Source organism: Nicotiana tabacum, chromosome 6, assembly GCF_000715075.1.
Source record: "Nicotiana tabacum cultivar K326 chromosome 6, ASM71507v2, whole genome shotgun sequence".
NCBI classification, from domain to species: domain Eukaryota; kingdom Viridiplantae; phylum Streptophyta; class Magnoliopsida; order Solanales; family Solanaceae; genus Nicotiana; species Nicotiana tabacum.
The window spans coordinates 137,401,208-137,545,386 of record NC_134085.1 but is presented as its reverse complement, the minus strand read 5'-3'; the positions used below and the strand labels follow the sequence as shown (position 1 = coordinate 137,545,386).

The window sequence follows — 144,179 nt, the reverse complement described above, 5'->3', positions numbered from 1 at the left end:
GAAAGGAAACGTGGCTTATAAGCTAGCGCTACCCGTTGAGTTGTCCTCTGTTCATCCTGTCTTTCATGTGTCTATGCTTAGAAAGTACATCCATGATGAGTCGCATATAATACCTGTCGATACCATAGAAATTAAGGAAGGCCTGACTTATGAAGAGGTACCTATAGAAATTCTCGATAGGCAAGTAAGAAAGTTAAGAACAAAAGAATTAGCATCGGTAAAAGTTTTGTGGAGTAATCATGATTCAAAAGAAGCTACGTGGGAGGTCGAGGAAGATATGAGGAAGAAGTATCCTTATTTATTTGAGTAACAAGGTATGTGAACCTAGGTTTGACTTGACATTTATATTTCATTTATTAATACAAGTTAGCAAGTGTTTATGTCCTTCTTAAATTATACTTAGTTGTTGTAGTAATTTAGTTTATGCCATAGTATATTTAATTTATTAAAGTGATTTACTTGTGCTAGAGTTGTTGTGCTTTAGATAATTGTCAGTTATTGTGGTACCTCCTTGCCGGAGCGTGAGTACTTAATTTATGGTTTGTGTATGGTGCCTATGAACGACCTGTTATGGTATATTTGGTTGTTGTTGGTGTAGTTGTGATATTTGTGACAGAGATATTTTTTGGATAGTCCAATTTACAAGGGAAACTCTGCCGAATTTTTGAAAATTTAGGGAGTTAGCCAAAATTTTGAGTCCCTTAGAAAAATGAGTAGTGGTAAGAAAACTTAAGAGGTTCAAAGACCTAAAGGATGGTTGTTAGCTTAAGAATAAGGCCATAGCAACATTCGAGGACGAATGTTTTTAAGGAGGGAAGATTGTAACATTTCTCAATTTTTTTAAAAGTTTCGAGACACGCTAAGTATAGAAATAAATTATTACCATTTTTATTATTTTTACCTTGCCTATATATATATATATATATAACTGGATATACAATTATGAAAATATTAATAATTTTAATATTATTAATTATTAAAAGTGAGTATCATTAATTATTAGTTAAGTTAAAAAAAAAAGGGCCTAAAAGCCCATAAAAGGGCTAATGGAAAACAAAGGCTCTAAGCCTTAATAAAAACAGAATACCCACGTTCTGTCATTCACCCAAAAGGGACGAAAGGCTTTTGCCTTAAACAAAAAAAAACAGAACAGTTCGCTCAATAGAGGCTTCCTATCACGCAGGCAACATAAATCCTAGGGTTCTTTACAAATTACTAATTCTCGAACTCAGGTATATAAAATTCCTGTTGTCAATTACTCTACAATAGTAAGAATAGAATAGTTAATTCCCTTCTTCCTCTATATCAACAATAAATTTCATATTTAGGTGTAGTACTTTAAATTGATTATAATACACCGGTTGTTGTAGAATCGATTGTTTGACTGGTGTCAATTGGATTGGGGCCTACGTATTGGCTTGAGAAGTGTTGAGGTGAGTTGATATAACCCTTTACTAAAGTGGTTTAACTCACAAAAGCACGCATACAAGGTGTTTGATGAATTGCTTAAAAGAGTTTATCTTTATTTAATTAGAACGAGTAAGTACCCATTAATTTAAAATTGTTCTAGCAAAAGTTTAGATGATCTATTATACTATATGTGCTTAAATTTTCAGATTTTTGTGTTGTTCTTATATGCTATTTTCATTGAAAAATTATGAAGAAGAAAGGATCTTTGAAAATATTTTTATATGTTTATTTCATTCTTATGTCATGCTTTACATTTAAGGACACCAATATGAGCATGTACATAATATTCTATAAAGAAAAGATTTAGACTTGAAAAGTCACAAGAAGAAATTTTAGAAAGAAAAGATTTTGGGGAGTATCCTTTATTCTGAGAAGGGGTCATCGTACAGGCCGAGGGTCCTGACCAAGGCGTTGACTTCCTGAAACTACTTGTGCCAAAGTAGGGAGCACATGAGCCGAGGGTCTCGTTGCTGAGAATTTACTTAGCCATGCTAAGGTATGATACATGAGCGCTGAGAACCATGAAGCGAGTGGCACCTCGTGGATTGGACCTATTCGATCAGGTTGGGATCGAACCCGTGCCGATCACACGGTGACTGAGACAGAATTAAGTCAGGATAGTTGGAACTCCCAAAGTATAAAGTGAAGTATTTTTTTTTAAAGAAAGAAAAAAGAAAAGAACTTCTTTTAGAATATTCATAAATTGCTACTATGCAATTATTTTAGAATTATTCTTATAAGCTTTATGTTTTACATGCATTTAGAACCTTTGCTCGTAATGTATATGTTATTAAAGTTTCTCCCCCTGTTGTTGAGACTCACTGAGTACAGTGGATGGTACTGACGTTCTCTTTTGGGAACCTACGTTGGTCTGCGGTACAACGTAGGAACCGGATTTGCAGGCGAGCAGGCTACGAGTTAGGACTTCCCTCCCTTCCAGTGATATTGGTGAGCTCCGCTTTTGTTCGTGGAGTATTCTTAGAGTCATTTTCATTTAGCTATTTCTTTATTTATTTAGAGAACTGGCGAGGAAATCTCATGTCCTGAGCAGTGCGTCAGTTTATCGGTAGAGGCTTCATAGACATAGTCATTGGGTTGAGATTCATATGTTATTTTATAATAACTTAGCAATAATTCAGTAGTTACTATGAATAAAGTTTTGGAGTTGATTTATTTAAATATTTGAATTAATCAAGAGTATTTGGTTAGAGTATTGCTTTGTTGCATATAAAGTGTGGAGCTATAATACATTGAATAAGCAGAGATGGTTCGCTCGATCAGGTTTAGTGATCGAGTGCCGGTCTTGGCTTGTTTAGAAAATGGGTCGTGACATTGCCAGCCCGAAAAGAGTGATATGTTAGCAAAATGAGAATAAAACCTTTGCAGTCACCAAACTTAAGCAACTGATATAAGCATAAACCTTTGAACCTCAAGGCAGAGTCACCAATAATCACTACATGAGCAAACTCCATTTTGAAAGTGATGATAGCGATTTGTATCCCTAACAACAATCAGACGTTGTGTGATATTGGAAATAAGCTTGGCAGCAATGTGGCAATCTCCACATACACGTAGGTTCTTAGTAATTCTAATGGGTGTACCAGGGGTGGTGTTGATAATTGCAAAGACAATGGCCAGTTTCTCACTATGAACTACAAGATGATTTTCTTTGTCTTCCTCCTCAACATCATGAAGGGCAGCATCTGTTTCTGGGACATATCCTTCCTCTTTCATCTTGCCTATTAATATGTCTAACTCTTCATAGATCTTCTTTGATTGTGGGTGAGACGTATCACCAGCGAGGAAGGTGTGCACCATGTTATTGAGCTCAATATTGCTGATACCGGGCATTTTCTTAATCCCTCTTCCCTTCATGATTGACCTAACAGTCGTTACATCTTCCCATCTTCCAGCCTTCGCATAAATATTTGATAGCAACACATAATAACCAGATTGCTTTGGGGACAATTCAAAAAGATTGTCTGCAGCTACAAGACCAATGTCCATATCATTGTACAACCGACAGGCACCCAAAAGAGCACCCCAGATTCTCTCATTAGCTTCCACAGGTATCTGCTTGACGAAATTGTAGGCCTCATTTATGCGTCCAGCGCGTCCTTTTAAATCAACCATGCAGGCATAATGTTCTAACCTTGGCACAATCTTGTAATTGTTGGTCATTAGCCTGTAATAGTATTCTCCTTCTTGTACCAATCCTGCATGGCTGCACGCAGAAAGAACGGAAACGAAAGCAATAGAATCAGGTTGAAGACCAGACTCCAACATTTTTGAAAACAAAGCAACTCCATCCCGGCCTTGGCCACTCTTACCATAAGCAGATATCAAGGAAGTCCATGACACAACATCCCGAAACTTCATCCCCTCAAACATTTTCCTTGCCTCGGTCAAACATCCGCACCTGGCATACATATCAACTAAGGAGTTCTCAAGAGATAAATTTGGCCTAAGACCTTTTCTCTCAACAGATTCATGAATCCTCCTTCCCAACGATGCAGCTGAAAGGTCCCCACAAGCAGGAAGAATGCTAGCAAAAGTTATAGCATCAGGCTCGATCCCACAAGTTTCCATTTGGAGATAGAGCTCAACCGCCTCATTAGGCATAGAATTCTTGACATATATAGCTATCATCACATTCCATGGAACCAAATCCTTTTTATCCATATTCAAGAAAATATCTTTGACGAACAAGACATTCTCAATGCTGGTATTGCTTACAGCAGGTAAAAGGCTAGCCATGGTTCCCGCATTTGGTTTATGACCTAACAAGTTCATTTCCTTACAAACCTCTAATGCATCATCAAACCTTCCATTTTGAGCATATCCAACAACCATTGAATTCCAAGAAACGACGTCCCGTTTGGGCATTTCATTTAGAACCTGACGAGCCTCCACTAAACACCCACATTTCCCATACATAGCCACCAGGCAATTCCCAATAAATAGGTCAGAATAGAGACCCCTCTTGCTAACAGCACTGTGAATTTGCAGCCCCGCCTTCAAATTATCAGAGCCAAAACAAGCTTTAAGAACACAAGGAAATGTAAAGTTATCAGGACTAACATCTCGTTTACACATATCTTTGTAAACAAAAATAGCATCTTGATAGAACCTGTTATTCGCATAGCTCCTGATCATGACATTATATACCACCACATTCCTGTCAAGTATTTTATCAAACAGTTGGCGACTAACATTAGGTTGGCCGCAAACCGCATAAGCTCGCATCAACTTGATGGCAAGAGACGTGTTGCAACATAGATCAGGATCGAAAATAATCTTGGAATGTAGTTTTTTCAGTGTTTCGATATCTGGTTGTCTGTCTAATATACGACTGGAAGTAACCTCGTCTAAATGGAAAGAGTAGCTCAGCTGGGGTTTTCTCACTGTTTGTATATACGAATTGGCGGTGGAACTATGGCGGCAAAGACGCATGGGGCTTGCAGTGGGTGTCATCAAACAACAACTTACGATTGAGTTGAGAAATATTTAGGGAGATTTTGGAAGAAGACACAATTTTATACTCGATTCATATGCATTCCATATCCTGAATAAAGTGCCGTTGGAGTACTCCAAAAATTGATACTCCATTAGTTTCCCCCTACTTTGTTTTGGTTATCAGTGTTTAGCTTGAAGGAAACTTAATTTCTGTTCTCAAAACTAATTTAGATGTTTAAGAAGATGACATTTTTGTACAACAGGGTGTAACACTGCGCGTCAAAAAATATTTATACTTTTGGTCAAACACATTAGTTACTTCGGTTTGAAAATACACAATATTTTTGGGGTTGCAGTGAGTATCTCTCCGCTCTCTCCTCTTTCTAGAAAATGCTTTTCTTTTTCTAACACCCCCATTACTACTAGTACCTTAAACAAACAAGGTAAAGAAAATATTGTTATCTTATTTTTGTATACGGGTAAAACCGGAGGTAAGGAGCACCCGATATTCTAGGGGTGAACGAAGAGAGGACGTAACTGTGCGTAGTCGAGATCGAAGCCGGGAGCCGCCCGTATCAAAACTCGAACAAAACACCTGTCCCCGGAGCCATCGAGGTCATGCCCTCGGAGCCATCGAGGTCATACCCCCGGAGCCATTGAGATCATGCCCCCGACTTGATTTGAATAACGAGACCTTAGAAAGTATTGACAAACGACTGCACACGATTAACAAATGGTCGTGATATCCGTGCCCAACCGGATGTCACAGCATAAATCTCGGCCTGTATCAATGATTAGCGTAAGACGGAAGATTTTACATTTTTTAGAATTGTACTCAGGGTAAAACTCCCCTACTATATAAAGGTAAAAATCTTATTATTCATGGCATATTGTAACACGCATATCAAGGATATATAATCTATTTTTCTCTGGTTATTGAAAGTTCTTGTTGTGGTTCATAAGTTTTTCAGAAGCACTGGTCTGGAACTGAAGGCAAGTTTGTTGTTAAGCCTTTAATCGAGCCCGGGTTCAGTATCATTATTGGTTTGGTTATTTATTCTATCTTTTAATTTCTTATCTAACGTCATTAATTACTTGTATCGAATTAATCTACATATCCTTAAAATCACATATAAATTTAATTGTTATCCATTTTTAAGGGTAAACAGTTTGGCGCCAACCATGGGGCTAAGGATAATAGTGGTAGTTTGGTACAAATTTCCATAACACACACTATATTTTACGCTTGTTCTTTAAGATTTTAATTTCAGGTCTACCTAAGGATGTCGAACTCTCAGTCTGCTCACTTCAACGTTGATATTGAGTCCGACATCATGGCAAAAATAACAATATAGCACCTAGCAACGAGGTACCTCCTACTGATCCCAACGGAGCCCAGACCCAATCGATGACAACTCACATGTGGTCATCGACGCCAACATGTCGACCGACCTTGAGAACAGCGTTCGCGGGAAAGCCCAACCAACGACTCGAGCTATGCCCGAAGGTGAAGGCGACGGAATTAATCTACGGGTGATCTTCAAAATGTTACAGGCACAACAGGAGGCGATAGCAAAGCTACAGAACCAAAGCCGCGCCCCCAGCAGAATTGAGCCCGAACAATCCCGGGAAAACACCCGAAGGAATGAGCAAGTCTTGGAGAGGCCGGGTGAAGCTGAGCCTGGAACCAACCCCAAAATCATTAAGATGCTCGAGGAACTGACGAAACGGGTGGAATCATTAATCACTTGTATCGAATTAATCTACGTATTCTTAAAACCGCGTATATATTCAATTGTTATCCATTTTTAAGGGTAAACAGTTTGGCGCCAACCGTAGGACTAAGGATAATAGTTGTAGTTTGGTACATATTTCTATAACACACTATATTTTATGCTTGTTGTTTAAGATTTTAATTTCAGGTCTACCTAAGGATGTCGAACTCTCAGTCTGATCACTTTAACATTGATATTGAGTTTGGTCATCATGGCGAAAACAACAATATAGCACCTAGCAACGAGGTGCCTCCTACTGATCCCAACGGAACCCCACTCGCAGACCCAATCGATGACAACTCGCATGTGGCCATCAACGTCAACTTGTCGACCGACCTTGAGAACAACGTTTGCGGGGGAACTCGACCAATGACTCAAGCTACGCCTAATGGTGAAGGCCACAGAATTAATCTATGGGTGATCTTTGAAATGTTACATGCTTAAAAGGCAGTGATAGCACAGCTATAGAACCAAAGTCGCGCCCCTAGAAGAATTGAGCCCGAACAATCCCGGGAAAACACCCGAAGGAATGAGCAAGTCACGGAGAGGACGAGTGAAGCTGAGGCCGAAACCAACCCCGAAATCATTAAGATGCTTGAGGAACTAGCGAAGCGGGTGAAATCATTAATCACTTGTATCGAATTAATCTGCATAACCTTAAAATGGCGTATAAATTCAATTGTTATCCATTTTTAAGGGTAAACTGTTTGGTGCCAACCATGGGGCGAAGGATAATAGTGGTTGCTTGGTACAAATATCCATAACACACTATATTTTACGCTTGTTCTTTAAGATTTTAATTTTAGGTCTACCTAAGGATGTCGAACTCTCAATCTGCTCACTTCGACGTTGATATTTAGTCTAGCATCATGGAAAAAACAACAATATAGCACCTAGCAATGAGGTGCCTCCTGCTGATCCTAACAGAGCCCCAGTCGTAGACACAATCGATAACAACTCGCATGTGGCCGTTGACGCCAACCTGTTGACTGACCTTGAGAACAACGTTCTCGGGGGAGCCCGACCAACGACTCAAGCTATGCTCGAAGGTAAAGGAGACATAATTAATCTACGGGTGATCTTCGAAATGTTATAGGCTCAATAGGTGGCGATAGCATAGCTACAAAACCAAAGTCGTGCCCCTAGAAGAATTGAGCCCGAACAATCCTAGGAAAATACCCGAAGGAATGAGCAAGTCACAGAGAGGACGGGTGAAGCTGAGCCCGGAACCAACCCAAAATTATTAAGATGCTCGAGGAAATGACGAAGCGGGTGGAATCGGGAGAAAAGAAAATTGAGGCCAATGATAAAAAGGTGGATACCTATAACTCCAGAGTTGATCAAATCCCAGGAGCGCCCCCGATATTGAAAGGCCTAGACTCCAAGAATTTGTCCAAAAGACTTTCCCCCCGAGCACTGCACCGAAGCCAATCCCAAAGAAGTTCCTTATGCCCAAAATTTTGAAGTATAATGGAACCACAGATCTAAACGAACACGTGACCTCCTACACGTGAGCAATCAAGGGGAACGACTTAGAAGATGGCAAAATTGAGTCGGTTTTGCTTAAAAAGTTTGGAGAAACCCTGTCAAAAGGAGCAATGATATGTTATCATAACTTACCCCTAATTCTATTGATTCGTTTACTATGCTTTCAGATGCCTTTGTGAAGGCGCACGCCGGGGCCATCAAGGTCGAGACCAGGAAATCTGACCTTTTCAAGGTTAAACAAAGAGATAACGAGATGCTCAAGGAATTCATGTCGAGGTTTCAAATGGAATGAATGGATCTGCCTCCGGTCGTAGACAATTAGGCTGTTCAGGCGTTCATACAAGGGCTCAACTCTCAAAGATCCATGGCTTCACAACGGTTGAAACAGAATTTGATAGAATACCTTGCGGTAACTTGGGCATATATCCATAACAGGTACCAATCAAAAATCAGAGTCGAGGACAATCAGCTTGGGCCCCCCTCCAAGTCTGATCACGTCCAAATGCATGCCTCTAAAGAGTTATGGCACGATCGTTTCAATAATAAAATCCAACAAGGAGTCGAGATCGAATTCACAGGGAACTACGATGGGAGTTAGTAGTATATATTCGGAAAGAGTACGTGAAGAATCGAGATTGCACTTCCACAAATAGGTTTTTATTTTTACTTCTAAAATTAACTAAGGATTGCAAATTTAAAGGTATAAAACTAGAGATGATTATTTTTGAGTGCTTTTCAAAGATATAAAAAAGCCCAGGGCTGTGACCATGACCTAGGTATTTGCCTAATGGGATAAAGACTTTTATGCTAGTTTTATCAACTAGGGTGTATTATAGCCACAACTCTACATTTCCCACTCAATACCTCTCGGTCAGAGAGTGGTTTTGCCCAATTTGGTTCTCAAGTCCAAATGGGTATCTATCTAAACGGTTGATAAGAGCTCAAGTCAGGTTGTTACTATCTCTAGGTTGAACCCTTTAATTGAGTTAATCAATCTCTCAATTGACCCAATTCCTTGTTAGCTAAGTTAACCTAGACTAGGTCTCTCTTTCTCAAGAAGAGACTAAGTCAAATAGGCATGAATTAATGTTTGCAACCATTAATTCCACAATTTAAGCATGAACCTAGCTAAATAACAAACACTCATTCATAAACAAGCATAAAATTAATCACCCATAAGGTTTACAGACTAGGATTGGGTTGATAGTGCTACTAGTGCTGCTGGTGCTGTAAGAGCTGGATCCATCAGCATGTCAAATGGAAGATCTCCAACTGCAGCTATCTTGGTCACCTCTCTCTAGAGCTTGTCAACTGACTTCTTAGAATCCTGGGACTTTCTCATTTTCTTTACTTCCTTTCCTAGCTCCTCAATCACTACCCCATGTTGTACCAGAGTGTTCATTATGGTGGTCTGGTTCTACAAAAGCTTCTTCAATTCCTCTTCCACTGTCGGAGGAATCTAGGGTGCCGGAATGGATGACTGTACTGCAATAGTATTGGATATGTCAGATAGCTTTTTAGTATCTGTCTGCATTCAATTGTTGATGTTCGCCAGTGTCTGGTAGACTCGTAGCGCAGAAATGGAGAAGTAGGCATAGGCACCGGCTTCAAAGCCGAGGTAGAACCTGTCGTAGAAATAGCAGTGGGAACTGAAGATGGTGGTGGAAGCATTATTGCGGCGCTGGAGGAAGGCTTGGGTGAAGTAGATGGACCCTCAACTATCTCAGCAACTAACATAGCTGGCTCGTCAAACTGGCCCGCAGTGATAGGAGACTGAACCTTCTTCTTTGGGTTCGTAGGGTCCATCAGATAGTACCATGAGAAGGACTTCTTCGACCGCACCTTCATATCATAATCCCTCGGCTCTACCCCCACATCTGTGAGATACTCAGTAATAGTGTTGGGATACGGGTAAGACGAGTCAGCTTTCCTCACGATCACAGAAATAGTGGCCGACATCACAGCACCCACATTGATCGGATAACTATCCATGAAAGAAGCGACTAGAACTACCCGCGGGACTGGAAGATATGTCTCATTTTGGCACGGGTCTACTCTACTGCAGACAAAAGTCTGCCACCCCTTCACCTCAAAGATCAGGGTGTTCCACTAAATAGGAACCCCTATTATGATCCATGGTGGTGGTGGCCCAGGCGCTGCTAGCATCTCTGTCAACCAAGGACGGGTTGCCTCCCCGAGTGCACACGTCTCCAAGTACTGTGTGGGCTCTACATAATCAAACCCCAAGTAGGTGTTCAAGGTATACTGGTCAAAACGCACCTTGAGGTTCCTCACTTTTGTAACCTTTTTCCCTTTCTTGATGTGTACCACATTGGCATAAAATTCCCGGACTGTATACTCCTTTACATCCACCACGCTTTAGGTGAACCACATCCACAGTTTTCGCTCTCTGAACTGTCTCAAGACTGCAGGGTTGTACTTTTCTAAGTCTTTCAAATTGAACTGGCGCTCTAGAGTGAGCGACCTCACTGGCCACCACTCTCGGAAGCTAGAGAAACCAGCCAAACTGACGAACTAGTCTTCCCAGAACTCTTTTTTCTTCAACCTTTCAAGGCTGGAGCTGTGGCATCTCCCCCTCGATCGTCATTAGGGATGTCATCCATAATAGTATTTGGTGCCTTAGGGACATGTGTAGATGAGGGCTCGGAAGCCTAACTAGCACTTTCCGAACCATCGGAAGTGCTCTGAGATATAGACGACTCATCCCTGAGTTGATACCGTCCTGGTGACTTTGATTGGATAGCCGATTGCTTTTGAACCGAGTTGCCCTCGGAAGCTTCCCTAGATGGGACATAAGAACTGGATTCGGAGGGCTCTACATCTCTCCCTAGGACAACTGTAGCTTCCTTTGTTATTATCATCTGTAGGGCGAGGGGTAAAGAACTTTTGCCTCGATTCCTGGAAGGTTCTCCCTACCTCTTGGAAGTATCACCTCTCAAGATCTAACCATTACCAAGCAAAAACAGGTGTCAGTTGCAAAATTCAAGTGTAAACATACAAAAACACACCAAAGAGATAGTGATCACACAGTTTAGAACATGATTTGCAGGGTAGGGGATTGCGGTCCATAGAATTCTCACTACGGTTGCAGAATGGGCCTTGCGAATCGGACAATTATTATTGCATCTGCAGAATTGGATTGCGGTCTGCATCATTTTCATTGCGGCTGCAACTCAGACACCACCAAAATGCTAACTCTCTGATAGCAAAGAATTGGCTATTTTGCGACCGCAACAAGTTTTCTACGATTCACACATTTTCTATTGCGGCCGCACATGTGAGTTGTCAAATTGACAACTCTCTGATAACAGAGAAAGAAGTGTTCTACGACTGCAGTAGGTTTTCTACTGTCCGCACATTTTTCATTGCGGTCGTAGAATCATGCTATACCAAACTTACCTAGAATCAACTTCTTCGGACCGCGCAGATTTCAAAATAATCACGATCAGAGTTCTAGATTTTGCAATTTTTGCACAAATTTGACATGGTAGCAATGTATAATCATGAAAACCTATTTACCCATTCCCCTAGAGCAGTTACCAGTTGACCCACTAATTTTTAACCCCACACAGTTGTGCAATTGAATTCTACTGACAGTTGGCCTTACTCTAACTAACAAGTTGTAAATTAAACAAAAAATTGAAAAATTCTACAAGTAATTGAGTCATACCAGATATGAAGTAGTGCAAATGAGTGATCACAGATGTTGAGTAGGTGTGGTAGATGACTTTTCAGATGATTTCAATTTTTTAGACTTTTGAATGCTCAGAGAGGTAAAAAGTGTAACAATAACCTCAAGCCTTCTATTTATACTTGTCGAAATTTTCTGAAGGAAAGAGAAGTGAGTGCGGCCGCCAAATTCCAATTACGGTCCACACTTTGTTACATGAGGACTCAGAAGCCCTTGTGTTGTTGCGGAACTACAGAATTTGCTATGCGGCCGCAAAAGTTGTTGCAGACAGTAGATTTTTGCTTTCGGCGGCAGATTGGCCTTTTCTCTGACAAACCAACTTCAGAGAGTTGTCATTTTCCCCAATCAATTTGTGTAGTCCACAATGTAATTGTGCGGCTACAACAACCAAATTTTTGCGGTCCGTAATTCTTTCCACACTTAGCGAAATTTCTGGACACATTTCCTATAAGGCAAACCCTGTAACACACTTCAAATCAAGTTAGCACAAAAATAACACCTAACTACAAAAGAAGAAAGGAAAAGAAAAAGAAATAGGGGTTGCCTCCCAAAAAACGCTTGATTTAACGTCACGACACGATGCAGATTACTATCACTTGAAATGAATCACCGCCACAATGTGGCCATCACTAACTTTTCCCAATTTCACCCGGTGACTATTGACTCGGAATACCTCATCATTTTTATACTTCAAGTTCAATGTACCAAAGGGTGTCATATCCACAATTTCAAACGGGCCACACCATTTAGACTTTAACTTCCCAAGAAACATCCTCAACCGTGAGTTGAACAACAACACAAAATCACCCTCTTTGAACTCTTTGTTTCGAATGTACTTGTCATGAAGATATTTCATCTTCTCTTTGTATAAGGACGAACTTGTGTATGCATGGTACCGAAACTCATCCAACTCATTTAGATGTGCCACCTTCAAGTTAGCGGCAACATCTCACTCAAGATTTAACTTCTTTAAAGCCCACATGGCTTTGTGCTCAAGCTCCACTGAAAGATGACAAGATTTTCTGAACACCAACCAATATAGAGACATACCGATGGGTATTTTGTAAGCCATCCTATAAACCTATAAAGCATCATCAAGTTTCTTGGACTAATTCGTCCGATTAGCATTCACTGTTTTGGACAAAATACTCTTTATCTCCCGGTTGGAGACTTCCACTTGACCGTTTGCTTGTGGATGATAGGGAGTCGTGACTTTATGAGTGACACCATACTTGGAAAGTAAGGTGTCGAAGGTGTTTTTGCAAAATATGACCCCCCCAATAACTTATGATAGCCCACGGAGTACCAAATCTTGTGAAAATATTCTTCTTCAAGAACACCACTACATTTCTCGCCTCATTGTTGGGTAGAGAACCAGCCTCAACCCAGTTAGACACATAATCAATCGTGACCAAGATGTTGGTGTTTCCATAAGAACTCACAAAAGGACCCATGAAGTCAATACACCACACATCGAAAATATCAATCTACAAATTGGTGGTGAGGGGCATTTCATTTTTCTTTGAGATTCCACTGGCCCTTTTACATTCATCACATCGTTTCACTAGATCACTTGCATCCTTATAAAGAGTGGGCCAATAGAAACCGCAACTTAGCACTTTGGCCACCATTCTTGATCCACTATGGTGACCACCATATGGCGAAGAATAACAAGCTCCAAGAATTTCACATAGCTCCTTCTCCGGTACACATCTTATAATCACCCCATCTGTACAAATTCGGAAAAGGTACGGTTCATCCCAATAATAGTCTTAACAATCCTGTTTGAGCTTCTTTCTTTGGTTTGAAGAGAACTCATCCGGGATGATACCACTCATAAGAAAATTTGCTAGATCCGCGAACTATGTCACCTCTTTCATTAAAATAGCCAAAATTTGCTCGTCGGGGAAGGAGTACTGATTTCAAAGCCATCATGCGGCCTCCCCTCCTCCTCTAAATGAGACAAGTGGTCCGCTACTTGGTTTTCACTTCCTTTTCGATCTTGGATATCAATATCAAACTCTTACAACAAAAGCACCCATCTCATCAATCGGGCTTTGGAATCTTTCTTGCTCATAAGATAACAAAGTGTCACATGATCCGTGTAGACAATCACTTTTACACCCATCAAGTACGGGCGGAACTTCTCAATAGCCAGCACAACGGAAAAGAGCTCTTTCTCTGTAACAATATAGTTGACTTGGCCACTATTCATGGTCTTGCTAGTATAGTATACCAGATGAAAAATCTTATTGATGTGTTGCCCCAAAATAGTCCCCACCGCTACATCACTTGCATTGCACATGAGCTCAAAAGGAACACTCCAATTTGGAGCGGTGATTATGGGAGTTGTTGTTAACTTGAACTTTATCAATTCAAAAGCTCTCATGCAATCATCATTAAAGTGAAACTTAGCATCTTTCTCTAAAAGCTTGCACAACGGGTTCAGCACTTTAGAAAAATCTTTGATGAAACGCCGGTAAAACCTCGCGTGGCCTAAATAACTCCGCACGCCCTTCACCGAAGTTGGAGGTGGAAGTTTAGAAATCACCTCAATATTTGCCTTATTTACTTCAATTCCATTATTGAATATCTTGTGGCCAAGGACAATGCCTTCCTCGACCATGAAATGACATTTCTCCCAATTTAGCACCAAATTTGTTTCTTCACATCTTGCCAACACTTTATCCAAGTTTGCGAGACAATCATCAAAATAATTCCCGACCATCGAGAATTCATCCATGAAGACTTCAAGGTAATCCTCCACCATGTCCAAGAAGATCGCCATCATACATCTTTAAAAAGGCGTTGGTGTATTGCACAAACCAAATGGCATCCACTTAAAGGCGAAAGTACCATAAGGACATGTAAAATGTTTTTTCTCTTGATTCTACGGAGTAATAAGAATTTTGTTGTAGCCGAAATACCCATCAAGGAAACAATAGAAAGCACGACCGGCCAATCTATCAAGCATTTGATCTAGGAAGGGAAGTGGAAAATGGTCCTTCTTTGTGACTTTGTTGAGCTTTCGATAGTCCATGAACACTCTCCACCTGGCCACCGTTCTTGTCAGAATCAACTCATTCTTATCATTGGTGACCTCCGTCATGCCCCCTTTCTTTGAGACACATGGCACCGGAGAAGTCCACGAACTATCAGAAATGGGGTAAACAACCCCGACATCCAACTACTTGATAATCTCCTTTTTAACAACCTCTTGCATGGCTTCATTGAGTCTCCTTTGATGTTCAATAGATGATTTGGAACCTTCCTCCAAGTTAATCTTGTGCATGTAAAATGCGGGGCTTATCCCTGAATATCTACCAATGTCCATCCAATAGCCTTATTTCTCTTTTGTAGCACTGCCAATGTACATTCTACCTGCACATTAGTCAAATAAGAGGAAAGAATAACCAGTAAAGTAGAAGAAGGGCCAAGAAATTCATACCGAAGATGTGGAGGTAATGGCTTCAACTCCAAGATATGAGGCTCTTCAGTTGAAGGCTTTGTAGGAGAAGTTGTCCCATTTTCAATATCAAGGACAAATCGCGGGGTTCATATGTGTACGACCCCATTCCTTGCAAAGAGTTTACATATTCTACGACGCCATCCATCTCGTCATCATCAAAGTTGAGCAACAGGGCCTCCAACATATCACTAACATTTATCATAGCACTTGTTTCATCCACAATCACATTGGTCACCAAGTCCACGAAAGAGCACACCTCATTGCTATTGGGTTGCCTCATGGACTTACACACATGGAAAACCACTTCTTCATCACCAACCTGGAAAGAAAGTTCTCCGGCTTCAACATCACAAAGGGCCTTCCCCATAGCAAGGAAAGGTTTACCAATAATAATCGGCACCTCTTAATCAACCTCACAATTAGGAATGACAAAATATGTCGGGAGAATGAATTTATCAACACGAACCAAAACATCCTCAATCACTCCCAAAGGTCTCTTCATAGTACGATCGTCCATTTGCAATTTCATACAGGTGGGCCTTGGTTGCCTAATTCCCAATGTCCTGAAAACCAAATAGGGCATCATATTTATATTTTCCCTAAGATTACAAAGAGCTTTTGCAAACTCAGCACTTCCAATTATACAAGGAATCGTGAAAGCACTGGGATCCTCCAACGTGGGAGCTATTGAATGCAAAATTACACTTACTTAATGAGTCATTTTGATAGTTTTAAAATTCATTGACCGCTTCTTTTTCACAAGATCCTTCATGAACTTTGCATAGTTGGGCATTTGCTCCAAGGCTTCAACTAATGGCAGAGTGATTTAGAAATCTTCATTATTTGGATAAACTTCTTGAGTTGGTTTTCACCATTTTGCTTTGCAAGTATTTGAGGGTATGGATGTGGAGGCTTAGGCAATGGTGCCTTAGCCTTTTGCACTATCGGTTACGACATGTCAATAATGTGATCCCTAGATGGGTTTACCTCCTTTTGAGTCTCTTTCACACTATCATCAATATCAATCCAAACCTCATCATTAGATTGCTCAACATTGTTTAGGATCTCCTCTTCTTGCACTACTTGATTTTCATCCACAAGTTGCCTTTGGCTTGAGGTTGGTGCATTCCCACCTTTTCCACTCCATGTAGTAACGACCATGGCATGTCCCGTGTTGTTTCCACCCTTTGGTTTCACCACCGTGTCACTTGATAGTGCCCCCTTAGGATGAATATTTAGAGTTTGAGAGATTTTCCCCATTTGAACTTCCTAGTTACGGATTGATGTATTATGGGAGGCAAGTTGGGCATCAGAATCGACATTCTTCTCCATTATTTGCTTGAACATATTCTCAATATGTCCCATTTCATTATTGGAATAACTTGGACCATGGGAAGGATAAGAAGGCAAGTTGCTCGTTTATTGATGCATCGGGGGCCTTTGAAAACCCGACCCCCGATTGCCTTGATTATTGTTCCATCACCCTTGATTGTTACCTCCCCAATATCCTTAATTGTTGCCACTCCAATTACCTTGGTTATTTTGACCACTCCAATTTCCTTGATTGTCTTGAGGTCGCCATTGTTGTTGATTTGGGCCTTGAGAGTTGTTTCTTTTCCCTTAGTAGTTGTTCACATATTGTACTACCTCCTCCTGTTCATTGTAAGATTCATCTTTATCAAACCCACTATCTTCTTGCACATAATTCTCTACTCGGTATGCACTTGCGGACCCTTAGTCCTTCTTTTGTTCACCATTATGCTTACTCCCTCAATGGCATTGACTTTCTTAGGACCTTGCACTTGTTGAAGTTTAGCCTTTGCTAATTCATTCATAGTGGTGGTCAATTCGATAATGACTTACCCGTGGTCATGCAACTCTTTATGGAGGTGAATCATGTTTGGATCACCTTGGGGAACATTAGCCCTAGATTGCCATGCTGATGAGGTGTCCTTCATCTCATCTAAAATCTCACAAGCTTCCGCATATGGAATTGTCATGAAATTCCCACCAGCAAGTTGATTCACTACGCATTGATTGGTCGTACTAATCCCCCAATAGAATGTTTGTTGAATCATATTCTCCGTCATGTCATTATTAGGGCACTCTTTGACCATTGTCCTATACTATTCCCAAATCTCATGGAGCGGTTCATTGGGCTCTTTCTTAAGTGCTAGAATGTCATCTCTAAGAGTATCCATATTCCCAGGAGAAAAGAGCTTGGCAATAAATTTCTCCGCCAACTCATCCCAAGTATGAATGGAATGCTTTGGCAATCTTTCCAACCAATCTAAGGATTTCCCCCGTAGAGAGAAGGGAAAAAGCCTTAGCCTTATGTCATCCTCGGAGAAGTTTGTGTGTTTACTCCCCCAACAAGTGTCCACAAACCCCTTCAAGTGTTTGTATGCATTTTGACTTGGAGCCCCGGTGAAGAAGCCTCGTTGCTCTAGAAATGTGAGCATCACATTGGTAATTTGAAAGTTGCCTGCCCTATTACGGAATGGGACTATGGCACTTGAATATCCTTCATTCGGCAACACAATCCACACACAAACCCAAATATATAGCTAAAACCATTTTTAGCTCCCCAGCAACGACGCCAAAAATTGATCACGTCCAAATGCACGCCTCTAAAGAGATATGACACAGTCGTTTGCAATAAAACACCCAACAAGGAGTGGTGATCGAATCCACAGGGAGCTACGATGAGAGTTAGTAGTATATATTCAGAATGAGTACGTGAAGAATCTAGATTGCACTTCCATAAATAGGTTTTTGTTTTTATTTCTAAAATTAACTAAGGATTGCAAACCTAAATGTATAAAACTAGTGATGATTGTTTTTGTGTATTTTTCAAAGATATAAAAAGACCCAGGGCTGTGACTATGACCTAGGTATATTATAGCTCATAACTCTACGTTGCCTACTCAATACCTCTCGGTCAGAGAGTGGTTTTGCGCAATTTGGATTGCTCAAGTCCAAATGGTTATCTACCAAAATGGTTGATAAGAGATCAAGTCGGGTTGTTAGTATCTCTATATTGAACCTTTTAATTAGATTAATCAATCTATCAATTTACTCGATTCCTTGACAGCTAAGTTAACCTAGACTAGGTCTCTCTTTCTTAAGAAGAGACTAAGTCAAATAGGCATGAATCAGTTTTTGCAACTATTAATTCCACAATTGAAGCATGAACCTAGCTAAATAACAAACACCCATTCATAAACAAGCATAAAATTAATCACCCATAAGGTTTACACACTAGGGCTGGGTCACAACCCTAGTAAAAATCTAGCTTCTCATAATAGGTGTAGAAGAAAATACAGGAGAAAAGATAATAAAACTCATATTGAAAGATTAAAAGATAGAAATCCAATGTTAAATCACCAAAATAAGCTAAAGTTGCCTAAAGAAGCAAAGAGAAACGACTACAGCACTTTGAATATTCAAAATTTGACCTAATTTCGTGAAACTCTTCTATTTATACTAAGCTGACAATTTTGGACAAAAATGCCCCCAGGAGGTTCTACGGCCACACAATTTCATGTGCGATTCGCAGAATTCTTTATCTTGCAGGAGCTGGGGTTCTGCGGTAGCATAATTCTTTGACGGCGGCCACGAGGCATCATTTTTGTGGTCCGTAGATTTACCACTGCAGCCGCAACTTGGTCTTTTGCGGTCCACACCTATAATTCTGCGGCCATAAGGCTCTTCTTCTGTGGCGGCACAATTTTTGTACGGTCCGCAATCTTGAGGGACTTCGAACTTGGTAATTTGCACACTCTCTGAATTTTGTTTCTAGCCCAGCTTTTGCGGCTGCACAGTTATTGTGCGGTTCGCAATATGCCAGAAAGTCTGATGGGCTTTTCTTCATCATATGCGGCCACAGATGAAATTCTGCGGTACGCACTTTGTAGCTTTTGTGCCTTTTATTGCCTTGAGTTTAGATTACTCCTTTTTAGGTCAGATTTCATCTCGGGAGTCCAACTTCCAACATTCATGCAATTTAGCATATTTCATCAGTTTCGGGAATACAATTCAATGCTTTTAGACTAAAACAAAAGCTAGAAGGGGCTAATAAGTAGTCAAATCAAGTCCCCAAACTTAAGGCTTTACTTGTCCTCAAGCAAATAAAATAGTTCCCACCTCCAAAAGTTAAGGGACATTACAACTAGCCACTGGTGAACCATTCACACCTCAGTTGGGACCAACAACTACTCACGCCACTTATGCATTATTGACAAGGCAACAAGTTAAACATTTATGCATATGTAGATCTAATGTGACATTCGAGCATCATGAGTTGACTTTGCTCATCAAGGACTTTCTCTCTAACTTGTAGGTCATGGTCGATCCCAAACTCCTTATTACACCCCATATTTACGTGTGTGAAAGTACACCATAGATAATTCGATGAAAGCTCGGAAATGAGCTGTTACATTCCGTATTTTCTTATGTTAAAGCTTCGTCGTACATTAAAGTTTCGTCATAAGTTAATCAACGCAAGTTCGGGAATGAGATTTATTTTGGGATTATAAGTAGTATGCTATTTCAAACAAGTGATGAGTAAATTCGTGAAGGTTAGAGGGTAAGCAAATCAAAGTGAATTTTGTCGAAGTTTGACATTTTGGAATAAAGTACGGTCCGAGATATAATACCCGCTATTTATGGACTAGTGACATACAAGGTACCACATGACCATGATAGTAAGGTGTATAAGATATGTGAAAAGTGAGTAGTATTTTAAGCAGGTGGAAATAATTCTTAATTATGTGGATAATTAGTTAATTATTGGGTAATGGGACATTACCTAATTAATTAATAATTGGTGGTGGATTAATTGAAGTCTTTGGATAAAGACTAAATCAAAAAATCATGGCAGCCCTTTGTAATGCATTAAGTGACTCATAACTTGGAAGGAAATGTGTCCATTTAAGTGTCATATACGTGACACTTCCGTAGGATATCTAAAGTCTGCCTTGGAATTTCAAGTTCATCTCAAATCCAGGTTAATCTAAAGTTAATCCAAGTTTGCCTTGGAATTTCAAGATAATCTCAAATCCAAACAATTCCAATAAAGATTGGAATTCCGTAAACATACACATGATCCCTTTGATAATTTCAAGTTAATCTAAAATCCAACAAGAACAATTCCAACGAGATTTCTTAGCACCTTAGCAACGTGAGATTTTGCGATTCTAAGGGAGTATGGTGCAACCTTTCCAAGAATATCATACAAATTTTTTCCTACTCCAGGTATGTTAAGGCTAAGCTTTTCTTTCATTTTGGCATGATCTCATAATTACACGAGTTGATAATGAGCCAAGAGAAATTCATATTCTGAAAATTATGTATATTTTCCTAGTCGTGTAAGTTACAATATTCTCCTTATCGGGACTTCATATTCAATTGAGTATTTCCTTATCCCCTATTGGACAACCTCTGATCAGATGGTAAGTTATATACCGAGCCTACTGTGGCCAAGTGCCTATGAGCAAACCTAGTTGGCCGAGATACAGAGCCTAGTATGGTCGAACGCCTATGAGCGAGCCTACTACGGCAGAGCAGTTATATATATACCGAGCCTTATAAGGTTGGGCAACTATTTTACTTGCTATATTGAGAGAGTTGAGTCAATAACAATAGGTAAGCATATCTTTAGATTATCTTTGACTCCCAGTTGCTTTCAATTATTATATTATCAGTTCAGTTTCAGCTTTCAGTATATTGCCTTACATACTCGGTATATTATTTTGTACTGACGTCCCTTTTCTGGGGGCGCTGCATTTCATGCGTGCAGGTTTAGACAGACAGACGGGTAGACCTCCTCATTAGGTGTGGCCCGAGTTCAGCTTGATCGGTAAGCTCCATACCCTTCGAAGTTGCCGGGTCTAGAGCTTTATATACATCTTGTATATATATGTATATATGTTATGAGTAGGTTGGGGCCCTTTTCCGATCATAGTATATCTATTAGTAGAGGCTTGTAGACATATCCTATCAGTTAGTGCAGTATGTTGGGCTTGTAGGCCTTCTATATATATTTTGACTGGTTTGCCAGTTGTAGTAGTTATGACGGTCTTGTTGGCCCAACTTTATATTGATGCTTAGTAAACGTTTGTAAATTGTCTTGCAATGTGGCCTATGGCCAAAGTATGACATTATATGCTTAGAGTCCCTTAGTCGGAAGTTGGTATGCAAGGATAGGTGAGGCATCGGATGCCTGTCTTGCCTCCCAGGTTCGGGGCGTGACACTCCTCCTCTACTCTCTATTTTCTAATCTCACTTAAGAATTTATCACTCAATTCAAAAAATTTATTAAAGGTTCACTCATCTCTCTCAAGATAATGTCACAAGTACGACTTTCAGTATGATAAGCTTGCCCCTCATGTAAATCACCACTAATGTAGCTCACTCGGCTCAAAATCAAGTAGGTCTTCTTTCAGAATGTAATGAAGGCTTTTGGATTAGGAATTAATATAATATGGATAAGTGGTTATACCTTTCTTAAGCACTCCATCTTTTAATTCTCGGCTCACACTTTGCTGATTCCTTGAGGCACTTTCTTTTCCTCGGGGGACTAGAGAGATTTAACATTTCTCTTTCTTGATCATTACATCTATATTTTTCCATGTTTGGGGTCATTGCCTTTCTTTGAATCGCTTCAACTCTTTCATTTATTCACTTTTTGCATTTCTCTTTTTGTTCTTTTCTTTTATTTGCCTTTCCTTCTCGACACTTCTTTTCTCTTTTTGTGCTTTGATACCTTTTTTTAATTTCCTCGTCTCTCCCCCAAACTTACATTTTTAGACAATTATTTCACATGAATGTTAAGGAAAGATCGGGTGCCAAAAGAGGGTCACTATAGAATGGGTAAAAGCTTGTAACATGGTTTTCAAATTAGAAAGGCTAAAGGCTCGAAGGGGTTGACTAGGGATGACATCATTGGTATGGAATAGAAAACTCAAATGGGCCAAGGAAAGCCTATAATCACTTCTCAAGCCAAGTAAAACTTAAGATTTCTCCTTAAAACATATTCGAGGGCAAGTTCTAGACCTTCCGCACAAGTACTCGGACTATCAACAAAACATCTCACCTCTTACGCAACTAGATTGTTAAAGAGGATAGAGTCAAGGTCCCACAACGACCATATTCAAGATTGAGATCACTATGGTCCAATTAGACCACTCGATGGTATCAAAGTCAACACAAGAGTCATAAAGTCACTAACTAGAGCTATTTCCTTTTAAAAGTCCTTGTCTCTACCATAAACACGTAGTTAAATGTGTTGATGCCAAATGAAGCATGTTTGACTCTTCGAGTTTGACTTAATCGGGTCTTTTTATTCATTACTACTACTATTATCATCTAAACACAAAACTGACTCATTTTCTTAATAAGGTTTTCATACCATTCATCGTTAGGATGAGTCACCCAGTTCACACACAAATTTACCTTTGGAAAGAACCATGACATTAAGAAAACCAAAGGGTTATTATCTACTAAAACATAAAAAGAAGCTACTTAATAAAAAAGAAACTACTAAATTGAACACTAACAAATACGAAAACAAACATAAAGAAGCTACAAAATAAAAACTATTAAAGTAGAACGAATATACATTGTAAGTACGTGATTTTTACCCTATATGAGAATTACTCCCAAAAAATTCAAAATCAAATGATTTTCCTTGGTGTGCAATTTTATGAGATTTTGTGATATTTTTGGATAATTATTTGTATTTGTCTGTGATTGCTTATTTGTTAAATTAATAAAACAAAATACAAAAATATGTCGCATTTTGCATGTAGGATTTAATTCTATAATTTTTAGTAATTAAATTAGTTTTACAAAAATTAAAAATTACAAAAATAGGCATTTTTTGCATTTTTAGCATTTAATGTCCAAATATACAATTTTATGCTTAATTATTACTTAATTGTGCGTTAATTGTTATTGGGAGTTAATTTGTGCTTTTATAACTTAATTTAGTTCTTAATAATAATTTAAGTATTTTTATAATTTAGTTTTAGAAAATAAAAGAAGAAAAGATAACAAAAATACAAAGAAAAATCGGATTGGGCCACTTCTTCAAATTTCAACCTCAGGCCCAAATAATTGCCCAATCTTCCCCATGACCCAGTCCACTTCAGACCGGGTCGATCCGGTCTGCCCCATTAACCCAAATACCCAACACCCATTCTTCATTTTTGTCCTAACACAAAACAAAAAAAGGAAAAACAAGAGAAAAACCCTAACAAACTAAAAAAAACACATCCGCCCCCTAACCTTGGCTTCTTCTTCTCCAAACCTTCAAACTCTAAGCTCCCAACCATGGCTGCTCGTACCAGCCTTCTTCTTCGTCGACGACCACTCCAGACCAACATCGACCTCATGTCGCAAGCCCCGGCCATCGCTGTGTTTGTTGTTGCCTTCGTCGAGCTCCAACCGAACGTCGCTGCTTCTTCTTCTTCCCCATATTCGTGTTGCTGCTGTTTCTTTCTGCTTTCATCTTCCCCAAACAACCAAACGACCTGCTACTTCTACTTCTTCGACCAAACAACCAAACGACCACAGCCTCGACGAGTCAGCTATTGTTCGAAGCCCCCTATCTCCGCTGCTTCGTCACGGCCAAGCTCACGCAGCTACTACTGCTGGTCACACAGCCTTCTTCTTCGTCGACCTCCCTTACCGCTTCAAGCTCGAGCTGCTTCACCATGAACGACGACAAGCAGTTCGCCATGGCTGCTGTCACTGCCTCGTCAACCAGTCCACTGCCCCGTTTTCTCCGTTGATGCTGCGTCAACCAACTGTTGCATCATCTTCAGTCCGTTTGGTCGAGCGATGATGTGCAGCGATGATGAACTGCTTTGGTCGAGCTTTGGTCGAGGCTCGTCAAGTTCACTGTTTGTTTAGTCGTTTGTTCGTCGTTTCGATCCGGTTAGTAGATTTTGAGTTTTTATTTTGTCCGTATTTTTGTTTTGATTTTCTCGAATCTAAAATCGGCAAATGTTTGTTTTGTTCATGTCTTCGTTTGAATTAATTGTTTTAGTTTGTTCATATGTTTTGTTGAATTAATTTTCAGATTTCAAATGGAAGTTTAATTAGTTATTTTTCATGTTTATTTCATGTTTGTGTTATTGTTTAGGTAAATATTTGTTAGTTTAATGTTTGTTAGATTCAAATTGAAATTTAATTAATTATTTCTTCAATTTGTTTCATGTTGTTATGTATTTTCCAGAAATTATTAATGTTGTTTGAGTCATGTGAATCCGTCATGTTTTGTTGCTTAAAAAATAGATTTAGTTCATGTTCATCTTTGTTTGAAGTTCATGTTTAAATCCAGTGATTTAATGTGAGTTTATGTTTGTTTGTGATTTGTTGATTTAATTTGAATCATGCATATTGTTGTTTGTATTGTTGTCTCTTTGTTCATCCATTGATGGTCTAAATTAACCAGGATTGGTTCCCGATATGGTTGATTTATTCCCATTAATTTGGAGTTGTGTTGTTCATCGTGTTCGTATAATTTGTTGTTGAAGATTGTTGAGAAATTGGTCATCTTGGCTATATTTTGGTTAAGTTATGATTAATTGAGTGTTTAGAGCTGATGGGGGTAGTTTGGTAAATTGCATTGCATTCAGGGGTAAAATGGTAATTGCAATAAGGTCGGAGGGGTAGTTTGGTAATTGAACATTATTTTGATTCTTTATGTTAAGCATGGGGGACAAAATATAATGGGGTGGTTTTTGATGTACTTGTTTAATATAATGGGGGACAAGACAAAACATAATGGGAAGGAATATTGTACTTATTTAATGTAAGCATGGGGGACAAATTGTAATGGGTTGTGTTGGATGTATTTATTTAATGTAGGCATGGGGGACAAAGTTTAAAATAAAGAAAACATTAATAAGTGGGACAAAGCATGCCATTGGGGGAATAATTTGGGGGTTGGGAATTGAAGACTTGTCTTGCTATATATATAGGGTCATTTTGACACATTAAAGGGACCGAGTTTTGAGAAGTTTTGAGAGAAAAATGGGGGACTAGACTTAGGCTTAGACTGGAATTAGAGATTAAGAGAAGGTTAGAGATTATTATTGGGAGAATATTTTTGAGAGTAATACATTCTGGAAAATTTCAAGAGTGTTAGAGAGTAAAAGAGAAATACAACTTGAACTTCTACTCGAATAATTTCCGTTTGCTTTTCTCGAGTGTTATTCAAAAATTCGAAACTACTGCATCTTGTATCTTTTCTCACCTCTGCTTTGATTGTGATTGCACTTTGGTATTGCTAAATTTTCAATCTGTTACTGGGTTATTCTACTGGTCGTTACTGGTTTGCGGTGTTGCTGAATCTGCTGTTACTGTGGTATTATTAATGCTGACTTCTCCTTCTTTTGTTCTTGTACTGCTGTTTCCAGGTACACATTTGTACAATCTCGGCTTGAAGCAAAAAAATGAAATATTAATCAGGCTCTGTTCCTGTTGAATTCCTCCTGTTTAGATTTGTGGTTGAATATAATTTTTCTTTCTTTGTATAAAGATGTAGTTGAATGATTAATGAGTAATGATGTTGCATATGTATAATTTCTTCATCTAATAATGTTAGTTTAAATTAATCGGAGAATAATTAATCTGTTTTTGATATTATTGTGTATCTATCTCATGTTCTAGCATTAGTAAATAATAGAATGTAGAATTAAAGCAGTTTTCCTTGTACAAACGCGATCGCAATTTTCCGTTCACATTAGTCGTAACTTAATAACTGATAAGTTACGTTTTTCAGCATGTAATTAATTAAGAAATTTTCTTTTGCTTTTAGAGACAAACTTAATAGAAGAAATGTAGTCACTGTAGGTTTATCCTTAAAATAAAATGAGACGAGCCTCGCCAAATAAATCACACATCGCTGGGGCCCTCAATAAATACATAACCATTGACTATACTTTGGATTTGGCCATTTAATGAACGTTCACGGCCTCTTCCTAAAATAACAATACGTTAGTCTCTTTAGGACGCGCCTTAATAAATCTTACCTCTCTTAAACTCGGGTGCACATTTATGTGACCCAAATCCAAATCTCAACGGAGTCGAAATGTGTTTCTAATCACGGGTACATTGATTGTGATGTGGTTCGAGATGCGTGTCCATGACGTTGCAAATTCCTTTTAAAAATAAGAATGAGATGAGCCTCGCCGAATAAAAATACAAAATTGCGGGGCCCTCAGTAAATACTTGTTTTAAATTTGCTTAGACTTCGGGATGGACCATTTAGCAAAATTCCACGGCCCTACCCAAAGTAGATGATACGCTAGTCGCTTTAGGCGCGTATTTAATAATGTTATCTTCCTAAACTTGGGTGCACATTTATGTGACCCAAATCCAAATCTCAACAGAGTTGAAATACGCCAACAACCACGGGTGCATTGATGTGACGTGGTTCGAGATGTGTTTCCACGATGTTGCAATTCTTGATAAAAATAATAGTAAATGATAAAAGCGGTTAAAAGTTAAAATTTGCACATAAGTTCATACTTGCATAAAATCAGATAATCAAGCCGAATATGACAGTTGAGCGGCCGTGCTAGAACCACGGAACTCGGGAATGTCTAACACCTTTTCCCGGGTTAACAGAATTCCTTATCCGGATTTCTGGTACGCAGACTGTAATATGGAGTCATTCTTTTCCTCGATTCGGGATTAAAATTGGTGACTTGGGACACCCTAAATCTCCCAAGTGGCGACTCTGAAATAAATAAACAAATCCCATTTCGATTGTCCTTTAATTGGAAAAAAACTCCCTTGTACCCTATCGGGTACGGAAAAAGGAGGTGTGACATACATAATGAGAGAGAAACAAAAGATATATATATATAGATATAATAAGAGAATATAAAGAATATATACATCATGAGAGAAAGGAAAGAGTATTTACATAATGAGAAAGAAATGAAGAAAATATTATCAAGTTAAGTACATGCCAAATGTCTCAAATCAAATAAACTCCACCCTTCCCCCCCCCCCCCAAAATAAAATAAGCATTGTCCTCAATGCTTTCAAATTAAGAGTAAAGGAAGGGAAAGAGTGAAGAAGACTCCCTATGGCTCCTTGGATATCCTCCAGAATCTGGACCCTCTTTATCGACTGTGCTTCAAACGCGAAGGGGTCCGGACTCGGCATCATGTTGAAGCCGCCTACGAGAAACATAATCAGGCAGTCTATTCGAAATGTAAAATTGACTAACAATGAGGCCGAGTATAAGGTCGTGATTGCATGTCTCGAATTGGCCAAAGGTCTTGGGGCTGAGATGATCGAAGCTAAATGCGATTCTATTCTTATGGTAGATCAAGTTAATGGGACGTTCAAAGTAAAAGAGGAATGAATGCGAAGGTATTTAGACAATTGCAAGTGGAGCTGTATCAATTCAAGGAATGGACCCTTCAGCATGTTCCTCGAGATTAATAGCAAGGTTGATGCTCTGGCTAACTTGGGGTCATCGGTTCATGATGACGACTTCAACTTAGGAATGATCATGTAGCTCATGAAATCGGTAGTGGAAGAAGACCATGCCAAAATAAATTTAATAAGTTTTACTTGGTATTGGAGAAATAATTAAATAGATTACTTGAAAACTGGGAAGTTGCCCTCAGACCCTAAAAAATCAAGAGCTCTACGCACGAAGGTGGCCAGGTTCAGCTTTTCCGAAGGTACTTTGTATGGAAGAACATTTGATGGTATGCTCGCCATATGCTTGGGGCCGGTAGACACCGAATACATCTTGAGAGAAGTTCACGAGGGCACCTGTGGAAACCATTCGGGGGCAGAATCTTTGGTTTGTAAGATAATCAGGGTCGGCTACTAATGGATCGATATGGAGAAAAACGCAAAGGACTTTGTACGAAGATGCGACAGATGTTAGAGACATGCATCGATGATCCATTAACCCGGAGAGTTACTGTATTTGGTCTTGTCCCCATGGTCATTCATGAAGTGGGGAATGAACATCGTCGGCCCCCTATCGTGGGCGCCTGGTATGGCTCAATTCATATTATTTATGACTGACTATTTTTCTAAATGGGTCGAAGCTTAAGTGTTTGAGAAAGTCCGAGAAAAAGAAGTCATTGATTTTATTTGGGACCACATAATATGTCGGTTCGGGATACCGGCCGAGATCGTGTGTGATAACGGGAAATAGTTCATCGACAACAAGGTATAGTTATTCGAAGACCACAATATTAAAAAGATTCTATCCACCCCTATCACCCTAGCGAGAACGGGCAAGGAAAGGCTACAAACAAGGCCATACTCCAAAATTTGAAAAAAGACTGACCGATGCCAAAGGAAAGTGGAAAAAAATTTTGCCCGACGTCTTGTGGGTGTACGATACAACTCCAAAATCTAGCACCGAAGCCACCCCATTTTCGTTGATCTACGGAAACGAATCATTGTTACCGGTCAAAGGGGGGAAACCAAGCCTCATGTTCCGATATGCAATGAAGAATCAAACGATGAGGCCATGAGTATGAGCCTAGAACTATTGGATGAAAGGCGAGAGGCCGCCCTAATCCGGTTGGCCGCCCAGAAGCACTAGATAGAAAGATATTACAACCGAAGGGCCAACCTCTGACACTTCAAAATCGGGGATTTGGTGCTAAGGAAAGTAATGTTGCACACCCGAAACCTAAATAAGGGAAAGCTGGGGCCGAACTGGGAAGGACCATATCGAGTCATCAGAATTATCGGCAAGGGCTCGTACAAACTCGAAGCAGGAAATGGTGCACAACTACCAAACAACTAGAACATGACGCACTTAAAGCGATACTATTACTAAGGTACATTTTCATTTACCTTTTTATAATATTATGAATCAGACTAACGCTTGTAGGCAATGGCTAAGGGAAAGTATGACTATTAAGTCTGAAAGCACACATTGCACTCTTTTTCCCTTGAACTGGTTTTGTCCCAAATGGGTTTTCTGGAAAGATTTTTAACGAGACAACAATGTATCGTGCTAACTTAGATCCAAAGACCGATTTTAAATCAGGGCCAATGGTCGCATTAATAGCATCCGAGCCCTCTCAAAGATCGACCTCGAATACTAGGGGCCATCACCCTCGGGTTAGACTTCTTAGCAAGGAAAGAAGGGAAATTTGTACTTGAACAACTTAGGCCCAGTGGTTAGGATTTATTGTAAGGGTCAAACAGTCAAATGAACCGTGCCCACATAGGCCATCGTAGCCATAATACAAGCTTTTACTCGCTTTCGATCATGTACTTTGCACACAGAAATGAAAGAAAGTTCCCACATTGCTATTACATATTTTAGCCTTTCAAAGCATCGAGCCTAAGGGCTATCCCTATTCGGGGACTATTAAGTGCAAGGGATATCCCTGCTCGGGGACTGTCATCCGAAATAAGTTCGGGTATCTCGGGCTATCAAATACCGGATGCACGAAACCTATCAGGTAGTGCCTAAACCCAAAAGGCTACGACCATGGTAAAAAACATCTTGGAGGTATCCGAAGCTTGTAATCAAAACATAAGGGCTTCAATAAAAATTCAAAACATGCCAAAAGGTTACCTTCGGCAAAAGCATCGTCTAAGAACACTTAAGCACTCTTGAAAAACTTCTAGTCGCTTCGAGTTGTCAAAGATTCGATCAAATAAGAAACTGCATCGAGGTCAGGTTCTGTTTGGACCTCCGAAAACAAATGACTTATTACTACATTAGATTCTATGCTATGACATTAGAAATATTTGCAAGAATAGAAATAGTGAAAAGATGCTAAAACAATTGAATTGCCAAAGGGGAAATTTTTTATATATTCCGGAATACCTTTACATAGGCCAAACAAAAACGGCCTCAAAATGAACAAAAAATATGTTCACAAAAACTAAGAAATCCTAAGGCATTCACGTTTGATATTCACCGGAGCCCGATTCGTCACCAGAACCATTGGGGCCTTTGGATTCTTCAGAGCCCTCAGAGTCCTTTTTGCCTTCGGGTTCGGCTAATTTCTTGGCCTCAACCTCAAGTCTTTTTGTCTCCTCGTCCTCGGCAGATAGGTTGAAACCTCGAGCATGAATCTCTTCGAGGGTCTCCCTTCGAGGCAACTACCTCACATATTTGGCATTGGTCTTCAGGAGGGCCTCAGATTCTTCAACATCGCCTTATATTGGGCCATCATATCCTCGACATCGGCAGAGGTTGTTTCTAGCTGGGACCTCATTGCTTCGAGCTCTTTTCTAAGAGAATCCTGTTCTGTGACGATCGAGCTCAGTTGTGCTTGGAGATCTTCATTTAGTTGAGCCCATCTGTCGGTTTTCTTCTTTACAGCCCAAAGCTGGACTTCCATCGAAGAAAGCTTTGCCTGGGCAATTTCCTTTTCCGAAGCTAACAAATCCATCTTTTTCTTCCACCCATTGGCCATGACTTAGATCTCGTCCATCTCCTTTTGAAGCTGGTCGATCTGGTCGATCTTTGCTAGACCTGCGAGGTTTGGTTGTTAGCCACTACGACTAGTTCCTCGTTTCTAACTTCGAAGGCCTTTACCTTTTTGACCAAGTCGGTGTGCTCCCGCCTTAGGAACAATGCTTCCTTCTGAGCCCTATCCAGCTCGTCCCGAAGGTCCTTAATGACACCTTCTTGTTGCTCGCTCAGGAGCTTGTACGTATCCCTTTTTTGGGCTAGCTCCTTAACCTCGAGCGCAAGTTGATTGACCTCGACCTGTACCGATGGAAGCTATCATAATGAAGTACGGTGGCCTACAAAAAGGTGAAAGACATGAGAAACATCAAAACCTAAGTAAAGTTCAAAGGAACGTAATAATGCCTTACCCGGTTTAGCGCATGCTGCGCCTCATTGAAAAGGCACGACACGTTCATCTCATTTATTTTTTCCTGGTCCTTCTCGGTTACCAGGCATCAAAGGTAGCTTGTTACTCCACGGGAGCAAAAATAACTCGGGCATCATCCGAGATGGTAAGAATAATCGATCTTTTGTGATTGGGATCTACACTCAGGGCAGGGAACTAATTGATCAACTTTGGGCTCGAACTCGACCTGCCAGCTTCTGAAGACGAATCCTTTCTCAAAAATTCCAGGTCGCCCAGTCCGGAAAAATCTTCCAAAGCAGACGAGTCCACACCGTCGAAAAAGAACAAAAAGGATCGTCCGCACCATGAACCCCTTCATTGGACCTCTCCTTTTATTCTTGGGCCTTCTCGAGCATGGATTCAGTGTAGGAGAGCGTCCCTAAAATCTCTATTATATCGGGCACTTCCTTTAGAGTGGAGCCTGCATCCCGGGGGGTCTCAGCCCGCGTCTCCACATCAATCTCCCGAGTTTGAGGGAGATCAGCCTCCCGAATCTCCCTCGGCTGCCGCCTGCTCCCCGGGAGGGTCGACCCTTGGGCCACAAAATATCTTTTTCGGACTCATCCCTGAGCCGATGAAGCAAATCCGAGTTCGATGTTGGGGAAACGGAGCTCTTCTTTGGCTTACGAGCCAATCTTTTCTTTGGCTTCACTACGGAGCTCGGGGGCCCAAAGCCTTTCTCTTCGTTTTCTTCTTTTCCCCCGCTATAGCCCCGAGCTGTCCCAAAACTGAGGGATCAACAGATAAGGACATGTCCTCGTCTCTTTCTAAAGGCCTAAGTTCAGTGGTCTTAGGCAAACCTACAAAAATAAAAGAGAGGAAAGAAGAGTTAGTATGATGTAAATTGGAAAGCCTGATATTACCTATCAGGGAAAGTCCTTACTATAGAAATGGGCCTCCCGTCGGCCCTTCGAGAGATCGCGCCATGCGCGCTCGAAATATGACATCTGTGTACAAATACCCTTGATCCACTCCTTGAACCAAGGGATGGTGTTTGGAACCCCGAGCAATGGCTGCATTAACACAAATATGAATGAGAATAAAAGAAACAAATAAAAAAATTGACGCTTCAGGAGAGACTGTACTTACAAGATGCATTCCACTTCTCAGGGAATGGCATAAACTCGGGGGGAATCAATCCTTTGGTCTTACCCGAACAAAGCGTCCCTGCCAACCCCGATCTAGGTCTTCATTAATGCTCGAAAATGGGCCTTGTTGGCCCGTATAAGCTTTATTAGTCCCCCTCGAAAGATTCAGGGAGTGTATAAACAGAGCAGATGATCGATGGTGAACTGATGAGATTCGGTCTTATTCATGAATTAACGAAGAAGGATGACGATCCTCCGTAAAGACAGATGGATTTTCCCTAGGCATACCTCATACCTCATACCTCTTGAAACAATTAAGGATAACAGGGTCCACCGGACCTAGTGTGAAGGAAAAAGTGTAAACACTTAGGTACCCCCTTCATATGGGTAGTAATGGCATTCTGGGGCCCGGGGACTACTACATCCATGCCTTCCTAGTTGCAATCCTTTTGGACCACGGGAAGGACATCTTCGGTCATGGAGCAAATGTATCTTGATGCTCCTTCACCTCGGGCCTGTTTGTGCGAGGGTTTCTCGACCTTAAAGTCATCTGCAATTGAGAATCCCCTGGTAATAAACATTTTCAAGGGAGGCTCGGGACCCGATTCATCGACAGCCGCCTCAAGAGAAGTCATTTTGAGCGAAACTACTACATGAGCAATTGCCTCGGTACCAGTGGCTGGTTGAGAAGATGAAGCAACAACTTGTTGAGGAACCAATTTAGACGTTTTAGCCATTGTTATTTGAAGAAGTTTGAAAACTCAAGAGAATATTTTGAAAGATAAAGAACTAAGTATAATGATTTGGGGAAAATCTGGGGAAAAACTTGGAAATTACTGTTAAATCTTGAAGAATAAGGGAGAAGATATGAAAGCTTGAAGAAAGCTGATGATAGTTTGAGAGTTCGAGGGGAGAAGTTTGGTCGAAAAGTGAAAAAAGAACAAGGGGTGAAACCTTATATAGAAAAAGTTCACGACGCTTCACATTCAGGGGTAACCAACCAATGATTGACACGTGCTCGAAGTTAGAACGACATGACTGACGGGACGTTTCATCTTCTTCGTCATTTTCTGTTATAGCTTACAAAAGAAAGGACCGGGAAACATCTGTTGTTTTTCATCGTTTCGGCAAACCTACCCTCTGAGAAAAGAGGAGACTATCTGTATACGGGTAAAATCGTAGGTAAGGAGCACCCCGATTTCCCGGTGGGCGACCGAAGAGAGGAAGTGACTACGCATAGTCGAGATCGAAGCCGGGAGCCGCCCGTATCAAAGCTCGAACATAACACCTGCCCCCGGAGCCATCAAGGTCATGCCACGGGGGCCATCGAGATCATGCCCCCAGACCTGATTCGAATAACGAGACCTCGAAAAACATTGTCAAATGACCGCACACGATTAACAAAGGGCCGTGATATCCGTGCCCAACCAGATGTCACGGCGTGTATCTCGGCCCGTATCAGTGATAGATCAGTGATTACCAAGAAGAAAGATTTTTGTCTTTTTTAGAATTGTACTTAGGATAAAACTCTCCTACTATATAAAGGAGAAGCTGACTATTCATTAGGAACATGGTAACAGGCATACCAAGGCAATATACATCTATTTTTCTCTAGTTATTGAAAGTTCTTGTTGTGGTTCATAAGTTCTTCATAAGCACTGGTCCTGAACCAAAGGCGAGCTTCTTGTTAAGCCTTAAATCGAGCCGGGGTTCAGTATCATCATTGGTTTGGTTATTAATTCTATCTTTTAATTGCTTATCTAACGTCATTAATCATTTGCATCGAATTAATCTATGTATCCTTAAAATCACATATAAATTCAATTGTTATCCATTTTAAGGGTAATTTTTTTTTTCTTTCGCTGAAATCTTTTCACTTCCTCTGGTTGGATAATAGGTTGAAAATCATGTTAGTTTACCACTTCGGGGGTATTATCACATGTTATAGTGAAAATATATGAAGAAAGGGATTATATAAGTGATTACTTATAAGTTGCTGCAGTAGCATATGAAGAAGGGGATTTATTAATCTATATTCTTCTTTTTTTCCCTGCTACACGCTCCCGCTGCCCCATCCCTTGTTCTCTGCGAATGAATCGAAAAACGTAGAACATTCCTAGTCCAAATTCCTATGCACGAAGTACTAGAGTTGAGTATCTACATTCAATTGCATGTAATGTGAACTAAGATAATTGTCTCTGTTAAACACACACTTGCCAAGTCTTGGTAATTAAATTAGTTGTGATTAATGAATTAAGGAGTCCTTATAAAATTCATGAAACACACAATTCCAACACTTCACATTTATGAAAGTGGATTGACTGGATTCCAATCGTCACATAAGACTAGCCAGTTTTCACCTATAAAATCAGAGCACCTGCTACTGTTTTTTATCAAGCCTAATCCGAAATCCTTGGTTAATCAATCCATTGCAATATTGGCTTATTGTACTTTACCAAAGTGATAATGGCAACCACTGACAAACGTGAAATCAAAATGATAAATGGCACTGTTCTGCTTATGAAAAAGACACTTTGGACCTTGGTTCTTCTCAAGTATTAGCTCCACATGAAACTTTTGAAATTCTTGGGCATAAGGTCATCCTGCAGCTAGTTAGTTCTGTCCATGGAGATCAAGGTTTGAACTTTTAAATAGGTTTCAAATAATTTCACTTCAGTCTAGTTACCCTTTTGTATGTTTTCTATGTTACTATGTAGCTAGCATGTTAGTGCTGTAGTTAAGTGTAAATATATGCTTTTTCTTTTGAATTTGTGGATTAATAATCATATTTTTATATTGTTGAAGGAAAAACTTTGAAAGGGAAACTTGGGAACCCTTCACACTTAAGAGATGCGAACAAATCAGGCAGCGAATCGAAGTTTTGTGTCACATTTGAGTGGGATCATGAAGTGCTTGGAGCTCCAGATGCATTCATCATCAAGAACTTTAATACAAGTGAATTCTATCTCAAGTCACTCACTCTTGAAGCTAGTGATCCAAGTCAAGACACTGTGCAATTTGTCTGCAATTCTTGGGGTTATCCTTCTGAGAAATACCAGTCAGACCGCATTTTCTTTGTTAATCAGGTACAAGTACACTTATTCAACTTTAGTGTTATAGACGAGATCATATACTCTCCTCTGTCCGACAAGAAATTATTTATGATTTACAACAGGCTTGGCTTCCGAGTGAAACTCCTGAAGCATTGCGTGTGTACAGAGAAGAAGAGTTGCTAATGTTGAGAGGAAATGGAACTGGAAAGCTTCAAGAATGGGACAGGGTTTATGACTATGATTGTTACAATGATCTTGGAGATCCGGACAATGGTTCACTTTACGCCAGACCAGTCCTTGGGGGATCTGTAGAGTATCCTTATCCGCGAAGAGGAAGAACAGGACGACCACCATCTAAGTGTGGTAAGTCTTTCAATAAAAGCATTTGCACTATTTTTAAAACCTCTATTTGTTTATTTTTACACTTGCTTGGACAGATCCTAAAAGTGAAAGCCGGCTTCCACAAATAGCAAGCTTTGCAATTTATGTCCCGAGGGATGAAAAGTTCTCACCATTAAAGATGACAGATGTCCTAAGTAATGCACAGAAAGCCATTGCGCAAGTCTTTGCTCCTCAGCTTGCTTCTTTAGGAAATCTCTCTCTCAATGAATTCAACAACTTTGAAGATGTACTGAAAGTGTATGAACCTGGAACTCCGGGTTTTCATAAGTATCCAACGCCACATGTTATTAGAGGTAATTTTGGATGACACTTTCGCTTGACTCATTTCTGTTATTTGGATGTGATCAATTTATTACCGGTTTAGTATTGAACCTATGAGGTCGCATACTTACGAGTGTTCTGATATTTGCTAAAGGATTAATTAACTTATTATTTAATAATTAAATTAAGGAATTTAATTAGTCAAATAGATTTAGTTATTAGTCCAAATGAAATATTATTATATTCTTTGTTAGCACAGAGGATATAATTAATATTGTGAACAAATTGAAGTTTCTATTTGGAATAAAAATTAAATTATATCTCTTGGTTGAAATATATATGTGATATATATAACAAATATTTATTTATATAAAATATTAATGGAAGTCTTTGATTGAATCCAATTTCGAATTGGATTAGCAAAGTAAACGTCCATAAAAGGATTCGCTGGCAACGTGATATCCTTTTAAGAATGAGATGTCATTTTCTATAGTAAAATACCAACAAGGATTTTAGAATCCAAATTGGAATTGAATATGCAAAGTCTAATTTTTCGGCAGCGACAATCCCATTTGAATGGGTTTTGTTTTTTTGGAAAGAAAAGTCCAATTTAGAATTGGACAACATCTTCACGTCGGCTATCAAATTCAAAGAATGAGATTAGTAGTTTATGTGTAAGGTCAAAAGAATTTGTTGGCTACTTTGTCCTATTATGAATAGGATTTGTATTTTACAATATAATATTATAAGAATCCAATTTTGATTTTTGATCTTCAACGGTCTTCACGTGTTTCTTAACATAAATTAATAATTTGGTGCTTGAGTATATATATATATATATAGATATATAGATATCGTACTTCACCCAAAAGAAAAGGGTGAACAAGTGATATAACTTTTAAGAAGCCACAAAAATACCAAGAAATATTCTTGACAAGAAAACTTAGTTTCTTGTTCTTTCTAGTTTAGTTGAAGTTTTTGAGAAAAATTTCAATAAAATATTTCGTTTAATTTGTTCGCGGGTTTCATTGATCAAAGAATTGATAGCAAGGATCAGTCTCGGTGTGGATACGTATAGAGTTTTCGCACTATCGAAGAAATTTTGAAACGAGACACTCTTTACGAGGTACGTTTTATATCCGATCTTTGGCATGTAAATAAATATTAAACACGAAAAGATCTTCCTAGGATTGTTATTGTCTTTCGTGGTTTGTTACGAACATCTATACACAATTCTACAGTGGTATCAGAGCCGAGGTTTATTGTGTCTAAAATTTATTTACAAAATATTTTAATATTATATTTGAAGAGTTCAAACCATAATACATGTGTCTTATGCAATAGTCAAATCGTTTGAATGTTGTTATTATTTTATTGTGGATAAATTATGCATTCATATAACTATTGAGATAGCTCATAACTATAGATACAATGAGAATCTATAATAGGTTACATGATTCTATGGTTATTTTTAATTGTTATTAGTTCATGAGATGTTAATTAATAAAAATATTCTAGCATGAATTCTTTTATGTAATATATATAAGATAAACATGTTAGAGGATGTTGAATTTCCGTTTTTATGTCATGTGCTTGTTCATTACATAATTTTGAATTATTTATTACATGTGATGTAAATTAATTCAGGACTAAGCATGTAGACAACTTGAACTAAATTCATATGCTATAAAAGATTTGATCTTCATGTTATTAAAAATTGTTTTAGTAACAATTCCCTCTTACTAAAAATTTGAGTTCTTAAATAATAAAATATAAGATATTTTATTATAGAGCTATCCATCAAAGTAAATAATTTTACTTACTTCTTGTTTAGAAGGAGTGGCCTGACAACCAGGAGACTTATTGTTCGAGAATATATTAAAATTATTTATTTGCATTAGATGTATGAATTGAAAGAATTATTCAATTTTACACTGGACGTTTGGATTACCCGGGGAGTATAAAATTTAATAAGTTCTTTGTTATCATGATGATTGAACTCAACTATGCCAATAGGATCGACCTGACTACCAGGGGACTATTTGACATAGAACTATTTAAGGAAGTTGTATAGGGATACAATTGGTAAGAGTACCTACCTTTAAAATATATGTGAGAAATGACTTGACTTCCAAGGGGTTCATACATATTGTTAAAGGATTTCTTTACTCCACTAACACAAATAAAGATTTTGTAAACTATAATGAGGGTAAATAGTTTAAAATAATTAGTGGAAATATCATATAGATAAAAGTCCATGTCTTTATGATATATGCAAATATGTTCTTATATTATTGCCTTTTCTTTTCTATATTTTAGATTTATCAATATGTCTGCTATATCACTACGTGGAATACTTGAGACCAACAAGTTGGTAGGACCAAACTTTGATGATTGGTACAGAAATTTGAGAATTGTTCTCATGCATGAAAAGCTTATTCATGTGATCGATAAGCCTGCCAAGGAAGTCCCAGATGAGAATAATGATGATGCCACCAAGATTTATCAGAAATACTTGGAAGAATGTCTTACTAACAAATGCATCATTCTCGCTTCTATGAATTCTGAACTACAAAGGAAACATCAGGATATGGATCCAATTGCAATCCTTGAATATCTTAAGAAGATATTTGGTACACAAAGTAAGACAACTAGATACCAGCTATCTAAGGCTTTATTTGGATCCAAATTGACTGGAAACTCTCCAGTTGGACCCTATGTCAATCGTATAATTGATCTTATTGAAGAACTTGAGAAGTTGGGGTGCAAACTGGGTAAAGAGCTTTCTCAAGATTTGATCTTGCAGTCACTATCAGAATCCTTTTCACAATTTGTTATTAATTTTAATATGAATAAAATGGATTGTGATCTTCATGAGATGCTCAACATGTTGATTGATTATGAGAATCAACTTGCATCTGAGAAGAAGAAAGGAACCGTCATGTTTGTTGGAAACTCTTCTAAGAAGAAGGGTAAGAGTAAAATTAAACCCAAGAAGAAACCTATTGCGCCTAAGGGTGGTGTGACCAAACCCAAAGGCAAAAGAGGCAAAGCCGACCAATCTGACGCTGAGTGTTTCCACTGTAAGAAGATAGGACATTGGAAGAGAAACTGCCCGGAGTATCCTGCAACTCTAAATGATAAGAAACAAGGTAAGGCTCAACTGAAAAATGATTTCAAAGTTTCTTTAACTACTACTGATGTTTTATTGTAGGTATTAGATACTGGCAGTAGTTATAACATCTGCAATATGTTGCAGGGGTTCCAAATAAGTAAAAGGTTGAAGAAAGGAGAAATTAATCTACAAGTTGGAAATGGTGCAAAAGTTGTGGCCATAGCTGTAAGATCAATTTCTTTAATAATACTTACGGGCAAAGTACTTATGTTAGATGATTGTTATTACGTTACTAACTTTGTTTCGAATATAATTTCAGCTTCTATGTTAGGTAAACGTAATTTTCACATAAATATAGGCAATGGTATTTGCTCTATTTATTATGGTGATAATTTATATGTGAATGACTATATCCAACATGATGTTTATGTCTTACTTAATGTGAATGCTAATTCAATTATGCATGTTTCAAGTCTTAAGAGAAAAAGAGATGATCAATTAAATCATACATACCTTTGACATTGTAGGTTTGGTCATATTGGAGAGAAAAGAATTAACAAGTTGTACAAGGAAGGATACCTTGACAAATATGATTTTGAATCATATCCAACTTGTGAATCTTGTCTAAAAGAAAAAATTACCAAATCTCAATTTACTGAAAGTGGAGAAAGAGCTACTAAATTATTGGGACTAATTCATACAGATGTTTGTGGGCCCATGAAAATTCAAGCTAGAGGTGGATATTCTTACTTCATCACTTTCACTGATGATATGTCAAGATATGAATTTGTGTATCTTATGAAACAAAGTCTGAGTCTTTTGAAATGTTCAAAAGGTTCCGTAGTAAAGTTGAGAAGCAAACTGGTAAAAGTATCAAAATACTAAGTTCTGATAGAGGAGAAGAATATCTTAATGAAGATTTTACCAGATATCTCAAAGAGAATGAGATTCTCTCACAGTGGACACCTCCAGGAACACCACAACACAATGGTGTGTCTGAAAGGAGAAATCGAACCTTATTAGATATGGTGAGATCTATGATGGGGTTCACTGATCTTTCAATAAATTTATGGGGATATGCTTTGGAAACAGCAACATACTTACTTAATAAAGTTCCCACTAAGTCAGTCTCTACAACACCATATGAGATATGGAAAGGATGTAAGCCTAACCTTAAACATATTAAAGTTTGGGTTTGTCCAGCTTATGTTAAGAGACTCTTGTCTGATAAACTTGACTCAAGATCTGATAAATATAGGTTCATTGGGTACCCCAAGGAAACAATGAGATATTATTTCTATCACTCTTCTGACCAGAAAGTGTTTGTGGCCAAAGGAGCAACCTTTTTGGAAAGGGAATTTCTTTTAGAAGGAAATTATAATGGAGAAATAAAACTTGATGAAGTTCAAGAAACTAATGAATCAACACAATGTAAAGATCATGAGACCCAAGTTGAAGAACCTTTATTGAATGTTTTGAAATTGCCAAGGAAGTTGCCATCTTCAACGGTTGAAGTTCAAGAACTAAATGAAGTTCAAGAATAGGTTAATGAACCAGTTCCAAACCAAATTGAACAACAACCAAATCCAGCACAAGGTGAACAGGTTGTACAAGTATCTCTTAGAAGGTCTACACGAGAACGTTATGTACCAACTAGATTAAATTTAATGGTATAAGATGATGTATCAAATGAGTTGATCATAATGATGATGACCCTAAGACCTATGAAGAGGCTATACAAAGTTCTGATTATGAGAAGTGGCAAAAGGCCATGGAATTTGAAATAGAATCTATGAAGGAAAATAAAGTATGGACTTTAGTTGAACCTTCAAAGGATATAAAACCTATAGGATGTAAATGGGTTTTTAAGAAAAAGATTGGAGCAGACGGAAAGGTGGAGACCTACAAAGCCCATCTTGTTGCCAAGGGATATCGTCAAAAAGAAGGAGTCGACTATGAAGAGACTTTCTCTCGCGTGGCAATGCTCAAATCTATTCGGATTTTGCTTGCTATAGAAACATACTATGATTATGAAATATGGCAAATGGATGTGAAAACAGCTTTCCTTAATGGTGAGCTAGAAGAGGATGTGTACATGACACAATCTGAAGGTTTCACATCTTCATCTGATCATAATAAAATTTGTAAGCTACAAAGATCTATTTATGGACTAAAGCAAGCTTCTCGAAGTTGGAATATTCGCTTTAACAAGACAATTGAAAAGTTCAATTTTGTTAGATGCGAAGAAGAACCTTGTGTGTACAAAAGGGTTAGTGGGAGCACAATTATATTCTTAGTGTTGTATGTTGATGATATATTACTCATAGGGAATAACATACCGGCATTACAAAGTACCAAGATTTGACTATCTGAATAGTTCTCCATGAAAGACTTGGGAGAAGCAGCTTATATATTAGGAATAAAGATATATAGAGATAGATCTAGGAAGCTGCTTGGACTTTCCCAGTCTTTGTACATTAATACCATCTTAAAGAGATATAACATGGATAATTCCAAAAGAGGCTATCTACCGATAGGTACTGGAATTACTCTCAGTAGGGAGGATGGTCCTAAAAAACCTGAAGAGAGAGAACGCATGAGTAGGATCCCATACGCTAGTGCAGTGGGAGCTATCATGTATGCCATGACATGTACATGTCCTGATTTGGGTTATGCACTTGGAATGACTAGCCGATATCAGGCAAATCCTGGTGAGGAACATTGGAAGGTGGTGAAAACCATTCTTAAGTACTTAAGAAGGACTAAAGACCAATTCCTCATCTATGGAGATTCTGAGTTGAAACTTGAAGGTTACACTGATGCAAGTTTCTCTTCAGATAGAGATGATAGCAAATCTACTTCTGGTTATGTATTCACCTTAAATGGTGGTGCGGTGAGTTGGAAAAGTTTCAAACAAGCTACAGTAGCTGATTCAGTAACTGAAGCAGAATACATAGCAGCTAGTGAAGCTGCTAAGGAAGCTGTATGGATGAAAAAGTTCTTAACTGAACTTGGTGTGGTTCCTTCAATAGAAGGTGCGGTTCCACTGTTGTGTGACAATACTAGAGCCATTGCTCAAGCAAAAGAACCAAGATCACACCAAAAATCCAAACACGTTCTGTGAAGGTATCACTTGATAAGAGAGATCATTGAACGTGGAGACGTCGAGATTCAAAAAGTTGATGGAAAAGAAAATGCTGCAGACCCATTCACTAAAGCTCTTGGCGCAAAGGAGTTTGACAAGCACAAGTGGAATTTGGGAATGAAGTACAAGAGCGATTGGCTCTAGTGCATGTGGGAGATTGTTAGGGATATAGTAGATATGCCCTAGATCCAATATCATATTTGATGATTTGAACATATTTTTGTGAACATTATTTGATATGAAATATATATGGCACCTGATATTCTTTTATCATAGTTATTAATTAATTGTTTGATTAATTTGATAAGGTCCTTGATTAAATTTTGAGATTTGTCATCGTCATAGAGATCATGATAATGAGAGCAAAGTCTCTTATAATTTAATCTAAATTTGTTCTTGATCGAAGGATTATTAACTTGGACATTAGTAATTCGGTTAGATCAATATTTATGTGATCGTCTTTATGGGATAAAAATTAGTTGATCTCATTAACTAAATCACATAGATAGATGATGCATATAGAGATATGATCATTGAACCGACTCATTGGATAAATCCTAATGGTTACAATTACTATAAACTATCAATAGGATATTCTCTTGAAGAATGTGATGTAAGAGTTTCCTTTGACCTGAGATCGTCATAGTAATTGACAAGTCATTTATTGTGCTTTGATACCAGACACCTATGGCCCTAGGGCGATAGTTGAAAGGATATTGGGTACGATTAAATACTTGTAGAATTAGTGATGTATCAAGATGGAATCTATCAACTCTTGGTAATGAGTTTAAGCTTCATGTTGTCATGAATTATAAATGACCAAATTAAGACCTAGGTCAGGGCAATTGAATGAAAGAAGAAATGAGTTTCTTAGGTTATTCAATGGTCGATTATATTTGACATGAACACATAGTTGGTCGCCTATTAGGATTTGACAGTTGAACCATATCCTAGGGTGATCCAGAGCTATAAGGACAGAAGGAATTACTACATTATTCTTCTACTGGTTCTTGAGAGTAAATTGTATACTTCATACTATCCGGTCGTTAAGGAGTGTTGCTAGACGCCACCCTTGATTAGTATATTGATGTGATCAATTTACTACCGGTTTAGTATTGAACCTATGGGGTTGCACACTTACGAGTGTTCTGATCTTTGCTAAAGGATTAATTAACTTATTATTTAATAATTAAATTAAGGAATTTAATTAGTCAAATAGATTTAGTTATTAGTCCAAATGAAATATTATTATATTCTTTGCTAGCACAGAGGATATAATTAATATTGTGAACAAATTGAAGTTTCTATTTGGAATAAAAATTAAATTATATCTCTTGGTTGAAATATATATGTGATATATATAACAAATATTTATTTATATAAAATATTAATGGAAGTCTTTGATTGAATCCAATTTCGAATTGGATTAGCAAAGTAAACGTCCATAAAAGGACTCGCGGGCAACGTGATATCCTTTTAAGAATGAGATGTCATTTTCTATAGTAAAATACCAACAAGGATTTTAGAATCCAAATTGGAATTGAATATGCAAAGTCTAATTTTTCGGCAGCCTGGGATTCGTTTTTTTTTTTTGGAAATAAAAGTCCAATTTAGAATTGGACAACATAACGTCGACTATCAAATTCAAAGAATGAGATTAGTAGTTTATGTATAAGGTCAAAAGGATTTGTTGGCTAGTTTGTCATATTATGAATAGGATTTGTATTTTACAATATAATATTATAAGAATCCAATTTTGATTTTTGATCCTCAACGGTCTTCACGTGTTTCTTAACATAAATTAATAATTTGGTGCTTGAGTATATATATATATATAGATATCTATATATATATATAGATATCGTACTTCACCCAAAAGAAAAGGGTGAACAAGTGATATAACTTTTAAGAAGCCACAAAAAAACCAAGAAATATTCTTGACAAGAAAACTTAGTTTCTTGTTCTTTCTATTTTAGTTGAAGTTTTTGAGAAAAATTTCAACAAAATATTTCTTTTAATTTGTTCGCGGGTTTCATTGATCAAAGAATTGATAGCAAGGATCGGTCTCGGTGTGGATATGCATAGAGTTTTCGCACCATCGAAGAAATTTTGAAACGAGACACTCTTTACCAGGTACGTCTTAGATCTGATTTTTGGCATGTAAATAAATTTTAAACACGAAAAGATCTTTCTAGGATTGTTATTGTCGTACGCAATCCTACAGTCAGATGAAGAATTTGGAAGAGAGAAGTTAGATGGATTGAATCCTGTGTGCATAACTGGCCTCAACGTAAAAACTTTCAATTGTTTGTCTGATACTTCTATCTTGTCTATTATCTGAAGAATGGAGTAGATCATTCTTTGCATTTTTTGGTACAGGAGTTCCCCCCAACGAGCAAACTGGATCCAAAATTATTTGGTGACCAAACAAGCAAAATAACCAGAGAACAAATACAGAATCAGCTAGATGGAACGACCATTGAAGAGGTAAGTGACTAATCTGTTTATTGTTTCTTGCAAATCCTTCCAAGTAGCTTAATCTGGTCAGTGCTGACTCAAATGTATATTTGCTTCTTCCTAGGCCATGGAGATGAACCGACTTTTCATACTGAACTACCATGACATTGTGATGCCGTATGCGAGGAAAGTTAACACATCACATTCAAAGATTTATGCCTCAAGAACTGTGCTCCTTCTGCAAAAGGATGGTACTTTGAAACCGCTTGCCACTGAACTAAGCTTGCCTCATCCAGATGGAGATCAACTTGGTGCTATTAGCATAGTATTCACTCCAGCTGAAAACGGTGTTGAGCGTGTCTTATGGCAAATTGCAAAGGCATTTGTAGCAATTAATGATTCTGGAGTTCATCAGCTTCTCAGTCACTGGTATTTCAAACTAACTGAAGTCTATGTAGTTTAGTCTGATGGTAAGCAACCCCCACTTCCAACCGAGAGGTTGTGAGTTCGAGTCTCCCCAAGAGCAAGGTGTGATGTTCTTGGAGGGAAGGATGCCGGGGGTCTATTTGGAAACAGTCTCTCTACTCTAGGGTAGGGGTAAGGTCTGCGTACACGCTACCCTCCCCAGACCCCACTAGGTGGGATTATACTGGGTTGTTGTTGTTGTTGTTGTTGAAGTCTATGTAGTTTAGTCTGTTACTGAACATTTGTTTGATCACATGTCTAATGTTCTTCACAGGTTACGTACTCATGCATCAGTTGAGCCTTTTGTGATTGCGGCAAATAGGCAGCTAAGCGTGCTCCATCCTGTCTATAAGCTTTTGCATCCTCACTTCCGTGATACTATGCATATCAATGCCTTGGCTCGTCAGGCTGTACTTAATGCTGGAGGTATTGTTGAGAGACTGTTTTTCCAGGACCATTGTCAATGGAATTGACATCTATTGCTTACCGCGACTGGGTTTTCCCTGATCAAGCTCTCACTGCTGAACTTGTTAAGAGGTAAGTCACAACTTGGTGCACTAGTTTATCTACTTTGTAATGATTTCCTAATGTAATACTGCTTTTTTTTTTTGTACTGTTTTTCGTCAGAGGAGTGGCACTCGAGGATCCTTCATCCAAACATGGCGTCCGCTTGCTAATTGAAGACTATCCTTATGCTGTGGATGGACTTGAAATCTGGTCAGCAATCAAAAGTTGGGTACAGGAATATATTAGTTTGTATTACAAATCAGATGACATGCTTCAGAAGGACACTGAACTCCAAGCCTGGTGGAGGGAACTCCGCGAAATAGGACATGGTGACAAGAAAGATGAGCCTTGGTGGCCTAAAATGCAGACACGCCAAGAACTGATTGACTCAGTGACTATCATTATCTGGATGGCATCTGCTCTTCATGCAGCTGTTAACTTTGGGCAGTACCCTTATGGAGGCTATGCACCACATCGCCCTGGTATGAGTCGAAGGCTTATTCCTGAGCCCGGAACCCCTGAGTATAAGGAGTTGCAGTTGAACCCTGTAAAGGGATATCTGAAGACAATTACACCACAGTTCCAGACTCTGATTGGATCTGCTCTTGAAGTTTTGTCAACACATACTTCAGATGAAATTTATCTTGGTCAGAGGGATGCTGCTGAGTGGACCAAGGACAAAGAAGCTGTGCAAGCTTTTGAAAGGTTTGGAAAGAAGCCTGGCTCAAATTGAGGAAAATATTACAAAGATGAACAATGATAAGAAGTGGAGGAACAGGACTGGGCCAGTTAACATGCCATACATATTGCTCTATCCGACTAGTGAACCTGGAGACTTACTGCCAAAGGAATTCCGAATAGTATCTCTATATAAAGTTACTTGCTAAAATGTTCCAGTGATATCATCACTAGGTTTATGAGAGCCCTATGCTATTTTTTGCTATTGCTTTGCTTTGTAATGTTAAACCAGCTTCTGCTCTAGTTATAATATGAGATATGATCACTCTGAACATCATAGTCAAATTAAGGATGATATAAAGACTCATCTTTGATTAATTGAAACATCTGAGTGTTAATTTAAAAACTGGAATGACATGCAAATTCATAGACTTTTAACATCTGTGACAGCTACTTTACCCAATTTCTTTGCTATTTGAATTTCGGACTAGTAGTCTTATAAGATACTGTACAATTTGAAATTGGAAATACTACACTATTGGTCAGAATTCCGAATCTATCTATTTGCCGACCAAACAAGACGATTAATGGGCATTTGAACTTTAAAAATGTGATATTTGAGAAAAAAGTATTTTTTGAAGTTAAAATGAAAAAAGTGTATTTGGAAACTGAAATTTCAATCTCTTTTCAATTCGTGGCATATTATATTTATAACTCTTTCATTTTTTCCTTTTCTATTTGAAATTAGTTGATAATGTCTCTTGATCGACATGACATCAACAGAACTCAACCGGCACTAACATAACAACATGGCTAGGGGTTGATAATGTCTCTTGATCGACATGACATCAACAGAACTCAACCGGCACTAACATAACAACATGGCTAGGGGTGTACAAACCGAATCGGAAAATCACACCAAATCGATTAAAAAATCCGATTATGTTTGGTTTGATTTGGTTTGGTATTGAGTAAAAAGCTCTGAACCAAACCGATATAAATATATAATTTTATATTTACTTTTAAAACTTTTTATAGAATTTTCTTTATGTCTATAAATATTTGCGATACTCTTATGGGATGTAATATTTAATTAAATATGAACTGCTCCATATTTATTAACTTTAAATAATAATGGGTTGTATGATCACTTTCTTATCAAGTGTTAGTAAAATGTATCAATCCTTTTGTTATTCCATATTCATATATCATGATCTATTAAATATCCTTTTCGAATTTAAAATGGTATTTCCATAATTTAAAATTAAAATAGAATATATCATTATATAGATTCATTTAATTAATAAATTTGGTTAACCTTGAAAGTGTACATTAGCGTTAAATTATTGTGATAAAAAAATAACTATCATGTATTAGTAAGAAAATTCTTCCATAAGAATCTTTAAATAGATCATATATTTGTCAGTTTTTTCAATTTTTACTAAACATATATTTACTTATAAAAATTTAACAAAGTAAGATTGAAATAATATTGATATAACAAAAATCCGAAAAATTCGAAAACTCGACAAAACCGAACCAATCCAAACCGATATAGTTGAATTTATTTGATTTTGATAAAAACCGAATCAATCCGGTCCATATATACTCTTTAATTAAATTTGTGTATAATATAGATTTTGTGTATAATTCAATTATGGTATGTATCCTTTTTGAGAAAGAATCATTGTATATTACACATTAATCTATATTATATTAAAAGGAGAGTAGTGAAACATGTGGTTAAGCCAAGTGGCAAGCTAAAATGAAGCCACTTGACAATTTTAAGACAATATTAAAAATTAGAATTATAAATGAAAATATATTTAATGGAAGTATACATAATCTAAATAGATCGTAGAAAAATTTATTTTTTTCCTTCAAAGTGAGAAAATAAAGCAAGCATTAATTAGAGAAAAGAATATAATAAAATAGTATTAAACATAGGCAGAATTGATAGTTAATATAATATAGATTTTATATCATAGTAAAATATTCTATCTTCTATATTATTTCTTTAAGTACAATCTATGCAAAAGCTTTTTCCTTTTGAATAAACGTTCTTCAAAATTTTTAAATTAATACTTTGAATAAATATAAGTAGGAGAAAAAGGTATGAAATATTCTATTGGCATTGTCGTAAAAATGAAAGAAAAAATTTCTTTTTGAAACATGTGATAGACTAAAAGTCTAATAATAACTAAAAGAAAAATTCATTATGGCATAAAGATATATGATCATTGATATGTAAATCTATATAATTAAAGTCACAAAAATCATACCAATTTTACAAGTCTTTTATCACACAAATAAAGAAAAGATTAGGTAAAATTTTGATTTACCTTTAATTTTAAACTTAAATAAATTTAGATTTTGATTTACGGATGTCGATGCACCGGAATAAGGAGATCATAAATAAAGATATTTGGACTACCGATTGACTTTAATGAAGTTCAGCATAATTATCATTTTTTTTCAATGGTATTATTTATTCTAATCCATATTTAGAAAATTAATTAATTATCCTCATTATTACTGGAAGAAGTTTGAAATAGATGAAGTGTTCTATGTTTTTCTATATGAAACTTAAATACCACATCATGCTTAGTAATCGGTTGAATCATATGAGTCCACTATTATGTAAACTAGCAAAAGCATTTTAATGTCGGCCAACAAAGAAAATAAGTTATACAAAAGAAGTATTGGTTGTAGTCTGGATATCGTTTATTATGGAAAAATATATTTTTGTTCCTTAAAATAGTTTTGAGGCTCTTTTTTATGGTTAAACATAATTATATCATATTGGATGGTTAAGATTGTTGGACTGTATTCCTTAAATAGCTTTTCAAAGTAATAATCTTAAATCGTATTTTAATCATATATGTAAGCGAGATGATGATAATAATGTATTGGGTGACAAAAATTAAAGAACTTAAACCGAGTGTGTCATATATATTATTTGCTTAAAGAAGGTTTCATAAGAAGTAAGTTTTTCCATTTGAAGCTGTAGACAATAAAGCGCTAAATATTATTTTACATATTATATCATACAGATTTTAAAACCAAACATGAGTGGATTTTCTTCTAAATGGTTCCTGAATGTGTGTAGAGCGAAAAATTTACCATTAAAATGCATATATTTTTAGAGACTTCCAAAACTTTAAAAATAAGAATTATTTAAATATGTATGTCAGCCGCTATATTGAAAGCTATTAATCCTAATTTACATGTTTGGCATATTCGTTGCAGTCATATGAGTAGTAGAGAAACATATTGTCATGAAAAGAAGAAAAGTGAAAGTCCCTACCAAAGTCTCGACGCCCGTACACGACTAGAAAATAAAATCTCTTTGATCTTAATTAATAAAAAAAAAGTTGAGGTTAATTGAGTTATGTTAGATTGCAATATGGCGCATGGTTAGAACTTAGAAGAATGCTTTGCTTAACTAAAGTTACAAAATGATTGATTTTACAATTAGAAGCGAACATAAATAAATGTGTTATTTTAAATACAATTGAATTTATAAATGCTTGATTATGCAACTTAATTGAAATAATAGATTTAATGTATTCAAACAAATAAAATAATTTATTATAATTAATTTTATTTAATAGTTACCGGGTTTTAATATTAGTACTATATTAAAGCGAACTTCGACGAAATTTCTTCACTGGCTTTCGGTGTTTTAGACTATTTATATGATCTAAGCGATGAGGAATATTTTCCTAGAATACTGGCATGTTCGTAAACTCCAAATAAAATGTTCTTGAAACTATACGTACTACGGCTCATTTTAAATGTATAATGACTATTTATTTTGAGCTAAATTCCAAAATATTATACTGTCTGAATTCTTATATACTTTCTTCTTTATTATTTTTTTGTCGCTCAGCTTACTTCTTATTCCTAATCTGAATGGCTGAATCCATTACGAAATTAACGAAAATGGACCAACACATATATGAATAGGCAATTCATGCTTAAATTTACGCCACTCATCCTCAAGAAATCCTCCAAGAAGAATGTAAATAGTGGGAGAACCACATTTTTGAATAGGCTCGCCTTTACCCCAAAAACAAATGAAGCTTTATGCTAGTTGAAAAGACTCGTTAAAAAGGAATGATATATTTATGTATGTGAAAACAATTAACTCTATGTTTTTCATTTTACTATTAATAAAAAGCTTTTATATATACCATACAAATGCAATGTCATATTTAAACACACAAATTTTAAAAGCCTTATAGAAACACAACTATGACATGATTAAGATCAAAAGTTTCTAATGTAATTATTTCCTTCTTTAACTTTGTGCTAAGTCAAACTAAGTAATTTTTTATGTGCTATCCAGATTAATGAATTAAATCCTCTTTCAAAATGTATTTTACGGAGTACTCAATCCAATTATCTATCTAAGTAGATGTTAATTGTCAAGCAATTATGTGGCGAGACTGCTATTTTTCGCGTAATCAAACATTGACTTACGACTGATTCACAGTATATATGCATTTAATTAAACTAACAACATATTTGCATCAGCCATACGATATATCATTGCAAGTTATTTGTTGATTTGTCAACTGCTCCAATGCACATATATGCATTTTAAATGATATTTTTAGTTCATTATTGGCTTATATTACTATATATTTCGGAGAGCATTTAAGGGCTGATGATCTCACATTATTGTCCAGTTCTACTCAACCATATCACAGAGGCAAATACCACGATACAAGATACTGTATGGAAAATAAAAGAAATGAATAACGAATGGCTGAGAAAGACGTGTAACAATGTACCTAGAAAATTATGACTTTTACCATGATGAGAATTTGAGATTTTTTAGAAGAAATGGTTACTTTAATTTTTAGATGAGAGACAGAAAAGTGTCTGGTTTTCCTTTTCAGTAGGTTTTAAACTTTTTGTTTTATATATTAACTAACCCCACATAGGCATACAATTACTCTTTTCAGACAGTGATCTAATCACGCCCTGAGCCTTCTTCATCTTTTGGTTTACTATTTCCGTATTTCTCTTCTCCTTTCCTACTTTCCCCATCAAATTTTGCTAACATTTTACTCTATATAGCAATATATAGCGTTTCGTGGTTCAGAGAGATAAAGTTGATTTATAGTAAATTTGAAGTGTCTTCCACGTCACAATGCACTAGGAGGTTCACTGATTCGATAAAGTTGACTTATTTTTCTGTTTATAAAACAAAATGTTAATCAAGTTCTGAGGCACTTATTAATTAATGATGCATAAAAAAGCGAGCAGACAATCATTAAGAAATCTGGCTTATTAGTTCCCTGAGTAACTACGTGTTTCGACCATAAATTTTAATTGGGGTTGTTTAAACATTATTGAATGGATTAAATCATTAAATAATCATTAGTGTCTCAACAGCTCGATTTCAAAAATGCACTAGTATATATATGTAGATTAATCCATCTCATCATTCTTTTTATTATAAATAAATAAAAAAAAAATTCTTATCCACAGGTTGCAATTTCCACCTGTGCTTCCTCTCCCTCCTTATATAAGTTTCAGTAGTTCTGATCCAAAATCCAGTCTTTTGTAAACGTCCTCCGTTTTTAACTTTAGTATCAGAAAATTCGTCAAATTAATTAACACAAAATGGCAGCAAATGATGTGCCATGCTGTGAAACCATGTTTTGGGTATACTTAGTAATCAGTGTGTCACTTGTGTGTTTTGCTGGACTTATGTCTGGACTAACACTAGGACTCATGTCCCTTAGCCTTATGGATCTTGAAGTCCTCATTAAGGCTGGTCAGCCAAATGATCGCAAAAACGCAGGTAATTATTTATTCCCTGTTTGGATTCAATATTTTTTTTGTTTTTGTCACATGAGTACTTACTACTCTATTTCTAACTGATCATAGAGAAAATTCTTCCCATCGTAAAGAATCAGCACTTGCTCCTTTGTACCCTTCTAATATGTAACGCCATGGCTATGGAGGTATGTTTCTAGCAGTCGCGTGTTCATTGGCTCAGCGGAATCTAGCGTTTGTGTAAAAAATCAATATATATATATATATATATATATATTTCAGAACATGCTCTCTCAACTTAGAACTCACATCGTTTAAATTGTGGATCGACCACTGGTTTCTAGTGATATTCCACCCATTATCCTTCATTTAGTGCCATTTTTTGAGCTGATATATGCTTAATGTTTTCATCAAACTGCAGGCTCTTCCAATATTTCTAGATGCTCTACTTCCTGCATGGGGTGCTATACTAATATCAGTCACCCTTATTCTAGCCTTTGGAGAGGTCTTTTTTTAAGAGTTCATTTTTAGTTACTGTATTACTAGGACAGAGATCAGAGTTTGTTTCTTTAAATGGACTAATTCAATTTCAATTTTCTCCCTGCCACACAGATTATTCCTCAGGCAGTCTGTTCTCGCTATGGACTGAGCATTGGTGCAAGATTGTCACCTTTGGTTCGTTTGCTTGTCATAATTGTCTTCCCTTTATCTTATCCCATCAGTAAGGTAAAGTCTTATCTTCTTTGTAATCCTAGAGAAATTAAGCCCTAATCCCCAGATTAATATTAAAATAGTAATGAAAAGGGCATAGTTTTAGTCAACTAATTAATTATTTCTGTTCACTTGGTTTCATCAGTTGTTGGATCGACTCCTGGGTAAAGGGCACTCAGCACTTTTACGCCGTGCTGAGCTGAAGACCTTAGTGAATATGCATGGTAATGAGGTTAGTGCTTTGTGCCTTATCTTTGCTTGATTCAGCCGAATTATGTAAACATATGCAACAACAAAAAAAGAATACATATAATAAAATCATACTCTTTTTGAACTGGTCACTAACTTAGTGATATGGTGTCCATCTCATTCAAATTATTTGGTAGCCAATTTTGTTGACTTGGTTTGGTTTGGTAGCCAATCTTGTTGAAATTGTGAAAAGGGTGTGTAAATTGTTAAATATTGTAGGCTTTAGAGAGTGAGGTTTTGGCTATAAAAGAAGAGTCTTAACTCTCATTTCGACACACCAACAAAGAGAGAAAAGAGAGAGAGCAAGGTATTTCATAAACTATAAGAAAATAGTTTGTGAAGAAAAATAGAGTGTGAGAGATATTGTAGTGAGGTGAAAAAAAACAAAAGAGTGTTTATTTCTTTTGAGGGTGTAGTGGTCTTAGGAGTATTTGTACTCGTTACTACACAGTGTAAAATTTCTTGCTATAGTGATATCAGTTGCTCTTCTTGGGTGTGGTTTTTCCCTTATTCAGAAGGGTTTCCACGTAATATCTTGGTGTCATTATTGCTGCATTTCTATTCTTGTTGATTTAACCATAACTTAGTGTTCCGCATTTATCACTAATACCGTGAATATTATTTTTACGGGGTTTGTTCCCAACAAGTGGTATCAGAGCCAAGGTTGTGTCTGAGTATACTCTATGGTTGCAGCACAGTCTGAACTTCCACATCAGAAAAGAATTACTTTGGTCTCTTAATAAATAGTATTTGTATTTGTGATAAACGATGGAAGCCAACACTAGTAGAATGATTACTTTAAATGGCACAAATTATGCCATTTGGAAGGGCAAAATGGAAGATTTGCTCTATGTCAAGAATTTTCATCAACCTGTCTTTACCACTATAAAGCCTGATAATAAATCAGATGAAGAGTGGAATTTATTACATAGGCAGGTTTGCGGCTTTATTAGACAGTGGATTGACGATAATGTTTTGAACCATATTTCTAGGGATCATGAACCAGTTATCTGCTATGGGCATTAAATTTGATGAAGAAATTCAAGGCCTGTTTCTACTTGGTTCCCTACCAGATTCTTGGGAAATTCTTAGAACTTCATTATCAAATTCTGCTCCGGATGGTGTGATCTCTATGGATCTTGCCAAGAGCAGCCTTTTAAATGAAGAGATGAGAAGAAAATCTCAGGGTTCCTCCTCATCAGATGTCTTGGTGACTGACTCTAGGGGAGAAGCAAGAATCGGGGTTCTCAAAATAGAGAACATAATAGAAGCAAATCCAGAAGCAGACTTAAAGATATAGAGTGCTATCATTGCGGGAAGAAAGGGCACACAAAGAAGTTATGCCGGATTTTAAAAAAGGAGAATAGAGATAAGGAAGAATAGAAAGAAGATGGCAATCGTGTGGCCACCGTCACTACAAAAGATCTTGTTACCGTCCTTGATGCAGATCTGATAAATATTGCTTGTGATGAGTCAATCTGGGTTGTGGACAGTGGTGCCACATCTCATGTGACATCAAGGGAGAATTTTTCTCATCCTATACTCAGGGTGACTTTGAAACTTTGAGTATGGGTAATGAGACTGTATCTAGGGTGACTGGTGTTGGAACGATTTGTTTGGAAACTAGTATTGGAACTAAACTAGTTTTAAACAATGTAAAGCATGCACCTGATGTTCGTTTGCATTTGATCTCTGTTGGTGTTTTGTATGATGAGGGATATGTCAGTACCAATGGTGCTGGAAAGTGGAAGCTCACTAAGGTTCCATGATTGTGGCTCGTGGGGAAAAGCGTTGTGGTCTATACTAGACTACGACCTCTACCTATGTTGATATGGTGAATGTCGTTGAGAGCAATAGCTCTTCAACATTATGGCATGAGAGGCTTAGCCACATTAGCGAGAAAGGACTAAATGTCCTGGCCAAGATGAAATTGTTGTCAAATTTTGAAAGTGCAAAATTAGAAAAATGTGAGCACTGCTTGGCTGGAAAACAAAAAAGAGTTTCTTTCCAATCTCATCCTCCTTCAAGAAAGACAGAGTTTCTTGAGTTAGTGCATTCAAACTTATGTGGTCCAATGAAGACAAGGACTTTGGGTGGTGCACTTTATTTTGCTACCTTTATTGATGATTGCTCAAGGAAACTTTGGGTCTACATCTTGAAGACTAAAGACCAAGTGTTGGGTGTCTTTAAGCAGTTTCAGGCTTCAATTGAAAGAGAAACTGGAAAGAAGCTGAAGTGTATTCGTACTGATAACGGTGGTGAATATTGTGGACCGTTTGATGAATATTGCAAGGAACAGGGTATCAGACACCAGAAGACTCCTCCTAAGACTCCTCAGCTTAATCGTTTAGCAGAAAGGATGAACATGACCTTGATGGAAAGAGTCGGATGTTTGCTTTCTGAAGTAAAGTTGCCGAATTCCGTTTGGGGTGAGGCTTTGTTGACCGCCGCACATATTATTAATCTATCCCCTGCGGTTGCTTTGCAAAGTGATGTTCCAAATAGAGTTTGGTATTGCAAGGATGTTTCCTATGACCACTTGAAAGTGTTCGGTTGCAAAGCTTTTGTACATGTGCCTAAAGATGAGAGGTCAAAATTAACTGCCAAGACAAGGCAGTGCATCTTCATTGGTTATGGCCTTGATGAGTTTGGTTACGGGCTATATGATCCAATTGAGAAGAAGGTCGTGAGAAGCAGTGATGTTATCTTCGTGGAGGATCAAACCATTGAAGATATTAACAAAGCGGAGAAGCTAAAATCTCTAAGTTCTGAAGGTTTAGTTAATCTTGATCAAGTTCCTCATACAAATGCGGATGACGTTGGTGGGATCAATGATGATGGTGATGCCCAGAACCATATTCCAGATCAGCATATTGATGGTGATGGTCATAACAATACTAATGTTGATGAGGTAGATATTCCTACTCACGAAGCTGTGGACGAGCTAGATATTCCACTCAGGAGGTCCTCTAGACCTCGTACTCCTTCTTCCTATTATTCACCCAATGAGTATGTATTACTCATTGATGGGGGAGAACCTGAATGTTATGTGGAGGCCATAGAGGATGAGCACAAGGATCAATGGATTGAAGCCATGCAAGATGAGATGAAATCTCTGCATGAGAACCATACTTATGAGTTGGTGAAATTGCCTAAGGGCATGAGAGCTTTGAAAAACAAGTGGGTGTTCAAAGTTAAAGTTGAAAAACATAGTTTGAAGCCCAGATACAAAGCTAGATTGGTTGTCAAGGGATTTGGTCAAAGGAAAGGTATTGACTTTGACGAAATATTTTCTCCTATCGTGAAAATGTCCTCTATTCGGGCAGTTCTTGGTTTGACTGCCAGTCTTGATTTGGAGATTGAGCAGATGGATGTGAAGACTGTTTTTCTTCACTGTGACTTAGAATAGGATATTTATATGGAACAACCTGAAGGCTTCAAGGTAAAAGGTAAAGAAAATCTTGTATGCAAACTTAAGAAGAGTCTATATGGATTGAAGCAAGCTCCCAGACAGTGGTACAAGAAGTTTAAGTCTATTATGGGGGAGCAAGGCTACCAGAAGACTTCTTCAGATCACTGTGTATTTGTACAAAGGTTTCCTGATGACGATTTTATCATCCTCTTGCTATATGTGGATGATATGTTGATTGTGGGCAGGAATGCTTCCAAGATTGACGAGTTGAAGAAACAGTTGAATAAGTCTTTTGCAATGAAAGACTTGTGTCACGCTAAGCAGATTTTGGGCATGAGAATTACTCGTTCGAGAATTGAAAGGAAGCTTTACTTGTCACAAGAGAAGTACATAGAACGTGTACTGGAGTGCTTCAATATGAAAAGTGCTAAGTTGGTTCGCACACCCCTTCCTGGTCATCTGAAGTTGAGCAAGAAGATGTGTCCAACAACAATGGAGGAAAAAGAGAGAATGGCCAAGATTCCTTATTCCTCTGCTGTCGAAAGTTTGATGTATGCAATGGTATGCACTCGACCAGATATTGCTCATGTAGTCAGTGTTGTTAGCAGATTTCTCGAAAATCCAGGAAAAGAGCATTGGGAAGCTGTAAAGTGGATACTCAGGTATCTAAGAGGAAGCTCACATGAATGCTTATGTTTTGGAGGATTAAATCCAATTTTAAAGGGCTATACAGATTCTGATATGGCAGGTGACCTTGATAATAGAAAATCCACTACTGGATATTTGTTTACTTTTTCAGGGGGAGCTATATCATGGCAGTCGAAGTTGCAGAAGTGTGTCGCACTATCTACAACTGAAGCGGAGTATATTGCGGCTACTGAAGCTGGCAAAGAGATGATATGACTAAAGAGATTTCTTCAAGAACTTGGATTGCGACAGATGGAGTATGTTGTCTATTGCGACAGTCAAAGTGCAATAGATCTGAGCAAAAACTCCATGTACCATGCGAGAACAAAACACATTGACGTCAGATATCATTGGATTCGTGAGCAAGTGGAGAACGAATCACTTCAAGTCAAAAAGATTCACACGAGTGAAAATCCTGCAGATATGTTGATCAAGGTGGTACCAAGAGACAAGTTCGAGCTATGCAAAGAACTTCTCGGCATGCACTGAAACTAGAAGATAGTGCTACCTCCTCTAGATGAATGAGACTGGAGGGGGAGATTGATATGGTGTCTATCTCGTTCAAATTATTTGGTAGCCAATTTTGTTGACTTGGTTTGGTTTGGTAGCCAACCTTGTTGAATTAGTATAATTTGGTAGCCAATTTTATTGACTTGGTTTGGTTTGGTAGCCAACCTTGTTGAAATTGTGAAAAGGGTGTGTAAATTGTCAAATATTGTAGGCTTTAGAGAGTGAGGTTTTGGCTATAAAAGGAGAGTCTTAACTCTCATTTCGACACACCAACAAAGAGAGGAAAGAGAGAGAGAGCAAGGTATTCCATAAACTATAAGAAAATAGTTTGTGAAGAAAAATAGAGTATGAGAGATATTGTAGTGAGGTGAAAAAAGCAAAAGAGTGTTTATTTCTTTTGAGGGTGTAGTGGTCTTAGGAGTATTTGTATTCGTTACTACACAGTGTAAAATTTCTTGCTATAGTGATATCAGTTGCTCTTTTTGGCTGTGATTTTTCCCTTATTCAGAAGGGTTTCCACGTAATATCTTGGTGTCATTATTGCTGTATTTCTATTCTTGTTGATTTAACCATAACTTAGTGTTCCGCGTTTATCACTAATACCGTGAATATTATTTTTACGGGGTTTATTCCCAACACTTAGATCATGAATTTGCCTCCGGTGATGATAGGCAGGGAAAGGTGGAGAGTTGAGCCACGACGAAACTACCATAATTGCTGGAGCATTGGACCTAGCTCAGAAAATGGTTAAAGATGCAATGACCCCCATGTCCAGAGTATTTTCTCTTGATCTTCATTCTAAACTGACTGAGTATGCTACTAACTCTCTGTCAAATTTCTCCTTCAATAAGCACACCTTGTTAATAGTAACCCAAAATTTGATGATTATATTCCCAGTGAGATGATGAATCTGATTATAAGTAAAGGCCACAGTCGCGTACCTGTATACTCTGGCAGTCCAACGAACATTGTAGGACTAATCTTAGTAAGTCTTTTCAGAAACTCTATTAATATTTAATGGGATAATAAAACAAATATACTAGTATCATTCTGCAACATTTTTGCTATTCCTTTGTATGGCATATTTAACTTTTCTTCAATTCTAGGTGAAGAATTTGATAAAATATCGTCCCGAAGATGAGGTGCCAATCAAAGATCTCAGTATAAGGAGTATGCCAGAGTACGATACTGTAAATTCTTACGTATAATATGATGCATTCTTTTCAAGAAAGTAGTACTTCCGTTCCAATTTTAGCTGTTCATTTGGCTTGGACATATTAAGAAAATACTACTTGAAATGTTGCGATATTTATATAAAAGTAAATCCAAACTAGTTATTGTCATGTGACCAGGAGGGCACGGGTTCGAGGCGTGAAAACAGCCTTCTGCAAGGTAAGGCTGAATTCAATAGATTCTTGTGGTCAGGCCATTCTCTGGACCCCGTGCATACAGGGGCGGATCCAGAGAAAAGGATCCGGGTTCCTGTGAACCCAGTAACTTTTGCATAAACTCTGTATTTGTATTAAAAAATTTATTAAAAGTATAAGAATATTTACCTTGGAACCCAGTTCGTTGATCCAATTATCATTTAAATTAACTTGAGATTGTTGTAGGAACCCATAAGCTTAAAATTCTGAATCCGCCTCTGCGTGCATAGTAGGAGTTTAGTGCACCGGGCTGCCCTTTTAATCTCTACGAAAATTTTAAACAATTTTTTTGAATAAATTTTGGACTCAAATAACTAAAACTGTAATTTCCCTCAGGGTCCCAGAGTCTTTACCATTATATGATCTTCTGAACCAGTTCCAGAAAGGGAACAGCCATATGGCTGTAGTCTTGAAGAGTAGTAGGAATACTAAAGAAGCTGCAGAAAATGCCACTGCTAAACATGATATAATCAAGATAAACATCCTTCCCCGTCCAATTCAAGAACCTGCAGTTGATGAAAAAGGTAAGAATAGTCAGTACAATATAATTTTCGGGAAACCAGAGAAGTGTATATCTTTGATAAATTGGAATGATCTTCGATTATAGGAGAAGAAGCAATTGGTATCATTACAATGGAAGATGTTCTTGAACAACTTCTGCAGGTAAAATTAATACTTATTCATGTTGGTTATGTTTTCTGTTTGTTTAATTTTCCGAAACTGATGATTCCTAGCTAATTGGTCTGCTTTAACTCTTTCACTTTTTGTCGTAGGAACCTATATATGATGAGACTGATGATTATGTTGATGTTCACAAGAAGTATGTAACTGTAGCAATTTCAGTTTACTATATCATAAGAATGCATTGAATAGCTGAGTCTCTGATTTTCTTGTGTACAGAATTAGAATCAATATTCCTCCCTCGATGATATTTTCGCCTAGAAGATCTCCAGGAGCAGTGGCGTCAGGGGTTTCTAAACTGAAGTGGCAAAGTCCAATAGCATCTCCAGTTTCAAGTATTCATCAGATACCAATATCTTACCAACAAAGTCCAATGTTGCGCTCACCAGTTTCCCCATATATGCAGTCACCAACTGTAGTATCTGTCTCCCCTGGACACTTAGTAAACACGAATTCTCCAAGCAGATTTGCGCGCACCTCTCCATCATCTAATAAGGTAATGAACCAAAATCTGCAATAGTTAAAAATGATCAAATACCGGTGTCGATTTTAAAAGAATGAATAATTTCTATATTTTGGTCGGTCTTCTTCTCTTTTTTCTGTAGCTACATACAGGGTACAGAAACAAGAAAGTTTTATTCCTTCAGCAATTGTGAAGCATTCAGAACAAACTGCTGAAATGTGGATGTTATTTCCCATGATCTAGAAGATTATTTAAGAGAATCCCTGTACTATATATACTTTAGATATATTAATTAACAGTTTGTAAAATCTGTTGCAGGTCTCTACCAAGTCTTATGAGAAGTTGGAAAAGCACGGTAGTTAGTACTTGCTGAAGTTTGAGGACAGTACGGTCTAAGTTTCTGAGATGAATTTATCTTTTAGCTGGCCATCAGAAATACTGATGAACTCAACATTTGAAATACCAGTGAAATTTTTTTATTTCAGAAGTATTTCATGTCATATGAAATAATGGAATTTTACTAATAAATAATCTTCAAGTTTTTTTTCCATGGAATTCAAGTCCAAACATAACTAGACCTTGTAGATACCACTTCTTAATTTATTACTTTAGATTTAAATATATGTTTTTCAATTTCACCCAAATATTTTCCAAACACATACCGGAGTTTTCAAGAACCCTATATCACGTTCATGGCCAGCTTTTAATTGGTAACATCAGAAACCTTTACAGTGTTGGAAAGTCAAAATTAAAGGTAGAAACTATTATTTTTTTTGCACTGCATGAACTAGAATAGGTTTTGGGTTAATTAATCCTGCACTCGCAAGATTTTGTTCATGCATTCTTGGGTATTAATCAACCACTTCTTTAACGTTTTCCCGATTATAATTAATAGGATAACTAGTGGTCAAGTTGTCCACCATGGTTACGTTGGTATTTCCATATAAACTACTCGATCTCGTCGCCCTTCCATCCACAAAATCAACAAGTTGGTGACAAATATAGAGTTTGTAATCAAATCATTCATCATTGATTTAATTAATTAAAAATTGGCGCCTCTGCCCTTTCTCCAATTGTAATAGAGTATCCGTTAACACATTAACTGCCAAAAGAGGTGATGAAGATTTGAGAAAAGCTAAATTTTACGTTCCAACAGTGGATTAGTTGAGTGATTAAAATGAGAATAATAGTTTTGGAGTTAACACATAACTTCCAATTTAAGTGCAGTAAAGACGAATATTTTAAGTGGGCATCACCACCAAAAAAAAAAAAAATTACAAACTGAATACTAGGAGAAATGACGACAAAGGAGAAGGGATACTTGGGATTATTAAAAACACTAGCCAACATTATTTCTTTTCAATCACTTAGCAGTTTAAAAAAATAGTTCATGAAATATAACATGAATTTTTCATATTACCTTTTTTATTTTACTGTGTGAATGTTCTTACAAGTGGAATCTTAAATTTGAGAATTTTAAATGCATTTAGAAATAAAGTTGCATTAAACAATCAGACAGAACAGATACCGAATAGTAACTATAACAACTTTGACAAAATAAAGGGTTTTAGGTTGTCGGGATTGAAACACGAAAAAAGAAAAGGATAAAGATACACGAAAGGAAATAAAGAAAAGGAAAAGAAAAAGAAAAATGCAGCTATAATCGACACTATTTAAAACAACTTCGTTTGTTCCGATATTTTTTAGCTTTTATATATAGTGAATGGTTGTTACACACCTATAACAACATTTGACGTTTAAATATTATCGCCCCCTGTTTTCTCTCGAAAGCGGAGTTCGGTGTGTGACAACTCTTTTAAATGAGTATTAAAAGAGATGAGTTATCACCTAACGATTTTTATGATGTGTTAGGGCACCTATTTTGCGAATAACTCTGTTTGACTAGTCCGTATCACCAAAGATCGGGTAAGGGCTCAAGTTACCTCAAAGAGAAAATGTTAGGCACTCTTTGAGGTCCACAACTGTGGGTCCCGATCAAACTTTAAATTATGTGAATTATATAATTGAACTAGGTGAGCGTAGGAAGGAAGATACGAAAGTTGAAAGTCCTATTGTAACATAAGCCAATATGAGAAAGAATAAACTATATGAATAATGAATACAAGTTTAAAGATCACAACTACGTCGATCTCTATTTAATTGATTAAGTTCTTTTAGCAAGCATAAAGGGGAAGGGGTCCCAAGTTTTTTAGCCTAAAGGATCACCCCGTGCAATATAAATAATACTTCGCAACTCCCTTAAAATAGGAGTTGCTCATATTATTCAGCGGGTACAGACTATCATCTCCTGCTACTCAATTACTATGTTGAAGTTGTTTACCTAAAAGCGCTCTAATTCAATTCTAAGCCGCGTCTTATGCGTGCATTATCCATCATATGCCTATGGTCCAGGAAGCTTTGGACCTCTATTTGGGTGGTTCCAGACTTACTTAGGATGCTCAAAATGATAAAAACTAGGCGACATTCAAACAGTTAGGACTTCACATAATACCAATAAAAGGCTCAAGTTAACCTCCACACATAAGCACAAAAAGCACTCGATTAATCACAGATTTTCAGATTAGGCAGTAGACGGTTTCAGAATCAAGTTGTTAAATCATATAGGCATGGTTCCTATGTGATTCTAATTTCTAAGTATTATACAGGCAGTACTGTAACGTATAGGCAAATTAAAGCATTTCAAATTCTATAGACATGATTTCTAATTATATGCGCAATAAGGCAGTGAAATGATCTCAGAATCCCGAATTACCAGTGTTGGTTTTGTAGGCATGCTTCTTAGGAAGATGACAGTGTCCTATAGATATGATTTCTAACAGTTGAAATTGATTTTACATATTTTCTCCCTATAGGCATGTCATCTAAGTGGGGCAATACGACAAAGTAACAAAGTGATTGATTAATTGATTAAAATTTTATAGTCATGATATCTAAATGAGCGGTGTGTTAAGAGAAATAAAAATAATTGATTGATTAATTAATTGAAACCATATAGACATGGTATCTAGATGGGAAGTAACGAAACATGTGTTATTTATCCTATAGGCATGCTGTCTAAGTTTGCACAATAGTAAACCTTGAAACAAGTATAGCAAATACTTAAACATATTTTAGACAGGTAGAGTGAAGTGTGTGTGATTTTCTATAAGCATGATTTCTATGAGTGGCAGAATAGGAATACACTAAACAAAATAACAATTAAGGCATGCTAAACGAAAAGGCGAATAGAGCACATAGACCCTATAAACATGTGTTTCTACCCTTTTTATGCAAGCATTAGAATATACTCGTTCCCCCCAATTCCACTAATATCCCCATTATTCGTTACTACAGATTATTACAGGCCCAAATAGGATAAAATAGTTACAGACTTAATAGGGCGGCTACATGCCCAAAATACAGCAAATACAGGATACCCCAGGCTGATTTTGGGTCTTCAACTAAGCCTGGAGCCTTAGGTGATGAACATGCCCAAACTACGGATGGCTATTAATACGCTTCAGTTTTGAGTACCAAACTAGCCCGATAACTAGGCCCAAACTTTAAGACAGCTGCCTTGCTTACCCATGGAGTGCTAAATAATCGTAGCAACATAAGTGACAAGCTTGGTACTAGGCGAACTTTAAGACTTATGAGGTTCATCTTTTAATGCTATAGCTAACAGAGAGAGCAGGGATTTCCTAACAGAATACACACCTAAGCAAGTAAAGGAATAACAATGAAGGCTATGAGGGTCAAGAATGCTAACCAGTTACGAAGATAAACGAACACAAGGGTACAGCAACAGAAAGGCAACAGTAAAAAAAACCCCAAATCCTAGTGTGTCAGAGTTCACAGGAGCTTTAGTGAGCCTTGAGCAGTGCTCGCACTAGAAAAGTTAATAGCGAAGATTCTAGTGGCCTTGGCTTCCAACCGACCATAATCAAGAGAGAGCAGAAATAATAAAAAGTAAAAATAAAGGATTAACAGTAGTTGTTAAGCGATTAGCCTCTGTTCAAAGGGGATTAGGGGAGGCATTTATATAGTGGTAAAATCAGGCAAATAAACAAAGAAAGAAATCAAGTAAACATGAACAAAAAGGGTAAAATCTCACATGCAAGTCAGTAGGGGAACCGGAAAGGAAAAAAATCAAACTTCAAACCCTAGTTAGGGTTTAAAACTCAAAATCGGCCAACTAGTATGAAGAATCCAGCTTTTCTTCGTGTATGTGGACGAAATATTGTCCAAATCTCCAAGATTGAGTTGATTCTCATCCGATATAGAGGTGGTATTTGTCAAAATTGGGAAAATACCTAAGTAATGCTATAAACGTGTGACCAGTACCAAAAGAACCCAAATATGGTAAGCAAATAATGGTAAAATCTCATTATTAGCAGAATTAGGAGAGGTGATTAAGGAGAAGGCGACTAGGGTTCTTAAGAAGAGGGAGGAGGAGAGTTGAGAGCGGTTTAGGGTGGCGGATTGAGGAGAATAAGTATGGTTTCGTAGGGTTTGGGTAATTAAAAGTGAGAGAGAGGCTATGGGCCATTGATCCTCCGAGATAAACGGCCAAAATTGAGCGAGAGACGGGGCGGGTTAGAGATCGGGTCCTGATTGGGTTGAAAATTAAAAGGGGTCGTCTGGTTTGGACTTGAGAAATTGGGCCAAGGATTTGGGGTATTTGGGCCACTAATGTGGTCCTAAATTAGCCTTGAATTGGGCTATAAATTAAATACATGAAAATTATTAATAAAATAATTTATAAAACTATTTAATAGATAATAAAATAAAATGATTGAAAATAATAATCTAACATTATAAAAATATAAAAAATGCTATTTTAGCACAAATAATATAAAATATAATTATGCACGAATATAGCCTATTATCGTAAAATTATGTAAATAGCTTAAAAATACAAATATACTTACATAAAATAAAGTAAAAAATATTCTGAAACATATATGTTGATGCAAATAATAAATTTGGGTAATTAAATCATCACAAAATAAATCAAGCGGTACTTAATAATATTCATGTGATTTAAATACAAGAAAAAAATAATCTTAAAGATCTAAAAATTAGGAAAAATTATAAATTATTTGTATAAATATAATGATACAAAAATGATACTTTGAAAGTATATATACTTATTTTAAAAATATGAAGGAAAAATTGGGTATCAACAAATATTACTTGGTCGTTATAGATAAAAATTATCTAAATATCAATTATTTTTCCTTTTTTAATATTACATATAAAAAATAAGAAATTTATTCAAATTTAAAATCTCAAAAGATATGCATATTTCACTAGTTAAATATTGAATAGAACTAATATATTATTAATAAATTTATAATTAAATGTATAAAGATTTAAACTCTAAGGTATACATTTAAAGCTACTTAAAAAATAATTTTTTTCAAAATTAACTGAAGAACTTTGTAAGTGTAGCTTTGTCACGACCCAAAATCCCAACCCGGTCGTGATGGCGCCTCTCGTGAGGACAAGGCCAGCCAATCAACAAAACAGTACATTTCTTTATAATTAATTAGCAGGAATAAGTCCAAATCATGTGCAATATAATCTTAAATGCAAAATAAACGTGATAGAACAAGGAAAACCATCCCAACTAAGCCCGAAATCGGGGTGTCACAAGTCATGAGCTACTACAGAGTTTACTAATATTTTACAAAGTCTGGAATTATCATAAATAACAAAGATAAGGGAGAAAACGGGGCTGCGGACGTCAACAGCTACCTCGTTACTCCTAGTCACCGCCTGGCATGGAAAGAATCAGCGCTCAGGAGCGAACTCAGCTCTGCCTGTATCTGCATACATGGTGCAGGGAGTAATGTGAGTACTCCGACCCACTGAGTAATAAAAATAAATAACGACTGAAAATATGAAATCTCATAACGGCACAATATAGCGCTATCCCAAGCAGTAAAATCAGTTATACAGTAAAACAGTGAGTATCAGATAATTCTTCTTTTAAAACAGTAAAGACAAATAATTTTCACAGTAAGGATAAATCAAAAGCTTGCCCCTCGGGCTCAATATGTAAATCTCAGTATAGTATCAGCCCCTCGGGCTCACTCCCAACTCACCTGCACACAACATCAGCCCCTTAGGCTCACTCCCAATTCACCAGCACACAACATCAGTCCCTCGGGCTCACTCCCAACTCACCACACACAAGCAACGTCCTCTCGGTCCCACTCCCAACTCACCTGGGTACCCTACGCTCACTGGGGGTGTGTACAGACTCCGGAGGGGCTCCTACAGCCCAAGCGCAATATCAATAGGCCTGAAAGCCTTCACACATCACACGAGGCCTGAAAGCCTCCTCACATAACACTCGAGGCCCGAAAGCCTCCTCACATCACTCAACATATCCTCACGTATGGACCTCGGCCTCAATCAGTCCAGAAAATAATCATAAGCCTCTTGGGCATCAGTAAAACAATAGTGCTCAGCTCAACAACATTATAAATATCATTAAATCTCGAGTTGAGTATAAATGTAGCTGAGTTCACAAAATAATATAATTCAATTGGATTGAGTTAAAATAATATTTCAATTCGTGAGGAAAATAGTGATGTAAATTCACAAAAGATTTCAGATAATTGGCACGAAGCCCAAATATGGAAATAAGCCCCAATCATAGTGAAAAACAATAAATCTTTATCAATTACGCGGTAAAAATATCAACTGGGATGGACCAAGTCACAATCCCCAATAGTAAATGACCCCGCGCTCGTCATACAACGCGTGTCTCATCTCAACATAGCAGTATGTTGTGCAATCCGGGGTTTCAAACCCTCAGTGCATCATTTAAAATCATTACTCACCTCGACCGGTGAAATCTATAGCTTGCGATGTCTTTACCCCTCAAATCGGCCTCCACGCGCGTCGAATCTAACCAAAATCAGAGCGAATACATCACAATATGCTAAGGGAACAATACCCAATCGAAAATACTCGAAAAACGCTAAAAATCACGAAGTTGGCAAAACCCGAGCCCCGGGCTCACTTCTCGAAAAATTACGAAAGTCACATCACCGAATTCCTCGTCTCGCCACGAGTCCGTACATATAAAATTTACCAAAATCGGAGTTCAAATGACCCTCAAATCTTCAAATCTTATTTTCAAATCCCTAGGTCCAAAATCCCCAATTTACACCTCAAAAACATGTAATCTAGTCGGATTATTCGATGATAATTCAATATTATGGAGTAGAAATAATCACAAGTGACTTACCTCAAGATTTCTCATGATTTCTTGCTCAAAAATCGCCCCAAACCGTGTTATTTCGCAAGAAAATAGGTAAAAAAAAAAGAGCAGAAATGCAGCAGCTTTTAATAAGCAAATCTGGTCGCTAAAGACCCAAATCCGGTCGCTAAAGGTGCTAATCTGGTCGCTAAAAGTGCCACACCAGACCTGATGCACCAGCACTCTTTAATTTCACTAAAAAGACTCTAACTCCTTCATACGAACTTGGAATTAGACGATTCTTGCTCCTATGAGTTACAAATAATAATACAAACACAACCCTTCAATCGAAACTTAATTCGGAGCTCATTTGCCCAATGCGATATCCATTTCGCTCGTTAAACAATTACTCATGTTTCGCGTCAAAAACCCAATCGCGACTTGATGAAATTAGACCAAAATTTTTAGATCAGTCCTATAATTCATTATCAAAATTTAGGAAGTCTCAGAATCAAATTTGGATCTCTAGAACTATAAATGAACCTTTAGATCATTACATTTATGCTCAAAACCACAAAAATCTTCCAAAAACTCTTCCAAAATTTGTCCGAGCCTCATGGGATCCCAACAAAGTATACTAACAAGTCCCATAATATGACACAAACTTAGTTGTTTCTTCGAATCACCAAAAACAACGCAAAAATACTAAATTCACCTCGGATTCAAGCCTATGAACTTTGAAACTTCTAATTTTCACATCCGATGTCGAAACACGTCAAAACTAGTCCGAATGATCTCAAATTTTGCAGACAAGTCCAAAATGACATAACGAAGCTACAGCAACTCTCAGAATTCAATTCCGAGCCTCGGATCAAAATCTTACCTATCAACCGTAATTCGCCAAAATACTAACTTTGCCGATTCAAGCTTAATTCTACACCAGTCATCACAAAAATATTCCGGACATACTCTTAAGTCCCAAATCACCTAACAAAGCTATCCGAACTATAAAATTTGCATTTCGAGCTCTCTAACACATAAGTCAATATCCGGTTGACTTTTCCAACTTAAGCTTCCTTAAAAGAGACTAAGTGTCTCAAACCTTACCAAAATCATTCAGGAATGACTTCAAATTTTGCACACAAGTCACATTCGATATTACGGACTTGCCCCAACTTTCGGAATCGCATTCCGACCCCGATATCAAAATTTCCACTTCCGGTCGAATTTTCTCAAAAACCTTCAAATTTCTATATTTAGCCAAACCGCTCCAAAATGACCTACGGACCTCCGAATTCCCTTCCGATCACGCTCCCAAATCCAGAATCACCATACAGAGCTACTCCCAGTCTCGGAATTCCAAACGGACATCAATAACACTGAAATGCATTTTAAGCCAAACTGATGCAATTTCTTCTAAAATGCTATCTTCCACAATAGGCGCCAAAACGCTCCCGGGTTATCCAAAACCCGATACGGGCATACACCCAAGTCCGAAATTATCATACGAACCTGCTAGAACCTTCGGATCCCAATTCCGAGGTCGTTTACTCAAAATTCCAATCCTAGTTCATTTCTTCAATTTTAAGCTTTCAAAATGAGAATTTCCATTTAAATTTGACTCCAAACTTCCTGAATTTTAATTCTGACCATACACACAAGTCAATATACCTGAGATGAAGCTGCTCATGGCCTCAAACTGCTGAATGACGCGCCGGAGCTCAAAACGACCGATCGGGTCGTTATAATCTCCCCCACTTAAACATACGTTCGTCCTTGAACGTGCTGAGAACTACACTGACGTAGTCTGAAATCACTTGTTTAACACCTCATGCACCTTCCCGTGATACCACCACTCAGTTGAGCACATTAGCTTGATAACTCTGTAGATACTCCCTTATTCAAGCAAATAAGCCATTAGGTCCAATTCCAACATCCTGAATTTCCTGCCAAGCCTGTTTCCATCATACGACCACCATATCAATCTCCACACGTTGTACCCAAACATGGATGCATAACTTTGCTGAATTCACACTTTGCATCACTTTACTCATAGGACCACAATAACATTCTTTAAACATAATAGTCGAAATTCCACAAATCTGATGCTCCAATTGCATCTCATGACTTACATAGGTCTTGCTCTAGTTTTTACAACACCGATACGACTGAAGATATGTGCCGAAATTCATAATCAACTGTTGAATCAACAATTCATTGGATCTATACTCCTGACAAGTTACCTTGTCTCAAACCAAAGAATGATCTTTGCTCTATAATATACTTCATATAATCAGTTTGCACTGACCCCAAATCTAGTAACCTCGTCTTACCCAGTACGAACTGCTCAGGCAATAAGTCACCTCGGACATAATAAAAAATCCCACAAGATGCCACAATGTGCCAGTGGACTACCAATTCGAACGTGATACAAAAGGAAGTGAACTCTGGGAGGAACTACTCAACTCGCACACTAACATGGACTTCCTCAGAAAACAGGTAAACAGAACACATAAAAGCAAATATGGGCACTGAACTGAACATCACACTGTTGCGGCGCGCAACCCGATCCAAACAACATACCCATGGAGGTGTGCCACCCGATCCACATATAGAACTCACATAAGGAGATACACGTCGAGCTGAATAGCTCACCACATCCAAATACCGAATATCGGTCATAAACACACTAAGGTGCATAATACCATTCCCAAGGAAACATATAGCGTTATAGGCTACAACTCAAGCACAACTGAGGTGCGATACATGATCTAAGTCTCAAGAGCCATCCTACTCATATAACATCACCGCTGAGCGGAACCTCAACACATAAGGAATTTACCAAGCCGTCTCACAACTCATACATCACAATATATCTTTACAGAATTATCTGACCACGAAATAAGACCGCGACTATCCTTCTATAAAGAGCGCATTGCTGAAATAAACACAACTGGCCTGACGTAAGGCTCAATTCCACATTTAAATCTATCCCCCGACCTCAAGTCGATCCTGATCGTGCCAAGCTAGGCCAATAATATTTCATAGGTCTATAACCCAATAAGCAGAGTGCCCTCCAGGCATAAATTCTCAAATGGATGATATTACCAAAATCCTCATACTTGGTTTAAATTTCTAATTAATCAAGTGACTACATGTCACACTTATACAATCTTCCTGTGGGACAAGCTCCCACCATCTTCCGAAATAATTAACGGGTTCGCACATTCAAACCACCGGCTGCACTAACGCTGAAAAGTGATCAAGAATCCCTAACCAGGATGCAAAGCCTTTCTCACAGAACACCGGTCTCAGGTGATACTAACATCAATACCCATCTTACTCAAAACACTAGAACTCCTTTCCTGCTCATCCGAGCTCGTGACATCACATTCATTGACCAAACTGAGACCTTGGTCCCCTCTTCAAATTCCATACCACTCACTGCACCTCACGTGCCGATATACGATAGACATGATTTCCATCACAACTCTGGAACCGCCGATAGGCTAATATTTCATCACATAAGACTTTCCATTTAACTTACTTCGGGAGAACTATAGCAACATACAGGCGAATTCTCATAACCGTCGAATATGCCAATATCTAAGTAGTGGTCCAAGCCACCATAACCCTTCCGGGATTTGCCTCCACATAACAAGACATAACAGAAGAATGCTTCTGAATAAAATCAATTACGGTGGTCGACAAGCCTCACACGTACCGCCACAAATCACTTGCATAACTTTCTCACGCTGAAGGAACTGATCGCTGACACCAATATGCCAATTCAACTATGGCTAATCAACCTACCTCCTTCCAATTTACCCTTAATTGCCTTAGAAATAATACTTCTTCATTCAACACATAACATACTCCATCTGCACTCCTCCGGAGTGACCTTGAATCACGAGACCATGCTGTCTCAAATCCCACGAACCATTTCATATCTCCCAAATGCTACACTGCAAGTCAAAATATTATAGAACATTTTGGGCACCTTCTCATAAGCTGCTACAAAGCTTGATTCTTATCTGTATCTATAATGTCGACATCATTAGGCACCACACTTTGCCCTTTGAATTCATGAGGACCGTTACTGAGAGCCACCCGCTCCGACTTGGCCCCGAATGCAACCACTCCATTGAATTTTATAACATATGAATACCCTCTCTATGAAGCACCCAGCGGGATCACTTCCCTCGAAGCTTGCACCTATACGAGGCATAAATCATGAATCTTCCCTCAAGTGTGAACATGAGCCAATAAGGCTAACCATAACATGCATTCAACAATTCATTTACTCAAATTACCACTCATGGTCCTTTTCCGTAGCCGCAATAATCCATCAATACGCTAATAACCAGAATTCACGCAGGTAATTAACCATGCAGCCCAATCGTAAGCGGTGGGACTCTCCCACTTAACTCAAAGCCACTATTACACGACTTTCGAACACATTAGAATCATTCTCTCAAGTCATTTACTCTTATTCAAAATGCAATTCACCTGATCCAAGGAACATAACCACACGTTCCTCATTAGCACTCTGACACCGCAGGGTATGACCTCATTCCAGTACAACCAAACATCTTCCTGCTCCATGCACCGAGCATTCTTTACCAATGACAGCTTAAGACATACTGTGATTCTCACACATATATAAAGCACCATGTAGCCTTTGTCCAAGTTTTCCCTCACTCGTGCCATCTTCGGACCAATTTCCGTAACCAGAGCTGATTCGCCAGCATGCCTCGAACCGGAACCAACATAGCACATGACCGCACAATTATCTAATCAATAGCAAACTCCCCAACTTGGCTCGAAGCCATAGATCACAACACATATACATTATTGCTGCCGTAATACCATGGTGAGATTAAACTCACTCCTTCATTCACTCACACAACAGTTAAGCCCACTATTAGGCGGCGACATTTTTTTTACTAAGTCCCAAAATTTTCAAAAATTTCGGCAGAGTTTCCTTTGTAATTGGGCTTATCCACCTGCTAGAGAATCACCAAAACCATCCTAACAACACATCCACAACTTGACAAAGCATCACAATGAAAAATCAAACACTTAATAGTCCACCTATCATCCAACAGGTCTCCATCGTCACTTCCAAGTCATATAGATACATCTCGCAGTTGTAACATACTCATCACGTAGCTATCCATCCATCATTCCCACTAATAGGGACAATACCGAACATATAAGTTCAAAACACTTGCTCACATAATCAACACCCCGGTGCTCAAGCCATAGGCAATGATCCGGCCTCAAGTCCTCCCGACTGGCCTAACATCAAACTCACAGAGATTACACCTCGCCCATGATCGGGGAATTACAAGCCATCAAGGCACATCTAATACTGAGCATTCGTTCGCGCATACGAATATGTGGAATGAATTGTAAAAGTTACTTTTTCAAGCTGAATCAAGGAGGCACGATTAAGAATTCAAGAATATGAAGTTTTTCCTAAAGGTTCTGCAACCTCCCGAGGATAAGTACAGACGTCTCCTTACCAATCCGCGACACTCTACTAAACCAGCTCATGACTCGCGAGACCTAGTAACCTAGGCTCTGATACCAACTTGTCACGACCCAAAATCCCAACCCGGTCGTGATGGCGCCTCTCGTGAGGACAAGGCCAACCAATCAACAAAACAATACATATCTTTATAATTACTTAGCAGGAATAAGTCTAAATCATGGGCAATATAATCTTAAATGCGAAATAAACGTGATAGAACAAGGAAAACCATCCCAACTCAGCCCGAAATCGGGGTGTCACAAGTCATGAGCTACTACAGAGTTTACTAATATTTTACAAAGTCTGGAATTATCATAAATAACAAAGATAAGGGAGAAAACGGGGCTGCGGACGTCAACAGCTACCTCGTTACTCCTAGTCACCGCCTGGCCTGGAAAGAATCAGCGCTCAAGAGCGAACTCAGCTCTGCCTGTATCTGCACACATGGTGCAGGGAGTAATGTGAGTACTCCGACCCAGTGAGTAATAAAAATAAATAACGACTGAAAATATGAAATCTCATAATGGCACAATATAGCGATATCCCAAGCAGTAAAATTAGTTATACAGTAAAACAGTAAGTATCAGATAATTCTTCTTTTAAAACAGTAAAGACAAATAATTTCCACAGTAAGGATAAATCAAAAGCTTGCCCCTCGGGCTCAATATGTCAATCTCAGTATAGTATCAGCCCCTCGGGCTCACTCCCAATTCACCACACACAAGCAATGGCCTCTCGGGCCTACTCCCAACTCACCTGGGTACCCTGCGCTCACTGGAGGTGTGTACAGACTCCGAAGGGGCTCCTACAGCCCAAACGCAATATCAATAGGCCTGAAAGCCTTCACACATCACACGAGGCCTGAAAGCCTCCTCACATAACACTCGAGGCCCGAAAGCCTCCTCACATCACTCAACATATCCTCACGTATGGACCTCGGCCTCAATCAGTCCAGAAAATAATCATAAGCCTCTTGGGCATCAGTAAAACAATAATGCTCAGCTCAACATCATTATAAATATCATTAAATCTCGAGTTGAGTATAAATGTAGTTGAGTTCACAAAATAATATAATTCAATTGGACTGAGTTAAAATAATATTTCAATTCGTGAGGAAAATAGTGATGTAAATTCACAAAGGATTTCAGATAATTGGCACGAAACCCAAATATGGCAATAAGCCTCAATCGTAGTGAAAAACAATAAATCTTTATCAATTACGCGGTAAAAATATCAACTGGGACGGACCAAGTCACAATCCCCAATAGTAAATGACCCCGCACTCGTCATACAACGCGTGTCTCATCTCAACATAGCAGTATGTTATGCAATCCGGGGTTTCAAACCCTCAGTGCATCATTTAAAATCATTACTCACCTCGACCCGGTGAAATCTATAGCTTGCGACACCTTTACCCCTCAAATCGGCCTCAACGCGCGTCGAATCTAACCAAAATCAGAGCGAATACATCACAATATGCTAAGGGAACAATACCCAATCGAAAATACTCGAAAAACGCTAAAAATCACGAAGTTGACAAAACCCGAGCCCCGGGCTCACTTCTCAAAAAATTACGAAAGTCACATCACCGGATTCCTCGTCTCGCCACGAGTCCGTACATATAAAATTTACCAAAATCGGAGTTCAAATGACCCCATAAATCTTCAAATCTTATTTTCAAATCACTAGGTTCAAAATCCCCAATTTACACCTCAAAAACATGTAATCTAGTCGGATTATTCGATGATAATTCAATATTATGGAGTAGAAATAATCATAAGTGACTTACCTAAAGATTTCTCATGATTTCTTGCTCAAAAATCGCCCCAAACTGTGTTATTTCGCAAGAAAATAGGTAGAAAAAACGAGCAGAAACGCAACATCTTTTAATAAGCAAATCTGGTCGCTAAAGACCCAAATCTGGTCGCTAAAGGTGCTAATTTTATCGCTAAAAGTGCCACACCAGACCTGATGCACCAACACTCTTTAATTTCACTAAAACGACTCTAACTCCTTCATAAAAACTCGGAATTAGACGATTCTTATTCATATGAGTCACAAATAATAATACGAACACAATCCTTCAATCGAAACTCAATTCGGAGCTCATTTGCCTAGTGCGATATCCATTTCGCTCGTTAAACAATTACTCATGTTTCGCGCTAAAAACCCAATCGCGACTTGATGAAATTAGACCAAAATTTCCAGATCAGTCCTATAATTCATTATCAAAATTCCAGAAGTCTCGGAATCAAATTTGGATCTCTAAAACTAAAAATGAACCTTTAGATCATTACATTTATGCTCAAACCCATAAAAATCTTCCAAAAACTCTTCCAAAATTTATCCGAGCCTCATGGGATCCCAACAAAGTATACTAACAAGTCCCATAATATGACACAAACTTAGTTGTTTCTTCGAATCACCATAAACAACGCAAAAATACTAAATTCACATCGGATTCAAGCCTATGAACTTTGAAACTTCTAATTTTCACATCCGATGTCGAAACACGTCAAAACTAGTCCGAGTGATCTCAAATTTTGCAGACAAGTCCAAAATGACATAACAAAGCTACAACAATTCTCGGAATTCAATTCCGAGCCTCGGATCAAAATCTTACCTATCAACCGGAATTCGCCAAAATACTAACTTTGCCGATTCAAGCTTAATTCTACACCGGTCATCACAAAAATATTCCGGACACACTCCTAAGTATCAAATCACCTAACAAAGCTATCCGAACCATAAAATTCACATTTCGAGTGCTCTAACTCATAAGTCAATATCCGGTTGACTTTTCCAACTTAAGCTTCCTTAAAGAGACTAAGTGTCTCAAACCTTACCAAAATCATTCAGGAATGACTTCAAATTTTGCACACAAGTCACATTCGAATTACAGACTTGCCCCAACTTTCGGAATCGCATTCCGACCCCGATATCAAAATTTTCACTTCCGTTCGAATTTTCTCAAAAACCTTCAAATTTCTATATTTAGCCAAACGGCTCCAAAATGACCTACAGACCTCCGAATTCACTTCCGATCACGCTCCCAAATCCAGAATCACCATACGGAGCTATTTCTAGTCTCGGAATTCCAAACGGACATCAATAACACTGAAATGCATTTTAAGCCAAACTGATGCAATTTCTTCTAAAATGCTATCTTCCACAATAGGCGCCAAAATGCTCCCGGGTTATCCAAAACCCGGTACGGGCATATGCCCAAGTCCGAAATTATCATACGAACCTGCTGGAACCTTCGGATCCCAATTCCGAGGTTGTTTACTCAAAATTCCAATCCTAGTTCATTTCTTCAATTTTATGCTTTTAAAATGAGAATTTCCATTTAGATTTGACTCCAAATTTCCTGAATTTTAATTCTGACCATACACACAAGTCAATATACCTGAGATGAAGCTGCTCATGACCTCAAACTGTTGAATGACATGCCAGAGCTCAAAACGACCGATTGGGTCGTTACAAGCTTGTTTCGTAGATTTAACTCTGCGATATAACGCTTGAATTGACCAGGATTTGTATCTAAATTTTCAGCAAAAAGGTATCCAATAGCTTTCACTTGAAGACAATCTAAGAACTCAACAGTTAAATCTTCTATCCAAATATTTTTTGGCATCCAATGGAAAAGATATCAAGTGTAAATCTTCAAATCTTATGTCTTATGCAAAATAGAAACTTTGTGTAATGGAAAAGATTGTGTGTGTATGGGTCAAAATCGAACTGGACAAAAATCGGCGTGCGAAGGAATGACGGAAGGTTACTTGAAGTTGTCGTGTCCATACCACGTTGTAATGATATGCACCTCGGCCACAGCCGAGGTCGTGTATTTGGGATATCTGAGAGGCGAATTGGATATGGCATTTCAAGGGGTCAACCCGTAATATAGGCAAATGACTCAAATACTATGGTCAATGACTATTGGATAAGAGAGAAGATCTATTATATAAACTAAGTGAGAGGAAGAAGAAGGGGGCGAATAAAAAAGAAAAACACAGACATATTCTCTAAAGAGAGGAGTCATCATGATCTTCCTCTCTCCATGAAGGAGAAGGAAGCAAGGAAGCTCGGATCTTCAACATAGATCGTTAATCTCATCACGCCCAATGTATGGAGTTCTACCTTATTAAAGATCAGTGACATTCCCATCCATGCATTCTTTGTTGATTGTTAAACATTATGGAAATCATCATCTTCTTCCCATATAGTGTGATTTAATCAATATTACAGTTAAATCTTATATGTGTTATGATGTCTTACTCTCATCTTCTATTATAGATCTGGAATAAATTATCGTTGGCTATGATTTACCTAAAGTCTTCTTATTTAATTAGTTTAGCAAAAAGTTCAACACTTTTTGGTCAAACAATTTGGCGCCATCTGTGGGGATTTCTTAGCCAAAAGTTTAGTTTCTTTTAGATCTAAAACCAGCCAAAGTATCACTTCTCGGTTGTCATAGCCTCATCATCTCAGTATAAACACCAACGTAAAAAAGTGATAGATAATCTTTTGAGATAACCAAACCAACGTGGGTCAAATCTCTACATGAAATCAAAATTAGGTCCAATGTCTAAGCAAAACCCACGCCTCGCCTGTAGCAATGAGTTTGGCACGTCGTGTGAGTACTTAAAGTTGGATTACGGCCACTACGCACTTAGCACGCCTGTAATCCTGCTTGTCGTATTAAAGTTATATTACGATCTATACCTCCACCTCTTAGGAAGGGACGATAGCCTTACTGTATGATTCTTTGAAATAACCGACTTATCCTGATTTGTTTTTGTACCCATGTGCACAATTGTAATTTATGTACAGGGTATATCACGTTTCCCTTATTATCTGCGCATATCGGACGGGGTAGAACCGGGACTCGAGCTCGAGATCCCAACGGGCAAGATAAGTTCAGCCTATAAGAAGCCTAGACCCGATTAACGGCGATGCCAAACATGGGGCTGCCAAATCTGAAACCATCATTCGAGTACGGGACAGAAGGGGTCGCCTTACAGTGCCCCTCCCCCCTCACCGACATACTAGGTCAAGGTAACAGGAAATTTTATTTGGTTCTAACTTGTCGTTTTTCTCTTTTTGGAACGGGCAAGGAATATAATCATTCTCACAAGTACGCAAACAAGGAACAAATTCCACCGAACACACCAAGCAAAACCCTCCACACCATACCGTATTGCAAATAACAGACAAACAACTCAAAACAAGCTGATATTATTAAGAAAATCTCCATGAGCTGGGACTAAGTGGTGAGCCCATGAAACATACAGTCCCTCCGACACAAGAAGAACTTGAACTCGAAAAGCTTGCATGTATATTCGCCAAGACACTCTTACGCCAATTCAGCCGACTAAATATTGCGAATCATGTCTGTAACACCCTAGACTTTAGACAGAGTCCCACATCGGTAAAACACAAGAGGGATGCTGGGTATATAAGCTAACAAGCCTTAGACCCTAGCGACACATTTTAAACCCGTAAGGACCTAGGCCCAGAGCGGACAATATTACTAGCGGGCTGGGCTGTTACAACGTCTGAACTTCATATAGTCCCAGGGTGCCCAGAAGACCAAGCAATAAGTTCGTCGCTCATCCCGATCACAGCCTCTCCAGGTCGAGCAATGAAAGGACTAGGTAAACTGGGACTCCACCTGTAAGGCCCCGTGAAATTTTTTGCTCAAAACCCGAGATCCCATAGTGCCAAGTTAGGAATATGTGTTTGAAATTCGTAAAATTCTTTTGTGCATTAAAAAGTTAAGGAATAATATTTTTCAGAAGAGAGCGTTTCTACGATCTATTATGCGGTCGCGTAATAGCTATGCGGACCGCATAGTCACTGCAGAGTGAGGCAGTTTGATGGTTAATTTTGAGGTCAACTATGCGATCGCATAATCAATATGTGGGCCACATATTCATCACATAATCTCCTTGAAATTTTGCGAGTGGTAGTTCTGCGATGCATTATGAGACAGCAGAACAGGTATGCGGACCGCATTTTTGTCACATACCCAGGCAGTTTGTTTATGTTTTTGGAGTCATTTTGCGGTCCCTTTTGCAGGCTGCATGTCAATTATGCAATCGCAGATCTGTTCCGGGTCTCCAAATTTCTAATTTTCTTACCCGACCCTATGTCGATATATTATACACTACCCTTCATTCTAGGCCTATTTTTCTGATGCTTTTAGAGAGAGAGTGAGTCCTAAAGGGAGAAAGGGTTCTTCATCAACATTTCTCCTAAGATATTGCTTAAACCTTGAAGATTTGTCAAGAAAGGCACCAAGGTCTTCTTCCTAAGAGGTAAGGTTCTATAACCCAAGCTCTTAATTACTAGATATAACTAGGATAGACTATTAGAAGGGTAATCCATGAGGATGAGAGTGGATATCTTGCATGTATGAGTTCTTAAAGTATTTGGTGAGGTTTTGAGCTAAGGATGGGATGAGAGATGGTAGAGGATATTTCACAAATAGTTTTAAAAACATAATGCCCACTTATTGTTTGAAAATATGCTCAAATGAGCTAGAACTATGGTCACCTCAATCAAGGCATTTAGTAAACATAAGAGCAACTAGGAGCATTAAATAGATCGAATTCTTCTCACCCGATTAGTATACTAACCTTCATTTAAAATGTAACTCAAGGCTATACCATTTTGGTAGACAAACCACACATAAACTTACAAAACAATATGGAATTCACTTCCGAGAGAGAAAGTTTAGCCTACATACCTCGATTGAGCTTTCCTTAAGTCCTACTATACTCCGAGACTCTTAGCAACATCAATCTCTTAGGAACATGACAAATCGAACCACAAATTAAAATAAAGGAGATGGAAAATGTGGAAAACCAAATGCAGCCTTCGTGCCATGAAAAATATGAATCTTATGAAAGGCCCAAAGGGCCAAAGAAATACTATTATCGAGAGGGATTGAGGACAGTAATAAAAACTATAAAATGTGAAAGGTATTGAGGTAAGCATGGTTGTGTTTATGCTATATTTGTATACTTGTATTTATACTACAATTGTGTGCAATATCAAATCAAATCAAAAATATTTTTGGGAGTATCATTAGCAAAACCGAGGAAGGGTGGGTCATAAGGCTCACACCTGAAACTACACGTGCCGGTGTAGCGGTAGATCATGGTTATTCCCCTTAATTGGGATGAACTTGGTAACATTTGTAAATTGGTAACGCCAACCCACACGGAAAATATGGGAAGGTAGCCTAGTCGATCGGGCCGTGATCGGATGTCATGTCGCACACATAGTGGTATTGTGCTGGGAATCAAAAACTGGAAATTGTGATTGGGGTACATGTCTCCAAAGGGACGACCTAGATGATCGGGTCGTGATCGGACTCTGTGGTAACAAAGACAGTGGTATAACTCATATCAGTGCTAATGATCTCCCAACCAAAAATTATATATATTATTTTCGTAAACTAGAAGACTTACATGTTTCAAATTGGATGCTAGTATGTTGTTGATTTTGACTTACTGTTTTGTGGTTTCTTTTCTTGTATGGTTATTCTATTCTGAAAGAGGACTTTTAGCCTTACATACTAGTGTTATTCGACGGCACTAACGTCCCTTTTGCCGGGGGCGCTGTATCATTTAATGATACAGGTGGTTCCACAGCGGGCGGTATCAGCCAGTGATAACAGTACTCTCTCCCCAATAGTCTTGGTGAGCCCCACTCCATCCCAGGGTCATGTCATGTATCTTTTATTCATTTTCTCATCACGGTTTGAGGTATAGCCGGAGCCTTGTTGCCGGCATTTCCCTATTACTCTTCTCTTGTATTTAGAGGCTTCGTAGACTATTTATGGGTGGTGGTTGATGTTGAGAGTCCAGACTAGAAAAGTTGGTACTTGATAAGCATGTTTTTCATTAAACTTGTAATATTTTATAAACTATGAATGAAGTCATTGACGGAAATAAAATGAAAGTTGTTAATGGAAGATTGCTTAGTGTTTTGATAAATGGGATAACATTCCCTCTTTATTCATGAACTAGATTGAGTAGAATGAAATCTAACAGGTTTGCTCAGTCGGATTTACTCGATTAAGCGCCGGTCGCGTTCCACGGTTTTTGGGGCGTGACACCACCAACACATACACACTGCAACAACATATATCGTTCTCCAATTAAAACAAAATTAAACAAACCTAGACTCATCCCGACGAATAGTACTCTCCAATGAAAACAAAATTAAACAAATCGGGACTCACCTCAACGCACGTATAAACAATGCAGAAATGAGTGAGGTTCTCCAATAAAAGTAATGAAACAATCAAACCCGTTCCATCGCCAAATAGGGTACAATTTGACCTCGGTCGAATAAACACCCTTACGTGCATCGGCCATCGCCAAACGGGTTACAATTCGACTTCGCTTAAATTAACACCCTTACGGACATTGGCCATAGCCAAACTATAGCCAAACGGGTTACAATTGACCTCGCTCGAATTAATACCCTTACGGACATCGGCCATTGCTAAACGGGTTACAATTCGACCTCGCTCAAATATACAAATCGAAGTTGATTCCGCCCAAGTTGGCAAATCAGAAGTCAATCTCGCTCGAACTTGCAAATCAAAAGTGACTTCATTCGAACTCACACAACAAGATTCGACCTCGCTTGGATCAAGCGAACTAAATCCGCCCTCATTCGAATTGCCAATTAAAAAATCAGGGACTCATCACGGAGAAATCCGAAGATCCTATTCAAAAAAAAAGAGGAGGAGAGAAGGAGAAAGAAAGTCAAAAGATACGTAAACAAAGGCAAAGAAACTATTTTATTCAAATATACATGCACAACAGTCACGCCTTACAAAAGGCCAAAAACGGGCCCTCAAGAAAAAGATAAAAATAAACAACAAAAGAACAAGAAAAAAACTAAGTACAAAGGTTGCAACAAAGTTTCACTCGGCGTCATCTCCACCGCCATTCTCCCCAGCATCATCATCATCATCATCAGGAAGCCCACTTTCAATCTCAACACCCTCATCGGCCTTTGGTGTCGCAGGGTTGTAACCACAAGCAATACGAGCCTCATGTGCCTTTGCCCGAGCATCTTCAAAAGCGACCTCAGGGACACTCCCCGCCTCCTACAAACCCTTGTATCTATCTCGTTGGGCCTCAGCATGGACCCATAGCTCATACAAATAGTGGGGGATAGTAGCAGAGGCAGATTCTCAAGGGATAGCCTGAGCCAACAGTTGCACCTTCTCGGCCTCAAGGGCCGCAACCCGGTCTCTCAAGCTCGAAGCTTCTCGATCAATTTCACCAATACGCTCCTCGAGCCGCGCCTCCCTCAGTGTGTTTGTCGCCTTCTCAGATTCCTACTCAGACCTGAGGATGTGAATGGTATCTTCTAGCGCCACCGCCCTCCCTAAAGCCGATACTCGAGGCCCCTCGGCTCTATCCAACTTGGTCACCTTCTTTTCTAGTTCGGCCACCTTCTGCGTCCATTCTTCACTTAAATCGGCAACCCTGGTGGCATTCTGTTCAAGCTCGGACCGCAAAGACTACATCTTTGCCTGAAGGTCTTCACACTCCGTTGCGATCCCTTTTCCAAATTCGAGCTCCTCGTCCTTGGCATCGAGTAACTTTTTGAGCTTGCTGAATCTACGGATAGACCGCATCAGTTCCTCGACCCTTTTCTCCAACTCTTCCCTAACGGACTGAGTATTAACGCCCGCCTTAAGTTGCGCGTGCATCTCACGGCACTTGTCGCGGTACCGGTGATACTTCGCGGCCATTTTCAGAAAGACTTCGGCCCTAATCATAGCCCTACGAGCAATCTCAATATACATCATGTAAGTCTACAAAAAAAGAGTGGGAAGAACAATAGGGGAGGATTTAGCGAAGACAAAATAGCGCAAAATAAAGAAAATAACAAAAAGAAACTCCCCCTCAAGGCCATCCTGGCCATACCTCGTGACAAAGCAGAATCATTAATCTCCCGAAGAGACTCGCTTTTGGCGGCATAACACAGAAGGTCGAATTGAGGCACCAACTCCACCGTGTCCTCCAAAAGGTTAAAATCAGATGGAATCTCGAGTACACGAGAAGGACCTTCCGCCCTTACATCGACCCTGGTAAATCCCTCCTCGAACATCCTCATATCCTCAGGGTCGATGTCGGAATCTGATTTATAATCATCCACAACCATGCCTTTCCCCCTCTCATTGGTCAAAGAAGGGGCACGGTCACGGTGGTCTCTTCCACAACTGGAATAGGCGTTATCTCGGCACCCTAGTGGTGTCACCACCAGCTTTAGATACAGCCAAAATATAGCCGCCCCTCGAGGACGTCTCAACCAAAGACACTCCCTTTGACAACCTCCGCCTCTTTGATGGTGTCTCTTCGCTATTGTTGTGAGAAGGCTAGCCCATTGAACAGACAACGAGAACTGGAGTATCTGACCGTGGAGCAACTTCCAAATGAACATGCCCGATCGCCAACAGGGTCTGTTGTGCAACCACCGTTGGGTGCTCTCACCCGCAGGTGGGCCCTTTGAACGGGTCGGCCAGAGGAAGCTGGTTGGAGAAAAGCGAGCGTAGGAGCCCTCGTCCTTCTCACTCCTCTCCGACCTACCAATGAGAAGAGATTTGATCAACCAAGGATAAGGTAAAAGAAAATACAGATAAAAGAACAAAGTGACGGGTGTCACACCTCCTTTTTCCCGAGGGGATAGGGGAGTTTTTCCAATTAAAGTGACAATAATCGAAACGGGATTATTTATATTCAAATTCAGAGTCGCCACTTGGGATAATTTATGGTGTCCCAAGTCACCGGTTTAAAATCCTAAATCAAGAAAGTTCGACTCTGTTTTACAGTCCGCGAAACACAAAAGTCCGGGTAAGGAATTCTGTTAACCCGGGAGAAAGTGTTTGGCATTCTCAGGTTTCGTGGTTTTAGCACGGTCGCTCAACTATTAATAATTGGTCTAATTATCTTATTTAAAACAAGCTTTAAAACTATCGTGCATTTTTAACCTTTTAGACCGCTTTTAAGTATTTATGGAATTGGTTGAAACAAATCGCGATGTCGCACACTTATTTGTTTGGTACACATTGCGAATCGCATCACGGGAACCATACCTACGATGTACAATATGTTTAATTTTATTAATATTCGAAGTTATGGTCAGCTCACATGAAATGCACGCCCGAATTTGGATTTATGCATCAGGACCATGCCACGGGAACCGTACCCGTAGTCGCGATGATTTATTATCAATCGCGCCTAAAACAAACTACAATGTTCATAAGTTGTCTAAAACACAACTTACATTTCCAAGTAGAAACTTTTTAAGGAATTAATCATACATAAAAAAATAACAATGCACAAAAAGATGATTAAAAGAAAAAGGCTGAATACATACGGAAACACTGAAAGTTGGTACGATTTTTTATTTAGACACCTGAACTTAGGGGTATTCCTAATGAGCACGTGCATTACACGAACTTTGTTCCAATTAGACACTCTTTTGACTATCAGTGAAACTTACAAAGTGTGTGCAATACACTCGCTGCTGATGTGTCTAATGACGAATAAAATGAGGACATATATCTTTTTGAGTTAAAAAAAGAAAGGAAAAACTATGTTAAATCTATTTAATGTGTGTTCTTGGTGTTCTTCACTATCTTCATGTGTGTTCTTGTTCCAACCAAGATTTTAATCCAAACCTTTAAGAGAAATTCCTCCAAATTTGTTATAACTTGATCTAAAGATTCTCCAAGACGACCCGAAGGCAACCACAACAATAATTTCATAATCTTTCATCAAATCAAGTAACTCATTTTAAACCTTCAAGCTTTTTAAGAACCCATTAATGGTGTTTCGATTTGAAATGAAGAACTCGGACTCATTTTAGTTTTAATCAATAGGGGGCTGCTCCTGAAGATGAGTGATGTCTGGAGATGAATGGGGTGAAGAAGAAGGGTTCGACGATGGGGTTAGAGAGGAGGGTGGCGGAGCAGTTGGTGGTGATGAAATTTTCAGCCAAATGGATTGTGTTGAAATACTCCAATCCATATCCTATCCTTTTTTGTTGAAATACTCTAAGGCTGCAACAGCCAAATAAATGGGGCGCCATTCTTGTTGTATGAAGCAGATGCTAAGGAAAGGATTATGATCACAAGAAGAAGATGAGAAAGTGGAGGAGGCAATGGTGGAAATGGTGGTGGACATAAATAAAAAGAAGAAGATGAAGGAAATAAAAAAGACAAAAAAAGAAGAAAAAATCTGTTTTTGGGCTCTTCACGCGCCTATATGGGGTGAAACTCACTCTATGTGCCAACTCAGCAAAAAGTGTCTAATTGGAACAAAGTTCGTGTAATGCACGTGCTCATTAGGAATACCCCTAAGTTCAGGTGTCTAAATAAAAAATCGTACCAACTTTCAGTGTTTCCGTATGTATTCAGCCTTTTTCTTTTAATCATCTTTTTGTGCATTGTTATTAAAAAAAACACCCAACTATTAGCCTGATAAAGCAGACGGAAATAAACCATAAAATAATTAATCAATAGGAAGAGGAAAAAAATCCCATAGTACCTGATAGCGTAGATTCCATAGCAGAAATTCCAGTATCATCAAAATTTCTCATGACTTGATCTAGTAGACAACTCCAAGTGAGATTTACAGTAGAGTAAATCTGACAAACTTGAGTGGCGAACGATAAAAATAGCTTGGATGCCTTTGACCGGAAACTCGAACGGCAATCTCGAACGACCTTAGCTAAACCTCGACTGCTGGAGTTATTTTGGAATTGCTTTTCATGGTGTTTTTCAGCAGGTATAAGAGTGATTTACAGCTAGTTTACATGGTGTTCTTCAGCTGGGTTCCTGCCGTAAAAATGGAGTGGAAGGTGGTCGTTTTGAACTGCTTTTGCCGCAGTTGAGGGGCTGTTTTAGGCTATGGTGTGAGAGTTGGGATGAGAAAGGAGAGAGGTGGTCAACGTCTAAGCATGGCTACCGGCCCGCCAGCTCACCTGAGAGGATGACGGTGGCGGCAGCCATTTGAGTAAAAAGAGGAAGCAGCCCTTCGGAACAAGGAGAGATGAGAGCTTTTGGTTCTCTTTCTCTTTTTTGATATCTTCCGTTTCCCTTTTCTTATCTGTGCTCACCTCTCCGTCTTTTCCCTCTTCTGTCGTGTATTATATAGCTGAATAGGAGTATTTTTGGGGGTCTGAATTGGAGAGCAAGAAAGGTTATTCTATAAGGCCAAAGGAAAATTATTCCCCGATCAATTAAACAATCCAATATGACAGCTATGTGTGTGGGCAAGTGGACCCCTCTAGTTTGTTATGAGAATATTCCCACAAATACACAAATATAGTCCACATGCAGCAAAGGTAAGATGAGCAATAAAATATAAAGAATAATGTTTCTTTTCTTGTAATTTTGCTTTTGTCCCTAACGTTTCTTCCTTTCTGTTTCGTTACTTTTTTTTTCATTTTTTCGTTGTTTTCTTGTTTTGTTTCATCACTTTCTTTGTTTGTTTTTTTTTCTTTAATTTTTTTTTCTTATCCTTTTTTTAGAAAATAAAATATTCAGGCTATTTTTGTATTCTTTAATTTTATGAAAGGTAATGTGTAAAATCTCGGGGTGGTTCAAAATTTACATGTCTATAGATGTTCCTCTTTGACAGAAAATACGAAGAGTTTCCAGACAAAGAATAACAAGACAGATTTTTTGACCCGACCCTTATTTAGAGAGACCAAACACTAAAAGAAAAAAGAATGTGACCGAGCCCTGGTAACTGAGCTGCCTACATGTCCTTGGCTATAACGGAATTAGGCCACGTGTAGTTCAGAAGTGAATGAGGTGATAGAGTATGTGGAAAGGATAAGAGAGTCGAGTGAGGTTCCGTTCCGTCGAGGTTTCGGTCTGCGGTCCAATTATTACATCAAAAATGAAAAAAACTAACTAAGTCTGTCAGCTATGAGTTATAATATTCCTATCTATAAGTCTTCTGAAGCTTGATCTTGAGTCTTGAACGGTTCTTCATACAGACTTTGATTTGAACCTTGATGCTTGCTAGCTGCAGATGCTGATTCACTCTTTCACAGCTTCTTCGGATTAAAATCGGACACGCCATGCTCTTGACTTCAGCCATGTCTTGAGCAGTTCACATCTTTCTCTGCTTCTGCATTTTGGATTCACTTTTTTTTTATTCTGGATTGAGACTACTTCTATTGGTCATCTCGGACTGTCGACTCGCATTCTTGTCGCGAGCTTCTACTACTTCTAACTTGGATTGAATTCTGAAATGACTTCCCTCATTCTCCAAGTGGACACTTGCTACTGACTTGAAACTTGAAATAATTCCAGAACAAATTTCCTCGTTCTCCAGGTGGGTGCCTGCAATCAAAACAACAAAACAAACAAAATTTACTGCCCCAGTTTGCACTCGGAAGATTTGTGAGTTGTTAGCAAAACTGTAAACCACTTATGTTATTGATGCAATGATAAGAGTAAACTAAACACTCGACTAGGATGTGCATCTCCTATGATTAAAACTGACAAATTTATACTAGAAATGGTGTTTTCTAAGAGTAAAACTAATAAACTTTTACTAGGAAGTGTGTCTCCTAAAAAAATAACAAGAGTGACTCAAACTAGGAAGTGCGTCTCCTAGATAAACTTAAACAACCAAAACTAGAAAGTGCGTCTCCTAGGAGTGAAATCTCAATTTAGGAAGTGTGTCTCCTAAAACAAAAATATAACTTGAAAGACCTAGACTAGGAAGTGTGTCTCCTAGGGGTGGAACTTCAAAGACTCAAACTAGGAAGTGCGTCTCCTAGAGGTGAAATCTCAATTTAGGAAGTACATCTACTAAAATAATAACTTGAAAGACCTTGATTAGGAAGTGCGACTAATACGGGTGAAACTTGAATGGACCAAACTAGGAAGTGCGTCTCTTAGGGCTGAACTTAAATGACCGAAACTAGGAAGTGCGTCTCCTAGGGCTGAAATCTCAATTTAGGAAGTGTGTCTCCTAAAAGTATATCCTAAAAAACCCAGAGTAGGAAGTGCGTCTCCTAGGGGCGAAACTTCAATGACTCAAACTAGGAAGTATGTCTCATAGAAATGAACTTAAATGACCCAAACTAGGAAGTGTGTCTCCTAGGGGTAAAATCTCAATATAGAAAGTGCGTCTCCTAAAACAAAAAATATAACCTGAAAGACCTATACTAGGAAGTGCATCCAGGAAGAAATCTCAATTTAGAAAGTGCGTCTCCTAAAACAAAAATATAACTTGAAAGACCCAGAATAGGAAATGCGTCTCCTAGGGGTGAAATTTCAATGACTCAAACTAGGAAGTGCATCTCCTAGGAATGAACTTAAATGACCCAAACTAAGAAGTGCGTCTCCTAGGGGTAAAATCTCAATTTAGGAAGTGCGTCTCCTAAAAGTATATCCTGAAAAACCCAAGCTAGGAAGTGCGTTTCCTATGGGTAAAATCTCAATTTAGAAAGTATGTCTCCTAAAATTAAAATATAACCTAAAAAACCCAGACTAGGAAGTGCGTCTCCTAGGGGTAATGTGGAATCTTCTCAATAGCCTTTGCGTAAGTAGAATTGGGGCATTACACTTGAAAAAGTCAAGCTTCCAAGCTTTCATATGAACATAGCTTTCATCCCCATTTCAGAAAAAGAAAACTTGTGAGTTTAAAACACGGTGGTTAGTTTGTGGCCTTGACCTTGAAGGTGACTGCTTCTACACTTGCCATGATAACTTTGATTTCAACTTGGAAGACCTTTCATGTTATTGACTAATTGTTTTTTTTGTCAACCCTTATCACATAAAACACTTCCGATCCATTAGAGCCCAGTATCCTCTACTTGTTGCACTTTGCTCATGAATTGCCATTTACCGAACCTTTACATTTCACATAAATTCCAAAGCACGTTGTTACCAACTCAGTGCGCATACTGTTCTTTCCTGACTTATGCCGTTTTTATGTGCTAGCCTCTGCTTTGTGCAATTGGAAAGTTGGTAGCAAATTTTGAAGTCATTTATCACTTGTTCTAACCAAACGGACTCAAAAGGGGACTTGAACAAAGCAAGAGGAACATAGTAAGGGGACAATGGAAATAGATGACATCTAATAAGAAAATTATCAAAAGAAAACTTATCAGATGTGGACACCAACTCCAATAACCATGACGTGCATTTTGGATTAAGTGGTCTAATCTGTCAAGCAAGTCTAATTTTCAACTCTTGTTATGCCGCTAAACCATGAAACTGGGCTTCAATTCTTCAATTATCCTATTTGATTCACGATCCTTATTCGACTTGTAGTGGCCGAAAGGTTTTCACCATCAAGACTCTCTCATTTTTTCTTTCTCTCAACTCACCGTCACCTTATGGTGCCTGTGAAGGTTTTCACAAATAAGACTCTCTCATCTTGTTCTTTTCTTCTTATATACTCTATTTCTACAGATGATAAGGTGTTGACCATGGTAAAAAACATCATATGCTCCTACCATGTCTAGCTCGGCACTCTCAAAGATTATCTAGGAGGTTTTTTTGGAATGTAATGTGGCTTTTGGACAAGGTTATAAAGAAAAAAAGGCATGAAGGCTCAAATTAAAACTAAGACAAAAGGGTTAATTTATTTATAACTTTTGGAATCCATTAAAAACTTTGCCCCAATTTCTAGAACAAGAGAATTTGATTCTTTTCTTCTTTTTTTCTCTTTTTTTAGATGGAATTACTAAGAAAAACTGCCCCACTCTTAACTTCGTGGGATTATGAAATATTTTATTTAGTACGACCGAACCGTAAGGCTACCTAGGTATCTTGTGGTGACAAGAATCAGGTCGAACGTAGTTCAAGAGATAAGAGTTGCTTTGTTTTTGTTACTTTTCTTTTGCTTTCTTTTTCTTCTTTTGCTTTACTTCTTCTTCTTTTTTTCATTTTTCTCTTTTCTCTTTTTTTTTTTAAATTTTTTTCTTTTTTATTTCCAAACTCTACTTCCGATTCCAAAAGAGGGATATGAAAGAAAATAAATAAGGCTCAAAAGGGATACCGAATGGTATAAAGTATTTGGGTAGCTGAAAGTGGGCCTCCTAATCCCTGAAAATGCCTAAGATTTATCTTCTTTTGCAGCTTCGGCATTGATATCATTGATATGCCTTCCACTTTGTTTAGTGCCTTGTCAAGTACAAAACTCTAGTTGGGTGATTTCTTCTTCACAATGGATACCCTCCGTCTGTTTGAAGTAAATTCCCTTGGCATTATCTCGTAACTTGAGATGCACTTGAACTCAAAGTTGCTCGCTTCAAATTGTCCGGGATGCACTCTCCTTTAACAAATTATTGTCACCCTATCGACTTCCCAAATTATCTGCCCTAGTTTCACACATTTCGTGCTTTAAATGATATGACAATGTCCAACTATGTACTTATTTCCCTCAAACGTCCATATCATATTCAAAATTGTTTCACTGCTTCGTAATTAAACTAAATTTTAAGACCAGACCTAGAATTATGCATGCATGTCATGTCATTAGAGCCAACGTGAAAATAACCATAAAAGGAAAAGGGAACTAAACAAAAACTAACTAGAAATAACAGAAAATAGGAAATTGCATTATACAAACGGTGAAAGGGTTTGAACAACAAAACAAGTAAAATAAACTGGGTTTACAACCCTGGAACAAAACTAGACAACACTAAACGAGCTACTACGACTAAAGAAACTAGGCAAAATAAAAGGATAATAAGGGTTTGAGTCACAAGACAATATCCGGATTACAACCCTGAAATAACCCAGACAACAGAAATGACAATAAAATAAACCACCAAAATTCCCCTTGGCTAACCAAAAAAGGAGCGTCTTTTCAATTACCAAGCTCGACATCTTAGCCTCTGAGTTCCATATCAATATTACCAAGACCATTACCAATTTCAATATCATTAACTTTAGTTAGAAAGTTCCCAAGAGGATTCTCATACCCCCTTTCACCACACATCATCCCCACAAAGTGTGCATCATCATGTGCAGGTAAAGGATTCTGCGTGATATTCTGGTTGTCACTGTCCTGGATCACAATAATCCCTTCTTGAATCATTCTTTATATTTCCCTTTTCAAAGCACGACAATATTTAATGCTATACCCTTGGACATCAGAGTGGTTCATGCACCGTAAAGTAGGATCAAACCCTTTTGTATATGGGTCCGAAGTATAGCCGAGGAGCGGCTCAATCAGGCCAGAATGTTTTAATTTTTCAAACAAACTTGTGTAGGATTCTCCAATTGGCATGAAACTATTTATTTGCCTTTGTTCTTCCCCCTCATAACCCAGTTTTATAGGGTTGTTGGATGCTCTAAAATGTTGTGAAGGCAAAAGTGCATTATGCGGTGCTGGCGCTTGCCATAAAGAGTGAACCAGTGGTTGGACAGTTGACCGAACGTTGTTCAAAGGATAATACTGAGGTGGATTATGTGAAGCTCGGGGATAGGTTTGGGGTTGGGGTCGAGGCTGGGTATATTGGTGAGGCGGACCTGTTGGGCCATGTCGTGATCCTAAGACAACCATGGCAACATCATCATGTTCCCTCTAACCCAACAAGCTTCCTGTGTCGTTCTGAATTTCTTGTGTTGTGGCTTTTAAAGCAGAATAGCTTATGACCTTGCTCGACTTTACCCCATCTTCTACCATTTCTCCATTTTTACCACATCATTAAAAGGCTTACCCATAGTCGAGATCAAATGCCCAAAGTAACTAGGCTCTTGGTCTTGAAGAAAGTACTCGACCATCTCGTCTTCTTTCATTGGGGGATTGACTCGGGCAGCTTTCTCTCTCCATCTGAGCCCATATTCCCTAAAGCTTTCATTTGGATTCTTTTACACCTTGGTGAGGGACATGTGATCCTGGAAAATTTCTATATTGTACTTAAAGTGCCGGGCAAAGGCCTGAGCCATATCGTCCCATGTATACCACTTGCAAGCATCTTGATGGGTGTACCATTCCAGGGCTGCACCGCTCAAACTTTGACTGAAATAGGCCATCAATAGCTCGTCCTTCCCACCAGAGCCTCTCATTTTACTACAATAACCTCTCAAATGGTCCACAAGATCGCCATGTCCGTCATACAATAAAACTTTGGCATCTTAAACCCAGCAGGCAATTGGACGCCAGGAAACAAGCACAAGTCTTTGTAAGACACGCTCACCTTGCTCCTTATCACTTGCATGTTTCTTAAAGACTGCTCTAAGATTTTCACCTTCTTGGATATCTCATCTTGCTCCATTGTCTTAGCAGGCTTTTCAGTTTCATCGGGAGGCTCAAAACGATGAGTGTAAGAGTATGGATCTGAGACCATGAAAGTTGGTTTCGAAGCGTAGTATTGGGCATCGGGGACTTTGAACACGGTCTCGCTAGCGGATCGAGGAAGGGTAGCTTGTAGAGGAGCTACAAAAGCATGAGTGGTTAGAGGAACGGGATATGAGGTAGTTTTGGCGAGTGGAGTGTGAAAGGGTTGTGGGGAGATATCAGCAGCAACAGGAATCTGGGTTTGTGATAGTGGCGAAATGGTGACGAGGCTTTCAGTGTAGTTAGTAGGAAACAATGGTGGAAGACACCCACTAATCCAGGCTTGGTATATTTTGGCCATCTGCCGTTTCAACCTTATAAACTCTTCTTTCAACTCAGATTCTAATTCAACAATCTTCTTAGACGGATCAACAACACATGTGTCCAGGTCTTTTCTAGCCATGACTACCTTGCTCTTTGGCCTTGTGTTATATGGATGAGTTAACTTAAGAACCACAAACCAACCAACTTTCTGCTCAATGAAGATAACAAAAAGGAACAAAATAAAGTCATCACATTGGCATTAGGGCATTTAACCTAAGATAATCTCACATTATGTGCAATGCACCTAATCACAATTATCGGTTCTAAAATGACTTCGAGGGTGCGAAGTCAACTTGGCATCATCCCAATTTTACTTCCCTTGCCCCTGTTTTCTTCATTTTCTCTCTTGTGCTCCTTGATTTGCTCATTTTCTTTCCCCTCATTTCTCACATCTCATAACTTCATCTATTTTTTCTTTTTCTTTTTTTTTTCTATTTAAAAAAAACGATTCGATCGAACCCTATGTAGGTTGCCTACGTATCATGACGCCGTATGAATCAGATCTTTGCGTAGTTCGGGAAGATCGGAAATAAAGTAAATAAACTAACTCTTTTTTCTTTTTTTCTTTTTTTGATTTTTTTTAATTTCCGAAAGAAAGACTTATAAAGAAGAAAGATTATTTTTTTTCTTTTGAATTTTCTCTTTTTTTTCTCTAGGAATTTCGAAAGAAAAACTTCTAAAGAATAAAGAAAATTTTCGAACTTTTGAACTTTTATGTTAAATTATGAAAGAAAGAATTTTAAACAAAAAAGAACTTTTTTTTAATCTTGAATTTTCTTTTCAATTTCAAAAATATTTTTGGATTTTTAGAGGAAATTAAAAAAATAGTTTCGGATTTTTTTTAAAGATTGGGGTCTCAAAGAAAGACTTTTCTAAAAAAAGAAGTAAAGAAAAATATTTTTGGGTTTTTAAAAATTGGGGCCGGAACCGGTGAGGTTTGCCTACGTATCTCACATCCGGTGAGAATCAAATCCGCGTAGTTCGGCCAATTTTGACGGAACAGAGGAAACATGACTTTTGAAAACATTGACTTACTCTCTTTCTCTTTTTTTCAAAATTTGGCAAAGTTTCAAAAAAATTCAAATACCTACTACTCGCTCTTTTTTTTTTCTTTTTCTTTTTTTCTCTTTTTTTTATTTTTTTTTCCTATTCTATAAGCCAGTCCGAAACAAACAGATATGCATGTAGTACGTAAAATGTATCAGGATGGTCTTTTAATTTGGTAGAGCTGTCCTAGACGGACCCAACCCCTATGTTGAGTCCCCAAAGCCAAATGCACGTGATGCAAACAAGTGTTCCTACTAGGGATCCGGCATGAGGCTATGTTATTCTAGGTTTAAAACCCCGGTGTATTGTTCTAGACCTGGCTTACCTGAGCGGACAACTCGAGCCGGGGGGTCGGGGGGGAGGCAACGTACCGGTAACCAAAAGGCCATCCGGCTTTGTAACTGATCTGATCCTCGTTCTAAATTAGGGTATGACACTAATAGAAAAGAAGTCACGCCAGCGTGCACTTTCCAGATGATTTAGAAGACTCGGAGAGAAGAAAAGTTTCGTAACAGTTTTATACAATTCAAGCAATATCAAAGCGGTAAAAAATGGCATTTAGCACATTAGGCTCAAACACGTAAAATCAGATAATAAACAAAAGCCAACTATAACAGTTATGCTAAGCTCAAATTTTGAACCCTGAACCAAAAGTTCTGGGTTCTTGTCCCTAGCAGAGTCGACAGAGCTGTCACACCTCCTTTTCCGAGGGGATAAGAGAGTTTTTCCAATTAAAGTGACAATAATCGAAATAAAATTATTTATATTCAAATTCAGAGTCGCCACTTGGGATAATTTGTGGTGTCCCAAATCACCGGTTTAAAATCCTGAATCGAGGAAGTTTGACTCTGTTTTACTGTCAGCGAAACACAGAAATCCGGGGAAGAAATTCTGTTAACCCGATGGAAGGTGTTAGGCATTATCACGTTCCGTGATTTTAGCACGGTCGGTCAACTATTAATAATTGGCCTAATTATCTGATTTAAAACAAGCTTTAAAACTATCGTGCATTTTTAACCTTTTAGACCGCTTTTAAGTATTTATGGAATTGGTTGAAACAAGTCGCGATATTGCACACTCGTTTGTTTGGTACACATTGTGAATCGCATCACGGGAACCGTACCCACGATCTACAATATGTTTAATTTTATTAATATTCGAAGTTATGATCAAGTCACATGAAATGCACATCCGAATTTGGATTTATGCATCGCGACCATGCCACGAGAACCGTACCCATAATCGCAATGATTTATTATTAATCACGTCTAAAGAAAATTACGATGTTCATAAGTTGTCTAAAACACAACTTGCATTGCCAAGTAGAAACCTTTTAAGGAATTAATCATACATAAACAAAAATAACAATGCATAAAAAGATGATTAAAAGAAAAACGCATACGAAGTCCAACTAAAATAACTTAAATAACAATTAAAAAAACACCCAACTATTAGCCTGATAAAGCATACGGAAATAAACCATAAAACAATTAATCAATAGGAAGAGGAAGAAAATCCCATAGTACCTAATAACGTAGATCCCATGGCAAAAATTCTAGTATCATCAAAATTTCTCATTCTCAGAAGCAAACAACAAAACTTTTAAGCCAACTAATTTTACCATGACTTGATCTAGTATACAACTCCAAGTAAGATTTACAGTAGAGTAAAGCCGACAAAACTTGAGTGGCGAACGATAAAAATAGCTTGGACGCCTTTGACCGGAAACTTGAACGGCAATCTCAAACGACCTTAGCTAAACCTAGACTGCTGGAGTTATTTTGGAGTTGCTTTTGATGGTGTTTTTCAGCAGGTATAAGAGTGATTTACAGCTGGTTTACATGGTGTTCTTCAGCTGGGTTCCTGCCGTAAAAATGGAGTGGAAGGTGGTCGTTTTGAACTGCTTTTGCCGCAGTTGAGGGGCTGTTTTAGGCTATGGTGTGAGAGTTGGGATGAGAAAGGAGAGAGAGGTGGTCAACGTCTAAGCATGACTACCGGCCCGCCAGCTCATTTGAGAGGATGACGGTGGCGGTAGCCATTTGAGTGAAAAGAGGAAGCAGCCCTTTGGAACAATGAGAGATGAGAGCTTTTGGTTCTCTTTCTCTTTTTTGATATCTTTCGTCTCCCTTTTCTTATCTGTGCTCACCTCTCCGCCTTTTCCCTCTTCTCTTTGTGTGTGTGTCGTGTATTATATAGCTGAATGTGAGTGTTTTTTGGGAAGTCCAAAGGAAAATTATTCCCTGATTAATTAAAAAATCCAATGTGACACCTATGTGTGTGGGCAAGTGGACCCCTCTACATTGTTATGGGAATATTTCTTTTTTTTTAGTAAATAAAGATATTTAATAGAACATAAAAACTTAGTAGTCATTACAATATGAGATTTGTCTAGGCCACGCAGTGCCTATCCCATCTCAATTAAAAACTGAAATAGCATATACAGGCAGATAATAATACAACATTAAGTTAGCAAAAGAGTCCAAGCTACATCCATTCTTGGCTAAGGTGTCCGCTACTCCACTAGCTTCTTTGAATGCATGCTTCAAGGGTGGCGTGCCCGCCTCAGATAATAGGAACCTGCAATCTTCAATGATATTTTGATAAAGGCAATTATCATTGTTTATCAAGTTGATAAGTTCCTGGTAGTCCGTTTCAATGACTAAAGGGGTTAGTCTCTTTTGGATGGCTAGTTTTAGGCCTTGTAATAGGGACATGGCTTCCATTTGGATATTCATAGCGTAGGCAAATCTCATATTGAATCCTAGTATCCATTCCATTGCTATCTCTGAAAATACCTCGTATACCCCCTACCTGGGTTACCTAGGCTTGATCCATCTATGTTTAGTTTGAAGGTTCCTATGTCAGGTGGTTGCCATTTAATGAGGATGGTTCTTTTTGGTGTCCGGATAGGACTTCAACCGCTTAGAAAAAGAAATTCTTGGGTACTATTGATTACTTTGCTAATGTTAGGATATGGGCTGCTTTTGTGAAATATCTTTTCATTTCTAGTGGTCCATAAGTACCATATGAGGAAAGGTAAGAAGATAGGCCAAGTGATGTACTGATTATAGTGCTTGTTTGAGTTTAGTTGATGTTTTAGCCAATAAAAAGTAGAGAGTTCACTATCCGAAGGTGGGTAGTTGTGTTTTATGTGACATTGCCTCCAGATTTCTTTTGAGTGGGTGCAATAGAAGAGCATGTGTTTTATGCCCTCCTTTTCAGTTCCATATATGGTGCAGATGTCAAATGCGCAGATATTACGTTTTGCTAGAAAGGTGGCTGCTGGGAGTCTATTGAGGGTGAGCAGCCACATGAAGTATTTTAGTTTGTTCAGGGTGTTACTTTTCCAGATCCACTTAAAGTCGAGGTTGTTGTATTTAATCTGAGTATCCTGATGAGTAATAAGATCATAGGTTGCCTTGATGGAGAAAGAGCTATAACCTGGGGAGTTCCAGGAGATCTTATCTCCACTTGACTAGGACTATTGGATATAAGTGCTATGGATTTTTAGGGTTATATCTTCAGGTAGTTCGAAGGATAATTTTGAGAGGTTGAAGTAACCATCCTGAATGATGGATTTTACCTTCATATCTTCTTCCCCTCTTTGGAAAGGCCCATGGATACTATCCCTTAGTGTGTTCCCATGGTTTATCCATCGGCTGTTCCAAAGGTTTATGTTTTTCCCATTACCTATAATCCACTTGTTCCCTTTTTGGCAAATCTTGTTTCCTTTACAGATGTTTTTCCAGATGTGCGAGGATAAAGGATTGGGAGTGGGTCTATTGTTGTGGTTGGTTTTCCTATCATATTTATTGCGCAGAACTTAGACCCATAAGGTTTCCTTGTTGTTAGAGTATCTCCAGGCTAGACTGGTGCTGAAGGCATCATTTTTACAACTGGTTTTAAAAAGCCCTAGGCCTCCCTATCTTTTTGGAGTAGTGACTTTGTTTCACTTAAGCAAGTGGCATTTTCTTTTTTCCTCCGTACTTCCCCATAGGAAATTACGTTGGATGGAATCTATCTTATTTTGGGGAGCTCTTGGTAGGTTGAAAATTTGCATGTTGTGGTTAGGAATGGCTGCAAGGGTTTCTTTAATGAGGGTGGTTTTCCTGCTAGGTTTAGGAAGTGGGTTTTCCATCCTTTTAGTCTGTTGTTTAGATTGTCGATAATGAATTGGAAGTCTTTTTTGGATAGCCTCTTGTTTGTCATGGGGAAACCTAGGTATTTACCTATTGAGTTTGATATTTTCATGTTTAGGCACCTGCTGAAGAGAGATTATTTTTTCGGGTGGGTGTTCTTAGAAAAGATTATTCTAGATTTGCTGAAGTTGATGGATTGGCCGAAGAATTTACAGAATTTATTTAGAGTATCTATGAGGGAGTCACAACTTTTTTGATTGGACTCTATCATAAGAATGAGGTCGCCAGCAAAGAACATGTGAGATAATTGGGGTCCCTTTTTTGACAGGGTTATGGGGTCCCATCTACAACAGTCTACTTCGTGGTCAATGAGTCTAGAGAGCATTTTCATGCATATTATGAATAGGTACGGGGATAGGGGGTCCCCCTGCCTAATGCCTCTTAGTAGGGGTAAAGAATTTTGTGCTTGAACCATTTATGAGTATGGAGGTGGATGTGGAGGATACACAGGACATTATTAGCTCAATTAAGTCATCCGGGAAGTCAAGGGATTTCAGGGAGAATCTAATGAAAGGTCATTCTAGTTTGTCAAAAGCCTTTTCTAAATCAATTTTAATCATGATTTTCCTTTTCTTCCCTTTGGAATTTTTGAAAAACTTCTGGACTTCATGCACTATTATGGTATTGTCTGAGACTCTCCTTCCTTTTATAAAGCTTATTTGAGAAGGATGGATAATTTTGTTGAGCAAGGGTTTTATTCTATTAACAATAATTTTTGTGACGACCTTATAGGCAGCATTATAGAGGCTAATGGGTCTATATTGCCTTAAGGTTTCAGCATTCTGATGCTTTGGTATTAAACAGACGTAGGTACTATTCATGTCATCAGTCATTTTTTTCTTTGTGAAGGATTCTTTACAAAAGTTGACCAGAAGGTTGCTAGTTATTCCCCAAAATTTTTGGTAGAAAAAAGGGTGAATACCGTACGGTCCAGGTGCCTTTAGTGTTTTAAAAGAGAAAAGGGCATTCTTTTCTTCCTCCTCATCAGGCTTTTGGTGAGGGGGGAATGGTCAGTTGGGGTAATGAGGATAGGGCAGGCATGTATATCAGTGTTTTTTGGGAGGAAGTATGATTAGTGGTATATAAATTTTTATAGAAATTTGTTATGATATGGGCAAGTTCCTTTAGGTTGTGGAGCCAATTACCATCCTCATCTCTAATGCTAAAAATCCTATTTTTCCTTCTTCTTTGCAGGGTTGTGAGGTGGAAAAATTTTGTATTGGCATCACCATCTTGGATCCACTGGATTCTAGATTTCAGTTTCCAGTTTCCTCTTCCACTTTGAGGACTTTTTGTAATTCTTCTAGTAGTTCATTTTCTAAGTTAGACAAGAAGGTGCTAGTTGTGTAATTTGGAGATTTTTGAATACATTCTAGTCTAGCTTGGATTTCATTCTTTTTTTAAAAGATATTTCCAAAAGTATCCTTATTCCAGGCAGTGGCTTTGTTAGTGAAGTTGTTAATAGCAGTTGATATATTAAGCTGATTTGTCCAGCAGTCCATTACTAATCCCTTAAAAATGGGATGGGATAACCACATGGTTTCTAGTCGAAATATATTATTGCTACGGTTGGGTTTTTTGATAAGGTCAAGATGTATGAGACAGTGGTCAGAATGGGTTCTTATGAGATGTTTTACATAAGCTTCAGGAAACATACTGATCCATTCACTGTTGGCTACAAACCTGTCAAGTCTCTCCATAATGAAATCATTTTTATTCTTTTTTCTCTTATTTAACCAGGTAAATTTTGGGCTTATAAAACCTAGGTCTATTAATTTACAAGTATTAAGGAAATTAATAAACTTAGAAATTCTATTGTTATTGATAGGGAGGCCTCCAAATTTCTCGCTTGCTCTAGTGACCTCATTAAAATCTCCTAATACGAACCAGTGTCCTTTATAGTTGCTAGCAACTGTTTTTAGGTTATTCCAATGAGTAATTATTTCCTCTAGTAAGTTACTAGCATAAATAATTAAGCATAACCAAGTTTTAGGAGGAATTTTTACCTTCACTATAACATGGATTTCTTGATCAGTTTCCCCTATTTGGTCCACATTGTCTTCATCACTGTTCCACATTAGTGTCATTCCTCCCGAGTTTCCTTGTGCCGCAATCTGTGCTAGACCTGAGAATCCAAAATCCTCCATGATGACATGATGATCAGATAATCTTGTTTCTAGTAGTGCAACCACACTAGGTTTGTGATAATCAAGCATGGATCTAAAGGCTCTACGGAAATCAGCATTTCCTGCTCTACGACAATTCCAAGAGATAAAACTCATACTTATATTTCTATTGTTTGAACTCATCTCCCGGTTGGGAGGGGAGTTCCCCCTGCTCGATGTTCCTTCTTGGATCATCCAAAAGTTGGAGAACATTATCGGGACCAACACCATTGCATATTGGTAGATCCCCGGAGTCTTCAATTTCTTTATAGTTATTGAGTATTTCCTCAAATCCAACGGGCAACTTAAGATGAACCTTTTTCCTTTTCTTGCTTTGAACACTAGGGTTTTTGGTAACCTTAGTGCTCCGTATTCTACCACCATTTCCGTTACTGTCTTCCTCCTCTTCTCTCTCCATGTTGGGTGGGTAATTCTGGTGTATGGGTGAGGGGGGTGTTACTGGGGTGTTGTGGGCAGCTTGGTGGCTCGGTATTGGACCATGCATGTTTGGGGTCATGCCATGCATGGTCTGGAATAGGGGAGCTGGGTTTGGGGGAGGTTTGATATTTGGGAAGAGGGGTGAGTGTGTGTTGAGAAGATTAAATGGTTGGAGAGGATTCCATGGCTGTTGATTCTGCCGTGCAAGATGAAGCCATGGTAATGGCATTCCTTGATGAAGGGTTAGTGCATGGTTTATCCAAGAATTGTTTATTATGTTCCCCATGGCTATTCTCATCCCTTCCGCTATTATTTGAGACAAGTAACATGGGTCCTCTATTTGTATGATTATATCCTCCCCCATTGATTCTTAAGTTCATGCTTAGTGTGTGTCCCATTAGACCTTGTTCCAACCAGCTCTGGAGAGTGTGGTTTGGTTGAATTGGTAGGGTTGTGAAGAGTTTTGGTGGTTGGGGTGATTGTGGAGTCGATTGGGGTGGGTTGAAGGCATGATTGTGTCTTTGGTGTTGTTCCCGTATCCAAACATTCCTCCTTGTTCTTACATTTCTCTTGTGGTAGTTGCTTGGAAGCCTTGGCATTTTTGGTGAAAATGTTGTTTGAACTTGAGCTTGTGTTAAAATCACTCTTACTGGCCGAGGGAGGGTCTTGTATGGGTTTTAAATTGTTAATGTAGTTTAATGAAGTAACCACTGGAGAATTTAAGAGGCTTGGCTCATTAATGTGGTCATTGTCGCACCTCCTTTTTTCATACCCGCGACGGTACAAGGGAGTTTTTTCCAATTAAAGGACAATCGAAACGGGATTTATTTATTTATTTCAGAGTCGCCACTTGGGAGATTTAGGGTGTCCCAAGTCACCAATTTAATCCCGAATCGAGGAAATGAATGACTCTATATTACAGTCTGCGTACCAGAAATCTGGATAAGGAATTCTGTTAATCCGGGAGAAGGTGTTAGGCATTCCCGAGTTTCGTGGTTTAGCACGGTCGCTCAACTGTCATATTCGGCTTGATTATCTGATTTTATACAAATGTGAACTTATGTGCAAATTTTATCTTTTTACTGCTTTCATAATTATTATTTTACGAGAATTGCAACGTCGTGAAAACATATCTCGAACTACGTTATATCAATGCACCCGTAGTTATTGACATATCTCGACTCGATTGAGATTTGGATTTGGGTCACATAAATGTGCACCCGAGTTAAGGAAAAAAAATTATTAAAGGCGCGCCTAAAGCAACTAGCGTATAGTCATTTTGGGAAGACCGTAAAATTCACTAAACGGCCTGTCCCGAATTCTAAGTATTTTAATATATACATTTAGAGGGCCCCGCAGCTTGTGCATTTTTGTTTGTCGAGGCTCGTCTCATCCATTATTTTTTAAAAAAGATTTGCAACGTCATGGAAGTGCATCTCAGACCACGTCACAATCAATGTACCCGTGATTAGAGACACATTTCGATTCCGTTGAGATTTGGATTTGGGTCACATAAATGTGCACCCGAGTTTAAAGAGATAACGTTATTAAATACGCGCCTAAAATGACTAGCGTATCATTATTTTAGGAAGGCCGTGGAATTTTGCTAAACGGTCCATCCCGAAGTCTAAGCAATTTTAAAGCAAATATTTACTGAGGGCCCCGCGATTTTTGTATAGGCTCATCTCATTTTTATTTTTAAGGATAAACCTACAGTGACTACATTTTTTCTATTAAGTTGTCTCTAAAACAAAAGAAAATACCTCAATTAATTACATGCTGAAAAGATGTAACTTATTAGTTATTAGTTTACGGTTAATGCGAATGGAAAATTGCGATCGAGTTTGTTCAAAGAAAAACTGCTTTCATTCTATATTCTTTTATTCAATAATACTAGAACATGAGATTGACACACCATAATATCAAAACAGATTAACTATTTTTCGATTAATTTAAACTAAAATTATTATATGAAGAAGTTATACATATGTAACCTTATTACTCATTAATCAATCAACTACATTTTTATACAAAGAGAGGAAAATTAATATTCAAACACAAATCTAAACAGGAGGAATTCAACAGAAACAAAGCCTGATTAATATTTCATTTTTTCGCTTCAAGCCAAGAGTGTACAAATGTGTACCTGGAAATGGCAGTACAAGAAGAAAAGAAGTAGGAGAGTAGTATGTAACACAGCAACATACAGCAGCAGAAAGCCCAACACAGTAGCTTCAACACCTCAGTCCAAAAATCCCAGCAACACGGAGAAAACTAGTAAAAATGGAGAAGACAAATAGTGCGGAAATCTCTCTTTATTTTTTTATTTCTAGATTTGAACTCTCTATGGTGTTCTTCCACTCTCAATATTTCAGAAAATTTGTTTCTATCTTTTTTACTCTCTTCAAAATGAATTTTGTCCCTGTATATTCTGTGTATCCAGAGTGTATATCGAGTGTATACTGGTCTCTCCGCCCCCTCTTTTCTTCTTCTCTCTATCTAGTTTTTCCTCTTTTTTCCACTCCCTTCTTCCTAAATTTTCTCTTCTATTTATAGCAAAATTTTCGAAATTTTCAGATTTGTTTTTTATTATTTCATTATTTTTTAAATTAAAAGAAATCCCACTTACAAATTGCTTTTATTTTTTTTAAAAAAGAAATCCCACCTTTATTTACTTTTATTTTTAAAATTCCAACTTTAATTACTTTATCTTATTTAAAATCCCACTTTTTATTTTTTTAAAAGAGAATCTCACTTTATTTAACTTTTCTTTAAAAAACAAACCACTATCTTTTTTTTTTCTTTTAAAAATGCTACTTTCAATTACTTTAAATTTTTTAAATTTTCAGATACCTTTATATTTATTTTTTAATTCCAACCTTCTTTTACTTTTAAATTTTTTAAAACTTTTTTATTTTTTTTAAATTTTCTACATTCTTTTACTTTTTTTAAAAAAAAAAGAAGAAGAGAATTTCACCTATTTTTACTTTTATATTTTTTTTATTCAATACTTCCCTTTTTCTTATTTTTTTTAAATCATTCTCGAAATTATTATATATGTTTTAAAAAAATAAAAATAAAAATAAAATAAAATATTTTCGGATTTTTTATATATAAAAAAACAAAAAATAAAACTATTAATAGTGATAATTCACCTTTTAATTTTTATTTTTTTGGTTTTGTTTTGTGTTGGACAAAAATGAAGAAGGGGTGTTGGGTTTATGGAGTGGACCGGGTCGACCCGGTTTGAAGTGGACCGGATCATGGGGAAAGTTGGGCAATTATTTGGGCCTGTGGTTTGAAATTGAAGAAGTAGCCCAATCCGATTTTTCTTTGTATTTTTGTTCTCTTTTCTTCTTTTATTTTTCTAAAACTAAATTATAAAAGTACTTAAATTATTATTAAGAACTAAATTAAGTTATAAAAGCGCAAATTAACTTCCAATAATAATTAACGCACAATTAAGTAATAATTAAGCATAAAATTGTTCATTTGGACATTAAATGCTAAAAATGCAAAAGATGCCTATTTTTGTAATTTTTAATTTTTGTAAACAAATTTAATTACTAACAATTGTAGAATTAAATCCTACATGCAAAATGCGACATATTTTGTATTTTTTATTAATTTAACAAATAAACATGCATAGACAAACATACAAATAGTTACACAAAATATCACAAAAATTGCACACCAAGAAAAATTATTTTATTTTTGAATTTTTTGGGAGTAATTCTCATATAGGGCAAAAATCACGTGCTTACAGCTGCCCCTCTTTGCCCGAAGACACGAAGGGTTTTCGTGCAAAGATAAAGCGAGCGATTTTTGCCCATCCAAGCACTCCGTGTGAAGCATTTTTTTTTTTGGAAAAAGATTTGACCGAACCTTTGCTTCAAAGGTTTCCTACATATCATGGGCTAAACAGGAATCAGGTCAATGTAGTTCGGGAAGTTTTGGTAGCTGGGACTACCGTGAGACTGCAATGTTACTGCTGTTGCATGCTGTTATCACTGCTTACCGATCTCCTTGTTACACCGTGTTTAAAAGAAAACAAGAAGCTAGGCTAGACTAAAATTTGTTCTTGTTGTCTTGCTTTCTTGTCGGCTTGTGTTTCCTCCGGTGCTTTTCTTCAGATGCTTTTCTTCCTTTTGACACATGCACTTGAGTTTGTGCTGGGACCTCTTGTTGCATCCTTTTGCTTCCCGGTGCTGGGGATTTTTATTGTTTCCTGCTGGGGATTCCTGTTGTAACCCTCTGTTTTATTGTCCTCTGACTTGATCTTGAAATGTGTGCCTATGTTGTATGGGCGGGCTCCCAACTTCAATACTTGAAAATTAATGCTGAAATGTATGTCTCTGTTATCTGGGCGGGCTCCCAACTTCAATGCTTGAAATGTAAAGACTGAATGTATTCCTCTCGTTATACAGGTGGGCGCCTGGCATGAAATGTGAAGACTGAAAAGTATTCCTCTCATTATACAGGTAGGCGCCTGGCTTCATCATCTTGAATTTAACAACCTCTATTTTCCAGGCGGGATCCTACCACCAAAACAAACAAAACAAACGAAAATTTCCTAACCTCAGTTTGCATTGGGAAGATTTGTGAGTCGTTAGCAAAATTGTAACCTATTTATACTACTGATGCAATGACGAGAGTAAACTAAAGACTAGACTAGGATGTGCATCTCCTACGAGTAAAACCAAAAACTCTTGCTAGCAAATGTGTCTGCTAAAATAAAAACCTCGATGACTCAAACTAGAAAGTGTTTCTTCTATGGTTGAATCGGAATGAACTACACTAGGAAGTGCGTCTCCTTGGGGTGAAAACTTCAGTGACTAGAACTAGGAAGTGCGTCTCTTATGAATAAAATCTCGATTTTAGGAAGTGCGTCTCCTAAAACAAAAACTTGAAAGACCTTGATTAGGAAGTGCGTCTCCTACAGGTAAAAGTTCAATAAACTAGACTAGGAAGTGCGTCTCGTATGGTCGAACTTAAAATGAATCAAACTAGGAGGTGCATCTCCTAAGGGTGAAATCTCAATTCCGGAAGTGCGTCTCCTGAAATAAAATATAATCTGAAAAAGCCAAACTAAGAAGTGCGTCTCCTATAAATGGACTATCAATATTATGAAGTGTGCCTCTTATGGGTAAAATCTCAATGACTCAAACTAGGAAATGCGTCTCCTACGAATGAAATCTTAAATGAACCAGACTAGGAATTGCGTCTCCTAAAGAAAAAGTATAACCTGAGCGAACCAGACTAGGAAGTGCGTCTCCTAATAATGAAAACTTAATTCAGGAAGTGCGTTTCCTATGCATGAAATTAAACTTAGGAAGTGCGTCTCCTAGGGGTAAAATAGTCTTAGGAAGTGCGTCTCCTATGGGTGAAACCTTAATGATTTTGAACTAGGAAGTGCGTCTCCTATGAATGAAAATAATTTAGGAAGTGCGTCTCCTATGCGTGAAATCTTAATTTAGGAAGTGCGTCTCCTATGGGGTAAAAGTAAACTTAGGAAGTGCGTCTCCTATGGGGTAAAAGTAAACTTAGGAAGTGCGTCTCCTATGGGCAAAACTAAACTTAAGGAAGTGCGTCTCCTATTGGGTACAATAACTTTAGGAAGTACGTCTCCTATTGGAAAAAACTAAACTTAGGAAGCGCGCGTCTCCTATTGGTAAAACTATTCTTAGGAAGTGCGTCTCCTATTGGTAAAACTTACTTAGGACGTGCGTCTCCTCTTGGTGAAACTAACTTAGGAAGTGCGTCTCCTCTTAGTGAAACTTACTTAGGATGTGCGTCTCCTCTTGGTGAAACTTAACTTAGGATGTGAGTCTCCTGTTGGTGAAACTTACTTAGGATGTGCGTCTCCTGTTGGTGAAACTAACTTAGGATGTGCGTCTCCTGTTGGTGAAACTTAACTTAGGATGTGCGTCTCATGTTGGTGAAACTTACTTAGGATGTGCGTTTCCTATTGGTGAAACTAACTTAGGATGTGCGTCTCCTATTGGTGAAACTAACTTAGGATGTGCGTCTCCTGTTGGTGAAACTAACTTAGGATGTGCGTCTCCTCTTGGTGAAACTTACTTAGGATGTGCGTCTCCTCTTGGTGAAACTTACTTAGGAAGTGCGTCTCCTGTTGGTGAAACTAACTTAGGATGTGCGTCTCCTGTTGGTGAAACTTAACTTAGGATGTGCGTCTCCTGTTGGTGAAACTTAACTTAGGATGTGCGTCTCCTGTTGGTGAAACTAACTTAGGATGTGCGTCTCCTGTTGGTGAAACTAACTTAGGATGTGCGTCTCCTCTTGGTGAAACTTACTTAGGATGTGCGTCTCCTGTTGGTGAAGCTAACTTAGGAAGTGCGTCTCCTGTTGGTGAAACTAACTTAGGATGTGCGTCTCCTGTTGGTGAAACTTAACTTAGGAAGTGCATCTCCTATTGGTGAAACTTAACTTAGGAAGTGTGTCTCCTATTGGTGAAACTTAACTTAGGAAGTGCGTCTCCTATTGGTGAAACTAAACTTAGGAGGAAATGCCTCTCCTATGGGTGAAACTAAACTTAGGAAGTGCGTCTCCTATTGGTAAAAATAAACTTTAGGAGGAAATACATCTCCTATGGGTAAAGACAAACTTAGGAGGAAATGCCTCTCCTATGGGTGAAACTAAACAAACTTAGGAGGAAATGCATCTCCTATGGGTAAAAATAAACTTTAGGAGGAAATACATCTCCTATGGGTAAAAAACAAACTTAGGAGGAAATGCATCTCCTATGGGTAAAACTAAACTTAGGAGGAAATGCCTCTCCTATGGGTAAAAATAACTTAGGAGGAAATACATCTCCTATGGGTAAAAAACAAATTTAGGAGGAAATGGATCTCCTATGGGTGAAACTAAAACAAACTTAGGAGGAAATGCATCTCCTATGGGTGAAACTAAAACAAACTTAGGAGGAAATGCATCTCCTACGGGTAAAGACGTGGAATGTATTCCCTTGTTATACAGGTGGGCGCCTAATGGTAAAGACACAAAATGTATTCCCTTATTATACAGGTGGGCGCCTAAAATATGAAATGCACAGACAAAAAGTATTCCTCTCGTTATTCAGGTGGGCGCCTGTCTAAACTAAGACATAAAAGTATTCCTCTCGTTATTCAGGTGGGCACCTGTTGGTAAAGACATGAAATGTATTCCCTTGTTATGCAGGTGGGCGCTTAATAGTAAAGATATGAAAAATGATATGCCCGCATTATACTGGTGGGTGACCTAGAACAGAAATGAAAAGACAGAAATGTATTCCTCTCGTTATTCAGGTGGGCGCCTGTCTTTATCAATAACTTTGAAAATAACATCCTATTTGTGGGTGGATGAACCCAAACTATCCTATTTGAGGGCGGATGAACCCAAACTATCCTATTTGAGGGCGGATGAACCCGACATATCCTATTTGAGGGCGGATGAACCCGGCATATCCTATTTGAGGGCGGATGAACCCGACATATCCTGTTTGAGGGCGGATGAACCCGACATATCCTGTTCGAGGGCGGATGAACCCGACATATCCTGTTCGAGGGCGGATGAACCTGACATATCCTGTTCGAGGGCGGATGAACCCGACATATCCTGTTCGAGGGCGGATGAACCCGACATATCCTATTCGAGGGAGGATGAACCCGACATATCCTATTCGAGGGTGGATGAACCCGACATATCCTATTCGAGGGCGGATGAACCCGACATATCCCATTCGAGGGCGGATGAACCCGAAATATCCTATTCGAGGGCGGATGAACCCAAAATATCCTATTCGAGGGCGGATGAACCCAAAGAAAAAAACTTGAAAAATGTCTTACCTCGAAAACTTGTTGGGGATAACACTGCTGAGGAATTATTTACTTACCTGTTGGGGGATAAAATGTTATCAGCTGGGGATAGCGCTGTTGAGGATAACACTGCTGAGGGATTCTGATTCCTTCAGAACTAGTGCTTCACTCTTCGGAAGGCTGTTGGGAATGATGCTGGCCTCTTGCTTTTTCTAAGCTCAAGTTTCATCCATTTGCTGGGGAACGACTTCCTCCATTGAAACTTATTATGTTGGGGGCAACATTGGTTTAAAGACCACTTCCCTTGAGACTGGCGTTATCTTTATTCTTCCCCGAATGGGTACCTGACTTCCAGAAAATCTTCTAAATGGAAGGAAAATTTTCTGCCCCAGTTTGATAATATCCCTTGTGGCATGCATTTCTGGCCTCAATGCCATTTCCTTTACCTGCTTCAAATCAAACAGAATTTGTTAGTTTAAAACATGGTGGTTGGTTGTGATACTTCTGCTGGGATGGTTTTCCCTTTTTCCTTCCTTGCTCTGCATTGCACAACTTGTTGGGGATGATATTATTTGCTGGGGATAATCCCTTTCTACTGGGGATATCCCTCTTCTTTTGTGGCATAGCTCGGAAACTGGCATTTCCCCGACCTTTTAGTCTAGTATGGATTTCGCCAAATCATGCTCACTGCTCTCCTTGCTCTGTTCATGGGCCTTGGCCTTGAGGTTTATAACCTTGGTTTTGGCAAGGATATCCCTCTTGACACTCGTCACTCCTTTGTCAATTCCCTTTTGCTGGGGATATCTTTCTTGACATTGGCCTCGCGCTTGTTCCTTGCTGACTATACCATTTGGATGTACTAGTCAGATCTCATCTGGCATAATTGGAAAGCTGATGGCATATTTTGAGGTCAATTCTCGCTTGTTCTGACCAAACAGACTCTACTAAGGAATTTTTCTATGAAAGGAGAAAGATAAAAGAAACAAAATAAAAGACAAAGGAAACGATGACTCTTTAACAAAAGAAACTATAAATAAAAATCTATCAAACGCAGATACCGACTCTATTGGTCATGACATGCACATGTGGCCTATCTTTTGCCGTCAATCGTCTTTCAAGACCTTCCCTTGACGATTCCCTATCTGATTCCCAATCTTATTCGACTTGTAGTGCCCGAAGGGTTTTCACTATCAAGCCTCTCTCATTTTGGTTTTCTCTCAGGTTTCATCGCCTTATGGTGTCTGTGAAGGTTTTCACCGATAAGACTCTCTCATTTGTATCACTTCCCAGCTGGGGATTTGGAGTGTTACCGGTATGACTCTCTCTTCTGGAGATTAGAGTCCTTTCTGCTGTGGAACAGAATGTTATGTTCGCAGGTAAGACTCTTCATTTGTCTGACTTGGCATCTTTTGAAGACTGATCAGAAGGTCTTTCTTGGGACCGTAATGTGGGTTTTGGATAGGGTTAGAAAGAAAGGGTATTAAAGGCTCAAAAATGCATCGATTTCGGGTTATTAATTACAACCTTCGGAACTAGATTTATTTACAACAAACGCAACATCTGCCCCAGTTTCTTGCTTGGGGATTTTTTAATTGATTGATCTTTTTTTCATTTTTCAAAATTATGACCGAGCCGTGAAGCGCCTACGTATCCTCTTTGAAGAATCAGGTCAAACGTAGTTCCCAATTCCTCTTCTTCATTTGACTTTCCTTTGTTTTTTTTTTGTTTTTTTTTGTTATCATTTTTCTTTTCTTTTCTTTTCCCTTTTTTTTCATTGTTGTTTTCTTTCTTTCTCTTTTTTTTTCGTTGCTACTGATTCCGAACGAGGGGTATGAAAGAAAATAAATAAAGCTCAAAAGGGGTAACGAAGGATAAAGTGTTTAGGTAGCAGAACAAAATGCCTTCGTCATTCCAGTCTTCAAAACATGCCCAGTGCAAACAACACAATTAAACAAAGATTGGCAGTCTTTTCTGATAGTGCTGGATTTGACAATTATATTCGTATTTGATTTGTCATTTCTAAAGCACCGTTGGGCGACACTCTCATTATCATGAACGACCCTCATGCTAATTTGGCGAATCCTGCATTTAACGGTTTTCTTTATGTTTTACTTGCCCCAGTTCCACATGACTCGGGCTTCAAACCGTTCTTATTTCTTTTAAATGCTTTGATCACCTTCCCAGGGTTTTATGATTAACTTTTAAGATTAGGCTCAAACTGTGTGCGCATGTCATGTCACTAGAATCGACACTGAACAAAAATTACAAAGGACTAATCAAAAAGATGACTGGAAATAATAAAAGACCGGATTTTGCATTAGACTACCGGTGGAATGCTAAAACAAATCAGAATAAAATCCTAAACAAACTGGACAAAACTTAAACAAACCGCCATGAAAAAATGGAAAGATAAGAAGGTTTGACACAAAACAATATCCGAATTACAACTCTAATAATCCGGACAACAGAAATGACAACAAAATAGGCCACCAAAAGCTTCTCTCTTGCTAACCAAGGAACGAAGTGTCCTCCTACTTTATCAAAAACTGGCATCTTAGCCACTGAGCTTTGCATCAATACTGCCAAGACTATTACCAGCTTCAACATCATCAACCTCCGTCGGCAAGTTCTCGAGGGGGTTCGAGTGCTCCATGTCACTGTTATTACTCACAATCCGCCCTTCTTGGATCATTTTCTCTACTTCCCTTCTCCAACTATGACAGCTCTCAATGTTGTTCCCTATGACGTTGGAGTGGTATGCGCATCGCGCTGCCGGATCAAAGTTCCTTGCAAGTGGATTTCGAGTACATGCGGGGAGTGGCTCAATTGAGCCAGCATGCCTTAGCCTTTCAAACAGACTGGCATAAGATACCCCGATAGGGGTGAGAGCCTTTCCTCGTTTCAGCAACCTCTTCATTCTTGCATGTTGACTGGGCCGAAAACTTGATCTAGATGGCTTTTGGTAGGCTTGTGTGGGTGGGTAAGCATTTCGTGTAGTCGGGTACCTGGGAAGTGAGGTATGGCTTTTGAGGTCACGGGGAAAGAAGTGGTGTTGGGGAGCGGAGAAGCATTGAGGAGTGATAGAGCTACTCGGGTAGCTGGGAAAGCTGCCATAAGTGGGTTGGGATGGAGAGTATGGGGGATCTTCCATTATGGTGTTGGGTGCTTGGGAAATGACCGAGTTCAAGAGGCTTGGCAGTGGTGGGGGTGGCGCTTTTCCCGTTATCCATGCCTGATACATGTCTGCCACATGTTGTCTCAGCATTTTTACTTCTTCTACCAACCCGTTTTCCGTTCGACCAATTGTTGTCGGTCATCAGTACCGACCCACTCGGTTCTGCGGTTCTGAGCCATTGTCCTTTGACTTTGCTTTGCAGGGAGGAGTTACCACAACCAACTACTTTTCTATATATGAACACAGCAAAGGAAAGCCATCACGTTAGTGTTAGGGCATTTGACAGATAATCATATATCAGAGATACAATGCACCTAAGCAGTTAACCGTTTCTAACATGCTTTGCTTCAAACAACATGCGTCATCCCGGCTTGCTTATTTTCCCCTTTGAAGTACTTTGGGAACCCTTGTATTTTATTCTATTTTGTATTTTCTTTTCCTTTCGATTTTTTCATTTTTCCTTTTTCGATTTTTTTTCATTTTTTTTCGTTGTCGTCAAATTTTATGGAGATTGCCTACGTATCATGACCCTGCATGAATCAGACCTTGCGTAGTTCGGACCAATAAAAGATACACAATACTCAACATTTTTTTTTAATTTTCATATTAAAACAAACTGAGTTTCAAAGGTTTGAAGATGACCTACAAACTCGACAATCAAACAACCCACGTATTCTAATTAAAAGATTCACAAACTCCAAAGCAAATGGTCAGCTTCCTTTCTCCGTTTGAAAAATGCAACCGAACAGTTATTTTTTGCAAACGTGGCCCCCTCCAAATTTCACATGAATTTGAGGCCGGGAGGATTATTTTATGACACTTTACAAACTTGTCCATTCTTTTACGAAAATAACCTTTCGACAACTGAAAGATACTCTAAGGCTATTTCGGCAAGAACGGTTTAAGACACGGCCGAAGCTGTCTCGACTTATTTTGACTAAAAATTCAAACGGTATTCACCTAATCGCTGACTCTTTGTTTTTTTTTCAAATTACAATGAAAACGTGGTGTTGCAAACACGGCCCTTTAGCGCCTCGGGGACGAAGATTTTTAAGGCCGTGTGGGTCAACTTGACCAAAATCCTAAACATGACCCAAAAGTGGCTGTTTATGCAAAGTTAGCCTTCCGGCGTTCCTTTCGGGAACATTCGGCTATTTATGACATAACAACATCACCTGACTTATTTATGACTCTTTTTATCGTTTTTCAAATTAGAAAACTCAATATTGCAAACACGGCCTTTCAACGTCTCGGGGACGAAGATTTTTAAGGCTGTGTGGGTCAACTGGACCAAATCTTAAATATGACCCAAAAGTGGCTGTTTATGCAAAGTCAGCCTTCCGGCGTCCCCTTCGGGAACATTCGGCTATGTCTCGATAAAACAGCGTCACCCGACTTCTTAGAAATTTGACATATATATTTTTGCCATTTTTTTTTTGTAAAAGGGGAAGTTGGACATCACCCGACTTATTTATGACAAAAATTAAAAATCTTGACATGTTTTTTTTTGTTTTTTTTTTATTTGTTTTTGGCTTTTTTAGCAAAAGGGGGGTTGGACATCACCCGACTTATTTATGACATGTTTTTTTATTATTTATTCGTTTTTGGCTTTTTTAGCAAAAGGGGGGTTGGACCCGATGAGGGTTGCCTACGTATCACACATCCGGTGAGAATCAAACCCGCGTAGTTCGGGCAAATCATGAATAAGTACATGAACTAACTTTTTTTTTTATTGGAACTTGTGAAAGAACTGCTTCAAAAGAAGAAAGGAAGTATTTTTTTTTGATTGATTTTCTTTTTGAAAGAAAGACTTGTAAGAATTCCTTTTCTTTTGATTTGAACTTTGAGAATTGCAAAAGTAAAAGGAAGGTATTTTTTTTCTGAATTTTCATTTGTTTTCTCTTATTCTAAAGAAGAAAGAAAATATTTTTTTGGAATTTTACCTTTAATAAAAGAAATACTTCTAAAAAAAATATTTTTTTGAATTTTGAATTTTCTTTTCAATTTTTGAAAGAAGAATCAAAATATTTTCGGATTTATTTTTAAACGAAAATATTTTATTTTTATTTTTATATATTTTTTTTATATTTTTTTTAAAAAAAATAAAACAATTAAAAAGACTTTCTAAAGAAATCAATAATGGAAAATAAAGATATATATATATATATATATATATATATATATATATATATATATATATATATATATATATATATATTCTTTGCAAGACATATCTTTTTGGAATTTTACTTTGAATTTTCTTGGTAAGACAAATACTCTTTGCAACAAATAAAGATATATATATATTTTGGAAGTAAAAAAAAATACTTTTTGGATTATATATATATAAAACCACGTTCAATGCACGACGTTTTATTTTTATTTTTTGGCATTTTTATAAACAAATAAAAAACTATTTTAAAAATAAGACTCTTTTTCATTTTCATTTCCATGACAAACTATTTTTTTCTATTTTTTTTTCTGAAAAACAAACAGAACAACGAATTTTTTTTTCTTCTATTTTTCCCTTGCTTTTAATAAAACAGACTACTAAGACATTTTTTCATTTTCTCAAAATTTCGGTAGAGTTTTGACAGTATTTGGGTATTGGTTTTTCAAAAATAAACAATCAATTCCCTAACCGCTATTTCTTTTTTTTTTCAATTTCAAAATATTATTCCTGATATTCACAAGTCAGTCAACACACAAGTCTGAATCAAATAAATGCGCAAGTAGTAGCAAGTAAGATGCATCAGGATGGTCATTTTTTGGTACACCTGTCCTAGACAGACCCCACCCCTGTGTTGAGCCTCCAAAGTCAAATGCACGTGATGCAAACAAACGTTCCTACTAGGGATCCGGTATGAAGCTGAGTTATTCTAAGTTCATAACCTGGGTATTTGTTCTAGACTGTGTACCCGAGCGGACAACTCGAGTCGAAGAGGGGGCTACGTACCGGGGACCCGCGGGGTCGTCCGGCTTTGTAACTTATCCGGCCTCTTTCTTATTTCAGGTATTGACACTAACAGAATAGGGAGTCTCGACCAACGAGCTTCTCCCCAGAGGTAAGAAGAGAAGGGTTTCGGCACAGTTTATATACAATTCAAATAATATCAAAGCGGTAAAAGCAGCATTTAGCACATTAGGTTCAAACATGTAAAAATCAGATAAAACCAAATATAACAATTTATCTAAGCTCGAATTTCTAACCCTGAACCAGTGGTTCTGGGATTCCCCAGCAGAGTCGCCAGAGCTGTCGCACCTCCTTTTTTCATACCCGCGATGGTACAAGGGAGTTTTTTCCAATTAAAGGACAATCGAAACGGGATTTATTTATTTATTTCAGAGTCGCCACTTGGGAGATTTAGGGTGTCCCAAGTCACCAATTTAATCCCGAATCGAGGAAAAGAATGACTCTATATTACAGTCTGCGTACCAGAAATCTGGATAAGGAATTCTGTTAATACGGGAGAAGGTGTTAGGCATTCCCGAGTTTCGTGGTTTAGCACGGTCGCTCAACTGTCATATTCGGCTTGATTATCTGATTTTATACAAATGTGAACTTATGTGCAAATTTTATCTTTTTACTGCTTTCATAATTATTATTTTACGAGAATTGCAACGTCGTGAAAACATATCTCGAACTACGTTATATCAATGCACCCGTGGTTATTGACATATCTCGACTCGATTGAGATTTGGATTTGGGTCACATAAATGTGCACCCGAGTTAAGGAAAAAAAATTATTAAAGGCTCGCCTAAAGCAACTAGCGTATAGTCATTTTGGGAAGACCGTAAAATTCGCTAAACGGCCTGTCCCGAATTCTAAGAATTTTAATATATACATTTAGAGGGCCCGCAGCTTGTGCATTTTTGTTTGTCGAGGCTCGTCTCATCCATTATTTTAAAAAAAAGATTTGCAACGTCATGGAAGTGCATCTCAGACCACGTCACAATCAATGTACCCGTGATTAGAGACACATTTCGATTCCGTTGAGATTTGGATTTGGGTCACATAAATGTGCACCCGAGTTTAAAGAGATAACGTTATTAAATACGCGCCTAAAGTGACTAGCGTATCATTATTTTAGGAAGGCCGTGGAATTTTGCTAAACGGTCCATCCCGAAGTCTAAGCAATTTTAAAGCAAATATTTACTGAGGGCCCCGCGATTTTTGTATTTTTCGGCGAGGCTCATCTCATTTTTATTTTTAAGGATAAACCTACAGTGACTACATTTTTTCTATTAAGTTTGTCTCTAAAACAAAAGAAAATACCTCAATTAATTACATGCTGAAAAGATGTAACTTATTAGTTATTAGTTTACGGTTAATGCGAATGGAAAATTGCGATCGAGTTTGTTCAAAGAAAAACTGCTTTCATTCTATATTCTTTTATTCAATAATACTAGAACATGAGATTGACACACCATAATATCAAAACAGATTAACTATTTTTCGATTAATTTAAACTAAAATTATTATATGAAGAAGTTATACATATGTAACCTTATTACTCATTAATCAATCAACTACATTTTTATACAAAGAGAGGAAAATTAATATTCAAACACAAATCTAAACAGGAGGAATTCAACAGAAACAAAGCCTGATTAATATTTCATTTTTTCGCTTCAAGCCAAGAGTGTACAAATGTGTACCTGGAAATGGCAGTACAAGAAGAAAAGAAGTAGGAGAGTAGTATGTAACACAGCAACATACAGCAACAGAAAGCCCAACACAGTAGCTTCAACACCTCAGTCTAGAAATCCCAGCAACACGGAGAAAACTAGTAAAAATGGAGAAGACAAATAGTGCGGAAATCTCTCTTTATTTTTTTATTTCTAGATTTAAACTCTCTATGGTGTTCTTCCACTCTCAATATTTCAGAAAATTTGTTTCTATCTTTTTTACTCTCTTCAAAATGAATTTTGTCCCTGTATATTCTGTGTATCCAGAGTGTATATCGAGTGTATACTGCTCTCTACGCCCCCTCTTTTCTTCTTCTCTCTATCTAGTTTTTCCTCTTTTTTCCACTCCCTTCTTCCTAAATTTTCTCTTCTATTTATAGCAAAATTTTCGAAATTTTCAGATTTGTTTTTTATTATTTTTTTTTAATTAAAAGAAATCCCACTTACAAATTGCTTTTATTTTTTTAAAAAAAGAAATCCCACCTTTATTTACTTTTATTTTTAAAATTCCAACTTTAATTACTTTATCTTATTTAAAATCCCACTTTTTATTTTTTTAAAAGAGAATCTCACTTTATTTAACTTTTCTTTAAAAAACAAACCACTATCTTTTCTTTTTCTTTTAAAAATGCTACTTTCAATTACTTTAAATTTTTTAAATTTTCAGATACCTTTATATTTATTTTTTAATTCCAACCTTCTTTTACTTTTAAATTTTTTAAAAATTTTATTTTTTTTTAAATTTTCTACATTCTTTTACTTTTTTTTAAAAAAAAGAAGAGAATTTCACCTATTTTTACTTTTATATTTTTTTTTATTCAATACTTCCCTTTTTCTTATTTTTTTTAAATCATTCCCGAAATTATTATATATTTTTTTAAAAATAAAAATAAAAATAAAATAAAATATTTTCGGATTTTTTATATATAAAAAAACAAAAAATAAAACTATTAATAGTGATAATTCACCTTTTATTTTTTATTTTTTTGGTTTTGTTTTGTGTTGGACAAAAATGAAGAAGGGGTGTTGGGTTAATGGAGCGGATCGGGTCGACCCGGTTTGAAGTGGACCGGGTCATGGGGAAAGTTGGGCAATTATTTGGGCCTGTGGTTTGAAATTGAAGAAGTGGCCCAAAACCGATTTTTCTTTGTATTTTTGTTCTCTTTTCTTCTTTTATTTTTCTAAAACTAAATTATAAAAGTACTTAAATTATTATTAAGAACTAAATTAAGTTATAAAAGCGTAAATTAACTTCCAATAACAATTAACGCACAATTAAGTAACAATTAAGCATAAAATTGTTCATTTGGACATTAAATGCTAAAAATGCAAAAGATGCCTATTTTTGTAATTTTTAATTTTTGTAAACAAATTTAATTACTAAATTGTAGAATTAAATACTACATGCAAAATGCGACATATTTTATATTTTTTATTAATTTAACAAATAAACATGCATAGACAAACATACAAATAGTTACACAAAATATCACAAAATATCACAAAAATTGCACACCAAGAAAAATTATTTTATTTTTGAATTTTTTGGGAGTAATTCTCATATAGGGCAAAAATCACGTGCTTACAGTCATTAATTCCTACAGCTGGGGTTATGTCCAGGGGAGTGATTTGGTTTGGATCCAAGGACATTGGGGAGGGAGATTGGTGTGAGGGACGAGTACGTTCTAATGGAGAAAACCTATTGTGTGTAGTTGTGTAACCGTTATTATTTGATGTACTAGAAATGGTGGAGCCTAGTTGTTAACCTAAAGGTTGTAGTTTAGTTGATGGGACTAAAGTCCATAGAGGAAAAGTTGGACGAGTGTTTTTGTACCGAGATTTCCTTGACAAAGTTGTTGGTCTCGTTTGATGGGCTGATTTTGTTACTGGATATGGTAGCAAGGGTTGGATGGTATTCTTCTATAGGGATAGGGTCTTTGTCCAGGGGTTTATTCATTTAAAAGAGAATGTCTTTGTCACTTGTAGAGGGTATCATGGTTAGAGTAGTTTATGCAGTAGCAAACCTATGATTTGCTAGGGACTTTTGGGGTAGAAGGGTTTTACCATTGTGGTGAGACAAAATGCTTGTGGAAGGTGTCTTTTGTCCAGTGGGTAAATGCCCTAAGACCTTGTGAGAGTCCATTTCCATCTGAGGGTTGTTCAAGACATGTGGGCTATGTTCTTCGACAGTAGGATGCATAAGAAGTTTGGGATTCAAGGTACTATGTTTTCGTAGGTCCAACTTTGTTTTCCTTCTATGATGAGAGACTATGGTCCAATTTTCAACCTTTGTAGTGAAAGACTCAATATCCTGTGGTGTTATTTTGGTATTGCTGGGCATGGTGTTATTATTTTGAGTCTCTATTCTTTTGTTTGGGCAGGATATTAAGTTGTGTCCTAGGCGTCCGTAGTTTGTGCATAGGACGTTGAAGCCTTCATACATTATTTTTTGGTAGTGTTTACCTAGTATTATATGGGTCTTTAAAGGTTTTTCGATTGGTACTAGGATTCATAGTCGAGCATATTTTCCATTAAGGGCTGAGGAGGTTCATACGTCAATACGTATGAGTTCTCCTAGCTTGTTCCCTATTTTTTGTAGGATTTCATAGTCATAAAATTCCGTAGGAAGTTCAGGTAGTCTAGCCCAAATAGCCGAGTATGTTAGTGAGGCTTCCGATGCTACAAATCTAGGCTCCCATTTTCTTATGGTGAGAAACTGGTTTCCTATGAACCAAGGACCCTCGTGAAGAGCTTTATTGTAATTTTCTTGTTTGTTAAATTTTATAAGATAGTAGTCGTATCCCAGGTCGATAAGGGAAATAGTTTCATTTGGCTTCCAAATCGCTTGAAGCTTACGTTGAAGGAATTGGTACCCAACTCTTTTCCCAAAGACCTTAACTATAAGGGATGTTTCCCAGTATCTATATAATCTCTCTTTATCTTCAGAGGTTATGGGAATGAAGATATCCTCCTCTTCTTCGAGGAAAGGATTTTCAGTTTTATTCGTGGTTAACAGGTCCATATTTATGTCAATTTGGACGCATATGTTGTTTGAAAGGTTGCTGGAAGTAGGGTTGTTGTTTAGTATGCTTAGGAATGATGGTTTTTCTTTGTGGTATTGCCCAGTTTTCGGTGGTTGAGATGTTTGAGTGGTATTAGGGTTCATGCTTATTTGGGACGTATTTGGATGGGTAGAGTTGAGGCTCGTGTTAGTTGGAGATGTGGTATCTCCGCTCATGCTGTTTGATGAAGTTTCCATGTTGTTTAGGTCATTGAGTGGGTGGGCATAAGGAGTATTGAGGAGCATATCTTAGGTTTTGGGGAAGAAGAAGATGAAATTTATTTTTAGAGATAGGCTAGAGTTTCTCACTCTAACCGATGATAGTGAAAGGAAGACACAAATACACAAATATAGTCCACATGCAGCAAAGGTGAGATGGGCAATAAAATAGAAAGAATAATTTTCCTTTTCTTGCAATTTTACTTTTGCCCCTAACGTTTCTTCCTTTCTGTTTCGTTCCTTTTTCTTTTTTTTTTCATTTTTTCGTTGTTTTCTTGTTTTGTTTCATCACTTTCTTTCTTTGTTTGTTTTTTTTTAAATTTTTTCTTTCATTTCTTATTTTTCTTATCCTTTTTTTAGAAAATAAAATATTCATGCTATTTTTGTATTTTTTTAATTTTATGAAAGATAATGTGTAAAACCTCGGGGGGGGGGGGGGGGTTAAAATTTATATGTCTACAACGGGCCACAACGAGCCAACTCACCAACAAGAGGCTTGCGCCCGAACTTCACATGGAAGGTGCCTATTCACGAATCCCCACCATATGGGGAAGAATCGCGCTCACCCATTCACGAATATCGGCAACTGGCAGAGGAGGTGCTCTCTCGGCTTCAAGAACATAAATAAACCCTCAACGAGGTCATTAAAGGTAGACGACCGACGACCATCTTAAGAGAATGCATAAAGTAAAAAGAAAAGAAGAACTACGGGCGAAATTTCATGTCTCAGGAAACCCCCTGGTTCGATACGACGTGCTCTGTTCGGATGTAGAAGAAGCTCTTCCAAAAGCGGCGATTTGCTTTGTCGTCCATTTTCACCACCAAACTCTTGGTTCCTCGATGACACATGTGAATCATAGTACCCCGAAGAAAATGGGGGGCGAAGAGGTGAAGCATGTGTCCTAGAGAAATTCCTCGTCCGGAAATAGTTGATGAGCATGAGAAAAAGCTTGTACGCGCACGGAGAGAGTTGAGTCGGGCACACCTCATAGAAGTGACAAAAATCCACCACCAAGGAAGGAAGGGAAAGCGTATTCCCGATGACAAAGGGATACGCATAAAACGCGCAGTAGTCCGGGCGGTGTAAATGCACTATGTCCTGATCCGCCGGCACCATTTCAATACGATCAGGGATCCCCCATTTGGATTTGAACGCTGTGAGCGCCGCAACATCCATCGTGGAAGGAACGGGCTCAGTCTCGTCTCCAGCAGGGCTATTAAAGTCAGTCCTAGCCTTCCCCGGGCGGGGGACCACCTCATCTACTGTTGGAAAACCCACATCCTCCACCTTCTCCACCCCCTCTTCGATTAGGGATGCATTATTTTCCGGAACCGGAGCACCAGTAGCTCTATTAGAGTTAGAAGAAGCACTAACCATTTTCCTGTTGATTAAAAGAAATGAGAGTGACAAGGGAGAAAAGGTAGATATCACAGCAAATCCTCACAGAAGCAGAAATATGAGAAACTGAATAAGAAGAAGAGTTGTAAGAGTTTCTTGAGCGATTGAGAAGCGTAACATTCAATGGAAGATTCTCCCCTATTTATAGGGATATGAATGCCCTAAGCGGGAAACTCAAACACCGCCATTTAGAAAACGGAACGGGCATGGGAAATGACGCAATGCATAGAAAATGTGTGCCATAATGACGCATGAGAAGTATTTATGATATCCTGAACTGACGTGGTGGTCCAATTCTGAACTGACGGAACGATCCGACGCAATTCTCAAAACGTCATGTCACTACCTCGCCTTGAGGTGCTCGCCCCTCGCATAAAGCATTCAGATTTCTCCAAATTTTTGAATCAATAGAGTCCGCCCATCGAGCTCAACAAGAGCCGACCCCAATGGGCGGAGGGACTAACTGTATGAGTCAAAATCTGACCGGACAAAAATCTGCGGGGAAAGGAACGACGGAAGGTTACTTGGAACTGTTTGGGATATCTGAGAGGCGAATTGGATATGGCATTTTAAGGGGTCAACCCGTAATATAGGCAATTAACTCAAATACTATGGACAATGACCGTTGGTTAAGAGAGAAGATCTAGTATATAAACTAAATGAGAGGACGAAGAAGGGGGCGAAAAAAAAAAGAAAAACACAGACATATTCTCTAAAGAGAGGAGTCATCATGATCTTCCTCTCTCTATGAAGGAGAAGGAAGCAAGGAAGCTCGGATCTTCAACGTAGATCGTTAATCTCATCACACCCAATGTATAGGGTTCTACCTTATTAAAGATCGGTGACATTCCCATCCATGTATTCCTTGTTGATTGTTAAATATTATGGAAATCATCATCTTCTTCCCATATATTGTGATTTAATGAATATTGCAGTTAAATCTTATATGTGTTATGCTTGCTTACCCTCATCTTCTATTATAGATCTAGAATAAATTATCGTTGGCTAAGATTTACCTAAAGTTTTCTTATTTAATTAGTTTAGCAAAAAGTTCAATACTTTTTGGTCAAACGGTGTGCATATATATTTTTAGAATTATTGTTAGTGATCTTAAAGATTCTATATGGATGTTATAGAGAGGTAATTTTACAAAGAGCATTCTGTTAAACATGGTTGTTGTTGTTGTTACAAGTAAAAAAACTATTATAGAGAGGTAAATATAACTTAAAAATCGTTCTGAGGTAAACTTGACTTTTACAATGAATGAGTGTTATACAGGAATGTTGTTATAGAGAAATCTGACTGTATTAGATCATAAATGCCGCCTAAATTAGGTGATCGAATATTGTTCTATTAGCAAATTATTACTCGATTGGATTCAGCTTGGGCTCACATGGGGTCAAGAGAGTTCATATGAACCCGCTTTGCCGGAAAATTATATTGTGTATATAGGTATATTTTATCCTTCTTCGAACAAACATTGGTATAAAACATATATTGACCCTGCTTAAAACAATAGTAGAGTCCAACCTATTGCCAAAGTGGGTTCAAAATTGGCAAACTCACCTGTGTTCTAATCTGGTCAGCAACATGTGCGCATTTTTTGTTGTTGTACAGGACACAAAAGTTTCTTTTCACTTTTTGGGCTAGAAAAGCTTACTTTTCTATATATCAATACTATATTAAAGCACAAAGGATAATCATTTAATTAATTTTTTAATAATTAAAATAATTATTTAACTAATTTCCTAATATATAGGAATAGTCATTTAATTATTCTTCTAATATTTAGAATTTTGACTTTTTTAATTCCTTTTAGTTCTAGAAGTCCTGCATTGATCAGTTTGTAATACATTTCGGTTTAGGAGGGTTTTTTGTTAATAAATTTTAATAGATTAATCTTTACAAATTTATTATTAAATTCTAATCACTTCCAATACCCAATAGGAAAGTTTTAGAATGTGAAATACATTGAGTTCGTTAGGATATAGTTGGACTGTAAGGAAGAAATAATCAAAAAGAAGGGAAGCTAAAGGCAACAAGACACAATAAATTTTTTTCCTTCGTGAGTATTCTATAATTAAAATTGCAATGAGAATTTTACCTAATTAAAATTTACCTTGTATGGAAAGTTAGAAATTAAACCCTCTAAAAATCAGTCGTAGTAACGTATAACTTGGCATGTACTTAATTATTATAAATATATCTATTTTATCTATGTCAAGAATTAGAAAAGAATTCTATATTTTCAAGTTTTTATTTATTTCTTTTTGATAATTTGGAATGACCTGGATCATTTTTGAATGACTGGATTATATAACCATAAATTTATTATAAATAAATGAAATATATTATATTCTAAATATACATTAGTTATGATATGCTTTGTAATTTTGAATTGACACTCGTATTCTTAAGCAAAAATTAATAAGAATCCCACTTGAGTTAGAAAATAAAATCTACGCAAAATACTCCTCTCCCTAAGTTGTCTGTATTTTAAACATATTCACACTATTATGGATCAATTATAATTCTAACAATAATAAAATACTATAATTATATAAAACACTTTTAATAGTCAAAACAATATATAATTTACATGTAGTGAGGAATCAATCTATACAAAAGTGGGAGAAAAGAGAGAGATGAGAGACAGCTTTGGATACAAATTTTATATTGATTAACAAGATACCTTTGAATCACTATTTGTATTTATATTTATATTTATCTATGCTATATTAAAAGCACGAATGCCCTTAGCGAAATATCGTTCGCTTTTTTACCCTTAAAAATATATTTTTACACCGGATAAAATAGTAATTTAAGTTATCTTCCTAATATTTTGGACTTTAAAATCATTTAAAATATTAATTATTAAATCTTTCCTTATTAAAAACTCCTAATATTTTGGACTATTAATCCCACTCGCACAATGACACAGCCCAAAAGACACAGTTTGTTTCGACATCCAATTCTAATTCTTCTCTTGTATACGAGAGGTATGGAAACTAATTACTACTTTTCTCATGATACGTTCATAACTTCATATCCATTAAGCACATAGGTATATTCTTCTTTCTCTTTATTTTTGTTTTTGGCTTTTTTAACCACTTGCCATCTTATATTTTTTTATTACTTTGATGCTTGATTTTAATTAGTGTTCAATTTTTCTTTAGTGTCCTGCTTTACATAACATCTTATTTTTCTTATTTCGATTTCCCAACATCTCGCTAGGTGGATTCGGCTTGGAGAAGGTAAACATAATCCGTATATAACTTAAAAGGAGTTGCATTCTTCGATTTGTATAGATTTATCAATGTTGATTGGTTTTTATTTTCTATATGACTTTTTGGATCTTCTTTGTGCTATTTAGGGTAATGATTTACTTTAAAATCAGTTGCATTAGTTGTTGAGGACCCTATGTTTTATAATAGAATCAGTAATTATCTCTCAAAATGTATATGCACCAACTTTGAGAATTATATTGAACTAATTTAACTAATTATTTATTAAACTTAGTTTTGTTGTTATATTTTCCTTGAACAATACATATTCAATTTTTATAAATACATCAAGTGCAACATAATTAGCCTAAAATATTTGTAACATTTAAACCAGTAAACATGTATCGACTGATTTAAATAGACATTTTTGGAATAGGTGGTGTGTGCGCATTATCATTTGTTACTAACATACATTTTTTAAAAATAATTATGTAATTTTTATAAAATTTATACCTGTTGAGACAAAGTAATCTATATGCTATATTAAAAGCACGAAATTAATTTGATGTAAATATTTGATGCGAATAAAAAAGATTTAATATAATGAAAAAAGGGTTGGAATGTGTTTATCTCACAATATCAAATTCACATATCAAGCCAATCTTGTAATAATAACTTTTTCCTTTAGTTTTTATTTTATAGTGCAAAAATATTTCGTACAATATTTATTTATGTGATTTTTAAAAAGTTTATATTTTTTAGTATGATATACACGCGCAACGCGCTTACTCTAAAACTAGTTCATACAAACTTGAGAGAATCTAAAGTAAAAAGATCATGGACCAAAATGCATGCACATATAAAGTTAAATAACCAATTCTACCTTAATCAAATCACTCATACAACTGACGTCTTTGTACAAAAATATCAATACATTTTTATAAATAAAATAAGATATAATTCTATTACTACCATTACCATTAGACTCTAACTCGACATCAAATTATAAAGTACTTAAGAAAGGAAACCTAACAATTGCACGAAAGTTAAAAGCACATCTTCTTATGATATAAGAGAAAGATTTTCGACATGTCTGTTTAAAGTCCTTTAACAAAATGTTAAGGGTATTGTTGTCTTTTCAGATCAACTAATGAAACGTGGCCTTATTTTGAAACTAACTAGCCGCGTATCCTTTGGCCGTCGTTGCCTGGTTCATCGCCTTCTTCATGGTCCTTTCATCTCTTTCTTCGTCGCGGTGCTCGAGCTAAATATGTTTTGTAAGTTTAGTGTTTTTAATAATTTAGTAAACCTCGGGTGGTGCTCAGGGGTAATACCCTACACTAAAGAGCGCCTACATGTGTATCGTCGTTGAGTGAATTGCATGGAAGAATTGCTGCGATGGCTGTTACATTTTGGGATCAAGGCACGTTGCAGTAGATTCTGTCAAAAAGTCGAAATTGCCCTTAAACAAATAATAAAAGACAATAAGAGAAAGAATTTCGATATGTCTGTTTAAAGTCCTTTAAGGAAAAGTTAAGGGTATTGTTGTCTTTTTAGATCAACTAATGAAACGTGGCCTTACTGTGAAACTAAGTAGCCACGTATCCTTTAGCCACCGTTTCCTGGTTCATCGCCTTCTTCATGGTCCTCTCATCTCTTTCTTCGACACCGTGCTCGAGCTTAATTAACTAATCCACTTGCCTTCGCCGTTTTCATCAAACGTCCCTCAATTATTTCCTCAACTTCTCTTGCTAGCACGAATTCACCAGCGCATAGATTTAGCGATCCGAATGATTGTGATTTCGATAAGTGGTGATCTTATGTCTTTTTTGCTTATTAGTGAATAATCATAGGGTTTTCGCTTATTCATACCATTTGTAAATAATTTGAAGTTTATAGAGTTTGATCAGCCATTTTTATGTAAACCCTACTGAAAAATTTAAGCTCTATTTATCCATGCCTAGATCTGACCAGAAATTAAAAGAAAGTGGTAAAACATGTGGAAGAGAAACAAAGCTGAGCACTCTTCTACGCCTTTTGTTCAAAGGTTGATATTGTATTGAGAAAAAACTGAATTTACATTGAAGGTGACGTGGCATGACACGAGGACTGGTCAAATGGTCAAAACATGATGATCAGTTAAGAGGCACGAGTGACAACAGATACGGGGAAAGGAAAGCTAAATAGGCACGAGAGGCAATTCGAATAATACAAGCTTCGTACCTATTTAGGTCATCTAAAGCCAAGAGATCAGAAGGCATTGCAGACATGGATATGATGACGAAAAGGAGTCCAAATTCAATATTAAATATCCAATACGTTAGAGAATTGGTATTAAATAGGAATGATTGTGTAACGTCTTATTTAATGTCATTTATTGCTCATAATTGTCTCATTAAGACTAAGGTATTACTCCTTTACTTAGAATCAACTATAAAAGGAGGAGGTCTCGTTATTTGTAAGGACAGAGGATATCATCAACATTACATTGGAATACAAACCTATTTACTGCTTATTTGTCATTCTCAAAAAGTCTATTATTTCTTTTTCGTCTCTTGATTATCAGTAGCCCGAATTTCTATTTGTCTTTAGCTTTGACCAAAGAATCATATTTTTGGTTAAACAAATTGGTTCCGTTACCGGAAAGCTGATAATCTTTTCTTTGAAGCTACATTTTATTCGTCTTTATCAACATGTCAAACAGCAACAACAACATTAACAGTGATAACACATTGGGAAACCATGAAAATCAAATCCATCAAAATCAAGGAGACCTACCGAACATTGACGTGGTTCCCTCCCCTCCAGATTCACCACGTCAATCTCGTGAAGGCACTCCTACTCCTGAATCCCGTGATCAACAAGAACAATTTGAACATTTTGAAGGAGGTGCAAATGAAGCTTTACAAAAGCTAATTGATGCACAGGTCGGCAAAGCTCTTCAGGCTCTAGTTAGTCGATTGCATGGTGCACCACCCACACCAACTCCTAATAATAATACATTGGAGAATCCTCATTCTGATCTTGTTAATTCTGGAAATGGAGGAACCACCAGTGAACCACAGGAAGGGGGACCAGGTAATTCAAATAATTCCTATTTACAAAATTTAGTACTAACCTTGCAGAAACAGATTAAGGAACAAAATGAGCGTATTGAGCAAATCCCTGGAGTTCCGCCTGTAATAAAAGGAGTAGACATGGACAAATACTCACAGCAACCTTGGAAGCCAAGTGCTGCTCCCCTTCCAATTCCGAAAAAGTTCAAAATGCCTGACATTCCGAAATATGATGGTACTATAGACCCACGTGACCACGTGACTGCATTTACAACAGGCGTGAAAGGCAACGACTTGATCAAACAAGAAATTGAATCAGTACTGGTCAAGAAATTTGGAGAAACACTCACCAAGGGTGCATTAACATGATATTCTCTTTTATCTGAAAATTCTATAAATTCTTTTGTTGAGCTTGCAGATTCTTTTATTAAAGCACACTCGGGAGCTCAAAGGGTTGAGAAAAGAATGGAAGATATTTTCAAAATCAAACAAGGGGATTCAGAGTTGCTCAGAGACTTTGTTGATAGATTCCAGCGTGAAAGAATGACTCTACCCCGTGTACCTGACAGCTGGGCTGCAATAGATTTTGCAAGTAATTTAAATGACAAAAGTTCTGAAGCCACGAGAAGACTCAAAGAAAGCCTTCGAGAATTCCCTGCAACCACGTGGAATGATGTTTACAACAGGTACAATACAAAACTGCGAATTGAAGAAGATACCGTACCTAAGTTTCATCATGAAGAAGAGGGCGGTTCCAGAAGATCAGAAACCGAAAAAAGATCAGGTAAAAACAGGTACGATCCATATATGGGACCTGCAGGAAAAGACTCACGGTCAAAACAAGATAGCCAGCAATATGATCAAAAATCTAGGAACAGGGAATCTGGTTCTTCATCAAGATTCAGAAATGATCGGAACAGACAAGAGTCACGAGATGATGACAGAAGTTTAAAGGCAAGGTTCGGCGGATATAACTTTAATGTCACTACCTCCGAGCTCGTGGCTGTTTTGAGAAGCATGGGAGATAAGGTACGATGGCCAAAAGAGATGCGGTCAAATCCAAATAGACGCAATCTAGATCATTGGTGCGAATTTCACAATGATCACGGGCACAAAACTTCAGAATATGGATTCTTACAGAGTGAAGTGGATCATCTATTGAAGCAAGGGTACCTCACTGAGTTATTTAGTGAAAAGGTAAACAAGCCTATATGAAAATAGGCAAGAGCCACCAAAGCCTCATTCACCCAAGAGAACAGTGAATGTGATAAGTGGGGGAGAAGATATTCACGGCATAACCTACACAGCTTCCAATATGGTTTCTAAAGTAACAATTACATACGAGAACGGGTACGGCAGGTTTTAGAAAATGAAAGTATTTCATTCGATGATGCAGATACCGAAGGAGTGATAACCCCACATAATGACGCACTGGTAATATCTTTACTTGTACATGATACTAATGTAAAACGAGTTTTGATTGATCTAGGGAGTTCCGTAAATATTATACTACTAAGGGTATTACGTGAAATGCAAGCTGAAGACAAAATGATACCCAAGGCGCATACCTTGTTAGACTTCGACAATTCAAGTGTGGTAACAAAAGGAGAGGTAATTCTAACAACTTTTGCTGCAGGTGTTGTTAAAGAAACTAAATTTCAGGTAGTTGATATGAAAATGGCCTACAATATGATCATGGGGAGGCCTTGGATCCATGATATGGATGTTGTTCCATCAACTCTACATCAAGTTATTAAATTTCCATCACCGTGGGGGATTTTTCAAATTCGAGGGGATCAGCAAACAACCAGGAGTATCAACGCTGTAACAGATACGGGCACCGTAAACAAAGAAAAATAGCAATTACAGGAAACAGTTGAAGGTGTCGGCAATCAAACCTCAACTGAGCGAGAGAAAACAGATTTATACTCGAGACCTGATACAATTCAAGAACCTGAGGAGAATGAAAATATCAAAACAACCATCGAAGAACTCGAGGCTGTGATATTATTTGAGCAGTGGCCTGAACGGAAAGTTTATGTTGGAGCTAATTTAAACTCAAACATGCGAGGTATGTTAATTGAATTTCTAAAATCTAACGTGGACTATTTTGCTTGGTCCCATGCTGACATGACAGGGATACCACCGGATGTGATGACTCACAAATTAAACGAAGACCCATCCTTTACACCAATAAAGCAAAAGAAAAGAAAGCAAGGAGCTTTCAAAAATCAGGTGATTCAAGATGAGGTCCAAAAGCTATTAAAAATTGGGTCAATACGCGAGGTAAAGTATCCTAATTGGTTAGCAAACACAGTTGTTGTACCTAAGAAAAATGGTAAGTGGCGGGTTTGCGTGGATTATACAGATCTTAACAAAGCCTGCCCAAAAGATTCTTTCCCTTTACCGCATATAGATCAGTTAATTGATGCAACTGCAGGACATGAACTTTTGAGTTTTTTAGATGCATATTCGGGGTACAACCAAATTAAAATGGACCCCAGTGACGAAGAAAAAACTTCTTTCATCACAGACAGGGGGACTTACTGTTATAAAGTAATGCCCTTTGGTCTCAAAAATGCTGGAGCAACCTATCAAAGGTTGGTCACCAAAATGTTCCAAGAACATTTAGGAAAAACCATGGAGGTATATATAGACGATATGCTCGTCAAAACCCAGCATTCTCATGATCATATTTCTCATTTATCTGTTACATTTGAAATTTTACGAAAATTTAATATGAAACTCAATCCAGAAAAATGTGCATTTGGGGTTGCCTCAGGCAAATTTTTGGGCTTTCTCATTTCTAATCGTGGTATTGAGGTAAATCCTTCTCAGATCAAAGCAATAGAGGAGATCCCTGATATCCTTACAAGTAAAAAAGAAGTCCAAAGGCTAACGGGAAGAATTGCAGCCTTGGGGAGATTTATTCCCAAATCTTCAGAAAAATGCTTTAAATTTTTCTCCGCACTCAAAAAGCAAGATCATTTTGAATGGAACGAAGATTGCCAACAAGCCCTTAGAAATTTAAAAGCTTACTTGTCAAATCCACCATTATTGGCAAAATCAAAAGAAGGAGAAAAGCTACTCATCTATTTGGCCCTGTCAGAAGTTGCGGTAAGTGCTGTTTTAGTCTGTGAGGACCAAGGTAAACAATCTCCTATCTATTATGTAAGCAAGTCTTTATTAGATGTTGAAACACGATATTCACAACTAGAAAAATTAGCATTAACTTTGATCATGGCATCTAGAAAATTAAGACCTTATTTTCAATGTCATCCCATTATTGTAGTTACTGCTTTTCCATTACGAAACATTTTGCATAAACAGGAATTGTCAGGGAGGTTAGCAAAATGGGCTATAGAATTAAGTGAATATGAAATCATTTATCAACCTAGGACTGCTATAAAATCTCAAGTATTAGCCGATTTCGTAGCTGATTTTATCCAGGGGATGAATTTAGAAGTAGAAAAAGAATTACAAGTTTTTAATGGTACAAACCCGGGGACTTGGATTTTATTCACTGATGGTTCATCTAATGTAAAAGGAGCAGGTCTGGGTATAGTTCTCATACCACCTACGGGTGAAACTATTAGGCAAGCTATAAAATGTCATTCTATAACTAACAATGAAGCAGAGTACGAGGCTGTAATTGCAGGTTTAGAATTGGCAAGAGAACTCGGCATAACACAAATTATAATCAAGAGTGATTCTCAACTCGTGGTCAATCAAATGCTGGGGACTTATACAGCCAGGGAAACTCGAATGCAAGAATATCTCGAAAAGGTACGGGAACTAATAAAGCAATTCCAAACTTGGAAGGTAATGCATATCCCAAGAGATGAGAATGTGGAGGCAGATGCTTTAGCTAATCTCGCACCTGCAGCTGACGTAGCAAATAACGCAAATGCTTCAGTCATACATTTATTTCATTCCGTTCTCGAACCTAATAAGAATGAGATAAATTTAATCATTTAACATGGGATTGGAGAAACAAAATTATTGTTTTTTTACAGCACGGAACCGTGCCTAATGACAAAGGGAAGGCACACGCGCTTCGCAAAAAAGCCGTTCAATATTGTTTATATCAAGGAAATCTTTATCGAAAGATATTCGGTGGACCACTAACAAGGTGTCTCGGACCCTCTCAAACAGAATATGTGATGAGGGAAGTACACGAAGGACATTGTTGAAATCACGCATGGGAAAATGACTGGTAAGAACATTGATTCAAGTAGGATATTATTGGCCTAAGATGGAAGAAGAGGCAAACAACTTCGTGTCCAAATATGATAAATGTCAAAGATACAACAATAATATGCACAGACCAGCTGAGTTACTACACCCTGTTATAGCCCCGTGGCCCTTTATGAAATGGGGAATGGATATCGTAGGTCCACTACCACAAACAAAGGGTCAGGTAAAATTTCTACTTGTACTCACAGATTATTTCACTAAATGGGTAGAAGTAGGAGCATTTAAACAGGTATGAGAAGGAAGTTAAAGACTTCATATGGCAAAATATAATATGCCACTTTGGAGCACCAAAGGAGATCGTGTGTGACAATGGACCACAATTCATAGGAGCTCAAATCACAGAATTTCTTCAAAGTTGGCAGATTAAAAGGATAACATCTACGCCATACCATCCAGTGGGTAATGGACAAGCGGAATCCACAAACAAAGTCATTATCAACAACTTGAAGAAGAGGTTACAGGATTCAAAAGGTAATTGGCCTGAGATATTACCTGGAGTACTATGGGCTTATCGTACAACGACAAAAACAAGCACTGGAGAAGCACCATTTTCAATGGTTTATGGTGCGGAAGCCTTAATTCCAGTTGAAATAGGTGAACCAAGCACACGGTACGATCGGGCAACGGAGGAATCTAATGATGAAGAGATGCGGGTCAACCTTGATTTGCTTGAAGGAAGAAGAGAAGCTGCATTGATAAGAATGGCAGCACAAAAGCAAGTAATTGAACGATATTACAATAGGAAAGCACGCCTCAGATTTTTCAAAATTGGGGACTTCGTGCTTAAAAAGGTGTTCCAATCTGCAAAGGCTGCTAATTCAGGAAAGCTAAGTCCAACGTGGGAAGGACCATACAAAGTTTGTGACATTGCGGGAAAAGGAGCATACGAGTTGGAGACAATGGACGGCAAAGTTTTACCCTCACATTGGAATGCCGTCCATTTAAAGAGATATTACTTCTGAGAAAGTACCCACGGTCAGGTATCGCCATGTTAAAATTTTTCTTTTGAATTATTAAAGTTTTACTAACGATTTTAGATGCTAGGCAAAAACCCTAACTCGTGCCAAATGATGAGTCACGACCTACAAGGCAAAATGGAGTATTCTAAAATTTCCAGCCCAGGATTACAATTAATCTGATGGAAATACACACAAGTTAGGCAGTCTTCATCTATAATCGCACCTCCGAGTCCCGTATATTTTTCTATTTCAGGAAAAGGACCAAATTGAAAGAAATAAACAAGTGTTCGAGGCTTCATACTTCACCGCTCAAACATTTGGGGGACTACATATTATACACAGATATGTGTAGAAAAACAGATACGAATATCGAACAAAAGTCGGCCATAAAGAGACAAATGTTGAGAAAAAGTTACGAAGTCTTCAGCATTCATCATCGTGTTCAACAAACACAAGACATTCATCATAATGTTTTTCCCATGATAACAACAGAGTCATCTCTCAAACTCATAAACGAAGTCACCTCTCAAACCCTTCCTAATATATAATGATAGGGTCATGACTATGTACTGAAACAGGTTATGAAGAAAAATCTTGTTTATTTTATGTTATGTAAAAATCTGCAACAAGAAAAACAATTATGAGAAAGTTATAGATGTATTTTAATACATGTAATAGTCAAAAAACTTGTTAAAGTTCATGAATAAAAACATGTCAAAGTTGTTTCATACAAAACATGTGTATTCCTATTTCTTTCATCGTATTATAACACCATTATGAAGTTGAGACGTCTTCTTCATTAAGTGTCGATAAAATAAAGGGCCCTCTTTTATAATTCTCATGTTGATAATCCATGAGAAGAATCATAAAGCATTTTCAAAGGATAAAAATGCTAAGCTATTCTATAAGTCCTAGATAAATAGGCAAGAATATAATATACAGAAGTACCGATAAAACTTCTTAATATAAAAGACTAAGTACAAACTTAGTCAGCAAAATATTTGTTTTTTACAAATGCCCTATTATGATAACTGGGGACTTCATCAAAAGATCCCTTAAAGTTTCCAAAGGATAACACCACCAATTAATAATAAAAAAAACAGTAAAGTTTGAAATACATTCAACTAGTCACTGAAGGGGTTGGAACATCAGAAGTTGCAATCTCATTTTCAGGGGCAGTCACAGGCACGGTAACAACTTCTGAGGGAGCAGCAATAGGAGCGGTTTCAACTGGGCCTGGAGTGTTAAAATCACCGAGGGAAGCCAGAGTCAGGGGAGCTTCAGCTTCCATGGACTGTGTCATAGAAGTTTCACCCTCGGGAGCCGGAATTGCAACTCCAATTGCTGCAGTAGCCACTTCTTCATTTAAAAGCTCTTCTGCCCCAGGAGTTCCAAGTGCAGGAGAAGGAGTATCAACTGGTTGTTGGCTTTTTTCAATAGTGTATAAGACTTTGGCTAATTCAGATTGCAAATCAAAGTTTTCTTGAGTAGCTTCCATCAAAGCATCACGACGAGATTTTAGAAAAGCCCAACTTACCTCTATGTTGAAGTTCTCCTCAAGAAGTCCATACTCCCTTTCCCACATAGCAAGATCGTTCTTCAATATCTGGTGTTCAGCTAAGTGGGAGTCAAGGGAAGCTTCAAGGGAGGCATGAGAACTCTTCAAAGCACGTATCTCGTCAGAGGAGATCCTTAAGTCAGCCTGAGCTTGAGTCAAGCTTTGCACTAACTCCCCTGCATATTCTTCTTTCTTCTCCACAAGTGCCTTAAGCTCTCTGATTTCTTCACTGGCCTTTGATAATTGTTCTGAAAATGAGCACTCCAAAAGCTCCTTATCATTTTCAAATTGGCTTGAAGAAGCCTTGGCAATTGCTAGCTTAGAAGTCAAACCACATTTTTGCTGCTCCAGGTGATTTCTACTTTCTTGCAACTCCTCTATGGTCCCCTGAGCATTCTCAAACTGCTCCTTCCAGTTTGCTACCTCAAGCTGGGTTTCCTCGGCTATTCTCCTAGCCTCAGAGATAGCCTTCGCAGACTCTCGATCCTTCTTCTCTAGAGTGGAGATTCTTCCCATTAACTCAGTACCAATAAGATTAGCCTATAAGGGAAAGGCATCAAATGTGAGAATATAGAGAGATATAAAAAAACTTGTAAGTTAAAAGAGAAGTACCTTCAAGGTAGAATGAACTATGTCATTCATCATAGTCAAGCAACTGTGGCTCTCCATCTTCTTCTTCTCAATATCTCCGATTAGAGGCTCGAGCCAAACATCAGCTCCACCAGTCTTTCTCAAAACTCTATGATTGGCAGGAACTTCAAGAGTAACATTTCTCATAGCCATGCCTCTGTTGCTAGAACCCGCCTCTGTATGCTGAACAGAGGGAGGGGGGACAATGAAAGGAGGAGTAGTAGAAGAGGTAAAAACAATGGGAGCTGTGGGAGTCAAAGCAGGGACAGTAGGAGCAGATATGGGAACCCAAACAGGTAAGGAAATAGGAGTCGATAAAATAGGCAAAGAAATACTCGTGGTTGTCAAAGGAATAGAAGGAATAGAAGAAATGGGAATAGAAGAAGAGAGGGGAGTTTCATCAAGAACTGGTCCAAACTCTCCACTCTCAATACCACTAACAAAGAGATGTCGAATTGATTCATTAGAGCCTCTTGGAGTGGTATCCTCATCGGAAAGGATTTGAATAGAGGCTCGAGCAGGAGTATCTTCAACTTCATATCCATCAATGACGCGTCTCCTGGCTCTTGGCCTAGCTATCAACAAAGTATTTTCTTCTTCCTCATTCTCAGAACTTTCTTCTACAACTTTTCTTTTTGGTAGCTTGGCCCGAGTCTTTTCCAAATCAAGTGAAGTGGTTGAAGACGCTCGAATGGCAACGGCTACCTCAACTGTCATACCCCTGATACCAAATCCTGATAAAAAGAGGGATAAAGAATTAAAATAAGAAAGAATTCAATATACGACAAAGCATAAAGAAATACATACCATGGGTCTTCACTTTCAAACCATTCAAAAGAGAAATTGATTTCCAAGTTCTCGCCTCCATAGGCGCAATCTTCAAAATTGAATCTACCCAACCACGGAAGTTAGGAACATGTTCCACATCTCCCAGGGTTTCTACAAAAATCCAAAAAGAGATGAGATTAGAAAAGAAATCAAAATTCTTAAAAAAATAGATACGGTAAGAAAAAGAAAAGCTTACGTGCAAAATTCCACTTCTCAGGGAAGGGGATGTTTGTTTTACCCAACAAATCCACCGTACGTACAGAAACGTAATGACAATACCACCCTCGATCCTTGTCATCTTCGGGGTTTACCAAAACTTTCTTGTTTCTTGCAGTCAAGGTAAAACCTCCATGGCGGAATAATTTGGGGTGGTATAGGTGAATAAGATGGGAAAAGGTAAAATTAACATTGGCTTTGGTAGACAAATACCTTAAGCAAGCCACAGCTCTCCAAACAAGAGGACCTACTTGTGCTAAGCAAATTTTGAAAAAGCGGCAAAATTCAAGTATAACTGGGTCAATGGCAGGATTAAATCCCAAAGTAAAGGGATAAGTATAAACGAAAGAGAATCCAATTCTGAAAGAAGAAATTCTCTGGTTTGGGGCAGGAATCATCATACGAAGATTATCTCTCCAATTACAATCTTTCCTAACAGTGGGAATCACAAGTTCAGTTATTAAAGAAGGATAGGTGTCAGCTTTTTCTAAATTTTTAACTTGTTCTTGGAGAGATCTTCTATCATTCCCAAAAGATAAATCATTGGGTACGATTTCTTCAACTAAAGGTTCCTGAGTAGGTTCAGAAAGTTCTTTACCTTTAGAAGAGGGGGTCTTTGGGATAGAACTCCTAATACCAAAAGAAGAAGAAGCAGAACCAGATGAACCACCACGAGTGGATCCTAGGCTCAAGCTCCGAAGCCTACCTCCTCTGCCTCTCCTATGTCTTACGGGGGCATTGGGGAAGTGATCTAGAATTGAAACTTTTCTAGGGTTAGGGTTTGGAGATGACATTGTTGAAGAAGGATGAACTAAAGGGGAGAAAAAGCAAAAGTGAATAATAAATTGCTTGTTGAAGATCTATGAAGAAGAAGACAAAAGAAAGAGGGTTAAATATGTTTATAATGACAACCGTCAAACTTAGAAGTGTAATGATGGAAAGCCTATAATAAAGGCAACTATCACTTCGTGAATAGTGGGAATGAAGAAGCCTTGAAAAAGGGCGCAGAATTGCAGAACCAATCAGAAAGTGACACGTGTGTAGAGCATTAAATAAAAGGTGGCACGTATGCAAAGCATTAATTAGAAGGGACAATTAAAGCGTCAGTACTGTCATAGTATTAATTACGGCAAAAATTCCTTTTTTATGAAGATCCACTTCCCAGATATTTAATTGATAAATAAATGGAAAGTGGGGGACTATCTGTATTGGGAAAAAACTGAATTTACATTGAAGGTGATGTGGCATGACACGAGGACTGGTCAAATGGTCAAAACATGATGATCAGTTAAGAGGCACGAGTAACAACAGATACGGGGAAAGGAAAGCTAAATAGGCACGAGAGGCAATTCGAATAATACAAGCTTCGTACCTATTTAGGTCATTTAAAGCCAAGAGATCAGAAGGCATTGAAGACATGGATATGATGACGAAAAGGAGTCTAAATTCAATATTAAATACTCAATACGTTAGAGAATTGGTATTAAATAGGAATGATTGTGTAACGTCTTATTTAATGTCATTTATTGCTCATAATTGTCTCATTAAGACTAAGGTATTACTCATTTACTTAGAATCAACTATAAAAGGAGGAGGTCTCGTCATTTGTAAGGACAGAGGATATCATCAACATTACATTGGAATACAAACCTATTTACTGCTTATTTGTCATTCTCAAAAAGTCTATTATTTCTTTTTCGTCTCCTGATTATCAGTAGCCCGAATTTCTATTTGTCTTTAGCTTTGACCAAAGAATCATATTTTTGGTTAAACAGATATAGCGATCAAATTAGGAAGAACTTTTTAGTTGAATTTATTTTATTTTTGGTGAAATCACTGAAAATTATAGTTATTGCTTTGACATCCCAGCTAACATTATGCAAAGAAAAAATTTTCAGTAACATGTTTGCATATTTTAAAAAGCCAAAAGTGCTCAATTTTTATTTGTTTGACATTGTGAATTGTTTGACTCAAAAGATATTAAAACATTTTTAAACAAACCAATCAATGATGAAAGGGTAAATCGTAGCTGAAGATAATAAACTCTAGGATGATAGTAATAAAGAGAAGAGAATTGTAAATATTCTTTTTCATTCAAAGTTGGTGAATTTTCTAGAGACCCCCCTTTACAAGGCTCTCATTCCTCTTATATATTGAGGAATCCCCCCTAGAAACGACATACAAAAGATCTTTTTTTAGGAATATTCTCAATGTCCCCTAATATACTTATTCTACCACCGAGGTCGTATTATTCTCTCTCTTACAACAAGATCGTACCCTTCTGGGCATCGACTCGCAAGTGCTCGGCCGTCTGTCGTGCTCATTGCAAGTCGTGGTCAGTCAAATTCAGACCCATACAAGAATATTGTTATCCATCAACATACAGAGAGCATTTGTAGCTGGCCTTCATATAATCTTTTGGAGGTAATATATTTGGTTGCTCTAAATTTGTTTTAATTTTTTTTGAACTAATAAATATTCTAACTAATTTTTTTGGTGCTTGTTCAAGCTTAGCTACCAATGATTTGCCATTTGATAAAGCCAACAAATTCTTTTACCTCGCAACACTGAACATAAGAAGGCTACGACGTAAAGTTCACATCTCTTTATTTCTTCTTAAAAGTACTTTCACCATGTATGGTAGTTTTAACTGCAAACTTGGATTTTCTAATAGTTTATTGTCAACAGATGACGCAATGATTTTCTTTTTCATTTTGAAATTGATTAATGTTCCTTTTTTCTGAATGTTCTGTAGTTTAACTCTGAAGTTGAAATTTCTCATGGAATTAAATGTTTAGGTTCCAGATCTTAGAGAAACTGTATGAGGACGATAAATGTGTCTAATATTATAGCATTATTCAGTTGTGATACCTACAGTTACATGAGGTGTTTGAACAAGGCTTCACGATGAGTTTTTTCTACCTTTTTAATTCCTTTTTGTTTTTGCGGCTGGATCAATATATCATATGTGTTAGTGTAAACTGTGGGAAGAACCCTTGATAGAATAAGGCTTCATGCGCGGCAATATCTTGTGGTTCACTGATTCAAGATTAATAATTTTGAATACAATCCACATACCTAATAAAGTGAGAAGCAAGAACGTAAAATAATTGTTGGAAAAGATCTAGATACATTCACAAGCTCTCTCTTAGACACTGTTACATTCCGCACTTTAATATTAGGATAAGTCATAGTAATCCATATGAGTAAGACCATTCATGAAATTATAGAAGATTTGTGACTATGTTATAGTAAGACCCCGTAAGTTTAACAACCTTGATACCGTTATGTACATTTGATATGGTATTTTGAGTGAAATTTTTTGTTTTTTTTAAATGTTTGAAAATATGATTTTTATATAGTTATTAATATTACTACTTTCTAATATGTTTTAAATTATACACATAATATGAGGAAATTTATGAGATTTTCTTTATCAAGAAAAGAAAGTTATCTTTTTACCATTTTGAGAATTAAGTGTACGAAAAATTGGTACTCTTTATATGAGATTAGGAAAATTAGAAGTGAAGAAAATATGTGTATTTTTTTATATGGATGTTTTAATAAAATAATAGTGTATGTATTGATTTTATATGGTACCACATAACCATGATAGTAAGTTATATAAAGTGTATTAAAAGTGAGTAGTATTTTAAGTAATTTGAGATAATTTTTAATTATGTGAATAATTAGCTAATGAGAAATTAACTAGTTAATTAAGAATTAGTGAATGATTAATTAAGGCTTTTGGATAAAGCCAAGAACGTGGCAGCAACTCAAAGCTAATTTGGTGACTCTTTACTTGCATTGTTAGGTGGCATTTTAAGAAATATTTGGTGGCTAAAGTAAGCCTTGTTAATTGAGCACCCTTGAGCAATGTTTGTCATTGTTGTCCAAGTTAAAAATAAACATTACATATATTCCTAGTTTATTGTACCAACATGGAGACCGTTTCTCTTCCTTTTTATACAGTTTCTAATTTCTCCATCTCATCTGTGTTTAAGGATTCGGTTTGGGTCTGGTGTTTGTAGCTTTCTTTGATCACTTACTCATTAACGTCTCATAAGCAATGAAGATCTTCAACAATTCAAAGCAACGTGAGATTTTGCATTTCTAAGGAAGGACGGTGCAATCTTTTTCAAGAATATCATACGAATTTTTCTCTATTTTGATCCGCCGTTACGTATTTTTCGCAAAAGACATGTGCTAGAGTGATTGTCAAGAGAATCGGCTCAGGTATGTTAAGGTTATCCCTTCTTTCTTTTGGCATGATCCAAGTAACGATACATAAACATAATGATATTCCATAAGTGGTTCTACTCTTAGCAGTTAAGGATGTCTATGTTATTCATTCCCGTAAAATAATATTCAAGCATGGCTAAGTACGTATCTAGTTCCCTATTGAGGTATATGATAAAGACATTAATATTCATAATATAAGTGACACGTGCATCTTCATAAATTTACCACCGGGCTACGGCCGGTTGGGCAGCTACCACCGGTTGGGAAGTTAAGCATCACTATTTACCACCGGTTGGGCAGTCATACATATCCATTTACCACCGAGCTACGGCCGGTCAGGCAGTCATGCATTTACCACCGAGCTACGGCTGGTTGGGCAGTTACATATTTACCATCGAGCTATAGTCGGGTGGGCAGTCATGCATTTACCACCGCACTACGGCCGATCGGGAAATTACTAATGATTAGTTGGGCTGTAACGACCCAACCGATCGTTTTTCTTTCTAGAATCATGTTCCCATGCATAAGACTTCCCTTACTTGCTTTAACTTATTTATGATTTGCGGTGATGGTTGGTTCAGGATTCGGAAGAGTTTGGGTTGAAATCGGAACACTTGGTTCCTTAAGGTTGGCTTAAAAGGCCAAGTTTGACTTTGGTCAACATTTCGAGTAAATGACCTCAGAATCCGGATTTGAAGGTTCCAGCAGGTTCGTATGATTTCAGACTTGGGCGTATGTCCGGATCGGATTTTGGATGACCCGGGAGAGTTTTAGCGCCTAATAGTGAAAGTTGATTCCTTAAGGATTTTGAAGTTCTTTAAATTTGGTTTGGAGCGAGGTTTTGAGTTATCGAGGTCTGAACGTAATTTAAAGACCAAGAATAGTTCCGTAATGTCATTTAAGACTTGCACGCAAAATTTGGTGTCAATCCGAGTAGTATAAGTGTATTTCGTCACGTTGGAAGTAAATTGAAGAACTTGAAGTTCATAAGTTTGATTCAATTGGTTTTAGGGGGTGATTCTTAGATTTATCACTGTTTCGGGCATTCTGAAGGTTCGAGCAAGTCCGTTTTATCATTCCAAACTTGTTGGTATGTTTGGGCGGGGCCCCAAGCATCAATCAAACGAGGCTCGAGCTTAGTTGAAAATATGAGAAGGAGCTGAAGCTCCAGGCATCTGTCATAACCGCACCTGCGGTTGGCCAGCCACAAGTGCGAGCCTCAGAAGCCGCTAAGCCATCATAGATGCGGCCATGAGTGGCCAGCCCAGAAACCGCAGAAGCGGCCTTATTTCCGCAGAAGCGGGATCACAAAAGCGGTTGGCTTCTCGTAGATGCAGCCTAGCTAGCCCAGTGGAGTTTCGCAGAAGCAGACCCTTTTCCGCAGATGCGGTGGCCGCAGGTGCGGCCCAGGACAGCAGATGCGGAAATCACTAAAGGCAGTGACCTTCATTTATTTCGGGAGTTAGACATTTTGGCTAGTTTTTCACTCCATTGTAGACGATTTTGAGCTTCTTGAGAGAGATTCTTCACCAAGCTTTTGGAGGTAAGAAATTCCTACCATATGTGAGTTAAATACTTGGATTTTGGGTAGATTATCATGGGTAGATTATCATGTGTAGATTAGTGAAAAATTATGGAATTTGAGTAAATCAAGAGTTTTGGTAAAAACAAGATTTAACCACGAAAGTCATTATGGAATGAAGTAAAAATAATATATTCTTTATCCTTAGGTTATGGGTAACGAATTCCTTCGAAAATTTCCGGAATCCGGGCACATGGGCCTGGAGGTGAATCTTAGGATCCTTGCCTTTGGGGTTGGATATTCACTTTAATAGCTAGAATATGAATTTGTAAGCCTATAATAATTGATTTTTACACTATTGGCATAGTTTTGCATTGTGCGACTCCGGTTTGAGAGTTTGAACGCATTATTGAGTAGGAAGTGGTCTAAACGAGGTAAGTCTCTTTTCTAATCTTGTAAGGGGGAAACTTTCCCATAGATGAACTTAATTAGTATATGATTAATTGTGGGGGCTGCGTACGCACGAAGTGACAAGAGTCCGTACGTAGCTACTATTCATGTTATGTCCGAGTAGTTCTAGATTTACATCATGATTTGTGGTTGCTATTAATTGCTTATATATGTTAATGGTATGAAAAAAATTAAGTTGAAGGAAATCTAAGGATTTACAGGCTTCAAGTGAATTGTTTCATTTTATTAAAAGCAATTAAAGAAGTGTTGTGTTTTAAATGATGAAAATTATGTTGACCACATCACACGTATGATTCGCGAGCGAGGTTATACTTTTACCGCGTCGCATGAATGATTCGCGAGCGGGGTGAATAGATGCATCTATGGTTCGCGTCGTTTGACCCTCAGCAGTACACATTTTACTTTTATATTGGATCGGGCCGAACGTCCTCGGTGGTAGTTGTGCATGATAATGGAACTAGAACCCTTATAATTCATATAATTTATTGCTTGAAGGGTCACTTATTTTAAAGGAGGAAAGCACCTAGTTTTATTAATTGGAGGAAAGGAATTTCAGAAATTATTCTTATTTGAGCTTGTTATCATCTACGTGCATTGCGAATTAAAGATATTGAACTTCATATTATTATATTTGTTGTCCCTACTAAGTGTTAGAGTCGACCCTTCATCACTACTTCTGCGAGGTTAGGAGAGATACTTACTAGGTACATATTTCTATGTACTCATGCTACATTTCTATACTTGATTGTACATTTTTTGAGGCAGGTGCATCTGGCCATCAGTCTGGCGCATAGAGTGGACTCCTCAGCTTGAGACTTTCCAGTGAGCTGCCCTTTTTGGGCCGTTCTACAGCAGTTGGAGTCTTTCTTTTGTCTTTATGATTCCTGTCTAATCCTTTTCCAAGTAGTAGGATAGTATGATTATGTATATTCTACTAGACTACCCACACACTTGTGACACCAGGTCTTGGCACACACATTAGTAGAATTATGATGTTTTGGCTTGTCTTCATAATTGAGATTCGTATTTATTTCTTGCATTTAAATAAGCCTAAGATTTTAAAACTATAAATTTCTTAAATCTATAATGGCAGTTACCACATACTAACTACATAAATGAGAATTTGCTATTTGATTAGTGTCATCTTGCCTAACAACGGTGTTGGGTGCCATCACGACCTAAGATGGAATCTGGGTTGTGACAATATGGTATCAGAGCACTAGGTTCACGTAGGTCTCACAAGTTATGGAAAAACCTGGTAGAGTCTTGCGCATCGGTACGGAGACGTCTGTACTTATCTTCGAGAGGCTATAGGGCATCAAGAAACTACTCTTTATTCATCTCCTATTATGCAGTTGATGGTGTACTAAGTTTCCTTATTCTATTATCTCACAGATGGTGAGTACGACAGACGTTTCAGACCCGGGAGGAGGTGCTCCCCCCGTTGCTAGAGGTCGAGATAGAGGCTGGTGGAGGGCACCGGCCCAAGGTAGGGGACGATGGTGTCTACGAGCTGCCCCAGTTGCACTGCCGACGGATCCAGCAGGGGATCCCATTATCCAGGAGCAGGGCGAGGTGCCCGCAGCAGAGCCTACCCCGGCGGATTTCATGATAGCACCGGGCTTCCAGGAGGTCATGGGCCGTATGATGCGGTCCATGGACTCGATGACTCAAGCTGGTTTATTTCCAGCAGACCCAGCCACATCTCAGGCAGGAGGGGGAGCACAGACCCCTACTGCTTAGGCTCTTGGGCATGCAGTTGCCGTATACCAGACTACGGGTACACTATCCGCGGGCGGTGCCCAGCCAGTTGCAGCAGTGGCACCTGAGCCTAGACTAGCTGCGGACGGCGATTCATAGAAGTTATTGGACAGATGGACTAGGCTACACCCTCCTATCTTCGAAGGTTAGCATCATGAGGATGCCCGAGATTTTATTGATATGTGCAGGGATAGACTGCACAACATGAGGATATTGGAGTCCCATGGAGTGGATTTCACTGCCTTCTAGTTAGAGGGTAGGGCCCGTAAATGGTGATAATCTTACCTTCTCAGCAGACTAGCAGGTTCTCCTCCCATGACTTGGGATCAATTTACATGGCTTCTATTGGACAAGTACATTCCACCCTCTTAGAAGGAAGAGTTGTGGTGTCAATTTGAGCAGCTCGAACAAGATCAGATGTCTGTGACCGACTATGAGGCGAGATTCTCTAAGTTGTCT

The 144,179-nt window shown here is 37.8% G+C and overlaps 2 protein-coding genes, 2 long non-coding RNA genes and 1 pseudogene across 4 annotated transcripts; 2 read left to right on the top strand and 3 right to left on the bottom strand.

Annotated features, from left to right (window-relative positions):
* Positions 1-2,673: 2,673 nt before the first annotated feature.
* LOC107803449 (putative pentatricopeptide repeat-containing protein At3g49142) lies at positions 2,674-5,341 on the bottom strand. The gene has a single exon (XM_016627169.2). It carries the CDS (start codon positions 4,942-4,944, stop codon positions 2,911-2,913), a length of 2,034 nt encoding a protein of 677 aa, XP_016482655.1. The 5' UTR covers positions 4,945-5,341; the 3' UTR covers positions 2,674-2,910.
* Positions 5,342-34,805: 29,464 nt separating this feature from the next.
* LOC107803451 (putative linoleate 9S-lipoxygenase 5) lies at positions 34,806-46,618 on the top strand (annotated as a pseudogene).
* Positions 46,619-51,926: 5,308 nt separating this feature from the next.
* Positions 51,927-60,903, top strand: LOC107779579 (DUF21 domain-containing protein At5g52790-like). The gene is made up of 13 exons (XM_075255444.1): positions 51,927-52,240; positions 52,327-52,403; positions 52,637-52,720; positions 52,828-52,941; positions 53,072-53,158; positions 58,456-58,595; positions 58,682-58,769; positions 58,891-58,964; positions 59,548-59,735; positions 59,819-59,874; positions 59,985-60,031; positions 60,112-60,388; positions 60,674-60,903. Exons 1-13 carry the CDS (start codon positions 52,060-52,062, stop codon positions 60,716-60,718), a joined length of 1,458 nt encoding a protein of 485 aa, XP_075111545.1. The 5' UTR covers positions 51,927-52,059; the 3' UTR covers positions 60,719-60,903.
* A 5,013-nt stretch (positions 60,904-65,916) lies between these two features.
* LOC142181844 (uncharacterized) lies at positions 65,917-72,482 on the bottom strand. The gene is made up of 2 exons (XR_012710738.1): positions 67,210-72,482; positions 65,917-66,186 (listed from the first exon to the last, which is right to left on the bottom strand). It is a non-coding gene; the product is annotated as an uncharacterized LOC142181844 (long non-coding RNA).
* Positions 72,483-73,286: 804 nt separating this feature from the next.
* LOC142181843 (uncharacterized) lies at positions 73,287-86,369 on the bottom strand. The gene is made up of 2 exons (XR_012710737.1): positions 85,695-86,369; positions 73,287-73,543 (listed from the first exon to the last, which is right to left on the bottom strand). It is a non-coding gene; the product is annotated as an uncharacterized LOC142181843 (long non-coding RNA).
* Between the last annotated feature and the right edge of the window lie 57,810 nt (positions 86,370-144,179).

What these genes read in the sequence shown, in the direction of transcription:
- LOC107803449 (XM_016627169.2), bottom strand. Translation starts at nt 4,944, where the DNA reads ATGACACCCACTGCAAGCCCCATGCGTCTTTGCCGCCATAGTTCCACC.
- LOC107779579 (XM_075255444.1), top strand. Translation starts at nt 52,060, where the DNA reads ATGGCAGCAAATGATGTGCCATGCTGTGAAACCATGTTTTGGGTATAC. An exon ending in AGTATAAGGAGTATGCCAGA is followed by an intron (nt 58,965 to 59,547) that starts GTACGATACTGT and finishes AATTTCCCTCAG; the next exon opens with GGTCCCAGAGTCTTTACCAT. An exon ending in CCTCTCCATCATCTAATAAG is followed by an intron (nt 60,389 to 60,673) that starts GTAATGAACCAA and finishes AATCTGTTGCAG; the next exon opens with GTCTCTACCAAGTCTTATGA.